This window comes from Lepidochelys kempii, chromosome 1 (genome assembly GCF_965140265.1).
Source record: "Lepidochelys kempii isolate rLepKem1 chromosome 1, rLepKem1.hap2, whole genome shotgun sequence".
Taxonomy (NCBI): Eukaryota; Metazoa; Chordata; order Testudines; family Cheloniidae; genus Lepidochelys; species Lepidochelys kempii.
This window is the reverse complement of record NC_133256.1, coordinates 347,413,183-347,535,570: the sequence shown is the minus strand read 5'-3', so window position 1 is coordinate 347,535,570 and position 122,388 is coordinate 347,413,183. Positions and strand designations below refer to the sequence as shown.

The 122,388-nt window shown below is 63.6% G+C and overlaps 4 protein-coding genes across 11 annotated transcripts; all 4 read left to right on the top strand.

Annotated features, from left to right (window-relative positions):
* The first annotated feature begins 1,879 nt into the window (after positions 1-1,879).
* On the top strand, positions 1,880-40,945 carry CCDC136 (coiled-coil domain containing 136). Of its 3 annotated transcripts, XM_073328960.1 has the most exons (10): positions 1,885-1,959; positions 11,873-11,968; positions 13,013-13,216; positions 14,266-14,340; positions 33,589-33,915; positions 35,916-36,033; positions 36,461-36,722; positions 36,813-36,956; positions 37,659-37,761; positions 39,046-39,131. In XM_073328960.1, exons 1-9 carry the CDS (start codon positions 1,923-1,925, stop codon positions 37,749-37,751), a joined length of 1,356 nt encoding a protein of 451 aa, XP_073185061.1. In that variant the 5' UTR covers positions 1,885-1,922; the 3' UTR covers positions 37,752-37,761; positions 39,046-39,131. The 3 variants fall into 3 exon arrangements, with proteins under 3 accessions (XP_073185062.1, XP_073185061.1, XP_073185060.1); XM_073328959.1 differs by lacking the exon at positions 37,659-37,761 and having other exon boundaries at positions 39,046-40,945; XM_073328961.1 differs by lacking the exons at positions 11,873-11,968; positions 37,659-37,761 and having other exon boundaries at positions 1,880-1,959; positions 39,046-40,945.
* A 10,573-nt stretch (positions 40,946-51,518) lies between these two features.
* FLNC (filamin C) lies at positions 51,519-110,719 on the top strand. Of its 6 annotated transcripts, none has more exons than XM_073328952.1 (48): positions 51,519-51,930; positions 63,038-63,286; positions 65,222-65,319; positions 66,735-66,885; positions 67,159-67,277; positions 67,715-67,792; positions 69,639-69,801; positions 69,888-70,088; positions 79,463-79,600; positions 79,991-80,117; positions 80,391-80,527; positions 81,060-81,253; positions 82,029-82,142; positions 83,612-83,755; positions 84,071-84,194; positions 84,730-84,890; positions 85,856-85,946; positions 86,315-86,484; positions 86,900-87,017; positions 87,717-87,979; positions 88,565-89,162; positions 89,928-90,101; positions 90,965-91,127; positions 91,815-91,975; positions 92,743-92,910; positions 93,294-93,417; positions 94,029-94,185; positions 94,705-94,894; positions 95,399-95,422; positions 95,783-96,030; positions 96,608-96,706; positions 97,300-97,399; positions 97,864-98,004; positions 98,709-98,837; positions 99,072-99,245; positions 100,962-101,123; positions 101,703-101,906; positions 102,818-102,970; positions 103,234-103,356; positions 103,701-103,943; positions 104,683-104,952; positions 105,266-105,403; positions 106,014-106,129; positions 106,663-106,795; positions 107,202-107,378; positions 107,840-108,058; positions 108,321-108,530; positions 108,980-110,719. In XM_073328952.1, the coding sequence occupies exons 1-48, from the start codon at positions 51,585-51,587 to the stop codon at positions 109,165-109,167; spliced, it is 8,172 nt and encodes a 2,723-aa protein (XP_073185053.1). In that variant the 5' UTR covers positions 51,519-51,584; the 3' UTR covers positions 109,168-110,719. The 6 variants fall into 6 exon arrangements, with proteins under 6 accessions (XP_073185053.1, XP_073185054.1, XP_073185055.1 ...); XM_073328956.1 differs by lacking the exon at positions 51,519-51,930 and adding an exon at positions 52,134-52,154; XM_073328957.1 differs by lacking the exon at positions 51,519-51,930 and adding an exon at positions 52,987-52,995.
* A 2,854-nt stretch (positions 110,720-113,573) lies between these two features.
* Positions 113,574-114,729, top strand: ATP6V1F (ATPase H+ transporting V1 subunit F). The gene is given in 4 exon segments (XM_073328951.1): positions 113,574-113,818; positions 114,439-114,523; positions 114,525-114,554; positions 114,556-114,729. Coding segments are annotated over 4 exon segments (360 nt in total). The 5' UTR covers positions 113,574-113,660; the 3' UTR covers positions 114,643-114,729.
* Positions 114,730-119,641: 4,912 nt separating this feature from the next.
* Positions 119,642-121,838, top strand: SPMIP1 (sperm microtubule inner protein 1). The gene is given in 3 exon segments (XM_073332162.1): positions 119,642-120,025; positions 120,027-120,117; positions 121,151-121,838. Coding segments are annotated over 3 exon segments (519 nt in total). The 5' UTR covers positions 119,642-119,704; the 3' UTR covers positions 121,258-121,838.
* Positions 121,839-122,388: the final 550 nt, after the last annotated feature.

The following is a 122,388-nucleotide window of genomic DNA, read 5'->3' as shown; positions in this document are numbered from 1 at the left end:
ACGATTTAATGGATAAATGACCCTGTGCTAATTGCCAGGATGTTTGGGAGAAGGAAAGTTAAGTGTATTGTTTTCTCAGGCCAAATGGTTGCAGGAAATGTATAAAAACCCTGGGACAGGATCCTTCTTCATCTCAGATCTGCTTTGGGTTCAAGAGGGGGAAACCCTGAGCCATAAGGATGGAGATCCCCAGTCACTGACCGGAGTCACCCTGAATATGGACATTGGGCTCTAACCTCTGGACTATTTCTAAAAGGACTTTTGGCAACTACAAACTCCCCATCTCTGCTCTGTATCTGGACCTCAAGAATTGAACTCAAGTATTTATGTATCTTGAGCTTTTAACCAACATGCTCTCTTTTCTTGTTTAATAAATGTTAGTTGAGTTAGTAAGAATTGGCTGTAAGCGTGAATTTGGGGTAAGATCTAAGTTATTATTTGACCTGGGTCTGGGGCTTGCTCCTTTGGGGTTGGAAGGACCTTTTCTTTTATATGATGAAATCAGATTTCCAGTAACCGCCATCATATCTGACGTGTGTGTCTGGAGGGAAGCCGGAGGCTGGGCACTTGAAGGGAACTGCCTTGTTTGGACTTCTGAGTAACCAGTGAGGTGCAAAAGAAGTTGGTTTGGTACATCTAAGTATTGGAATATCCCCCAGCTTTGGGGTTTGTCTGCCCCGTTCTGTTTCCAGTTCACCCTGATTGAGTGACCTTCGCTGGCTCCCACAGGCATTACCATCAAAGCAACCCTACAATAACAAACCACAGCACGGAGCCCAGCGCTCTTAGGGGAAACGCTACAATAACAACGTGGTGCATACGCAATATGATCCTGGTAAAAAGAACCCCAACAACCTGAAAAGGCAGGCAGTGCCTGGTAACCTGTTTCTCTAGGGATGCCCGCTCTCCGTGCTGCATTCCCTCCGCCGGGCCACGTTTCCCAAGGCCCTCCGGCTTTGTCCGTGGCGGGCTGTAGAAGAGAGCTGGTGCGGCGAGTGGCCAGGGTCCCGGCCCCCTGCCAGGGGGAATGGGTGTGTGCTTTTGCTGGCCCTGACTCGTATTCATGCCGATAGCTTTGTGGTGCTTCAGGCCCAGAGCTGAGTCAGGATCCCAGGTGGGGTCTCGCTAGGCCCCGAGAAAGAGGGACTAATGTGAGTGGCTCCCTAGGGGACCTCCCCACTCATTCAGTGATGACGCCTATGTGGCACTAGGGAGCACTGTGCAGTGGGGCAGGGGCTCAGCGGGGGGGGGCTCTCTCCCCTCACAGCCAGTCTGACCCCAATGCCCCAGAGCACGGTAAGGGGGCGCTGTGCAGTGGGGGGTGGGGTTGCCTCCTGTGGGTTGAAGGGGGCAGGGACACCCCCCCCCCAGGGCCTTGCTGGTCATTCCACACTCCGGCCGGGCTCTAAATTCCACCCTCCTGGCCAAAGCCCCCAGCCCCAGCCTTCCCCGGCCCCCCCGCAGCTGGACACAGGGTCTCCCCTCCCCCGTTCCCTGAGGGGGGGCGGCCGCAGGGCCATGCCCCGGCTGCCACACCCCACCCCAGAGTCGGCTGCATTTCCCCTGGGTGAGCGATCCCAAGGGGCTGCGCAGGGCTGGGGCCGGAGCACGGAGCATGGCTCTCCCGGAGCAGGGGGCCCCGATCCTGCCCTGTCCGCGCCCGGGGCTCGCGTGGCCCCCGGTAACCCCCCCGGCCAGGCTCCAGAAGGCGAAGAGTTAAAGGCCTCCGTGGGGGAGGGGGGGTGAACCCCCCCATCGGCTGCAGCGGAGCAGGCCGGAGGGGGGTTTCTCCCGCAGCAGGCCCTGCGGGGGGCCCCGCTGGATCCCGCCCCCAAGCTGGGGGGGGCGGCCCTGCTCCGCCCCTGCCCCCGCCCCCGCCCCCGCCCTGGCTCCGCGTCCACACAGCGGCTCGGGGAGCGGCCATGGCGCAGCAGCCGGGCCGGAGGCAGGAGCGGGCAGGTCAGTGGGGCTGCAGCCCCCCCCCGGACCCTCCTGTCCCCCCGCCGGGCTGCCATCCTCCCCCAGTGCCCCCCCCGCGCCGGACCCCCCCCCCGCATCTCTCCATGCCCCCTGCCGAACCCTCCAGTGCCCCCCCCGCCCCGGACACCCCCCCGCATCTCTCCATCCCCCCCGCTTGGCTGCCATCCTCCCCCAGTGCCCCCCCCCGCGCCGGACACCCCCCCCCGCATCTCTCCATCCCCCCCGCCGAACCCTCCATTCCCCCCAGTGCCCCCCCCGCCCCGGACACCCCCCCCGCATCTCTCCATCCCCCCCGCTTGGCTGCCATCCTCCCCCAGTGCCCCCCCGCGCCGGACATCCCCCCCCGCATCTCTCCATCCCCCCCGCCGGACCCTCCATTCCCCCCTAGTGCCCCCCCCCCGCCCCGGACACCCCCCCCGCATCTCTCCATCCCCCCCGCTTGGCTGCCATCCTCCCCCAGTGCCCCCCCCGCGCCGGACACCCCCCCCGCATCTCTCCATCCCCCCCGCCGAACCCTCCATTCCCCCCAGTGCCCCCCCCGCCCCGGACACCCCCCCCGCATCTCTCCATCCCCCCCGCTTGGCTGCCATCCTCCCCCAGTGCCCCCCCGCGCCGGACATCCCCCCCCGCATCTCTCCATCCCCCCCGCCGGACCCTCCATTCCCCCCTAGTGCCCCCCCCCGCCCCGGACACCCCCCCCGCATCTCTCCATCCCCCCCGCTTGGCTGCCATCCTCCCCCAGTGCCCCCCCCGCGCCGGACACCCCCCCCGCATCTCTCCATCCCCCCCGCCGAACCCTCCATTCCCCCCAGTGCCCCCCCCGCCCCGGACACCCCCCCCGCATCTCTCCATCCCCCCCGCTTGGCTGCCATCCTCCCCCAGTGCCCCCCCGCGCCGGACACCCCCCCCCCGCATCTCTCCATCCCCCCCGCCGGACCCTCCATTCCCCCCTAGTGCCCCCCCCGCGCCGGACACCCCCTCCCAGCATCTCTCCATCCCCCCCCGGGCTGCTATCCTCCCCCAGTGCCCCCCCCCGGCGCCGGACACTCCCCCCCCCGCATCTCTCCATCCCGCCCCGGGCTGCTATCCTCCCCCAGTGCCCCCCCCCCGCGCCGGACACTCTCCCCCCGCATCTCTCCATCCCCCCCTGAGGGCTGCCATCCTCCCCCAGTGCCCCCCCCGCCGGACCCTCCAGTTCCCCCGCCGGGCTGGCATCCTCCCCAGTGACCCCCCCGGCCCCCCCCATCTCTCCATCCTCCCCCCACCAGGCTGCCATCCTCCCCCAGTGCCCCCCCCCCGTGCTGGACACCCCCCCACATCTCTCCATCCCCCCCCGCCGGCTGCCATCCTCCCCCAGTGCCCCCCTCCCGCACCAGACACCCCCGCCTGCATCTCTCCATCCTCCCCCTGCCAGGCTGCCATCCTCTGCCAGTGCCCCCCCCTGCGCCGGACACCCCCCCGCCAGACCCTCCAGTCCCCCCGCCGGGCTGCCAAACTCCCCCAGTGCCCCCCTCCAGATGCCCCCCCACAGCCCTCCACCCTCCCCACTGGGCCCTCTACCTCCCCACAGCTCTCCATCCCTTCGCCGTTGGGCTGCCCCCCACCCCACATGCTGCGCCCTCCACCCCCCCCAGCACCCCCCAGAGCAGGGAGCGGGGGAGTGAGCTGCCCGGCTGGGATCGGGGGCTGGGCTGCGAGGACCCCAGGGGTGCCCGGCTGGGATCGGGGGCTGGGCTGCGGGGATCCCAGGGGTGCCCGGCTGGGATCGGGGGCTGGGCTGCGGGGATCCCAGGGGTGCCCGGCTGGGATCGGGGGCTGGGCTGCGGGGATCCCAGGGGTGCCCGGCTGGGATCGGGGGCTGGGCTGCGAGGACCCCAGGGGTGCCCGGCTGGGATCGGGGGCTGGGCTGCGGGGACTTCAGGGATGTCTGGCTATGTCCTGGGGCCAGGCTAACTAGCACGATGCTCTGTCTGGGTGGGGCTGCTCTGCTGGCATGGGGATGGGCACTTACGGGTACCATGGCTCAGCAGAGTTGGGGGAGAGCTGTGCAGTTCCCCTGGGGGCACATCTGTGCACGTTGCCCTGCAAGGGGATAAGGGCCCACTGCTTGCGCTGGCCGAGGGAGCTCTCCTTTTGCTCCATTGGGCTCAGCCCAGCTCTTTGGAGCAGAGGGACTCGGGTTCTAGTCCTGACTCCCCAGGGTAGAGACCAGGTGTCCGTTGACTATGGGGGGGGGTATGATGGGGCACCTCTGCCTGGGCAGGCAGCTGGCCTCTGTGCCAGGCGACTCCCCTCCATCCCTGGGAGCTCAACGCACATTGGCTGCATTCCTCCCCCCGGGAATGGCACGTGACCCAGTTATGTAATTAACTTGTGGACGCAGATGAGGAGCTGTTTCTGGATGGGGGGAGAGGGGGGCGAACGTCCCAGCCCTGCAGCCTCCACCCTCCCCAGAGTGACCAGGGCTACTGGGAGGGAGAGGAGATGCTGGAATGGGTCCGTGTGTGGGGCATGGAGGGGCCCCTGTCCAGTTGTGGGTCAGAACCCTGGAAAATGATCCTGCACTGGCCCCTGGAGTGCGGGGGACAGGCTGGCTCCCCGAGTCCTGACGCCCCCCAGTCTGTGAGCAGAAGCAAGGGCAACATGGTGCTGTCCTGCCCTGGCATCTGAGCACATCAAGGCGCATTAGACATTCAGCCTCAGAATGCCCTGCCCCAGCGAACTCAGGGAAAAGCATCCGTGACAGGATTGGAACCCAGGAGTCCTGGCTCCCAGCCCCCTGCTCTAACTGCCAGACCCCACTCGCCTCCCAGAGCTGGGGAGAGAACCCAGGAGTCCTGGCTCCCAGCCCCCCCACCCCACCTCTAACCACTAGACCCCACTCCCCTTGCAGAGTTGGGGGCAGAACCCCAGAGCATGTGTGTGTTGGGGGGGGCAGATTGGGGGTGCCAGGGAGCTCACCCCCCATGTGCTGTCACAGAACAGCAGCGGATGGGGGTGTGGGGGGAGTGGCTCTTGGAGCGCAGCGTCCTGGCTAGGATCAGCATGGGCCAACGGCTCTCTGGGCTGCCCATTCCCACTGGCACAGGGGCTGTGCGGGGAGGACTGGTCCACGGGGCCTGTGAGGAACCGGAACTGGGCTGATTCGCTGCCATGGCTTCCCCCTTGCTGGGCAGCGGCTCTGCGCCAAGGGGCAGCTTGGAAAAGAACGAGGGGATGGACTCTCCCAAGCTCCGCCCAAGAGGCAAGCCCCTCCCGCTTGTGCCAGAGTGAGCCCGCGGGTTGCTGGGGTACCTGCCATCAGTAGGTTTCAGAGTCAGTGCCCCCCCGGGGTGGGGTGGTGGCGGTGCCCATCGCTCCGAGCTGTCTGCGGGCACAGGCACGGGGCACTTGGTCGCCCAGGCTGGGGCCCTGTGTGCACCTGCCTCATCTCCCCTCCTCCTGCGACTTTCACTGTCAGCTTCCCTCCTCCACCCCCCGCCCCGCCCCAGTCACTCTCCTCTCTTCCCCTGCTCCAGCCGCTCTCTCCCGTCCATGCTCCAAGGGGGCAGTAGTTTGGGAAGGGCTTGGCCGAGAGAGGGATGGGGGGGGGCTGCGGGTCGGGAGTGAGGGGCACTGGCAGAGCTCGGTGGGGGGAGTCCAGGGCTGGGGGAGCAGGGGGCTGCGGGTCAGGAGTGAGGGGCACTGGCAGAGTTGGGGGGGAGCCAGCGCTGGGGTAGCAGGGGGCTGTGGGTGGGGAGTGAGGGGCACCGGCAGAATTGGAGGGGGGTGGTGGGGGGGAACGTCCCTGCCCCTCCCCAGAGCACGCTCCAGGGGGTGGGTCCGAGGCCCCCCCAGGAGCCCAGCCGGTAGGTGGCAAAGGTGAGATTCCCAGGGGTTCTGGCCCCTGATGTCTCTGGGCTCCTCTCGGTTGTCATGGGAACAGGAGCGTAATTGACAGCGGGGGCCCAGAGCAAAACATAGATCAGGGTTAAAAATAGCCCAGAGGCTAGTGGGGGCCAGAGGCTGAATGAAGCAGCCCAGACACCTGCCCCCCCCCCCCGTGCCCCTGTCGGGCTGGGTCTGATTGGCAGTGCGGGGGAGTCCGCCTGAACGCATGGGGCAGGCTCAGAGCCTGGCCCACAGGTGTGGGGAACTCGGTGCCCCCCGCCCCCAGTGGGACCCGCTGCCAGGCCGGGTGGGCGTGTCAAAGAGTGAACTCTGTTTGGGGTGCGGGGGGCATGTGTCCCTGTGAGATCCTGGCCTGCCCGCCCTGTGTGGGTACGAGCCACTGCCCGGCTCTGCCCCGGGCTGCTGTAACGGCGGGTGGGAGGGGTGCAAGATTGAGCTGGGGGGGGCAGAGATGGGGAGTACCCAGGACTGGAACAGCAGATGGGGGCTGCAGGTCAGCTTGCCCTTCAACCCCCCCAGTCTGCCGCCTCCCTGAGGTTCTCGCCCTGGGGTCTTGCCCATCACACAGCTCTGCCGGTGCCCCTCACTCCTGACCCGCAGCCCCCTGCTAGCCCAGCCCCAGGCTCCCACCCCCCCAGCTCTGCCGGTGCCCCTCACTCCTGACCCGCAGCCCCCTGCTAGCCCAGCCCCAGGCTCCCACCCCCCAGCTCTGCCGGTGCCCCTCACTCCTGACCCGCAGCCCCCTGCTAGCCCAGCCCCAGGCTCCCACCCCCCCAGCTCTGCCGGTGCCCCTCACTCCTGACCCGCAGCCCCCTGCTAGCCCAGCCCCAGGCTCCCACCCCCCCAGCTGTGCCGGTGCCCCTCACTCCTGACCCGCAGCCCACTGCTAGCCCAGCCCCAGGCTCCCACCCCCCCAGCTGTGCCGGTGCCCCTCACTCCTGACCCGCAGCCCCCTGCTAGCCCAGCCCCAGGCTCCCACCCCCCAGCTCTGCCGGTGCCCCTCACTCCTGACCCGCAGCCCCCTGCTAGCCCAGCCCCAGGCTCCCACCCCCCAGCTCTGCCGGTGCCCCTCACTCCTGACCCGCAGCCCCCTGCTAGCCCAGCCCCAGGCTCCCACCCCCCAGCTCTGCCGGTGCCCCTCACTCCTGACCCGCAGCCCCCTGCTAGCCCAGCCCCAGGCTCCCACCCCCCAGCTCTGCCGGTGCCCCTCACTCCTGACCCGCAGCCCCCTGCTAGCCCAGCCCCAGGCTCCCACCCCCCAGCTCTGCCGGTGCCCCTCACTCCTGACCCGCAGCCCCCTGCTAGCCCAGCCCCAGGCTCCCACCCCCCAGCTCTGCCGGTGCCCCTCACTCCTGACCCGCAGCCCCCTGCTAGCCCAGCCCCAGGCTCCCACCCCCCCAGCTCTGCCGGTGCCCCTCACTCCTGACCCGCAGCCCCCTGCTAGCCCAGCCCCAGGCTCCCACCCCCCAGCTCTGCCGGTGCCCCTCAGACGCTTGCCGGGCGGTACAAGCTTCACTTGCTTCCTTGGTTGCAGCTCACACCCCGCCTCATGCTCCATGGACCCGTCCCAGCGCTGCCGGCCGCCGGGCACAGCCACGGCCTGGGGACTGGCCTGGAGAGGAGACTCCCGGCCCAGCTTGGCCTCGACCAGCCTGGCCCGGTCCAGCCCGCTGAGTTCAGGGGCAGACGGTGGCATCTTGTAGCCCAGCGTCAGAGCCTCTGCAAGGCCTTAGCCCGGGGGCTGCCCAGCTGCTCTCCTGCCTGCCCGGTCCCAGCTCGCCCCGTTGGGCCGGCTCTGGACAGCGGAGCCCAGACCGCAGCCTCCTGCCCCTTGGTGTCGTCCTGCCCGGCTCCCGCCAGGCCGCGATCCCGGCTCCCCCTAGTGGCCAGCCCCAGTGGCCGGAGCAGCCTACTACTCCCTCCGGTGGAGCCTCTCCCTTGGCACGCTCGGGGGAGCTGAGGTGCTCGGTGGTGAGGGGCCTGGGGTGGGTCCCCAGCAGAGGCAGTGTCTGTTACGCCCCCGTCACCGCTGCCCCCCGTGTGTGGAGACCCTCCTGCAGGGGGAGCCTGGGTCTCTCCCCCACGCCGGGTGGGTGGGGCGCAGCCTAGCTCGCCCGTTGGATTCCCAGCCCCCCGCCAGTCGCTCGCCTCCCTACCCCCCGTCTCTGCAGCCCGGGAGAGCTCGGCTGTCCCGGGCAGGTTGGGGGTCTGCAGGGAGAGTCCTGCACCGGGGCCATCGTCTCCTCCACTCCAGCGGGCCTGTGGCTGGGGCGGCTCCGGTCCCTCCCCATGTGGCCCAGACAGCGCGGCTGGCCCGGCTGGCCATGCATTATTGAGCAGCCCTGGGCTCTGGGGCTCGCAGCTCCGGGTGGCTCCGCCCCTCCCGGGGAGCCCGATCTGTCCACTGTGCAATGGGGCGAGGGCGGGGGGGGTCAGCCCCCACGACCCGGCTGGCAGCCTCCGCAGAGAGGCTGGGGGCTGAAGGACTTGGCTAGTGAGGCAGCAGGGCCCTCTCTGTCCATGCGCCATCGGGGCTGCCGTGGGGCCCAGGGCCCAGAGCCCTGCACTGGGAATCAGGAGATCTGGGTCCTGTGCCACTGGGGTTCTCTTCCCAGCGGAGGTGCCTGTCCCGGCCTCCTTCCCGACGGGCTAGACCCGCACTGCGCGGTGATGGGGTTATCCCGGGCCTTCTGGGGCAGGGAGGCCGGAGATCCCAGGGGGCGGGGAAAGAAGCAGGATAAACCTCGCTTTTGTTCCTTTTATTCCTCGTGGAAGGGATTCGCTGCTCACAGCTGGGCCTCCATCGCCCCAGCCCTGGCCGAGCCAGCCCTGTGGTCTCACGCTGCGCACGGGAAGGGGCGCCCGTTCCCCCGTCCCCATTAATTACAGCAGCACCAAGTGGGCACCCCGAAGAGCCGACGCTGGAAATCGGCCAGACGGACCCCGGGCGGGAGAACGGCCAGAACGAGCCGTCCCATGCGAGTGCCCCATGACTTGTCTTCTTCGTGGGGATGGGATTCCGGGCTGGCGGAGTGGGAAGAGAGAATCCAGGGCTCTGGACAGCCAGCTAGCCCCACTCCTCTGGAGCCCAGACTCCCCCAGCTACCAGCGCCCCACGGCTGGGCTGCAAGGAGCTCATTGAGAGGAGACCAAAGAGCCCTCTGATGGATGTGCCCAAGAAACCAGCCTGCTGCCTGGCTGAGGATGGAGCCCCCCGGCCGCCCCAGTGCGATGGGACAGGGAATGGTGTATGGGCCCTGTCAATGCTTTTCACTGACCACTTCCCTCCCTCACTGTGGATCTCAAGGCACTTTAAGGAGTTCATCCTCCCAGCTCCTCAGGGTGGGTGGCTTGGGATCCTTACCCCTATTTTACAGAGGGAGAAACTGAGGCACTGGATGCTGAATGGACTTGCCCAGGGCCACAGAAAGAAGTCAGTAGCAGAGCCCTGGCCTGCCTAGCTCCTAGAGCTGTCACAAGCCCCTGCTCTCCGAGGCAGAGTTGGCAAACCCAGTGGGATGGAGCTTGCCAAGGAGATTGGGGTCGCACTAGGAGCCGGCTGGCTCCCTTCTCTGTCCCTACCAGACAAGGGAGAGTCACTCTAAAGGGGGACGGGCTGGTGCCAGGGCTTTCAGCATGCTAATCGAAGAGAGGGTCTCAGCTAGCGAGTCCTTGCTCCAGCTCGGTTCAGGGGAGCAGTGGTGGGACCTCGGATCTGTCTGCAGGAAGCGTGTGTGGGGCAGGGACTCATTTGTTGGCTGCTTTTCCAATTGTGCAGGTAGAAACATTATTGCAATAACTCCAGGGCCACCCTGGACAGCCAGAGCTCCCCAGCGACAGCCGAGCTCGCACCCAGACCCCCCCTGCTCCAAATGCACCAGCCGCAGAGCTAAAGGGGACTCATCACTAGCTGGTCGCAGTATAGTGCATATGACACATGGGTGCACAGTTCTGACCCAGACATCCCTCCAGTTCGTTACCGAATCTGTGGCACTCATGGTGCAGGCCTCGTAACATGTTGTTCGGTGGCAGCTCCGTGCGATGTTGCAGTTTGGCTGAAGACACCCACCTGCCAAGGAGATTAAAGTCGAGTGCGCGTGAGCCCCGTGCTTTTCGGGCCGGGTCATGGGCTGTGCTGCAGGCCCCTCCCAGGGGAGCAAGGCTGGCTCAGGTTTCATACCCCTGCACCAGCTTCCTGCATCTCCCAGAGACCTCCCACCGCTTCTCCAGTCAACCCAGACCAGACTCCATGTCCCTGAGGCTTGGGGTAAAAAGCAAGCAGAAGAAACAAGTTATTTTTCTGGGTGGGGAACAGCCTCTCCGTCGTAAATCATCAAAATCGGGGACCACTGCGCTCCTTAAAAATACTCTTTGTGTGTTTAGCAAAGGGCCATGTCCCTTCGGGCCAGCGCAACAGAGACGTTGTCTCAGCCTCTTCCTACGTGACTGTCCAAATAGAAAACACTTAACTCTGCTCAGGTGGTGGGGAGAAGAGAATTTTGCAAGTGTAAAGGCACCATGGAGGTCAAATCTGCCCAAACCTCAGTTTGTAAACAGAAGCTTAGAGTAGCTGTGGGACCAAGAGAATCCGGTCTCTGGGTTTATTTTAGTTTCTTGTCCTGTCAGTTCCCGTTAGACTGGATTGTTAAAGAACGCCCGCTTTGTCCTTCGGGGTCCGTAACCCGGCCCTGGCCGCCTCCAGCCAGGCCTGGCGAGTTGGCAGCAGGACCGGACTAGCCTGGTTTCACTCTCCAAGATGAGGAACCTGTGGAAAGTAACCGAGGGACTGGGGCTGGAAGAACTGACTGGTTTCATTATCTTGGGAGAGGTTTTCAAAAGCAGCAGGGGGAGGCAAATGCCCGGCTCCCATTGGCCTCCTGTGTGGGCATGGCCCGCTCCTATGTGTCTTTGAAAGTCTGCCCCCTGATTAAAAAACAAAAGGTTTTAACCTGATGCTGTTGCTTTAAGAACATAACAATGGCCAGACTGAGCCATTGTGTATCTAGCCCTGTCTCCTGGCTGGTGCCAGACGCTTCAGCAGGAATGAACAGAACAGGGTAGTTATCGAGTGATCCATCCACTCTCGTCCACTCCTAGCTTCTGGCAGCCAGAGGCTAGGGACACCCAGAGCATGGGGGGCTGCGTCCCTGATCCTCCTGGCAAATAGAGGCTCGGGACACCATCCTTGCCCATCCTCCTGGCTAATAGCCATTGGTGGACCTATCTTCCGGGAACTTATCTAATTCCTTTTTGGCCTTCACAATATTCCCCTGGCAATGAGTTCCACAGGTTAACTGTGTGTCGTGTGAAGAAGTACTGTCTTTTGTTTGTTTTAAACCTGCTGCCTCTTACTTTCATTGGGTGACCCCTGGTTCGAGTGTTATGGGAAGGGGTAAATAACACTTCGCGATTCACGTCCCCACATCAGTCATGACTTTATAGACCTCTAGCCTATCCCCCTTTGGTCAACTCTCTAAAACACAAGGAGGCAGGAATACCACAAGAGTAACTCATTCCCATTGTATGGACTGGGCCAAGTCCATCCCTGGTGTGAGGCCACTGACCTCGTATTTCATACCCTGGCCCATTACACTTTGTCCGTAAGCTTGTCAGTTCCACTCAGGTGGCTCCATGGATCTCTGTCCTGTGACCCTCCTCTCCCGTCGCTTTAACCCCGGGGCAAGGCTGTTGACGTCAGCGGAGTTAATCCAGACTGATGCTGGTGTAAACTAGAAGAGAATCTGACTGAGGCTGGGCCATGGGGGGACACTGAGGGCTGCTAGGAGATCCCTAACTTTGGGATTGCCCGGCGTCCTGCGGGAATGAGGTCTGATCCTATGTGCCCCGTGTGAGTAACTGGTCATGCTGGGGTTAGTCCTGGGTGTGACGTTGTTCACGTGCACGAGCATTTGCAGGATTAGGGCCTACCTTTGTCATCTGGCCATTGCATGAACTCAGGTTTGACGTTTCTACATGCTTAAACTAGCTGCATTCTCCCCAGACGCCCCCAAAGGGGGAGGTGCCACGGATTCCCTGAAGCCCACTGGGGACTTGGCTGATGCTACAGCTTGTATATGGCAGGCGCCCAGATGCCATGGTGAGGGGCAGCAGCGAGCGATGGTTCTAACCGAGCAGTCGATGATGTTCCCCATTGCGGGGGGGGGAGGGGTGTTAGATGGGCAAACGGGCAGGACGGAGGCAGTGGGTGGGGCCCTGTGTGGTCCATTTTTCCTCCTTGTAAGCTGAACCGCCCGCCCCAGGGAGTGGGGAGCTGCCACTGTCTGTGTTACAGGCAAAGTGAGGAAAGACAGCCGCCAGTCCCCCCCGCCCTTTCCCTTGAGGCCTGGGAGCCTCTGATGGGGTGGCGCTGAGAGGGGATCCCAGCCCTTCACCCCTGCCCAGGGTAGCAGGGACCTGCCTGCCACGTCATCTGTCCTCTCCTGCCATGTCCAGGAAGCCACTTAGGGAGGAAACAAGTGTACGGAGGGATGGTGTGTGCTTGTGACGGGTGGAGAAACGGGGACTCTGCTGGGGACCCCAAGGCCCTGGGAAATGCCTGCCCGTGGCCCCGGAGCAGTGGTCCTCTGAGCGCCAGGGGTACACAGTGCCTGGCATGGGGGCTTAGCAGCATCGGTGGAGGTGACTCCAGCCCCTACCCCTTTCTCCGGTCACCATGGGGGCAGAATTTTAACGAGCGGCTCTGGGAAGCCCCGTCAATTCTCCCCCATCTGCCTCCAGCCAAGCCATTTCTCTCAGGCCCCTGGGGTCAGCTCTGGATGGACCTCAGGAGGGGACCCCCTTTTTCATCCCTGTGGCTGCCTGTGTGGGCCCGGCGGGTGCCCCACCTCGAGAGCCAATTGGCTGGAGAGGTTCCGGCCGTTGCCGTCAGGTGGAGCCAGTGGGTCGCGTGCGGCGGGGTGGAATCCGCTTCTCCAGCCGGGCCAGGGTGGCCTTTGCCCCTCCACGCTGCAATGACTCAGAGGTTTGTCTCTGCCGTGGGCTCAGAGGCCTGGTACCAGGCTGGCATGGCAGGGGGTGGTCTGGCTCCCTGCTGCAAGCCGTGGCCTGGGGCACAAGCAGTGAGTGCATTGCGAGGGGCTGGAGGTCAGCGGCAGGTGGCTCACATAGTGTTCCTTGCCAGGCGATGTGGATGCCCCGGACCCAGAGGAGGAAGAGGAGGAGGATGTGGGGAAAGTGGGCTTCACGGAAGAGGGCGACAAACAGCTGGGCCTGACGGACCAGGAGATGGAAGACCTGAGGGCCCAGGTACTGCAGCTGCTGAAGGAGCTGGAGGAGACGCGGGAGCTGACCGCGAAGCATGAGGATGACTCACTGGAGCTACAGGGTAAGGGCGGCACACGCTGGCCTGGGGCCATGCGGAGTCGTGTGAGCAGGAGAGCACGGGAAGGTGACTTGTGTGCACAGGGCGTCTCTCGTGAACTCCTGGCACGGAGCGTGTTCCACAGAATCATATAGACCTCAGGGGGTCATCGAGTCCAACCCCCTGCTCGAAGCAGGACCAACCCAACTAAACCATCCCCGCCAGGGCTGTGTCAGGCCTGACCTTAAAAACCTCCAAGAATGGAGATTCCCCCACCTCCCTAGGGAACCCAGTCCAGGGCTTCACCACCCTCCTCGTGAAATCGTGTTTCCTAATATCCAACCTAGACCTCCCCCACTGCAACTTGAGACCATTGCTCCTCGTTCTGTCATCTGCCACCACTGAGACCAGTGGAACCCCCTTCAGGTAGTTGAAGGCTGCTATCAAATCCTCCCTCACTTTTCTCTTCTGCAAACAAAGTAAGCCCAGTTCCCTCAGCCTCTCCTCGTAAGTCATGTGCCCCAGCCCCTGGTCATTTTCGTTGCCCTCCACTGGACTCTCTCCAGTTTGTCCACATCCCTTCTGTAGCGAGGGGCCCAAAACTGGACGCAATACTCCAGGTGTGGCCTCACCAGAGCTCTGTCATGTTCTCTCAGGTCCCCATGCATGGGGCACCAGGGGGGCTTGTGATCTCTCCTGAGCACCATGGGGCACGGGGGGGCTCGTGCTTGCACAGGTTCCCATGCACAGCTCCCTCGGTGCCATGTGCTTTCCCGTTCCCTTGGGCGGGCTGGGGTCCACGCAGGGCTCCCAGCCCCGCCCATGCCCTTCCCATGTCCCTTCTGTCTCTCTCCAGATGCTCGTGGGGTGGCTGGGGGCAATTCTCCCTCTCCCCCCTGGAGGGCTCAGCTGGGCTCATGTTCCCCCAGGACGTCCCTCCCTGTGTACCGTGGCATGTAGCCCAGCTGAGGCGCTGCGGGCCTGCAGCCCCATTCCTCTGATCCACATGGCAGGGTGGGTGCAGGAGCAGGGTCTCTGCACGCTGCCTGCTGACCTCGCGCTCTCTGCTGCAGGCTTGTTGGAGGACGAGCGACTGGCCAGTGCCCGGCAGGCTGAGATCTTCACCAAACAGATCCAGAGGCTCCAAGGTAACCCCCCCCCAGCAGTGAGTTCCACAGGTTAATTATTGCCCGTGCTGGGGATAAAATGGTTTCCTTTGCTGCCCGGTCACGCCATGGTGTGCTTGTTCCGAGACTGGGAATACTTAGCACTGGTGGACTGGCCGGGGCCTTCCCTGAGCGAATGGCCTTTCACATGTCCTGCCTTGCTTCGTGTTCTGACTCTCCCAGAAATTAGATGGAGCAGTGGCTGGCGATGGGCTCATTTGGCAGACAGACAGACAGACAGACAGACGTTAATCCCAATGTCCTCGCCAAATTCCAACTCAGGCAATTCCATTCTCGCTCCTTCCATCCCCTTGAAACAAGATTCCTCTTCGCTTCCTGTCCTGAATGGCCGGGCAGCATTGCTGTGGGCCTTTGAGCAGCTGCCAGGCCCCGGCCCAGCAGTGGCCGCCCATCACTGCTTGGCCGGGGGGCTCTCTTTCCAGATCATTTAACCCTTTATTTCCCAGCACCTGCCCCACTCTGCTGCAGCCCTGTGGGGCAGGGCTGCTTTGCCGGCTCCCCACTGAGCGGCTGCCGCTGGGCTCCAAAATGTTTGGAAACAGTCGGTCACGAGCCAGTGCAAGAAACGGGGCCTTTGCCCACCCCAGGGCTCCCCCGTTGCCCCTGCTCCCAGGCACACGCAGCGCCCCCAGGGGTGTCAGCTCAGAGGGCTCAGGAGAGGCAGGGCCGAGCCACCTGCTGCTGCTCTAAACAAAGCACCCTCCAGAGGGCGAGTAAGATAGGGGGCTAGAGATGAGCCCCAGAAAGGGGTTCCCTATGGCTCAGGGGGCTGTGTGCTAGCTAGATCGGGGCAAAGGGCAATATCCTGGGCATCCAGCTCTACTCCACCCCCTACAGCAGGCCTGTGGGGGCACAGACTGCCAGTTATCACTCGGGGCAGGCCTTGGGGTTGCTCTAATCTGTGCTGGTGGCTTAAATGGATTAAAAACTGCCTAACTGCTGGGGCTCGCCCTGCTCGCTGTGTGGTAGCCGTGTTGGTGCCAGGGTATTCGAGAGCCAAGGGAACGTCTTTTAGCGGAGCTTTGCTGAAGTGGACGAGCCTTCGGGCTTCCCCGAGCTCTTCTGCAGGTCGGGGGAAGGGAACCAGAGCGGGCAAGCGAATTATAAGGTGGGCCAGATCAGGCAGAAGGGGCTCACTCCTGGGACGCTCTGGCCGAGCTTGTATTTCGCTGGGACGCTCTGGTTCCCTTCCCAGCTCGGGGGAGCTCAGACACTTGTCTGGGCCACTAACGAAAGAAAACAAATGACACCCCGCCCCACCCCCGCCCCCGTGGTTTGGGTCACCCGCTGTAAGTGTAAACCGGGAGCCAGCGTTGACGGGGTGTTTCCAGTGCGGTCCTGCAGGGATCGGTTCCTGGCCCTGTGCTATTTCCTTAATGACCTGGGGCCTTTGAACATTTGCTCCTCCCTGGCAGTTTGCAGAGGGCCCAGAGACGGGGGAAGAGGGGGCGGCGAAGAGGACGGGTCAGAGACACAGAGCGAGCTGACTAGCTGGGCACAAGCGGACAATGTGTAATTCAATACAGCCGAAGTGGGGTCCCCTGTGTCCAGCCCCCCCTTCCCCGCATCATGGCTGGGGGGTGGCTCTGCAGTGCCCTGTTAATTTCTTCCGACCCAAACTCCACCAGGGATTGCCTCACCCACCCGCCAGCCCTTTGCAATTCACCTCATGAACCACCGAGTCCCAGGACGGCCCCCCTAGGGTGAGCCTCCCCTCGGGTTCTCCCACACTTTCCCTGCCTGCGGCCTCACAAGGGAAACCCCATATCTCAGGTCTTTCGGCTGCAGCGTGCCCACACCCAGCAGTCTCCAATTCCCCCTGCCCCAGGCCCTCCTGCTGGGGCCTTTGCTGCTTTGGCTGGAGCCACAGATTCCTGGTCTTGGGGCCCAAACCCTTTGGTGTCAGGGTCTTCTGCCTGTCTTCTTTCCTGCCCTGCGCTCCAGCAACCTGCTGCCCTTTATAGGAACCACCCGATCCAGCCCAGGGGTGCCTCGGTAGTTCAGCTAGACCCAGATCCGCCCGCCCTAAAGGGGCAAGTCGCCCTGATACGGGGTGAGGCTGTGTTCAGAAGGGCTAATGCGATCCTTGGATGCAGAAGTAGGCGCAGGGAGGGTAAATTCCATCTGTATTTGGCACTGGTGTGGCCATGGCTGGAATCCTGTGTCCTGGTCTGGGGGCACGCAGGGGTCTTCTGGGGGTACATCAACTCATCTAGATATTGGCCTAGTTTTCCAACAGGCTACATAAAAAGCACTAACGAAGTCAGTTCAAACTCAGATTTCGCCCAGATGAAATGAGAAAGTTGGCAATCTGTCAGTACTAGGGTGCTGGGTCACTTCGGTATTTTTATGTCTGATTTTGTAAGCAAGTGGTTTTTAAGTGAGGTGAAACTTGGGGTATGCAAGACACATCTGACTCCTGAAAGGGGTCCCATCTTCTGGAAGGGCTGAGAGCCCCTGGATTAGAAAACCTGCCCTGTGGTGATAGAGGGGACAAGGTGGGCAAGGTATTATCTTGTAATGGACCAACTTCTGTTAGCAAAAGAGACGAACTTTCGCACCACACAGAGCTAGGGGGACCAGACGTCCTGGTGTTATTGGGACCGTCCTCATAGAAGGGGCTTTGTCTTATATACGCAACTAGACCCAAAAGAAGTGCTCCAATTTTTCACGCTTGCCATCTGGTCACCCTATCCAGAGCCCTTCTTCTGGTCTGCGATAGTGACAGACTCAAGGAGCTCCACAAAGAGGAGGTTAAGGGGTGACTTGATCTCAGTCTGTAAGTATCTACTAGGGGAACAAATATTTGCTAGCAGGCTCTTCACCCTCGCAGAGAAATGTGTACTGTGACCGCAACAGCTGGAAGTTGAAGCTAGACAAATTCAGACTAGAAATAAGGCATGCATTTCTAACAGTGACCGCAATTAACCATTGGGACAGTTTACTAAGGGTCGTGGTGGATTCTCCATCACTGACCATTTGTAAATCAAGACAGGATGTTTTTCTAAAAGGTCTGCTCTAGGCATTACTTTAGGGCCGTTCTCTGGCCTTTGTTATAGGGGAGGTCAGACAAGGTGATCACAATTGTCCCTTCTGGCCTTGGAATCTAGGAATCTAAGCTTGGGGTGGTGCAAAGGCCCTACCCCTAAAGACCCTTTTCTCTACAGCTCCCTGCTTTGAGCACAGCCCCAGCCCTGGGATGCATTCAGCCGAGATGGAGCCATGATGGCCCTTGGAGTGGGGCCGGCACAGAGATCTCGGTTCTGTATTCAGCTCTGCTACAGATTCCCTGTATGACCTTGGGCAAATCACTTGAGCTACCCCGTGCCTCAGTTTCCCATCTGTAAAAAGTAACCTCTGTCTGTATAAGAATAACGTTTCCCCTTTCAGATCTTCTGCTTCCTTTGATTGACTGTATTTTCGGCTTTATTCCTCCCTCCCCCGGCTCATTTTTAAAAAAAGCATGAACCTTGTTTTGATTTGTTTTTTTTTTATCTCTTTCTGGGGAATGTTTCCCTTGAATTCAATTACAAAACACCTCTGCTCACCCCAGGGCCACGCACTCTGCTGGTTGTGTTTTGGGCTGTGGAACTCCCTGCCACAGGAAGTTGTTGAGGCCAAGAACTCATCCAAGCTTCAGCAAGGGATTGGCCATGGCTCTGCAGCATTATTAATGACAACAGACATTCCCGCAGGGCTAGCAGAGTGCTTGGCTCAGGGTCTGAGCTGGTCTCTGATTAGTAGACACCTAAAGTGGGAGGCCGATTATTCCACGTCTGCTACTGTGGGGTTCTCACACCTTCCTCTGAAGCATCTGTTGCTGGGCACTGCCAGTGACAGGACATTGGGCTCGCGGGGTGTTCGTTGGCTCTCATCCAGTCCGGCTGTTCCTATGTTCCACACGAGGACAAATATGCGGGGTGGAGGACCCCCCAAACTCCTCAAACAATTGGTGACGTGGTATTTGGGGGACCTGCTTGGTCACTCACTGGCACCTTTATATTCTGATTCGTTTGACCCTCACACCCCAGATGTGTCCCATGCTCCTCTGGCGGCTGGGAAAATCGATTTGGGCTCAGCTTCCCTGCCAGCGTGCGGTGAGGTTACCGGGTCCCCTCTGCTGTGATTTCTAGCCCCGACTCCATTACTTAGCGCTTTGTGTGCACGTGTGCACAATGGAGCTGTAAATAGCACCTGCCCTGGCTGGTACGTACGTGTTCACACTCGTACGTGAGCACACACTCACACGTGTCTGCTACCGGGCAGGTGGGGAGTCTCTTCATAGTTCTGCAGTCCCAGGCCTGAGGAAATGGACAGCCAGGAAGAGCCTTACTGTTGCGGGACTGGCCAGAGCACAGGGCGCTGGGGGTTTGGAGCCCGTCTGATTTAAAATCCTAGTGAGCTAGGTCCCTCCTGGCCTGGACGCCACTGGCCTAGTGGGTCCCCTCGGCCCATCCCTCGGCCAGTGTGGAATTATTCTCTCCAGTGTGTGCACCCTCGGCCTCCGCCGAGGCATCGCTCAGCCCAGCCAGATGTGGTCAGAGCTGTTCTCGTGGGACCGCCTGGTCTCCCAGCCCCCTGTGCTCTGTCCCTGTCTGTCCTTGCTGGATGCAGCGCTGGGGCGATCCCCTTTGTGGGATGGAAAAACCATGTGAAAAGCGAGGGGCGGCACGTTCTTGTGCGGGACATTTCAGGGGAACACCAACTCCTGTAGCAGGGCGGGTACGTGTCTGCCGCCCTCAAGGAGACCACACAGTTCTCGTGAGCTTCCATGTCATGTATGAAATGCTCCTTCTGTTCTGTTTTAACGCCTTTTGGTACATCCGAAAATATGGGGCAGTTGCGCTAAGGGACAAATCAAGAACATAAGAATGGCCATGGTGGGTCAGACCAATGGTCCATCTAGCCCAGTCTCCTGTCTGCCGACAGTGACCAGTGCCAGGTGCCCCAGAGAGAATGAACCCAACAGGGCAATTATTGAGTGATCCACGTTTCCACCTGTTGCCCAGTCCCAGCTTCCAGTGAACAGAGGCTTAGGAACACACAGAGCGTGGGGTTGCATCCCTGCCCATCCTGGCTAATGGCCATTGACGGACCTGTCCTCTGGGAACTTGTCTGGTTCTTTTTGAACCCAGTTACCCTTTTGGCCTTCGCAACATCTCCTGGCAAGGAGTTCCACAGGTTGACTGCGCATTGTGTGAAGAAATACTTCCTTAGGTGTGTTTTAAACCAGCTGCCTGTTAGTTTCATTGGGTGACCCCTGATTCGTGTGTTTTGTGAAGGGGTGAATAGCACTTCCCTACTCACTTTCTCCACCCCAATCGTGATTTCATAGCCCTGTGGCAAGGCGCCTCCCCGCACCACGGCGGGCTCAGCGCTCCCCCCTCTGGTGGTGGGGGCTGGGAGGAAGTCAGCCCCTCTCTGGACGGTGTTTACTCTCCTGCTGGACAGGGGGGAGGCATATTTCCCAGGCAGGCCCACGCAGTGCCCCTCCACTAACTGAAGGGAAAAAAGAAACAAGTTCCACTACAAACCAAGGGTGAATAACGCTCCCACTCTCCTCTGGAGTGGGGGTGGCAAAGGATGCAGACAGCCCTTAATTGGTCTCGGGGTCCCTAATTGACATGAGGTGACCCCTTCTCAGCTTGTAGGGAAAAGGACCTTAATCATTCTAGGGCTAATTCTCCTGCCTTCCAGCTGTCCGGCCTGACTTCGTCACGGCCTCTGTCACATCCCCCTCCATGGTCTCTTTCCCAAGCCAAACAGCTCCAGTCTTTTTAATCTCTCGTCGCATGCAAACTGCTCCAGACCCCTACTGATTTGTGTGGCCCTCGCTGTACTCTGTCCACTTCCAATGGATCTTCTCTGCGATGGGGCAACCAGGGCTGCACGCAGTATTCAAGCTGTGGGCGTACCATGGATTTATACAGTGGCATTACAGTATTTTCTGTGTTATCTGTCCCTTTCCTAATGGTTCCTAACACTCTGTTCGGTTTTCTGACTGCCGCTGCCCATTGAGTGGATGTTTTCTGAGAACTATCCACAGTGACTCCAAGATCTCTCTCTCGAGTGCTAACAGCTAACTTAGACCCTCTCGTTCTGTATAGTCAGGGTTATGTTTTCCAGTGTGCATCCCTTTGCATTTATCAACAAGTTAATTTTATTTTCCATTTCCTTGCCCAGTCACCCAGGTCTGTGAGATCCCGTTGGAACTTTTTGCAGTCAGCTTTGAACGTAACTAATTGGGGATGATACCATGAAATCAGGGGTGGGTGGTCACTTTCCACAGCGCTGCCTCCCCAGAGCAACTCAAACCTTCTCAGCCTGCAAAGCCTCTGCTGGTGAAGTGCTGGTCTCCCACCAGAGCTAAGCACCGTACAGAAATCACACATCTCCTCTGTGCTCTCCCGGGTGGAATCAGAACTGCTCAGGTGTGTCTCATAGGCCCTATACTGCTAGCAACTGACAGGGATTCTTCTTTAGCTCCCCGCAGGTGGGGCTTTTGGAGCAGTTATTCCCACTGCTTCCAGGAGGACCCCTGTGTGCCGAAGCCCTGCCTGGGTGTAGAATCGTTACAACCGTAACCGAAAAGCTTCTCTGCTCAGAATAGCCCCCTCCCTTCTCTGACACCTCCCCCGGGCCCTGTGAGGCAGAGATTTGTAGAACATAAGTAAGGCTAAGATTTTGTCAGGGACATTTTTTGTAAAAGTCACGGACAGGTCACAGACAAAAAGAAAAATTAACAGAAACCGTGACCTGTCTGTGACTTTTGCTAAAAACATCAGTGATAAAATGGGGATCTGTGGGTGCCCACACCACCTGCAGCAGCTGGGGGCTGTGGGGTACCCCTGCCACCCGCAGCTCCGGGGGGTCCCCCCACTGCCTGTGGGGGCTGGGAGCTGGGGGTGCTCCCATCTCCAGTGTCAGCCAGGAGCTGTGGGGTACCCCCGTCGCCCACAGCTCCAGGGGCCTGCGGTGGCCAGGAGCTCGGGGTTCCCCTGTGGTGGCCAGGAGCTAGGGGTTCCCTGCCACCCGCAGCAGCTTGGAGCTCCGGGAGTACCAGAGGTGGTGGGGGTACCCTGCAGCTCCCTGCTCCCACGAGCAGCCCCCCGGGGGACCCTGTAGCTCCCGACCACTGCAGGCTGAAGTCACGGAGGTCGCTGGAAGTCATGGATTCCGTGACTTCCGCAAACCCCGTAACTAAATCATAGCCTTAAGCATAAGGACATAGGGAGCCCTGTGATGATCTGCTCTGATCTCCTGTGTAACCCTGGCCAGAGGACTCCCCTGAATAATTCCTGTTTGAAAGAAGGAAGATCTTTCGGAAAAACATGCAATCTGGATACAGAAATGGTTAGTGATGAAGAATCGGCCACGACCCTGGTGAATTGGTCTAAAGGTCAATTACCCTCATTGTTAAAAATGACGCTTTCTTCCCAGCCCGAGTTTGCCTAGGTCAACTTCCAGCCGCTGCAGCTTGTTCGACCTTTGTCTGCTTGACAGAAAAGCCTCTGTTATCAGATTCTGCCCCCCTGTGGGTACTTATGGACCGTGATCAAGTCAGCCCGTTGCTTTGGATAGATAGAGCTCTCTGAGGCTGTCACTGTAAGGCTGCTTTTCTGATCCCTTCATCCTTCTTGTGGCTCTTAGAATCATAGACTATCCAGGCTGGAAGGGACCTCAGGAGGTCATCTCGTCCGACCCCCTGCTCAAAGCAGGACCAATCCCCAATTTTTGCCCCAGATCCCTAAATGGCCCCCTTGAGGATTGAACTCACAACCCTGGGTTTAGCAGGCCAATGATCAAACCACTGACCTATCCCTCCCTGCCCCTTCTCTGGCCCCGCTCCAATTTACCAACATCCTTCTTGAAGGGTAGGCTCCAGAACCAGACACTGAATCCCAGCCGCGGTCGCCCCAGTGCCCAAGACAGAAGTAACAGAACCTCCCTTCTACTCCTGCTTATGTAGCCAGGCATCGCATTAGCCCTTTTGGCCACAACGTGTTCAGCTGATTGTCTCCGTGACCCCCTCAGTCTCTTTCAGAGTCTCCGCTTCCCAGGATAAAATCGCCCTGTCTCAGAGCCCCTGGGTCAGGGCTTCGCCCCCAGCTTTGGAACAGTCTCTAGGACGAGCCCTTCTACGGGGTCTCGCTCTTTCTCCAGCGATGGCCACGCAGCCTCCCCGCCTTCTAGACTGAAGCTATGGGGTTCCAGCCCTTCTGTTTCGCACCGGGAACTCCGCTCAGCCAGTCCCACGGAGACAGCCCGTTGGGAGGGACTTGGTCACTCCGCAGGGATTACTGGACTTCTGGGGCATGGGCTTCCAGTGTCTGGGCCATTGGGCTTGCCATTGTCTTCTCGGACCCTCCATTGACATGAGGTCAGCCTCGGCCAGTCCTTTTTAATGACCCATCCAGCTCAGACAGCTGGGGGACATGCACGCCTATGTCTTCCAGCCTGGCCTGAAAGCAAACAGTCCCTTTCCCCACACTGGGTAACCATGTAGCATATATGGGAAACTGAGGCATGCGTAGGGGTTTCCGGGGGTTAGTTGAGTGCTCTGGGCTGACAGCGCTGCCTAATGGCAATGCTCTGGGGTGTGCCATATCACGGTGAGAGTCCAAAGGCCCCTTTACCGAGTGGCTATAGTTCAGGGGGTAGAGTCGTCTAGTGGTGGGGGAAGGTAGGGGAATCCGGGCCCACCCTACTCCACAGGGTTCCGATCCGGAGCCCTTCGAAACAGTGGATCCTGCCACAGGGTTCAGGTCCCGACACCCTCACGTGCATTCCCTGTGTCGCTTCCTACCCTCATTCCCGTCCTTCTGGTGGTGTCTTGGGGTGGGATGTGGGGTCCCTCTCGTGTTCCCTCTGATTAGTCTCCAGATTCTCCTCTGCTGGCCACAGCAGGTTGTCCCCTTCGGTTCCCACGGTCAAATGGCTTTCCGCGGCTAGGAGGCGTGACCCTGGTGGCTTGGAGCCCAGTGGCTTCCTGGCTGCTCTGCTCCTCGGTGAGCTTCAACTGAGCTGACCTGCTCCCTTTTTAATGCTCCCTCCACAGGGGCATGGCCTCTTGGGCCCAGAACAGTTTGTTAACCCTTGCCTCTCCTGTGTGCGGTTGGTGCAACCCGTCACAAAGGGTCATAAAAATACAACAGACAATTCCCATTTGGTCCCACCCCCATCCTGTAAGTCTGGCCTGTCTTGTTTGTTCCTCGATGCGTGACTTTACATTTGGCTGTATTAAAACGCATATTGTTTGCTTGTGCCCAGCTTACCAAGCGATCCAGATCGTGCTGAATCAGTGACCTCTCCTCTTATTCATTTCCCACTGCCCCAGGCTTTGTGTCACCTGCAAACTGCACCATGTTTCTTCCAGGGCATTGATAAAAATGCAAAATGGCCCAGAACCGATCCCTGCGGGACCCCACTAGACACACACCTGCATTGACAGTTATGTTTTCAGACCTAGCAGTGAGCCGGCTTCTAATCCACTGAACATGTGCCGGGTGAATTTTATATCACTGTTGTATCTTAATCAAAATGGCCTGAGGTAGCAAGTCACATGCCTTACAGAGGTCTAAGGACCTGACAACACTATTACCTTGTGTAACGCTGCCTGCAGTCACTGAGCAGTGAGTCCCAATCTCAGGATGAAGAAACCATGAGGAGTCCAGTAGCACCGTAGAGATGTAACGAGGCTGCCTTTGGCGGGACCCAACGGAGAGTACCAATGCAGGACAAATTGCTTAGAGCAGGGCAGTCACAGCCCAAGGCTGGGGTTCCTTTGCACACCCAGGCAAACCAAACCAGACAGACAGAGAAGACTTTGATTTTACCCCACCGGCTGACCACAAGTCACATAAGCAATTCCCTTAGACACTCCAGTTTCCCAGTATCATCACCAGGGCCACTTGTTATGGGGACGAATGGTTATGAAAACCAATATCCCAGTAAAAGAAAAACGGTTCTCTTGATCCCAAAGGACCAAGCCCCAGACCCAGGTCAACATACAAATCAGATCTTACCCACAAATCCCGCTGTTGCCAATCCTGTGACGGGTTGGATCACAGAAACCCCCTTGGGAACTGCCACCTGATGTGACCAGACTACTTCTGCTTGTGCTTTCCTGCCCTGTCAGCTTAGGACTTCAGTGCCCTGCCTGGTTTGAGCCAGACCCGCTAGCCTGCTGCAAACCCAGACCCAGGTCTGAACCACATCCCCTAACAGCTGTAGGCTCAATTGAAACCAGCTTAGGAAGTGTTCCTGTCCTTGACACTCAGGTGCCCAACTCCCAATGGGGTCCAAACCCTAAATAAATCTGTTTTACCCTTTATAAAGCTTATACAGGGTAAACTCATAAATTGTTTGCCCTCTAGAACACTGATAGAGAGATATGCACAGCTGATCCCCCCCCCAAGTATTAATACATACTCTGGGTTAATTAATAAGTAAAAAGTGATTTTATTAAATACAGAAAGTAGGATTTAAGTGGTTCCAAGTAGTAATAGAACAAAGTGAATTACCAAGCAAAATAAAATAAAACATGCAAGTCTAAGTCTAGTACAGTAATAAAAATTGAATACAGATAAAATCTCACCCTTAGAGATGTTTCAATAAGTTTCTTTCACAGACCGGACACCTTTCTAGTCTGGGCGCAATCCTTTCCCCTGGTACAGACCTTGTTCCAGCTCAGGTGGTAGCTAGGGGATTTCTCATGATGGCTGCTCACTTTGTCACCCACTTATATATCTTTTGCATAAGGCGGGAATCCTTTGTCCCTCTTGTCTCCCACCCCTCCTTCTCAGTGGAAAAGCACCAGGTTAAAGATGGAGTCCAGTTCAGGTGACATGATTACATGTCACTGTAAGACTTAATTACTCACTTGCCGGCACACAGGTATACAGGAAGACTTACAAGTAAAACAGATTTCAGAGTAGCAGCCGTGTTAACCTGTATCCGCAAAAAGAACAGGAGTACTTGTGGCACCTTCTAGACTAACAAATTTATTTGAGCATAAGCTTTCGTGGATTAAAACCCACTTCATCGGATGCATGCAGTGGAAAATACAGTAGGAAGATATATATATATATACACAGAGAACATGAAACAATGGGTGTTACCATATACACTATAACGAGAGTGATCAGTTAAGGTGAGCTATTACCAGCAGGAGAGAAAAAAAACCTTTTGTAGTGATAATCAAGATGGGCCATTTCCAGCAGTTGACAAGAACATGTGAGGAACAGTGTGTGTGGGGGAAATAAACATGGGGAAATAGTTTTACTTTGTGTAATGGCCTGTCCACTCCCAGTCTTTATTCAAGCCTAATTTAATGGTGTCCAGTTTGCAAATACGTTCCAATTCAGCAGTCTCTCGTTGGAGTCTGTTTCTGAAGTATTTTTGTTGAAGAATTGCCACTTTTAGGTCTGTAATCGAGTGACCAGAGAGATTGAAGTGTTCTCCGACTGGTTTATGAATGTTATTATTCTTGACATCTGATTTATGTCCATTTATTCTTTTACGTAGAGACTGTCCAGTTTGGCCAATGTACATGGCAGAGGGGCATTGCTGGCACATGATGGCATCTATCACATTGGTGGATGTGCAGGTGAACGAGCCTCTGATAGTGTGGCTGATGTGATTAGGCCCTGTGATGGTGTCCCCTAAATAGATACGTGGACACAGTTGGCAACGGGCTTTGTTGCAAGGATAGGTTCCTGGGTTAGTGGTTCTGTTGTGTGGTGTGTGGTTGCTGGTGAGTATTTGCTTCAGGTTGGGGGGCTGTGTGTAAGCAAGGACTGGCATATCTCCCAAGATTTGTGAGAGTGAGGGATCGTCCTTCAGGATAGGTTGTAGATCCTTGATGATGCGTTGGAGAGGTTTTAGTTGGGGGCTGAAGGTGACGGCTAGTGGCGTTCTGTTATTTTCTTTGTTGAGCCTTTCCTGGAGTAGGTGACTTCTGGGTACTCTTCTGGCTCTGTCAGTCTGTTTCTTCACTTCAGCAGGTGGGTATTGTAGTTGTAAGAATGCTTGATAGAGATTTTGTAGGTGTTTGTCTCTGTCTGAGGGGTTGGAGCAAATGCAGTTATCTCGTAGAGCTTGGCTGTAGACGATGGATTGTGTGGTGTGGTCTGGATGAAAGCTGGAGGCATGTAGATAAGTATAGCGGTCAGTAGGTTTCCGGTATAGGGTGGTGTTTATGTGACCATCGCTTATGAGCACCGTAGTGTCCAGGAAGTGGATCTCTTGTGTGGACTGGTCCAGGCTGAGGTTGATGGTGGGATGGAAATTGTTGAAATCATGGTGGAATTCCTCAAGGGCTTCTTTGCCATGGGTCCAGATGATGATGTCATCAATGTAGCGCAAGTAGAGTAGGGGCATTAGGGGACGACAGCTGTGGAAGCGTTGTTCTAAGTCAGCCATAAAAATGTTGGCATACTGTGGGGCCATGCGGGTACTTAAAGGTGATTTAAAGGTATACATTTGTCCCCAAATGTGAAATAGTTATGGGTGAGGACAAAGTCACAAAGTCCTGGTTAATGGGAGCCATTAAGATTCCAAACCACCATTAATGGCCCACACTTTGCATAACTACAATAGGACCTCAGAGTTATATTTCATATTTCTAGTTTCAGATACAAGAGTGATACATTTATACAAATAGGAGGACCACACTCAGTAGATTATAAGCTTTGTAATGATACCTTACAAGAGACCTTTTGCATGAAGCCTATTCCAGTTACATTATATTCACACTCATTAGCATATTTTTATAAAATCATATAGAGTGCAACGTCACACCCCAGGAAAAGAAAAAGATTCTCCCCATTCCAAAGGACCAAGCCCCAGACCCAGGTCAATATACAAATCAGATCTTACCCACAAATCACACTGTTGCCAATCCTTTAGAATCTCAAATGTAAAGGTTTATTCATAAAAAGAAAGAAATATAGATGAGAGCTAAAATTGGTTAAAGTTCATTTCGTAGCAGAGGTCAGAAGCAGGATTGAAGACAAGATGGAGGAGATGCAGCTGCCTTTTATAGTCTCTTGCCATGTGGAAGGACACCCCTCCATTCTTACTGTGGAAATCACAGCAGCAAGATGGAGCCTGGAGTCACATGGGCAAGTCACATGTCCATGCATGACAGTTCTTTGAAGGCGGATGCCATTGTTTACATGTTAGTTTGAACATTCCCAGGAAAGCTCAGATGTGGACTGCTGTCTCCTAAAGTCCATTGTCAGTTAAGTGTTTCTTGTTTGAGCACTTACGGAGAATAGTCCCTTCTCAAGAAGCTGACCAAATGCTTCACTGAGGCTACTTAGAATCAAGCACATTGAGATACAAGTACATAGCCAATGTTCATCACTTCAACCACAACAACGATAGACCCATACAGACAGCATAATCCTACCCAGCCAACCCTAACCTCTCCATAGACACCTCACACAACAACCTCTGTACAATATTTGCTGCAAATATATAACAGTGGTTGCAGCAGTGACCTATACGGTCACAGGTCATGTCAATAACATCACAAAAGACTAACAGATTTATTTGGGCATAAGCTTTCGTGGGTAAAAAACCCCACTGAAGAAGTGGGTTTTTTACCCACAAAATCTTATGCCCAAATAAATCTGTTAGTCTTTAAGGTGCCACCGGACTCGTTTTTGTGGATACAGACTAACACGGCTACCCCTCTGATACTTAGCAACCTCAGGGCAGACTCTTAGGAACTGGGGCACAAACCCCAAACTGGCTGAGAGTTCTGTACTTCAGTTTCACCAACCAATTATCAAGTGTAAACTCCACAGCCTTACCATGGAGTCACAGACAGTCCCCTTGGGTGCTCTAAACTGTCTCGCCACCCAGGGGAGCCTGCCTTTGTGAGAGATGGTCCCTTGCACCAAGAATCACAGCAATATTCAGGTTACTGCCAGTCCCAAAAGACAAGTCACTTGCCCGAGGTCAATTGCACCTTAAATCTCACACCAAAGACAATGCTTGTTGCCAATCTTATAATAAACTAGCAAAAGATGGGAAAAGGAAACCAGAGAGTTATGTACCAGGTTAAAGCAGGTAACCATAGATACACAAATGAGTTCCAGTCTTAAGTTTCACAAAGTACTAGACGTTTCTGTAATAAGCAAGCTCTGCATGTCCTTCAGGGTTAACCCAGGCTAAGCACTGGTGATCTCTTGTTTATTCCTACAAACACCTTCCCCCCGCGTCCCCCCAGAGTCCAAGCATCATAGAGATACACACCAGGTCCTTTTGGCTTGTGGTTTTTATCCCCTTCCTGCCACATGCTCTGAGCTGCAAACTCAGCTGATGGGAGGAGTCCACTTGCCTGACTCTTCTCCACTGGGAGGAGAGCAGAACCTGTTGCTGATGGTGTGTAGGGAAATTCCTGTCCCACAATAGTCTGTCTGGTATCCATGGACCTTTCCTGCTGGGCAGGGCGTGACACCTTCTGCTGGAGATCAGCCCTTCCCACGAGTCTCTCTCCTGGCTGGTGATTTACAGTCACAGAGGCTCACAACACAACTGCTCAAATATTACCATACAATACGGGACATAGATGTTACAGGTGGGATTAATATCAGCAGCAAGTCACAACTGGCCATCAAGGTTAAACACTCAACACATTCTTACCGTTCTAATACTGAGCTTGTCAGTGTCCAGCTGAGACAAGGGGACCATGGCATGAGCTGGCATCTGGCCTGCCAGCATCCCGTCTTTATCAACCAAACTTGTCATCTGAACACACTCAGGCTCTGATGATCTAAGCAAGCTCCTGCCTCCCGTCCTCGGGGCCTGCCAGTGACAATGCTCTGGTGCCCTGGGTGGGGAGCCAGGACCCAAACCCTATAGGCTTCCAGGGATCAAACCTGCCCCAGGTCACACCAAGAGCCAGCAGGTTGTGTGTGTCCTACAGCTGGCCCCATGCAGCATGGGGCACAGGGCACTTGCTGGTTTGAACTAGAGTAAATGATGGATTCTCTGTAACTTGAAGCTTATGAATGAAGATTTGGGGAGCTCAGTGTCTCAGCCCAGGGGAGCCCAGTAAGGAGCAGGGGTTGAGGGGCTGACTAGATGGTCCCTGCTGTCCTGAGAGTCCATGAGAAGCTGCGTGGGGCACCAGCCAGGCCCTGTAGCCCAAGGAGGCAGTGCTATGCTGGGGCTTGTAGCCCATGGGGGCAGTGCTATGCTGGGGCTTGTAGCCCATGGGGGCAGTGCCATGCTGGGGCTTGTAGCCCATGGGGGCAGTGCCACCTGGGGCTTGTAGTCCAAGGAGGTGGTGCCATGCTGGGGCCTGTAGCCCATGGGGGCCGTGCCACTCTGGGGCTTGTAGTCCACAGGGTACATGCCGTACTGGGGCCCAAAGCCCACAGGGGCCATGCCACGCTGAGGCTTGTAGCCCACAGGGTACATGCCATACTGGGGCCCAAAGCCCACAGGGGCCATGCTACGCTGGGGCTTGTAGCCCACAGGGGCCATGCCATACTGGGGCCCAAAGCCCACGGGGGCCGTGCTACGCTGGGGCTTGTAGTGCACGGGGGCCATGCCATACTGGGGCCCAAAGCCCACGGGGGCCGTGCTACGCTGGGGCTTGTAGTGCACGGGGGCCATGCCGTACTGGGGCCCATAGCCCACGGGGGCTGTGCCACGCTGTGGCTTGTAGCCCATGGGGGCCGTGCTGCACTGCGGCCTGTAGCCCATGGGGGCCGTGCTACGCTGGGGCTTGTAGCCCATGGGGGCCGTGCTGTACTGGGGCCCATAGCCCACGGGGGCCGTGCTAAGCTGGGGCTTGTTGCCCATGGGGGCCATGCTGTACTGGGGCCCGTAGCCCACGGGGGCCGTGCTACGCTGGGGCTTGTAGCCCACGGGGGCCGTGCCACTCTGGGGCCTGTAGCCCATGGGGGCCGTGCTGTACTGGGGCCCATAGCCCACGGGGGCTGTGCTATGCTGTGGCTTGTAGCCCACGGGGGCCGTGCTGCACTGTGGCCTGTAGCCCACAGGGGCCGTGCTACGCTGGGGCCCGTAGCCCACGGGGGCCGTGCCACGCTGGGGCCCGTAGCCCACGGGGGCCGTGCCACGCTGGGGCCCATGGGGGGGGTCGCACTGGGCCCTGGGGGCAGCAGGCAGGGGGTGCACTGGTGGGGCAGAGGGGAAGGCCCCGGCCCTGCCGGTCCCTGGGCCTGGCCCCGCCAGCAGAGGGCGCGAGCCGCAGGCCGGGCCGGAGCAGCTGGAACCGCGCGGGGTCGCCCGGGCTGCGCGCAGGGGCCAGCCCGGCCTGGAGCCAGGGGAGGCAGCCATGGAGCTCACGCCCTCCACCTCCGTGGGCAGTGAGTGCCGCCGGCCCGGGGACCCCCCGGCAACCGCCCCCCGGCAACCGGCCCGGAGACCGCCCCCCAGCAACCGGCCCGGGGACCGCCCCCCAGCAACCGGCCCGGGACCCCCCGGCAATCGCCCCCCAGCAACCGGCCCGGAGACCGCCCCCCGGCAACCGGCCCGGAGACCGCCCCCCAGCAACCGGCCCGGGGACCGCCCCCCAGCAACCGGCCCGGGACCCCCCGGCAATCGCCCCCCAGCAACCGGCCCGGAGACCGCCCCCCGGCAACCGGCCCGGGGACCCCCCGGCAACCGCCCCCCGGCAACCGGCCCGGGGACCCCCCAGCAACCGGCCCAGGGACCGCCCCCCAGCAACCGGCCCGGGGACCCCCCTTCAACCAGCCCGGGGACCCCCCCGGCAACCACCCCCGGCTATCAGCCTGGGGACCCCTCAACAACCACCCCCTGGAAACCGGCCTGGGGACCTCTCAACAACCGCCCCCTGGGGACTCCCCGGCAACCGCCCCCTGGGAACTGGCTTGGGGACCCCCTGGCAACCACAGCCTAGGGACCCCCCCAGCAACCACCTCCCGGCAACTGCCCCCCAGAACCTCCCGGTGACCGCCCCCTGGGGACCCCCCAACAACTGCCCCCTGGCAAGCTCCCTGGCAACCACCCCTTGGGGATCCCCCCAGAAACCACTCCCTGGGACCCTCCCTGGAAATTGGCCCCCAGGGGACCCCCTAGGAACTGCCCCCTGGAGATCACCCTGGCAACTGCCCCCAGGGGCCCTCCCAGCCACCCCCCAGGAGCTCCTGCAGCAACTGCCCCCTGAGGATCTCCCCTGGCAACCTCCCCCAGGGCACCCTGGCAACTGCCCCCCAGAGACACGCCCCAGCAACTGCACCAGGGATACCCCACCTCCAGCAACCACACCCCAGAAACCCCCCCAGTCGAACTGCCCCCTGGGAACCTCTGCCTGCCAATCACCCCCAGGGGTCCCCCACACCCAGCAACCACCCCCCTGGAACCCTCCAGCAACTGCCCTTCAGGGATCCCCAGCCAGAAATCACCCCTTGGGGACCCCCCACCTGGCAACTGCCCCCTGCGGACTCCCTGCCCAGCAATCACCCCCAAGGATCCCCCACTCAGCAACCGCCCTCTAGGGGTCCCCCAGCAACTACCCCCAAGGGATCTCCCTGGCAACTGCCCCCTAGGAATCCCCTGCCAGCAGCCACTTCCCAGGGAGCGCCACCAGCAATCCCCGCCCCAGGTCCTCCCCACCTGACACCCATCCCCCCGGGTCCCCTCCGCCTGGCAACCATCCCCCAGGGAGCTCCTGCCCGACAACTACCCACCAGAAACCCCTTGCATGGCAACCACCTTCTGGGCACCACTCCCCAGCAACTGCCCCCCATGGAGTCCCCACCTGGCAACCGCCTTGGGGACTCACTGCCCAGCAACTGGCCTCCCCCACCCCGGGTACCCCCTGGTAATTGCACAGCAACCACCCCTTGGGGACCACCGCACCCAGAAACAAGCCCCCCTTAGGACCTACCCCCCAGGGACCCCCTGCCTGGCAACCGCCTGGCAACCAACCCACAGGTACCTGCCTCCCAGGGACCACCCACCCAGAAACTGCCTCTCAGGGAGCCCCCGCCCCCGGTCCAGTAATCATCAGGCAACTACCCTTCCCGGGGACCTTCCCACCCCAGCAACTACCTCCCTGGCACTCTCCTGCCTAGCAGGCCCTGCCCCGGGAATCCCCCCGTGAGACAAGCCTCCCTGACAACCCTTGCTCGGGGACCCCCACCTGGCACCCTCACCCAGGGTCTCCACCCCCCAGCTCACCCCCCAGGGACCACTCACTCAGGGGACCGTAACCCAAAGGTCAGCCTTCCAGGGGGTACTCCCTGCTCCCACCCAGCCACACCCCAACTTCCCCCAATCACCCCTGCTCCCAAGGGATCCGCCCTGCACCTGCCAGGATTCGCCCCTCCCAACCACCCCCAAACTGTCATCCCCAGCATGGCTCTCTTCACCCCTACACACCCCCTCCCCCCACTCCCAAAGGCATACCCCACGGTTCCCTCACCACTCTCATGCCATGGTTCCCCTGCTCCACACTCCCAGCTCTTTGCCTCCACAGCCTGCCTGGCCTATATCCACCCCCCCCCCCCGCAGCTCCCCCAGGCGCTCCCCCACTGCCTCCCCAACCCCACTGTCCCCAGGACCGCCCCCCCGGCTTGTGCTCCTCATTCCACCCACTTCCCTCCCCCTGCGCCCACCCAGTGGGTGCTCTCCAGGCACCGCTCCTCCCTGCTTGTCCGTTCCTGGCCTGGTGGTCGGAGCAGGCCCCAGCGGAGGGCAGGTGGGTTGGCCAGGGATTAGGCTCCTGGGGCAGGACCAGGAGCCAGCCCAGAGGTGGTGCTGGAGCAGGCCAGCAGAAGGTCCTGTGGCAGCCAGCAGATGGGCTGGGAGGCAAAGCCGTTTGGCATTGTTGCAGGTTGGGGCCAGGCATCCTCAGGTGGGAGGTGTCTCTTGGGGGGCCTGGCTGTTCTGTGGGGACTGGGTGGGATGCGCCATTCGCCTTTTTTCATCCTGCCTGCCCGGATCCACTGCCCAGAGATTCAATTGGCTATGTGGTTATACCTTACTTCCTGTCCCAAAGTGCCACGTCCCACCCCAGAGGTGGCTGCATTTCAGTGGTGGGTGAAGTGATCCTAGTGCATGCAGGCTGGCGGGTGCTTTGGGATCATTCTGGCTCTCGAACGCATCCCTCGCTGCAGTCCCCTGGCCAGAAGGCACTGGACAGGCGACGGGGCAGCCATGGTGCTCTGGCGCCAGGCCCTCACCCCGCCTCTCCCCCCACAGCTCAGATGCGCACGCTGAAGGACGAGTTCAGCACCCTGCAGGATATGAAGGAGTCGGAGCTGGAGCAGGCGGAGCGGGAGCTGCAGGAGGCCAACGAAGAGATCCACGGCCTGCGGCTGGAGGCGGAGGAGGTGGCTGCCATCCACGAGAACGAGATCGCCGCCCTGCAGGAGCAGCTGTGCCGGCTGCAGGCCGAGCTGCAGCGCTTCCAGCGGGTCCGCGAGGAGTATGAGACGGAGATCACCACCCTGCGCGCCGAGATCACGATGAAGGCCAGCGGCCAGGCCCGGGCTGAGGGCCCCGCTGACAAGCTGGCTGTGCTCCAAGGTATTGCCCCTGGGATCCCCACTCAGCTGTGGGGAGTGGGGTGGGGGTGGGCTCAACAGGGGATGCTCTCCCCCAGCAGTAAGTGCTGGTCTCAGTGAGGCACTAGGGGGCACTGTGCTGCAGGAAGTGGGGGGCTCAGCAGGGGGCGCTCTCCCCTGGCAGTCAGTGCTGACCCCAATACCCGAGCGTGGCGCTAGGGGGCTGTCACGGGTGCCCAGGCTTGGGGCTCTGTCACCACTCTCAGGGGGGGCCCGACAGGACCCTGGGGGCAGTGTGACACCCCTCAGGGCGTGCTCTCACCAGGGCAATCCCCCTGGGGTACAGGTTTCAGAGTAACAGCCGTGTTAGTCTTTATTCGCAAAAAGAAAAGGAGGACTTGTGGCACCTTAGAGACTAACCAATTTATTTGAGCTCACGAAAGCTTATGCTCAAATAAATTGGTTAGTCTCTAAGGTGCCACAAGTCCTCCTTTTCTTTTTCCCCTTGGGTACAGCGTCTCCTGGGTCTGACCTTGGAGCGTTCAGTCCCCCCCATCCATGCTCCCCACAGTGAGTCCACCTGGCTGGGATGCCTGGGGAAGCCTCACACACCCCCAATGGGGCCATGCACCCCAACTCTGCAGCCAGCAGTGACTCCCAGCCAGTGTGAGACGCAGGAGGTTTATTAGTGGTCGGGAACACAGCGTAGAACAGAGCTTGTTAGCACAGAAAGCAGGAAGTTACAGCAAAGTCCAGCTTGCGGGGACCAGAGCCCTGAGCTCTCCCCTTGAGTCCCAAACCTGGAGACTGACTAGCCTCCAACAGCCCACCCTCAGTCATGCCCCATTGTCCCTCCTCCTTCCTTTGTCTCTTTCCCAGCAAGCCAGGCACCTGGCCTCCACCTCTCTTTGTTCTCCAACACCTGCAGAGGATGGGCCCTGGCTTCGTCTGTGCGCAGGCAGCCATCTGGCAGTCACACCTGCCTCCTAGGGGTCTGTGCAACAATCACACACCCTTGTCCCACCACCTAGCCCTAGATATTTGTGCAACACATAGGGGAAACCGAGGCACTCTGTAGTCATACAAAACATTAAGAAAATTCCCACTTTGTCCCGGGGCACTGGGCTGTAACGAGCTGGGTAGGGCAGCACTAGGGGGCTCTGTGCTGCAGCGGGTGGGGTGGGTAGTCCAGAATGGGGCAGGCTCCCGTCTGTCAGCATGGTGCTGGGGGTGTCGTGCACAGCCCCGGTGTCCTCCCCTTGTCTGCACCCAGGTGGATTCTGCTCCCAGCGGTTGGTTCCCAGCTGTGCCGCGTGGGTGGGAACTGGTAGCAGGGAGGTGGTGGTGGGTAGGAACCCCCAGCCCCAGGGCTGAGCCAGGCGCAGCCCCAGACTGGTGGCATTGGAATGGAATGGGTGCTTGGAAAGCAGCCCCAGGGAGCTGTGGAGGTGGTGGTCATGGGGGGCACTGTGGTGTGTGGGTCTCCTGTGAGGCAGAGGCTGGGGGGAGGGTGTGACCATGTGACGCAGCAGGGAGAAGGGAGTGTTGACCTGGGAATGTGCCCTGGGGATGGAAGACCTGAGAGCCTGTCACCTGAGCCAGGAGAGGGAGGGGGACCTCTGCCCAGGAATGTGAACAGAGGCTGCAGAAGGGAGCCTGCTGGGGGGGGTTAGTTTCAGTTTGGGGCTGGGTGGAGGAACGCAGGGAACCCCAGGGCTGGGGTCTAAGCTCCCTGCTCCCCCAGAAGGACTTGACTGAGGGGTCCTGGGGGTACCCACAAGCTCTGTTTTGGACTGTGTTCCTGTTGTCCAATAAACCTTCTGTTTTACTGGCTGGCTGAGAGTCTCAGTGAATCCCAGGAAGCGGGGTACAGGGCCTGGACTCCCCAACACTCCATGACAATGTGGGGGTGTGGGTCTCCTGTGAGGCGGGGGCTGTAGGGGGCAGTGTGGGGGTGAAGGTCTCCTGTGAGGTGGCAGCCCTGTTGCGGGCTGTGCCCCATTGCAGCCTGTGTGTTTCCAGAGGAGCTGCTGTCCCTGCGGGAGCAGTACCGGGACCTGACAGAGGAGTACCAGACCCTGCAAGAGAGCAACAAGATCATGGTGCACCATCTGGAGAACCTGGAAGCCCAGAAGTACAGGTAAGGGGGCTGGAAGGGTCAACAGGGTGGGGCAGGCCGGGGAGCCCAGCCTCAGACCCCAGGTGGCAGCTGGGCTCAGGACCTGCCTCCTGTCCCCTCTGGCAGCTGGGGCTTGAACCAGAATCTTCAGGGGATCTGTGAGCAGGTGGGCAGGCCCCTGGCTGGGTCGTCGGAGCTGAGCTGGGGCAGGGCTGTGCTGGGCTGGACTGGTTAGTTCTGAACTGGGCTAGGCCAGGCCACCTCCCGCTGGCTGGGCTGTTGGAGCGGAGCTGAGCTGGGCTGAGCTGGGCCAGGCCACCTCTCGCTGGCTGGGCTGGGCCGGGAGGCTTCTGCCCTTGGCTGGGCCAGGCGCCTCCTCCCCATGGGGGCCAGGTGGGCCAGGAGCGGCTCTGCAGTCTCTGCCCGGGGCTGCGGGCTCCCGTTGCAGATCCAGGAGCAGGTCGGAAGAGTCTCACAAGTCGACGGACTCGGAAGTGATCCATGCCCCGGTGCGCCGGACCCTCTCTCCCCGGCGCGCCAGCCCCCGCCTGAGCGGCAGCGTCTCCTTCAAGATGGTGGACAACACGAGAACCATCAGCGCCCCCAGCCCCAAGGAGCCCCTGAGCCAGGACGAGGAGGACGACTCCGAGCTGAGCCTGCGCTTCAAGCTGCAGAGCGAGGAGGAGAAGGTGCAGCTGGCCCAGAGCAAGGTACTCACCCTGGCCCTGCCCGGGCGGGAGCTGCAGGGCAGGGGAGGGGCTCCCCAGGGGCTGCTCATGCCCCTCTCCCTGCCCCTGCAGTGTGAGGACATGCAGACCGAGCTGCGGGAGCTGCAGCGGCAGTATCAGGCCATCCAGCAGGAGCGCCAGCAGCTGCAGGAGGAGCTGCGGCTGTGCCGGGCGGAAATCCAGAGACTCAACGGCACCGTCCCCGCTGACGGGCGGGTAGGTGTGCCCCGGGGGTGCCACACGGCCGCGGGCAGGGGCGCCGCAGGTGACAGGCGTGGGTAACGACGCTGCCACGCTGCCGTGGGGGGTGCCCAGTGGGTGCTGACTGTGCCACGCTCCCACAAGGGATGGGGCTTGTGGGCGATGGCTGTGCCAAGCTGCCGCCTCGCGGGTGCCCGCCACTTTCCCACAGACCCCGTTCTTGGCTGGAGCCGCTGAGGCAGAGGGGGACGCTGCTCCAGGGAGCCAGTGGGGAGCCTGAGTGGGGGCGATAGGGGGGTCTCAGCCAGTGGCATGCAGGAAGCAGCGCCCAGTGCTGGGGGGAGCTACCAGCCGGGCACAGAAGCTGCCTGGACCTGGACGGCGACGGTTTGAGCCCGGGGCTGGTCAATAGCCGCTGGAGCTGGGGCTTGACCTGGTGCACACTGGGCCAAGGACACTCAGCCAGGGAGCCCCCACCCGCGGCCCAGCCTGACCCACGAGCCCACCCCAGCGCCCCCTCCCGTGGCTCAGCCCCCCAGCAGGAGCCGCCCCCTCCCCAGCTTTGAGAGCCCGCTGGGGCAGGGCTAGGGTGACACCGAGACAAGGCCAAGCAGCCTGTGATTTAATCTCTCTTTTCTCTCCCTTCTCATCTCCATCCACCCCCACCCCCTGGCCTGTGGCTGCCGCCCCATTCCATTCCCTGCTCTCCCCCCATAGAGCCACCCTGCCCCCGAGATCTCCCTCCCCCTCATAGGACTGGTTGTTATAGTGGCTCTGCTCTGGTGCTGGTGGGCCGAGACCTCTTCCTAATGCGGATCAGGTACTGGTATCTCCCCGTTCCCGCGGCCTGGCCCAGGCCCCTGCTTGGCTCTCCCCGTGCATGGCAGGCTGCTCCCAGTCCCGCCGCTGCTTTGAGCCTCCAGCACCTGCCCTCCGATCCCTGCCCCTCGCCTCTCCCCTCATCCACCCTTCTGCTCTCCCTCTCCCCAGGCGCTTGCTCCGGCCCGCCAGCCAGAGACAGTGCTGGGGAGGGGCATGCCCTCTTGGGAAAGGGGCTGGTGCCTCAAAGGTCAGATACGCTAAAGACATGCCACCTCGTCCCCACTGCTGAGGGCAACAAGTGCCCCTGTGTGTGTGTGGGAGGATGGCGCTGGGGCAACCATCTCCCTTCCCCTGCTGTCACACCAGGCCCTTCCTGCCCCTCTGAGCCCAGTGGCAGGGCCTGCGCCCCAGGTGGCCAGCAGGGGGCACTGTGCACCGGCAGAGGATTTGAGGGGCATCAGTAATGAGGTATGATGCCCTCAGCACTGGGGCATAGCCCCATCTCCACTGCCTCCTCGGCCAGAGCCCCGGTGTGTTCCCCACAATCGGGCTGCAGCACCAGGTCCCTGCCCTGGTGAGAGGCTTTGGGATCTCCGGGCAAAGCCCTCTGAGTGCCCATTGCGGGGCGAGGAGCGCAGCACAACCCCCCCTGCTAAGCAGCCAGCCCCCTGCATGCCTCAGACCCCTCACCATCCCCCCACCCCCTCACAGCATCCCCCAGCTGCCCATGGTTTTTTCCCAGGACTCAAATCCCGCAATCCTTTGTGGCCGCCAAGAATCGTGGGACAACGTTTGGCCCCCCAGAGGGTGGGAACCAGCGGGCTAGGCGAGGGGAGGGGCGGGCGCCCCATCACTGGGGCCATGGGAAACAAGACGGGGGAGTGGCCCTGGGAGATTGAGGCCCACTGGGTCTGAGCCCAGGGTCCCCCCAGAGAGGGAGTGTGTGAGAGCAAGGGACCCCATCTCTCCGTGCTCCCCTGGGGAAGGCTGCCCCCCACCCAGCTGTTAGCAGCTAGCCAGTAGCTCCGCAGGGCGGCTGGTGAACTCCCGGTCCGAGGTGCTCACCGCTCCCTGCTTGCCGGGGTCCGCTCCTGCTGGCATCACCCTGCAGCTCGGCCACGCGCGCGTTTGGAATGGGGGCTCCAGGAGAACCCGCCCCCCCAGGCTCCAGCTGCCTCCCAGCCTGGCCCCCACCCTGCAGCCGCTGAGCAGCCTGGGCTCCCTGGAGGCGCTGGAAGGCTGCGGGGCACAGCACTGACCTCCCCCACATCTCCTCCCACAGGTCCCGGCCGGGGGGCTGAAGCCCATCATCCTCTTTGCGGTAGCTGCGGTTGCCTTGCTTCTGTACCCCTGCCTGAAGCGGTCCTGCGCCAGCTCCATGCCAGCCTGAGGAGCGCTGCGCCCGGGCCATGCCACACACGCAAGCGAGATCCGCCCCTTACCCCCCATGGCCTGCTGCCACTGGGAGGGCTGGAGACCCTTGCTCCAGCCCCCCTCAGTGCATGGAGGTCACCCCCCCCCGGTCAGTCACGCCATGGCAGCATCTGCCCCCTCGTTACTGCATCGGGGCTCAGGGTCAGGGACACTGCGTCTGTGGGGCAGGGAAGGGAGACTCCAGCCTCCTGCAGGTCAGCCCAGGATGCTGCTCTGGTGGGTGCGTGGATGTGCGGGGTGGCTGGGATAGGGAGGGGGTGGGCTGCAGGCCCCGGGGGAGAGTGAGGGGCTCCCTGGAAAGCAGCCTCAGCCATCCCTGGTGCTCCCCCCTCTGAGCTGGGTCCGGTCCCATTGGATCATAGCACCAACTAGTGGGGAGGTGGGGGGTACAAGGGATCCCTGCCATCGACTCCCCAAACAGAACCTGTTCCAGTGGAGCCCCAGCCCCCGTCCTGCCCCTTCCATCCCAGCCCCCGCCCTGACCCACACTGCTCCCCTGCCATCCCAGCCCCCGCCCTGCCATGGGGGAGCTGGGATCCCAAGGGAACCCCAGCCAGGGCTCTGGTCCAGTCTCTGCTGATTGGCGCCATTTCCAACGCGAGTCTGGTTCCCAGCCAGGCCAGCCCAGCTGCGCCGGGAGCCCCTCTGTGTGCCCCGCCAGGGGAGGTTCACGTTGCCTGGTTCTCGGTGCCCCTATGTGGCCACTGCCATGGAGCATTGTTACCTCGGACAAGCTGCCGACAGCCTGGGAGTGGCAGGATAGGCTTTGGCCGGGGTAGGGAGGATGGGCACCAGCCTGCCACCCCCCCTTCTGCCAGGGACTGTGCCAGGTCTCCACCCTACACCTCCACCGAAGCCCAGTCCTTCCGAACTTGCGCCCACCTCTTCCTCCCCACTCCCCTCTCCAGAACACATTGGCTCCTCTCCAGGTCAGCCCGAGGGGGGTGCTAGAGACCAATACCCAATGCTCCCCGCCCCACCCACCAGAACCCTGCCCCCTGCTGGCCCGGCGCTCGGCGTGATCCACTGCAATAAATTGAAAACCAAGGAGGTCACGTGGTGCTTGAAGCAGCGGGCAAGCCTGGGCCAGGGTTTTTAGTTGGCAATATTTAAAATCTGTCTTTACACTTGTGCTCCATGTCTGGGAAGGTTTGACTGTCTCGGTGCCATTCAGCAGGGAAGACCCAGGTGCCAGACAGTCCCTAGGGAGAGAGAGTTATTTATTTTTAAAGCGGGAGTCCTCATGGTTCCCTCGTCTCCACCCGGGCATTGCATCTTGCTGTAACCCCTTTGCCCGAGGGCCCCTGCTACAAACCTTCCCCCGTCACCTCATTTCAATGTTAGTGCACCCCTTTCTTCTGCCCTCGGCATGCAAGCCGTGGGCGCTGGCCCCAGGGCTGTGTGGGTGGCGTTTGCAAGCTCACTGGTATCACGACTGCTCATGACCGGTCAGCATGGACGGGCAGGGAGGGGGCCGTTGAAGAGAAAGGGGCTCTCATGGGGGCTTCAAAATGGCCCCAAAGCTTGACACCTTTCCCTGGGCATGTATTCTGGAAGTGCCTGCATTTGGGCTGCGGGAGGCTGACCTGGCCCCATGGCCGGCTCCTGTTCTGGTCTGTCCCCGCCCAGCCCTGCGTCCCTGCTCTCCAACTGGAGCTGCAGCTGCCCCCCCCACTCGCGTGCTTGGGGGCTCCCTCTCTTTGTGGTTGTTGAATGTTGTAACTTGGTAAAAGAACTTTCTAAATCCACGGAGCCTGGATCTGTCCTGGGAGTTGCCTCGTGCTGGGCGGGGGCTGAGCCAGACTCACAGGTTGCGCCCGGGGTAGAGCAAGAACCCGGCCTGAGCAGGCCCTACTTCTGGGGACACCAAAGGGGGCTGGCCCAGCCTGTGCTGGGAGACAGACCTGAGGGGAGCCGCTGCCTGCTCTGAAGCCATGGTCAGGATCCTGCTCTGGGGAAGTCGATGGGAAATTTCCCCCAGCTGCAACCCTGGGCCCTGTCCAGAATGGCCCAGATGCTGTGGGGATGGGCACCTTCCGAGGCAGCATAAAGCCAAGCCCAGAAGGAGCTCCTGGCTGCGGGGGTTGCTGGGCCCCGCTGTGACTGCACAGGGGTGCTCTCCTCGGGGCTAGCTGATGGCACATCTGCATCGCTGCTCCGTGACGGTGGAGAGAACGCCAGGCTGGAGAAATGGGGCTCCAGCTTCTCCCCAGAGCCAGCTCAGGCAGGAGCCAGAGCGCTCCCCAGCTGCTCTTCTTAGCTCCAGGTTTCTAGCCCAGCCTGTCCCTGTCCAGCACCCTCGTGAGCAGGCTCAGGGCCAGGCCTGGACCAGTTTGCCCCCCACGCACTGTAAGAGCCTTGAGCATAGCCCAAGCCAGGACACTCCCCCTTGCCCTGGGCACTGCAGGGAGCGTGCGGCCCGCAGCCCGAGGGCCTCAGGGCGGCGAGCCAGGCAGAGGTCCGGGGATCGGGACTATCTGGGCCAGGTCAGCTGGGCTGTGAAGTGCTGGTGTGAGTCTAGGTTCTCTACTCCCCCACACGGCCGGAGGCTGCTCGGTGGGACCCCGCTGGGGCTGCAGATGCAGAGGGTGGCTGGCTGGTGAAATGCCCCTTGCAAGCCCGAGGCCCCCTCCCCTGAGCTCTGACCCGCACCGCCCCTCTGCGGAGGGGCAAGGGCCCATTTGGCCAAGCACACCATGTTCTCTGCCGGCTGGCAGGGAGCGTGTTCCTCACCCTGGGCCGCGCCAGCCAGGTGCTTCGGGCCAGTGCTCAGCTGCTATATTGAGCTGCGAGGGTCAGGCACAGTGTGACTGTCTGATGGTGCCAGGCTCCTGGGGGCTGCCCCCCCCCCCGACTCAGCAGCACGGGGGCTGAGTGTGTGCAAGGCCAGGGCCTAGCGTGGCAGATCAGCCCCCGGGGAGCTGTCTGCTTGAGGGGCCCCCCGTAACTGGAGGGCTTAGGCCATGCTGCCCTCCCTGGCCAGCCCCAGTGCTCGGCAGGCAGCCCCAGCTGGAGGTGCCCAGCGAGGCTCTGGGTTCTCAGCCTGCCCCTAAATCACACGGGCTGAGCCCCTTCCCCGCTGCCGGCCCCCTCTGGCCCAGGGCTCCCCTCCCAGCCTTCTGCCGCTCCATGCTGTGGGGATCGCATCATGCCAGAGGCCGCCCGTGTGCCGGCTTCACCAAGAGCGGGTGTGAGGTGGCTGGATCCCATCTGCAGGTCCTGGGGCGGGGGGGGGGGATTTCGGAGAGCCGGGGGCTCTGTGACCAGCTGATGGAGGCTGAGCGAGAGCCGGTGGCTGGGCGCTGAGGCGAGGCGGATGCTGGCCCCACGGTGCTATCTGTGGCCAGGGTGGCGACCGATCCCGGGATCGGCTCCCCCGGGGACAGGGCAGATTGGCCATCGCACAGGGTCTGTGCAGGGGGTCCCAGAGCTCATGCTGGAGCAGAACGGGCTCACTTGACCCTCCGGGCTGGGCCTCTCTGGCTAGGCCCCAGCAGGGACCCTCCCCCCTGGGCTGGGGGAGCAGCCGGGAGCCCACCCGGGCCGGTGGGACCAGGGGAATGGGCCCCAGGTGGCGGCCTCCTGGGAAGGGCAGGGGCTGCATGGAGGGAGGGGCAACGCCTTCCTCAGCCCGTGCAAGGCTAGAGCCCCCCAGTGAGCCAGGGGGCTGGAGCAGGCCGAGCCCTGGAAGCACCTGGGCGACCCGGGCAAGGGGGCAGCGTTGGCCTTGGTGGAGGTGGACCCCAGGTGCCCCCCGGAGGAGCGCGCCCAGTGGTTGGGCTGGCAGCAAGAGCCATGTCTTGAGTGGGGCGAGGGGTCAGTCCTGTGGGGCGGAGCCAAGGGGAAGGCTGAGAGCACATACACCCCCCCCAGGACACACACACACGCACAGCCCCAGGACGGACACCCCCCCCATCTCTCTCCACTTTCAAACAGTCCCCACTCCTCACCATCCTGTACAACCGCCCCGGCACCTGCAGCCTTCTTCCCCGCTCCCCACGCCTCATCCTCAGTGCCATGGTGCCGAGAGCTGCCAGTCAGGACCGGGGCCCTGGGTGCCAGGTGCTGCACGTGTACAGAGTCCTTGTCCCACCTCGAGGGGCCGACGTGCCAAGGGGGGGCACCTGAGTGTCGCCAGCAGTGTGGCCGGCAGGGCGCTCCTGGGCTGGCCGGGGAGCTGACGTGGGGGAGCATGGAGCTGGAGGACTAGGTATTATCCATCCCTGACAGGTGTTTGTCTAACTTGCTCTTAAAAATCCCCAATGCTGGAGAGTCCACAACCTCCCTGGGCAATTTATTCTGGTGCTTAACCACCCTGACAGTTGGGAAGTTTTTCCTAATGTCCAACCTAAACCTCCCTGGCTGCAATTTAAGCCCCTTGCTTCTTGTCCTAGCCTCACAGGTTAACGAGAAGAATTTTTCCTGCCTCCTCCTTATAACAATCTTTTATATACTTGAAAACTGTCATGTCCCCTCTCAGCCTGGTCTCCTCCAGACTAAACAAACCCAATTTTTTCAATCTCCCCTCATAGGTCATGTTTTCTAGGCCTTTAATCATTTTTGTTGCTCTTCTCTGGACTCTCTCCAATTTGGCCACATCTTCCCTGAAATGTGGCACCCAGAACAGGACACAATACTCCAGTTGAGGCCTAATCAGCACGTAGTAGAGCGGAAGAATTACTTCTCGTGTCTTGCTTACAATACCCCTGTTAATACAGCCCAGAGTGACGTTTGCTTTGTTTGCAAGTGTTGCACTCTTGACTCATGTTTAGCTTGTGGTCCACTAGGACCCCCAGATCCCTTTCCGCAGTCCTCCTTCCTAGGCCGTCATTTCCCATTCTGTATGCGTGCAACTGATTGTTCCTTCCCATGTGGAGTGCTTGCCATTGTCCTTACTGAATTTCATCCTATTTACTTCAGACCATTTCTCCAGTTTGTCCAGATCATGTTGAATTTTAATCCTGTCCTCCAAAGCACTTGCAACCCCTCCCAGTGTGGTATCGCCCACAAACTCTCTAAGTGTACTCTCAATGCCAGTATCTAAGCATTGATGAAGATATTAGAACCGGACCCAGACCTGATCCCTGCGGGACCCCACTCGATATGCCCGTCCAGCCTGACTGTGAAGCACTGATGACTCCTCTCTGGGAACGGTTTTCAACCAGTTCTGCACCCACTTTGTAGCAGCTCCATCTAGGTTGTGTTTCCCTCGTTTGTTTATGAGAAGGTCATGCGAGATAGTATCAAAGCCTGACTAAAGTCAAGCTAGACCATACCTATCTAGTCTAACCATCTATCTGTCTGTCTGTCTCCGTACACGCACCCTGCCGTTTGCACTGTGTGCTTTGTGACTGTCCCCAACGCCTGGCGTGAGTGTGCAAAGGGCGAGGAGTATTTCTGGCTGCTGATGCCGGGTCCACTCTGACTCGGCCCTTTATTAATAGCGGCCCCGGCTCGGGTTCCCTCTGCTCCTGGTTATTCAGGAATCCCAGGCGGCCGGCTGCAGAGACCCCCATCCCCCACCCCGAGCATGGAGCTCCCCTCCCCCAGGGCCCTGCACATGACTCTCCCTGATGAGCCCAATGCAGGGACTGCAGCCTGGAGATGATGGCTGGGGAGTGGGGAGTTAGCTGGGGCTTGGATCCACTGGGCCCATTCCAGCCTCCTAGTACCTCCCTGCCCAGCCCTCTCCCCAACACAGCCCCCCCCCCCCCCAGCCTCAATAGCCAGTCCTGGAGGGGAGCAGTCAGGCCAAGCTCTCCACTGTACAGAGGGGGAAACTGAGGCAGAGTGCAGGGGAGGTGATCTGCCCGAGGTCACCCAACAAGCCAGGATTGGGACCCAGGATCCCCTGCTTAGCCCACTAGCCCATGCGGCCTCTCTCACTAGCCCCCACCCCAGCGGGCTGGCCACATGCTGCTGGGGAGAATACTGCCCCCCGTTCTAGGGGCAGGTAGTAAAAGGATGTGGGATGATTGCAGAGGGTGCAGAGCAGAGCCGCGGAAGCGAGCAAAGGCTGGAGGAAATTGGTGCCCGTGAGCAGCTGAAGGAGCTCAGCGGGTCAGCTCACCCAAAGGAGAGTGAGGGGAGACTGGATTACAGGGCCGGAGGCCATCCATGGGGAGAAACTCCCGGGCACCCCTGGGTGCTCCGAGCTGGCAGGGAAAGGTGGCACAAGCAGCCCCGGCCGGACGCTGGAGCTGGACCAATTTCAATCAGAAACCAGGCATGTCCTGTGAACAGGGAGCATGGGTGACTGGGGCAGTGGGGGATTCGCCATCTCGGGAGAGCTCCCTGGCCTTTGGGGCTCCAGGTCCTCGCGTGACGCCACGCTCGGGGATACCGTCAGGCAGCCCCCCTCTCTCTGGTCTGGCTCCCATTGTGCCCCGGCTCCTCACCCCCGCCCCATGGAGAGGACACACCCAGGGCAGCGGGCGCAGAGCAAGCACAAGGCGCCACCTCTTGCGTGGAGCTGATCTGGGGAACTCCTTGCTGCAGGGGATGCTGCTGCTGGATAGTGTTCAGAGCTGGGCAGCCTATGAATAAGGTCAAAGCTCAGGCTGATCCCTGCAGGGGTCTCCTCACTATGTACCATGCTGGCCAGGGCTAGGACTGACACACACCCCCCCGCCCCCAGCAGCTGTCAGCACCTGTGCCAGGGCAGGACACAGGCTCCGCGGGTTGATGGCCTGCTTAGGTGCCGCAGGGTGCGGGATGCAGGTCTGGTGTGGCCTGGATACGCAGCTCTGGGCCTACCTGGGATGCAGCACGTCTCTCACCCAGGGCAGGGTGGTGTTTGCCCCGTGGCCTCTGGGCAGACAGTGCCCAGGACCTCCAGCACCTGCTTGGGCACCGTGTCTGCTCCGTGCCTGCCCAGCGGGGCTCGTCTCCCAGGGCCAGCTCGGAGCTGGGGCTGGCTGATCCCTCGCGGACTAAGTGCAGGGCATCGGGCACATGCCTGGCAGGGCCTGGGAGCTGGGGATGCGACCAGCTGCCCCTTCCCTGTGCCCCGCTGTCCGTCCATCCGCCCCTGAGCCGAGGGAGCTCCGGCCTCGCAGCAAGGGCCCCGGCTGGGCTGTCAGCCGCTCGGCTGGTTGCTCATTTGTTCCGGTTCTTTGCTCAGCTGGGTCGATGGAGCTTGTAGCACCAGGGGGGAGTCACCTTGGCTCTGAAATATTGAAGGGCCGTTCCCAGCTCCAGCATCTGCCACGAGGGGCTCAGCGCCCTTGGCAAGCAATCCGTTCCCCCAGCAAGGGCGGCCGGCGGGATGGGTCCCTGTATCGCAGCTGGGGAAACCAAGGCAGAGTGTTCAGGGGACTCACCCAGAGGGGAGGGGCAGAGCGGGGAATAGAACCCAGGAGTCCTGACCCCCACTACCCCCCTGCTCTAACCACCAGACCCCCCTCCCCTCCAGAAGCCAGGGATAGAACCCAGGAGTCCTGGCCCTCACCCCTCCTGCTCTAACCACCAGACCCCCCTCCCCTCCAGAAGCCAGGGATAGAACCCAGGAGTCCTGACCCCCACTACCCCCCTGCTCTAACCACCAGACCCCCCTCCCCTCCAGAAGCCAGGGATAGAACCCAGGAGTCCTGACCCTCACCCCTCCTGCTCTAACCACCAGACCCCCCTCCCCTCCAGAAGCCAGGGATAGAACCCAGGAGTCCTGGCCCTCACCCCTCCTGCTCTAACCACCAGTCCCCCCTCCCCTCCAGAAGCCAGGGATAGAACCCAGGAGTCCTGACCCCCACTACCCCCTGCTCTAACCACCAGACCCCCCTCCCCTCCAGAAGCCAGGGATAGAACCCAGGAGTCCTGACTCTGAGCAAACCGCTTCTCTAACCACTACACTGTGCTGCCTCCCCGCCCCCCCGCACTGTACCGCCCCTGGATCCTTTCCTAATTCTATCCTATCCCATTCCTCCTAGTCATTCCCTGGGGGTGACCATAACCTGCCCCCTGCCAGCTCTGGGGGGGAGGGGTGTCATGGGGCAGCCTGAGGCCCCTGCAACCATGGGACTAGGGGGCCTGCTGCCCTTTGCTATAGCAGGGCGCACGCTGGCTCTCCATGGGCTGGAAGGTTCCAGGGGCTGGCGGTGAGCCGGGAGATCGGAGAGGACGAGTAATGAGGCAGGACCAGGGGATGATTCATGGCCTGGTCACAGGAGCCGCTTTAAACCCGAGCTGCTGTCTGAGTGAGAAACCGGAACCGACGGGGACACCCGACCCCCGCTGGCTGTCCTGCCCAGAAGGCAGCGTAAGAGCCGATGCCCCACGCCTGGGCCCCCCACCCTTGCCCATGTGCAGGGGACTGCGGATGTTCGTTATTTCTACTAATGGCCAGGCCTGTCCTGACCCCTGCTCAGCTCTTGGCCTGCATTCCATCTTGTGGCAATGAGTTCCACAGGCCAACTCTGCCTTGTGTAAACAAGGGCTTCGTTTGCCCCTTGCCAATGCCCCCTCCTCTTCGTTTCCTTTCCAAACTACAGCCTGGGTGTTTCCCTCTCTAGACCCCTGCCTCTTGGCGCACCCCCCCTGCCCGGCCTTCGCAGCCCAGGGCAGGGAGCTTCGCGACCAAGCAAACACAAGAGGAGATGGTGGGCTGTGCAGAGACACGCGCAGCCGAGGTCGGAGGGAGGCAGAGCTGGGCAGCGAGAGCTGAGGAGCGGGATGAGGCCCTGGGGCAAGAAGCAGGGTGCGAGGCTGAGGCCGGGTGGGTGGCAAGGCCAGGGCCAGGAGCCGAGGGAGGGCAGTGCTGAGATGTCAGGGGACGTGGTGGTGGGCGCGGGTGGGGTGACGCGCTCATGGGCACAGGCTGGCGGCCGGGATCTGGGATGGGGGGTGGGGAAGGGAACACAGGACCGGACGAGACTCCTGGGTCACTCCAGCCCCGTTGCGTGATCCCGTTCCCACATCTCCCCACCTCCAGCTGCAGGCCGGTTCATTTGCCATGCTGGCCCCACAGGAGGCCACCCTCTCATTGCCAGCTTCAGTTCCCTCCTGGCCAGTTATTTGGTCCTGTGCCGGCTCCATCCTTTAGCTTCCCTGGCTTTCCCCGTCCCTGGCGTTCACCCCCCGCCCCGACGGATCCCCTCCCAGGCATGTCCACTCTCCTGTCGTGAGACAGCCCCCCATCCCAGCCCTGGTCCGCCCCCAGCCGGGGCGCAGCCAGCTCTCCTGCATGCGGGATTCCAGGCGACGTCTGGCCGGCGCTTTGTCCCACGCTACGAAGCCGGCCCCAGCTTAGCTGGAAGTGCCCCTCCGATGCCCCCGAGGGGCTGCCCGTCAGACTGTCTCTCTCCTCCTTGGCCACTTTCACCTCAGGAGCCCCCAGCCCAGAGCTTGTGTGTTATTCATGCATGTCCCTTGCTTGCCCTGCGCTTGATTTCCATCCCCTTTCTGATCCTCCAGGGGTTAGGCCCCTCGGCAGCCACCAACGCTGGCCATGTGCCGGCGCTGGCCACCCCACGGGAGGAGCTGCTTGACCCCAGCGGCCCCGGCCCCCCACTGGCTGCCATCCGTGCAGGGCCCCGGGGATGCACAGTGGGGAGGCTCTGGGTCTGTGCAGCAGAGCTGTGGGGTCTGACTCACGCGCCCCCACCGGGCCCATCACCCCAGTGTCCAGCTTTACGGCTCCCTCCCCGCTGTCTCTAGGGTGCAGACGTGGTAAGGAACGAGCCGGAGCAGAGAGAGCGGGAACGAATGGTCCCCAGGGCATCCCTGCTCCTAGGAGCTCAGCCAAGTGCCCGGGAGGAGCTGGGATGTCACGGGGCAGGCGGGATTCAGACACGCCGTGTCCTTTGTCCCTTGAGGAAACACGGCCTGATATTCTATCCGCTCTGGGTGCTATTCAGGCCTGGGTGACCAGGTGGGTTATTTCTATCCAGGAGAACTGGGTCCAATGCAATCTGCTGCCTCGGGAGTTGTGCTGCCAGCCAAGCAGTGGCGGGCCGAGTGAACGGCACGTGGGCCGGGGGGCGGGTCTGGGTGGTTCCCACTGGGCTCAAACTGGGCGCACGGGAAGAGAAGGGAAAAGGGCAGGGCTGAAACAGGAGAAACCTGGGCCAAGCTCAGAGGGGGAGCAGGGGGAACCGGGCAGCACTGGTGCAAACACTACCCGGCTTCTCTTCGGGGGAGTTGGCGGCCTGTCAGTACCCGTGCTGCTGGAATCCACCCCTCCGTGGCTGGCGGGGAGCAGACGCGGGGCGGCACCCGGGGGTGCGGGGAGCGGATTTCGAGGACACGCTGGAATGCTGGGTGGGGGCGGGGAGTGGATGTGACACTGACATCCCGCCAGCATTCACCTGGGAATGTGACCCCAGTGCTATGCTCATTGGGGGCGGGGGGAGCCCCACCATGTGACTTGGGAACCCCCCAGCGCCCCGGGATCCCATGGCCAGCCCCAGAGCAAAGGGAAAAGGCAGAAACATTGTGGTGAAGCCTGGCCCGGAGCCATTCCCGCCTGGCAAAGTCGCTGGTTAATGACTCCTGCTCCTCCCTGACAGCCGGACTCTCAGCCCCGTGACACCGGCAAGGCCCGCTAGCAGGCGGGAGTGGCCCTGACGCCCCATGCAGGGCCCCGAGAGAGGTGCTGGGCCCACGTGCCCACCAAGAACCCAAAAGCCTGAGGCTTCCCATGTCCCAGGAGCACAGCTGGTGTTACTGGAGACGTTGCCAGGGGACTGGGAGATGCCCAGATGCCTCCTGCAACCCTAGGGGTTGGCCAGTAGCTCCTGTGCCAAGGGAAAGAGAGTAGCCGCACGGGCTCCAGTCCTCTGTGCTGGGCTGCCCACCCTGTGGCAGTGGCGTGAGAGCTGTTTACCAGGTGTGGGAGCTGCTCACCAGGGGCAGGAGCTGCTTACCCCACACGGGACCCATTTACCGGGGCGGGAGCTGTTTACCAGGCCTCATAGCTGTTTACCGGCCATGGGAGCTGTTTACCCCCGCTTGGGAGCCATTTACCGGGGCGGGAGTGGGAACTGTTTACCAGGTGTGGGAGCTGTTTACTGGGCGCGGGAGCCGTTTGCCCTAACCTGGGAGCTGTTTAGCCGGGCGCGGGAGCCGTTTAGCCGGGCACGGGAGCCGTTTACCCTAACCTGGGAGCCGTTTAGCCGGGCGCGGGAGCCGTTTAGCCGGGCGCGGGAGCCGTTTAGCCGGGCGCGGGAGCCATTTACCCTAACCTGGGAGCCGTTTAGCCGGGCGCGGGAGCCGTTTAGCCGGGCGCGGGAGCCGTTTAGCCGGGCGCGGGAGCCGTTTGCCAGGTGAGGCCCCGGCCGTGCTGTCGGGCCTGAGCCGACCCATTGCTCAGCCAGCCAGCCAAGCTGCCCGTCACGTCACGCACTGAGCTGCGGGCTCACTGTGACCACACGGCTCATGGGCTATTCTGAGCGGCGCATCATGAGAGAAATATGAACCTCCGGGCTCCCAGCCCCCTCCGGCACTCCAGGCCCGTCCCGTCCCCTCCCCCGTGCTCGCCAGGGCTTTCCATGAGAGGGCTTTTTCTGAGCGCTGATCACACTCGGCCGCGCTCTAGCACCTTCCACCCGGGATCCCCAAGCGCTGGGCGCACATCCGGATGAATGAAGTCCGGCCCGCCTGCCCACGTGGGTTTGGTATCCCCCCCTCCGAGGGGCAGAGGAGGAAACTGAGGCACAGGGAGGCCTGGAGCAAAGCCCCGGGGCGGGGACAGCGCCTAGAGCTCCAGGTGCCTGTCCCCCCTCCAGCCCCCACTTCTTCCCAGGGTGCCCCCCGCGGACTGGGGTCCTGCGGGGGTTTGTGGGGGGTGCAGGGGCCCTGCCCCCCTGCCATTGTCTACAAGGAGAGAGGATCCTCCCCCTCCCCCTGGTTTGGGGCAGGTTAAAAATAGCAGCCAGATGTCCCCGGCGTCAGCCCGGGGGGGGGCGGCGGCCGAGCCAATCCCAGCCCCCCGCTCTCCTTAGCGCCCAATCCGCGGCCCGGGCGTTATCTCCGCGGGGAGGAAGAGAAAGTTCCCGCTCGGCTCTTACTTGTATATGGTCAGGGCCCGGCATTCCTGGGAGTCCTGCGTCCTGACGCGGGGCCCGGGGGGGGCCGGCGGGCGGGCCGGAGGCGGCCCGTTAAAACCCCCCTGCGCGGGGCCCGCCGCTCCACTGGGGCGCAGCCGGGAGCCGCCGGCGCCAGCCCCCCTCGCCATCGCCGCGGCCGGGAGAGCCGCGCGTCGGGCAGCGAGTTCGCGGCCGGGCCGGGGCGCGTCGGGCAGCGAGTTCGCGGCCGGGCCGGGGCGCGTCGGGCAGCGAGTTCGCGGCCGGGCCGGGGCGCGTCGGGCAGCGAGTTCGCGGCCGGGCCGGGGCGCGTCGGGCAGCGAGTTCGCGGCCGCGCCGGGGCGGGTCCGGGAGCGAGTTCGCGGCGGAGATGAACAGCCACAGCTGCCCCGAGGCGCCGGCGGCCGGCGAGGAGGCGGAGGAGATGCCGGCCACGGAGAAGGACCTGGCGGAGGACGCGCCCTGGAAGAAGATCCAGCAGAACACGTTCACCCGCTGGTGCAACGAGCACCTCAAGTGCGTCCACAAGCGCCTGGGCGACCTGCAGCGCGACCTGGGCGACGGGCTGCGGCTCATCGCGCTGCTGGAGGTGCTGAGCCAGAAGCGCATGTACCGCAAGTACCACGCGCGCCCCAACTTCCGCCAGATGAAGCTGGAGAACGTGTCCGTGGCGCTGGAGTTCCTGGAGCGGGAGCACATCAAGCTGGTGTCCATCGGTGAGCGCCGGGGCGGGAGGGGCCGGGGCGGGAGCACGTCAAGCTGGTGTCCATCGGTGAGCGCCGGGGCGGGAGGGGCCGGGGCGGGAGCACGTCAAGCTGGTGTCCATCGGTGAGCGCCGGGGCGGGAGGGGCCGGGGCGGGAGCACGTCAAGCTGGTGTCCATCGGTGAGCGCCGGGGCGGGAGGGGCCGGGGCGGGAGCACATCAAGCTGGTGTCCATCGGTGAGCGGCCGGGGCGGGAGGGGCCGGGGCGGGAGCACGTCAAGCTGGTGTCCATCGGTGAGCGCCGGGGCGGGAGGGGCCGGGGCGGGAGCACGTCAAGCTGGTGTCCATCGGTGAGCGCCGGGGCGGGAGGGGCCGGGGCGGGAGCACGTCAAGCTGGTGTCCATCGGTGAGCGCCGGGGCGGGAGGGGCTGGGGCGGGAGCAGGTCAAGCTGGTGTCCATCGGTGAGCGCCGGGGCGGGAGGGGCCGGGGCGGGAGCACGTCAAGCTGGTGTCCATCGGTGAGCGCCGGGGCGGGAGGGGCCGGGGCGGGAGCACGTCAAGCTGGTGTCCATCGGTGAGCGCCGGGGCGGGAGGGGCCGGGGCGGGAGCACGTCAAGCTGGTGTCCATCGGTGAGCGCCGGGGCGGGAGGGGCCGGGGCGGGAGCACGTCAAGCTGGTGTCCATCGGTGAGCGCCGGGGCGGGAGGGGCCGGGGCGGGAGCACGTCAAGCTGGTGTCCATCGGTGAGCGCCGGGGCGGGAGGGGCTGGGGCGGGAGCAGGTCAAGCTGGTGTCCATGGGTGAGCGCCGGGGCGGGAGGGGCCGGGGCAGGAGCACGTCAAGCTGGTGTCCATCGGTGAGCGCCGGGGCGGGAGGGGCCGAGGCGGGAGCACGTCAAGCTGGTGTCCATGGGCGAGCGCCGGGGCGGGAGGGGCCGGGGCGGGAGCACGTCAAGCTGGTGTCCATCGGTGAGCGCCGGGGCGGGAGGGGCTGGGGCGGGAGCAGGTCAAGCTGGTGTCCATGGGTGAGCGCCGGGGCGGGAGGGGCCGGGGCAGGAGCACGTCAAGCTGGTGTCCATCGGTGAGCGCCGGGGCGGGAGGGGCCGAGGCGGGAGCACGTCAAGCTGGTGTCCATGGGCGAGCGCCGGGGCGGGAGGGGCCGGGGCGGGAGCACGTCAAGCTGGTGTCCATGGGCGAGCGCCGGGGCGGGAGGGGCCGGGGCGGGAGCACGTCAAGCTGGTGTCCATGGGCGAGCGCCGGGGCGGGAGAAGACGGAGAGAGCGGGATCGGCGCTGAGTGTGCCCCTGACATGCCCGTTCACGCCCATGGTGCTGAGTGTGCCCCCGACAGGCCCACGGTGTCGAGTGTGCCCGCAACACGCCCACCCACACCCACTGTGTCGAGTGTGCCCGCAACACGCCCACCCACACCCACTGTGTTGAGTGTGCCCCGAGACACCCACGCACGCACACTGATCTGAGTGTGCCCTGACACGCCCACTCACACCCACTGATCTGCACATGCTGCTGACCCTCACAGCATGTGCCACTGACACCCCCTCACCCACACACTGATCTCTCACACACTGTGTTGTCTCTGACACACGCCCTCACACCCACTGATCTGCACGTGACACGGACACCCCTGCTCCCACACCGTGATCTGTGTGTCCCTGACACATTCACGTACACCAGGGCTTCTCAGACTGGGGGACAGGACCCCTCAGGGGGTCGCGAGCTGTCAGCCTCCACCCCAAACCCCGCTTTGCCTCCAGCATTTATAATGGTGTTAAATATAGAAAATATAGTGGTTTTAATTTATAGGGGGGGTCGCACTCAGAGGCGTGCAGTGTGAAAGGGGGCACCCGTACAAAAGTTTCAGAATCACTGACTTACACTGATGTGTGTGACACTGACACGCCTGCTCACACACACTTATTTCTCTCACACAATGCGTTGTCCCTCACATCCACTGACCTGTGTGTGCCCCTGACACACCTGCTCACACACATTGATCTGCGTGCCCCAGACACACTCGCTCATGCTGGTCTGGGAGTGACACTGATACATTCATACCTCACACCCGCTGGTCTCCGCATGTCACTAACACATCTCTGTGTGTCACTAACAGTCACACACCCACCCGCACACATACACATCTGTGTCTCACGAGTGCCCTTGTTCCCCTTACACACACACACAGGTCTCTCGCACACTGTGCCCTGCCACTGACACACCCACTGATCTCTGTGCCACACACACCCATTTCCGCCCCCCCCATCCCTTCACAGGGCGCCGCACACTGAAGCCGATGGCCTCCTTACACATGTACCTCGCTTTTTCTCCCCTAGACACACACTGCTCACCCTGACCCCCCAGATCTCACCCCCACGCTGATATCACACGTACACCCCCCAGGTCTCGCTCCCGCTCACACTCACACACACAGCTGCTGCCTCTCCCTGGTGTGCAGTTCACAAGCAGGCCAGCCAGGTGCCCTTCCTCGGAGAGGTCAACACCGGGCCCAGGCGGCTCCTTTTCCTGTGCTGGTTTTGCTTGTGTGTGTTTTGGTGGGACAGTGAAACTCTCCCTCCTCTCTCTTGGGGGGGGCTCTCCCCATACCAGGCTGCCCCCCCCCAAGAGTTTGCCCCAGCAGGCTGGACAGCGTGGGAGACGCTGGCAGGGGGAGACCAGTGCGGGGTTGGGACAGGGAATTAAGGGGATTAGCCGGCATGGGGGGGATGGCTGGAGCCACACGGGCAGGAAGGAAAAACAAACGAATCTGAGGGCCCCGGCTCTCACGGCCCCCGCTGAAACCTGCTGGGCCCCTGGCAGAAAGCTGGCTGGGGTGAGATCAGCCGCAGCCCCACATCTCTGTGCAGGGGGCTCCTGTCCTCCCATCCCTGTGGCTAGCCCCGCCCGGCCTGGCGAGGGGCAGGGGTTTCCCCGTGTGAGGAGGACAGGCGGGATCCGGCTGGGCTACAGGCCGGGGGGTGTGGGGGAGACCTGTGCCTTCCCCTCCCCATCCATTGGGGGTGCTGACAGGCTGCTGCTGTTGGCAGAGGGCATGGGGGCAAAGCGAGAGGGGCAGTAAATGCTCCAGAGAGCTTTCTGGGCGGTCTGGGGCTTTGATTTGTTCAGCCTTCATAGTAGGGGAGGAACTGAGTGTTTGGAGCAGCCCCACCCAGGCCGCACACTTGTTCCCTGGCGTCTCTGAGCATCCCTGTCTGGCTCACAGAGCGAAGGGCAGGGCTCACAGATCTGTTCCGAGCAGCGTGTGGGGCTAGCCCCAGCCTCCTGAGCAGAGAGGGGGCCCCTTGAAGCGTGGGGCGGATCCAGCCCCAGCTCTGGCCCTTGTTGTCTGCCCAGCGCTGGCTCCACAGGGGGTTCAGCCCTGAAACATGTGGCATTGCCCTGCCGCGGTTAAACAGCTGCCGCATCCCACCCCAGAGGCAGCTGCATTCCGGCACAGGGCAAGCGATTCTCTTGGGTCCAGAGCTGCTTGCAGGGGCAGCAGGCCACTGAGGGTCGGCGTGGCCATTTGCAAAGCCCTGTGGAGCCTCCTCCCCCGCCCCCCCGTGGCCCCACGCCGTGACGGTCCATTTGTGATTTCATCCCTGCCTGAGCCAGGACAGATCTTTGGCCCGTCGCCCAGACCTGACCCGCGCCGCCCCGCCTGGCTTCCCTCTCACTCAGAGGGGGCGGCTGCAGCCTGGCCCAGGCCCCCGCTCAGATCCCAGCCCAGGCCGTGCCGTGCCGAGACCTGATCCCAGCAGCTGTTGCCTGGCTGCAGAGGCGGCCTGGCCCGGATTTATTGTTCTCCCTCTGGGTGGTGTGGGCGGGATGGGGGGGGGGTGGGATTCAGACCCTGGATCTGAAGCCTAAAAAGGGCTGTGGAGACAGACTTAGCCTGCGGAGTTAACCCTTTGGTGTCCAAAACCGTCCCCCCTCCCCCCCAAGTGGGCGGTGAGCTCCTGGGCACGGGGTGTGTTTGGGGGGAGGGGGGGCTTGGTAAGGGCAGATGCTGTGAGCTCTGGGTAGCTGGGATGGGAGCGAGTGAGAGCAGCCAGGACAGGGTCTGGACCCAGGGGGTTGCCCGCAGGCTGGGGCAGGGAGGAGCCGTGAGGGGGCCGATGGGGCAGTGGGACATGGCAAAGGGGCTGCAGGGCCAGAGGAGAAGCGGGGGCTCACAGCTGCCAGATACCCGGCCTGTGGCGCGGGGGCAGGGGCTAAGTCCGGCTTCCCACGCAGCCCCCGTGGGGCAGGGGAGGCGGAGAGGCCCTGGCCAAAGGAGGGGGAGGCCTGGCTCCCCCGTTCCCTACCCCGCTGCTCGGCTGGTGCCTTCTGAGCCCGGATCTGCCCCTGGCTGGGATTTGGCTGGGGGTTCCTGGGGGGCTGTTCTCCCCTCCCAGGCTACCTCCACCACCCAGGACCGTGTGTGCCCTGGGGCTGGCTCTCTATAGCCACGGGCACATGTCCCAGATCCCCTCAGCTCCCCAGGCACTGGACGGGTTTTCATCCTCTCTGCTAGGAGAGGGCTTGCCCTATTGCAGGGCAAGGGGGCTGGGGCAGGGCTGAGCCCCCAGTCTCTGTCCAGCCCCACAGAAATCCAATCTGCTGGGTCTGGAGGGTTCCCAGCCCTGAGCTGGGCTAGCAGGGGGCTGTGGGTCGGGAGTGAGGGGCACCGGCAGACCTCAGGGGGGAGCCCAGAGCTGGGCTGGCAGGGGCTGTGGGTCGGGAGTGAGGGGCACTGGTAGAAGTTTGCTGTTAGTCTCGAGCCGTGAGCTGATCCCCGTGGGGCCCCTGGCAGCGGGGCCCCGTCTCCACACGGCCGTGGGGCAGGGAGCCCTCGGAGGCTGGTCTGCAGGGCCTGGCGGCATGGCCAGCCCCAGGCTGGAATTCCAGGAATCTCCCCAGCACCTGTCCCGGCTCCACTTCCTGCCCCACGGCTGGCAAAGCCCCTTGGGCCCAGAGCGCTCCCCCGGGCAGCCCACAGGCCAGGCGATTTAAGTCAGACCCACGGGCCCATCTGGCCTGGTGTCCTGCCCCTCCCTGCTCCATAGGCCCATCTACCCTGCCCCCTCCCTAGATCTCTCCCCACCCTATGGGCCCATCTACCCCAGTATCCTTCCCCCTCACCCCGCCTCATAGGCCCATCTACCCCACTGTCCCCCCCCCGACCTGCCCCATGGGTGCATCCAGCACAGCATCCCACCCCATCCCGGGGGTCCCAGGGAGATGGAGCCCTTCCTCCCCTCCTCTTCCCCCGCCCCCCCAGCCAGGGAGGCGCTGGAAGAAGCACCCTGAGGGGGCACCTAGGCCTGGTTCTTCCCCCCCACCCCAGTGTGGGACTGGGTGGCAGCTGGTGGGTGGCAGGGGCTGGGGCGACATTCTCCAACTAATCCTGCTCCCATTGCACGGGCCCAGCCCCTGCTCGCTCGGGGCAGCTGCCATGAGCAGCTGAGCTTGGGCAGTCGGCCCCAAGCCCAGTGCCATCAGCCCCAGGCCCAGTGCCCCCCTCTCCCGTCCCCAGGGCTGTTCTCCCCCCACCCCCAGGCCGGGCAACTCCCCCACTGTGCAGCCAAGGAGCCTGGGAGCTGCCATGGGGAGTTTGGGGGGGAAGCTGGGGGGGTGGGGGGACGGGGCAATGGGCAGACAGTGGGTGCCACATGGGGCTGGGGTAGGGGCAGGAGGGGAACAATTGTGGGGGCGGGGTCACTGGGGACAGGGAGGGGACTGACAGCAGGGGCGGGGTCACTGGGGAAGGGGGCGGAGTTACTAGGGGCGGGGCAGGGACAAACAGTAGGGTGGGGTCACTGGGGCGTGGCTGGGACTGGCTATAGGGGCGGTGTCACGGGTGGGGGGAGCAGGTGGGGTTACAGCAGTGGGTCAAAGAGAGCGATAATGTTGGGCACAACCCATTGGTGAGAGCAATGGGGCGGGATCTGTGATGTCAGAGGAAACAGCCAATCAGCACATTGCTAACTTGTCGCACTCGGGTTGGTTCTCAAGCAGTGGGGGTGGGGTCGGGAGCCCAGGGATGGGCTTGAGTTGGCAGGTTCTGGGGCACGTGTGGCCCTGGGGCAGGGGGTGTGTCGTGCTGGGGGGGTCAGAGGCCACTCTCCCGGGTAAGGGGCCCGTCCCACGTGCCGGGGCTGACGCCTCCTGACGTGGAAACGCCCCCTCCCCCCCCGGCTCCGTCTGCCCGCCCACTCCCACCGTGACTCTGCCCGCAAGCCTGCCCGCCTGCCCGCTCCCACCACGGCTCCCTCTGCCCGCCTGCCCGCTCCCACCGCCCGCTCCCACTGCCCGCCTGCCCGCTCCCACCGCCCGCTCCCACTGCCCGCCTGCCCGCTCCCACCACGGCTCCCTCTGCCCGCCCGCTCCCTCTGCCCGCCCGCCCGCTCCAACCGTGGCTCTGCCTGCCCGCCCGCCCGCTCCAACCGTGGCTCTGGCTGCCCGCCCGCCCGCTCCCACCACGGCTCCATCTGCCCGCCCGCTCCCACCGCCTGCTCCCACTCCCACTCCCTGCCCGCCTGTTCGCTCCCACCATGGCTCTGCCTGCCCGCCCGCCTGCTCCCACCACGGCTCCATCTGCCCACCCGCTCCCTCTGCCTGCCCGCCCGCCCGCTCCCAATGGGGCTCCGTCTGCCTGCCCGCTCCCACTGCTGCTCTGCCTGCCCGCTCCCACCGTGGCACTGCCCGCCCGCCCGCTCCCACTGTGGCTCCGTCCGTCCAGCCCTGCCCCCAGTGACCCCACCCCGCTCTTCGTCCCCATCCCTGCTCCCCGACTGGCCATGCCAGCCAGCCGGGCCGTGGCGCCGTGCGTGGGCCTGGTGACTGTGGCAGACCCCTGGGGCATCGCAGGCAGGGACTGCAGGCAGGGCGCCCCCCCTTCCCCCCGCGGGAGACAGCAAGGCCCGGCAGCTGTGTGGCCCTCAGTGAGCCCCCGTGATCTGGGCCTGGGGCGGTCGTTGCGGCTCCCTGCCGGGGCCGGGAGGGGCCAGGCCGCACGCCAGGCCCCCTCCGCCCCCGGCTGTGCTCACAGCCGCCCGCTGGCTCCCTCCAGTGCTGTGGTGAGCTCATCTCTCCGGAGACGGCGGGCTGGGCTGCTCGGCGCTGACCTCAGGCCGCAGCAATGAGCGGGGGGTGGCCGGAGTCGCGAGGCCGGAAAGCCGAGCTTCCCGCTGGGGCTGTTTCCCCTTGCTGGAGCCCTGGGAAACCTCGCAACCGCTCAGCCTGGGTCAGCCGGGCTCTGCCGGGGACCTAACCCGTCCTGCTGGCCCAGCAGTGCCGCAAAGCCCTCTGGAGGAAGGACGGCAGGGTCCGGCCCGCGCCTTCCCCCCCAGCCACCTGCCTGCCCCACCTGTCTGATCGCCCCCTCAGTCTGGTGGAACTGAGCCTTGTACACTCGTTACACGCATGGAGCTGGCATGTTCAGACCCGGTGGGGGGGATCCGCCCCAGCGGGGGGCCTTGGGTCTCCCCCTTGCTCTGGGGGGCTGGGCAGAGGGCAGAGCTTGGAGTGCTGGCACCAGGGCCTGCCAAGGGGTGACACGCTGGGATGGACTCAGCCGTCAGAAGTGCAGCAGCAGGGCTGGGTGGGGGGCGGCAGGGGACCCCACAGCTGGGCGCAGATGTTCACTGTCTCCAGTTGCTGCCCTCTTCTGGGTGGGTTTCAGGGGCCCCCGGACGTGCTGTCTTGCTTCCCGGCCCCTCTGATCCAGCCGCAGAGCTGACAGGCCGACCCCCCCACTTCCCATCCAGGACCAGGGCTCTTCTGGGGGAGGTTGGGGGGACCCTCCCAGTGCGGGGATGGAAAAGGGGGATCTGAGTGTGGCCCCCAGGGCCTAGGCACGGCTGGGGGGGCAGGCCCAGAGCAGGTGTAGCTCAAGGGGGCCTATCCCCCCGACCCCCCGGGATTTAAACCTGGTGCCCCTAATGTTGGGTTGAGCCAGGCCCCCCCGCATAACAGCTGGGGGTAGGGAGAGCCTTTCATCCTGGGGTGCACACCTGGCCCCATGGGGCAGTGCAGCCACTTCTGGGGAATGTGGCGGTCGGCTGAGAGCCACACGGTGACGCTGTCTTGATGGGGGGATTAACATGAGCTCAGCCCTGAGAGCACTGGAGCATTGTCTGGCTGGGGGGTCTCGCCAGCAACGGGCACAAGGACCCCTGGACTGTAACGATGCCAGCTCGGTAGGAGCTCACCTCTGCACCTCCTCTGCAAGGCAGCAGCTGCATGAGGGGGCCCCGCTGCCCCCCAGTACAGCGCCCCCCCGCTGAGCCCCTGCCCTCCCAGCACAGTGCCCCCTGCTGAGCCCCCACCCTGCCCCTCCGTGCAGCGCCCCCTGCTGAGCCCCTGCTCTGCCCACGTAGTCTCTCCCTGGGACGCTGACCCCCCAGCTGGCCCCGCTGAGATCTCTGCAAGGCTCCCAGCAGTAACCATGGGGTGGGGGGTGGGGAATGCACAGGTCATTTCCAAACCCGGGGGCCTAACCCCCCCCCCCATCTGTGGGGCGAATCCCCTGGGGCTGAGGCTCGGCGGCCTGGGTGCAGGATTGGGCCCCAGGCCTCTCTGCTCAGACCCCTGGCCCCTTGGAACAAAGGAGCCAGTTTCTCAGTGTCCCCCCCACAGCACCCCCCGCTCCCCCCCCTCGCAGCTGCTGCCCGGCTGCTGCCCCTTCTGCAGCGAACAGCTGAGCGGCTCCCTTTGGTGGACAAAGGCAGCTGGGGGGGCCCTTGGGAACAGCAGCTGTTGCCCCCCCCAGCACAGCCCCCCTCCGAGCCAGAACAAATCAGGCTTCGAGCCCTGGCACTGCGGCTGGCAGAGCTGGGGGTGGGGTTGGGCCACTCTGGGCCACTCCCTTGGTCGCCCCATCCTGGGCTAAGCTGGGGCTGGGTGCTCCCCGGTTTCCCAGACCTGCCCCCTCACCCGCCGGAGCGGGATCAGCCCCCCCAGGTCGCCTCAAGGTCAGAGGCTGGCTGGGCAGGACGCCCGGCCTGCGTCAGGGTCAGCGCTGGGCACGGGACCCGGCCCCCTTGCGCCCGCTGGGGGGGGTCCCCTTCGGCAACAGCTCCGCCCCTGCTCTGCCCCCTCCCCCGCGCTCCCCTCCCCCCACAGGGATCGATGGAGCCTGGCTGGGAACATCTGCAGCCCATTACCTCCCTGGGCCAAATCCAATCGCTTTTTCCATGTCCACCGCCCCTCCCCCACTCGCCGGCGGGGGGGGGGGGGCGCCCACAGCGCAGAGCCCCTCCCCCCTGCCTAGCATCCCGGCTCCCCTCCCCCACACGCTGGGGGGCCACAGCGCAGGGCCCCCCACTCACCTAGCATCCCAACTGCCCCTGTCCCACATGGGCTGCCTGGGGGGAACCCACAGAGCGAAGGTGCGGGGGGTGGGGTGGGGGGGAAGCTGAGCCTTGGGAGTGGGGAGGAGCGGGAGGCCAGGGGGCTATATTGGGGAGGGGTGTAGTGCTTAGAGCAGACGATCTGGGAGCCAGGACTCCTGGGTTCCATTCCTGGCTGGGGGAGGGGAGGGGAGTTAAATGGTTGGGGAGGTGGGGGAGCCGGGACTCCTGGGTTCTGTGCTTGGCTTTTCCACTGAATCACTGGTTTATCTTGGTTGAGTCAGTCGCCCTGCCTCAGTTTCCCGGTGCTGGCAGGGGGCCGTTGTTAGTCCGGGCGAGGAGGGTTTGTGCAGCGATGCCCCCCGGGAGCCCAGGCTCTACGCCGCTGGAAGGCCGCTCATGCTTTGCTGAGCCCGGCAGCCCCCAGCCTCGCGTCCCCGGCGTGCGGAGCTAGCGGCCCATGGACGTCTCAGACCCACATGCGGGTTGGGCCGCCAGCTCTGAAATGCAGCCACCTCTGGGGTGAGGTGCGGCCGCTGGGTGACGCTGGGTATGAGACAGTCCCTCCCTGCCCCATGGGAGGGCAGAACATGGCCGGCAAAGCTGACAAGTGCCGGATGGCAGGGGTCACGCCCCGCCGCGTGGCACCAGCACTGAGCGGAGGGCACCCTCGTGGGAAAGTCCTGCTCACCCGGGGCATACCCACTGGCGTCCAGCTGGGGCAGGGGGCTGGCACAGACCCAGCCTGCACCGCGCCCAGGAATGGGCCCACCATTCCTCCAGCATTGGCATCTCCCCGCTTGGCCCAGCTGCCCCCTCAGCCGGGCAGAGGTGCAGGGCCTGCTGGGGGTGTGAAGCAAGCCGGGCCGGCGTTCCCCTCTCCCACAGGCCATGGCGCAGTGCTTCCGGGAGGAGCGCTGCCCCTTGCGGGCTGGGAGGGGGACTGGCCGGTTGTGTGTCAGAAGCTCCATAGCGCTCCGCGCTGGCGGGGATTCTCCCGCAGCTTGGGCTTAGCAGGATGCCTGGCCGTGTGGGGCGGGGTGGGGCGGCGGAGTGACAGCATGGCGGGGGGAATCCAGGGCAGAGACCAGAGGCGCAGGGGGAGGGGGAAGGAGCTGCAGTGGGGCGGCAGGGGGGGGATCAGGCTGGATTGGAGGCATTCAGTGTTCGGCCTGCACTGGGCCCCCCTGCCCTGGGGCACCCCCTGTCCCTCCTGAGCCTAAGACCTGGGGGGGGTCCATTGTTAGGGCCCCCCCCAGCTCTGCTCTCAGCCCGGCCCCTGCGGCTCCGCCCGGCGAGTGTTTATGGAAAGAGTGAGGAGCAGGAAGGGGCGGACGGGCGCATTGTTCCCTGGACCCAGGCCTGGCACGCTGCCAGAGCACGGGGCACAGGGGGTGGGGCGGGGCAGGGGAGGGTCACACAGCACCCCATGCACCCCCGCTGGAGAGCCATGGGTGGGGGGCCCCCAGGTCACTGCCGAGGGGAGCCCCCAGCTGCCCAGTTTGAGGATACTGTTGGGGTGGGGGGAGTACTGGCGATGGGGATCTTTCCCCCCTGCCCCCGCCCTGAGCAAGTTGCCTCTGGCTCTCCCCCAGGACAGGGGGCAGGATGGGGCTGCGGGTCGGGTGTGAGGGGCGCCGGGGGGGCTGCTTTGCACCTGCCAGCCATGTCCCGGGTGATCCCGGCCCGATGCCCACAAGGGGGCTGCTGATGCCCGTGAGACCCCCCCCAAGGGGCAGCCGGCGCCCCCTGCCTGACCCCCCTGTCCCCACAGACAGTAAAGCCATCGTGGACGGGAACCTGAAGCTGATCCTGGGGCTGGTGTGGACGCTGATCCTGCACTACTCCATCTCCATGCCCATGTGGGAGGACGAGGACGAGGAGGACGCCAAGAAGCAGACGCCGAAGCAGCGGCTGCTGGGCTGGATCCAGAACAAGGTGCCCCAGCTGCCCATCACCAACTTCCACCGGGACTGGCAGGACGGCAAAGCCCTGGGCGCCCTGGTGGACAACTGCGCCCCGGGTGAGTGACTCCCTGGACCTGCCCCAGACTCCCCGGATCCACCCATACCCCGCAGGACCCTCCGTATCCACCCATACCCCCTGAACCCCCCCATACCTGCCCTGGACCCCCCATATACACCCCTGGACCCGCTGGACCCCACCATATCCCCTGACCTGCCCTGGACCCCCCGTATCCACCCATACACCCTTGGACCCCCTGCCACACCGTATCCCCTGCACCCCCCTGACCTGCCCCAGACCCCCTGTATCCACCCATACACCCCTGGACCCTCTCAGCCCTGCCCCGGATCCTCCCATATCCCCTGTCCCCCCGTCCCCATACCTGCCCTGTACCCCCCCATACCAGCCCCAGATCCACCCATACACCCTCATACCCCCTGTACCTGCCCTGTACCCCCCGTATCCCTGTACCCCTCCATATGCCCCCTGTACTCCCCATATGCCGCACACCCCGCATATGCCCCTGTACCTCCCCTGTTCCCCCATATGCCACCCATACATTCCCATACCTCCCTGTATGCCCCCCACACCCTTGTTCCTGCCCTGTACCCACCCTGTAGCCCTGTACACGTGCCTAGTACACCCCTGCCCTGTACACCCCCAGACATCCACTATATACCCACACCCAGTACACTCCCCTACACGGACGCCCTGCAGACACCCACCTATACAAAGACCCCTACAGACATCCCCTCTTCACCCCCGCAGACACCCCCACCCCCCTGACAGACACCCAGCTCCGATATCCACACACTGTACACACCTGCCCCCCACTCCCTGTACAGCACCCTCCCAGCACACACAGCCCCCCCCGAACCCCCCCAGGGCCTGTGCACCACACTCAACACACAAGGCCATGCCCTGCCCTTCCCCCACTCCCAACATGCAGACCCCACAGCACACGGCAGCGCAAATCCCCCCCCAGACATGTGCCCCCATTCAAGGTGCGCCCCCCCCACCACAGGTACACACACAGGTGTGCCCCCCCCCCCAGCTTGGGGGTCCATGGGCTCCCTGTCCCCCTGCGCACATGACTTGGGGATCCCACAGGTCCCTGTCCCCCATGCACACATGGCTTGTGGGCCCCCATCTCCCCATTTCCCCCCCCCCCAGCTCGGGGGTCCCCCAGCTCCCCCTCCCCCTGTGCACATGGCTTGGGGGGACCCCATCTCCCTATCCCCCCGCAGCTTGGGGGTCCTCCATCTCCCTGTCCCCCTGCGCACACGGCTTGTAGGCCTGCCATCTCCTCTTCCCATCCTGCCCGGCTGCCCTGCTCTGGCAGACAGCTGCTGCATCCCACCCCAGAGGGGGCTGCATTTCAGCGCTGGGGACATGGTACCTGGCAGCGGCCGGGCTTAGCCAGACACCTTGGGTGCCACTGGGCAGGGTAGGGGGGAGCGCAGCACCACGTGGAGGGCGGCTCTGGGCGTGGCACCAACGGGCACATCGCTCTGAGCCTAATATTTGGAACAGTCCAGTTCTCTGCCCTTCGCCAGCTCTCACTGCCTGGGAGCGCCAAGCTCCCAACACGTTCCCAGCCTGGCCGGGCCAATACACCCGTGCCTGCTGCATGGCCCAGATGGGGAAACTGAGGCACGCACAGGGCCAGGCCTGGCTCTACCACTCGGCGCACTCCCTCCGCAGGCAGCTCTAGGCTGGACAGGAGCAAGGAAGGAGCCGTCCTGAGTCCAATCGGGGGGCACAGGAATCTGGCTCCTGTTTGTTTCCTCCCCCCTGCAAGAGTGGGGGGCTCCCATGCCTGTGGAGACCCCAGCAGGGATCCAGGAGCCCCCAGACCAGAGCTGGCACAGTGCCAGGGAAGCCCACAATGCCCCATTGTCAGCAGGGCTCCTGGCGAGACGTATCTCTCTGCCAAGGCCGTGCCTGCCCCGCCCGCCGGTCTGACTCCGTCTCCCAAACTCCTGCCCCATAGGCCTGTGCCCGGACTGGGAGACCTGGGACCCCAACCAGCCGGTGGAGAATGCCCGGGAAGCCATGCAGCAAGCGGACGATTGGCTGGGCGTGCCCCAGGTACGGGACCCAGATGGGGGGCACCCCTGGGCACTCTGGGGCCATTCTCTGGGCGGGGGGGCTCTTGGTGGGGCTGGGGGTTCCCGGGGGCAGGGGTGCGTCAGGGCGGGGGGTCTCTCGGTGGGGCTGGGGGGCTCTCGGGGGCAGGGGCGCGTCGAGGCGGGGGGGTTCTCAGTGGGGGGCAACCCTGGGCACTCTGGGGCCGTTCTCTGGGCTGGGGCACACCCCCCCCCGCATGGGGGCCAAACGGGGGGGCACCCCTGGGCACTCTGGGGCCACTTCTGGGCTGGGGCACACACCCCCACCCGCATGGGGGCCAGATGGGGGGCAACCCTGGGCACTCCGGGGCTGTTCTCTGGGCTGGGGGCAGGCGGGGAAGCCAGGCATGGACACAGCTCCCCCAGCCAGCACCCCGGGAACCAGTTGGGCCTGCTTCCCATCTCAGGGTATACATGGGAGAGTTGCCCCTGGGGCTGGGTGGGCCTGGGTGTCACCCCAGCCTTGTTAGGGACCCAGACAGGGCCTGTCCCTGCGCTGGGGAATGCATCCGGGGCAGCGGAAGGGGGTGTTACACTGGCGCCTCAGGGTGAAGGGGTTGGTGGCTCCCACTCAGCACCTGGCACGGCCCCCAACAGGCTGGCCAGCTGCTGGGAACCCAGGTTGACATTTTCTGCCCCCTCGGCCCCCACCCAAGTCAGGATTGGGGGGCAGCGGAGCCCTGGGGGCAGCACATTGGGGCTGGGGGCTCTTAGGAGGCTGGGAGCTCTGGGGGGGCATGTTGGGGCTGCGGGGTTCTCTGTGGGGTTGGGGGAGCTCTCAGTGGCAGGGGCGCATCAGAGCGGGGGGCTCTCGGTGGGGCTGGGGAGCTCTGGGTGTCAGCTCTAGGGGGCAGGGGCGCGTTGGGGCTCAGGGCTCTTGGTGGGGCTGCGGGGTTCTCGGGGACAGGGGCATGTCGGGGCCAGGGGCTCTCGGTGGGGATGGGGGGTTCTCGGGGGCAGGGGCGCGTTGGGTGGGGGGCTCTTGGGGGGGGCTGGGGGGCTCTGGATGTTGGCTCTCGGGGGCAGGGGCGCGTTAGGTGGGGGGCTCTCGGTGGGGATGGGAGGCTCTCGGGGGCAGGGGCGCGTCGAGTGGGGGGGCTGTCGGTGGGGCTGGGGGTTCCTGGGGGCAGGGGCGCATGGGGCGGGGGGGCTCTCAGTGGGGCTGAGGGTTCCCGGGGGCAGGGGCACGTCAGGGCGGGGGGGTCTCTTGGTGGGGCTGGGGGGCTCTCGGGGGCAGGGGCGCGTCGAGTGGGGGGGCTCTCGGTGGGGCTGGGGGGCTCCTGGGGGCAGGGGCGCATCGGGGCGGGGGGGCTCTCGGTGGGGCTGGGGGGCCCTCGGGGGCACGCCCTGAGCACAGGCCCCGCTCCCTCCCCCCAGGTGATCGCCCCGGAGGAGATCGTGGACCCCGACGTGGACGAACACTCCGTCATGACCTACCTGTCCCAGTTCCCCAAGGCCAAGCTGAAGCCCGGGGCCCCCCTGCGCTCCAAGCAGCTGAACCCCAAGAAGGCCGTTGCCTACGGCCCCGGTAGGGCCCCACCCCTGGGGCTGGGGGGGCCTGGGACAGGGGTACCTGCTCCATAACACCCTGCCCCACGTGGGAGGGGCCCCCGGGAGCCAGGGCTGCAGGCACATCTGGACAGGGCAGGATGGGGGCAGGGACTGGGGGCAGGGAACTGGGTGTGGGGGAGGGGCAGGAACTGGGGCTGTGGGGGAGGGGTAGAAGCGCTCCGGGCAGGGCTATGGGGGAGCAGCCCCGGCTGGTGCCCCCCCCCTGAGCTCCACTGTCCCGGCGCCGCAGGGATCGAGCCCCACGGGAACACAGTGCTGAAGCCGGCCCAGTTCACGGTGGAGACCCTGGAGGCGGGGCTGGGCGAGGTGCTGGTCTACATCGAGGACCCCGAGGGACACACCGAGGAGGTAGGGGCTCCTGGGGGCCGGCCTGCCACTCCCGCACCCCCTGCCCTGGGGATCCCCCTGGTGGGGCCAGGGCAAACAGAGAGCAGGAGCTCTGAGCAGCTGGGTCTAGTGGTTAGACCTGGGGGTCTGGGAGCCAGGACGCCTGGGTTCTAACCCCAGCTCGGAGGGGGGTGGGGTGGGTTCTGGTGGGTCAGAGCTGGGGGCTGGGAGCCAGGACGCCTGGGTTCTATCCCCAGCTCTGACCCTGATTCCCTCTGTGACTCTCAATGATGCCCTGCACCTTGCTGCTCTCCTCTCTCTGGTGGGCACCATGTGAGTGAGTCGCCCTGGGGCACAGCTGGGCACGGCTGGGGCCCTGCTGAGGGTGGGGTGCTGGGGAACAGCCCCCCCTGGCACAGCCTCTGCCCCAGCCTCACCTCTGGGGCCTTCCTCCGCAGGCCAAGGTGGTCCCCAACAACGACAAGAAGCGGACGTACTCGGTGACCTACGTGCCCAAGGTGGCTGGGCTGCACAAGGTGAGCTGCCCGCCCGGCTGGAGCCCCCAGCTGGTGCTGCGGGACGGGGAAGGGCTGGTACCGCTGGCTGGGCCCTGTCGGCCCCTCTGTCCAGGGCCACACAGCTGCTGTGTGAGGGTTGGGGGGGGCTCCCCATGTCCCGGGGGGTGTAACGATGTGGCCTCTGGCGGGACCCAACGGAGAGTGCCAATTCAGGACAAATTGCTTCAAGCAGGGCAGTTACAGCCCCGGACTGGTGGGTCTCCACCTCTAAGGCACCAAACCAGCCAGACAGAGAGGACTTCAGTCTCACCCCACCGGCTAACCACAAGTCACACAAGCAATTTCCTTAGACACTCCAGTTCCCCAGTATCACCACCAGGGCCACTTGTTATGGGGACAACTGGTTATGAAAACCAAGACCCCAGTGAAAGGAAAACGGTTCTCCCGATCCCAAAGGACCAAGCCCCAGACCCAGGTCAATATACAAATCAGATCTTACCCACAAATCCCGCTGTTGCCAATCCTTTAGCATCTAAAATCTAAAGGTTTATTCATAAAAGGAAAAAAGATAGAGATGAGAGCTAGGATGGGTGAGATGGAATCAAGGACATCCAGTGATGGCCAAGTTCTTGGTTCAGGCTTGTGGCAGTGATGGAATAAACGGCAGGTTCAAATCCAGTCTCTGGAGAACGTCCCCAGCTGGGAGGGGTCGTTCAGTCCTTGGTTCAGAGCTTCAGTTTGTAGCAAGGTCCCTCCAGAGGCAGGAAGCAGGACTGAAGACCACGTGGAGATGAGGCAGCTGCCTTTTATCGTCTCCTCCAGGTGGCAGGTCCCCTCACAGCACCAAGATGGCGTTTGGAGTCACGTGGGCAAGTCACATGTCCCTGCATGACTCAGCTCTCTACAGGCCGACGCCATTGCTTACATGTTCGAATCATAGACTATCAGGGTTGGAAGAGACCTCAGGAGGTCATCTAGTCCAACCCCCTGCTCAAAGCAGGACCAATCCCCAACTAAATCATCCCAGCCAGGGCTCTGTCAAGCCTGACCTTAAAAACCTCAAAGGAAGGAGATTCCACCACCTCCCTAGGTAACCCATTCTGGTGCTTCACCACCCTCCTAGTGAAAAGGTTTTTCCTAATATCCAACCTAAACCTCCCCCACTGCAACTTGAGACCATTGCTCCTCGTTCTGTCATCTGCCACCACTGAGACCAGCCGAGCTCCATCCTCTTTGGACCCCCCTTCAGTAGGCTGCTGTCAAATCCCCCCAACTTAGTTTGAAGGCTCCCAGGAGAACTCGGATGTGGATCGGCTTCTCCCAAGGTCCACTGTCAGTTAAGCGTTTCTTGACTGGGCACTTACTGAGAATAGTCCCTTCTCAAGAAGCTGACCAAATGCTTCCCTGAGGCTACTTAGAATCAAACACATTGAGATACAAGTACATAGCCAATGTTCATCACTTCAACCACAACAATGATACACCCATACAGACAGCATAATCCTACCCAGCCAATCCTAACCTGTCCATGACACCTCACACGACAACCTCTGTACAATATTTTCTGCAAATATATATATGATCTACCCGGTCACAGGTTATGTCAGTCACAGAGGGCTGTTCGATTGCTGGATGCGGGGTTCTCCTGCCCTCGCTGCCGTGTCTCCCCCCAGAGGTGGCCGCATTCAGGAGCGTTCAGGCCGGGAAGTGCTCTGGCATGTCACAAGTCCTATGCAAACAGAAGCCCAGCCCCCTCCTGGCCAGGGGGCTCTGCCGCCGCCCCAGTGCCCCCCTGGCTGCGGCTGACCCCTCGCCCGCTCCCTGGGGCCCGGGCAGGGATTCACCCAGCGCTCTCTTGGCCCAGGTCACGGTGCTGTTTGCCGGGCAGAACATCGACAAGAGCCCCTTCAATGTCCATGTGGGCATGGCGCTGGGCGATGCCAACAAGGTGACCGCGCGGGGGCCCGGCCTGGAGCCCGTGGGAAACGTGGCCAACAAGCCCACCTACTTCGACATCTACACAGCAGGTAGGGGTGTGGGGTGGAGGCCAGGGCCTGGGGGGGCTGGGGGAGCCCTGCCAGGATCTGGCACTCATGCTGCCCGTCTGTGCCAGGTGCGGGCACGGGTGACGTGGGCGTGGTCATCGTGGACCCGCAGGGCCGGCGCGACACCGTGGAGGTGGTGCTGGAGGACAAAGGTGACAGCACCTTCCGCTGCACCTACCGGCCCGTGCTGGAGGGACCCCACACCATCTGCGTCACCTTTGCCGGCACCCAGATCCCCCGGAGCCCCTTCGCCGTCAACATCTCCGAAGGTGAGAGCCTGCTCCGTGCCCCCTCGCTGGTGCCCACCCTTCATGCCAGCCCCACAGCCCACCAGGAGGTGCTGGCTGACCCCTCCCCGAAAAGCCAGTGGGGCTGGGGGATCCCTGATGCCAGGGCTGGGAGCGGGGCACAGAGGCGACCCTGGTCAGAGAGCGGGGTGGTAGGGAACAGTCAGCATGGATTCACCAAGGGCAAGTCATGCCTGACTAATCTAATTGCCTTCTATGACAAGATAACTGGCTCTGTGGATGAGGGGAAAGTGATGGACATGTTGTTCCTTGATTTTAGCAAAGCTTTTGACACGGTCTCCCACAGTATTCTTGCCAGCAAGTTAAAGAAGTATGGGTTCGATGAATGGACTATAAGGTGGATAGAAAGCTGGCTAGATTGTTGGGCTCAACGGGTAGTGATCAATGGCTCCAGGTCTAGTTGGCAGCCGGTATTAAGTGGAGTGCCCCAAGGGTCGGTCCTGGGGCCGGTTTTGTTCAATATCTTCATAAATGATCTGGAGGATGGTGTGGATTGCACCCTCAGCAAGTTTGCAGATGACACTAAACTGGGAGGAGAGGTAGATACGCTGGAGGGCAGGGATAGGATACAGAGGGCCCTAGACAAATTAGAGGATTGGGCCAAAAGAAATCTGATGAGGTTCAACAAGGACAAGTGCAGAGTCCTGCACTTAGGACGGAAGAATCCCATGCACCGCTACAGACTAGGGACCGAATGGCTCGGCAGCAGTTCTGCAGAAAAGGACCTAGGGGTGACAGTGGATGAGAAGCTGGATATGAGTCAGCAGTGTGCCCTTGTTGCCAAGAAGGCCAATGGCATTTTGGGCTGTATACGTAGGGGCATTGCCAGCAGATCGAGGGACGTGATCGTTCCCCTCTATTCGACATTGGTGAGGCCTCATCTGGAGTACTCTGTCCAGTTTTGGGCCCCACACTACAAGAAGGATGTGGAAAAACTGGAAAGAGTCCAGCGGAGGGCAACAAAAATGATTAGGGGACTGGAACACATGACTTATGAGGAGAGACTGAGGGAACTGGGATTGTTTAGCCTGCAGAAGAGAAGAATGAGGGGGGATTTGATAGCTCCTTTCAACTACCTGAAAGGGGGTTCCAAAGAGGATGGCTCTAGACTGTTCTCAATGGTAGCAGATGACAGAACGAGGAGTAATGGTCTCAAGTTGCAGTGGGGGAGGTTTAGATTGGATATTAGGAAAAACTTTTTCACTAAGAGGGTGGTGAAACACTGGAATGCGTTACCTAGGGAGGTGGTAGAATCTCCTTCCTTAGAGGTTTTTAAGGTCAGGCTTGACAAAGCCCCGGCTGGGATGATTTAACTGGGAATTGGTCCTGCTTTGAGCAGGGGGTTGGACTAGATGACCTTCTGGGGTCCCTTCCAACCCTGATATTCTATGATTCTATGTTTAGTGTGCGGAGGAGAAGAATGAGGGGGGATTTGATAGCTGCTTTCAACTACCTGAAAGGGGGTTCCAAAGAGGATGGCTCTAGACTGTTCTCAATGGTAGCAGATGACAGAACAAGGAGTAATGGTCTCAAGTTGCAGTGGGGGAGGTTTAGGTTGGATATTAGGAAAAACTTTTTCACTAGGAGGGTGGTGAAACACTGGAATGCGTTACCTAGGGAGGTGGTGGAATCTCCATCCTTAGTTATTTTTAAGGTCAGGCTTGACAAAGCCCTGGCTGGGATGATTTAATTGGGGATTGGTCCTGCTTTGAGCGGGGGGTTGGACTAGATGACCTCCAGAGGTCTCTCCCAACCCTGATATTCTATGATTCTATGGCAGCCTGTGCCTCTGCTGGGTGCTCTGCAGCACTCTGCCCCGGACAGCCTCTGCCCCACGGGGTTGCTGTGCCCTGTCTGCTGCAGCCCGTGGGAAGGGGGGCTCTTAACACCCCCCCACACCGCAGTGGTGGTGCTGATCCCCCTGCCGACCAGGAGACACCTGTCCCTGGTATGCGGCGCCCGGGGCTGCTCTGTGACCCGGAAGCCCCGGGCGACCTCTCCATCCCGCCAGCCCCAGCCCCACCACGCAAACAGGAATCCCTGACTCACCGTGGCTTCCTCCCGCTGCTGGGCTGCCCTGAGATGGCTTCCCCCGCCCCGTTCACACTCAGCCCCACCCGTGGGGGAGCCAGGCCCCTGACGGTGCCCCCCAGGTCCCAGGCAGACCAGCTCCAGCTCCGCAGGCCAGGAGGGTCCAACAGCTCCTGGCCGGCTGGATGCCCGCACAGCGGGGGTTGCGTGGCACAGTGCCTCCCCCAGGAGGAGGGCAGCGAGCCAGGGGTGGGGTCTCTGGGACACTGGCAGGAGTGGGGGGAATGGTGCTGCCGGGCTGGGGCCAGTGGGGTGGGCCTGCTAGGTCCCCTCTAGCCCATGCCCCGGGCCCTGTGCTGCGCCCCCCTATCGCCAGTGGTCTACATATAACAGCCCCAGATATTCCTTAGCTCGCCAGGGGTGTGGTGGGGGGCTCCATTCTTCAGATGGGTAAACTGAGGCACAGGGCAAGCCGGGGTTAGGATGCCCTTGCAGCCTGCTGGGAGCTGCCACCTCTCCCATTGCTCAGTGCCCCTCATTACTGCTAGCCCTGCCCCTCCATTTCTTCCCCCAGCTCTGTGCCTCTCCACCCCCCTGTGACGTTATTGACATGAACTGGAACCGTATAGATCATCGTTGCAACCAAGGTCCTGTAGTGGCACCAAATCTTCTATAAAGGGGGTCAAATAAGGTGTCTAAGACAAGGTTAGGGTTTGCTGCTTAGGAATATGCTCTCTGCTTGCGTGTATCATTGTTGTATTTAAAGTTATAAGTATTGGCTCTCTACTGTCTGTAGTTCAAACTTGTGCTGTGCTTCTGGGTGACACCCCAGACATGTTGGTTCAGCTCTGCCTAGCCGGCTGGATGGCCCATGAAGGACCATCAGCGACACACCTGACCCACTGAGAGAAGGCAGATACACCTTGCGACTCAGCAAGGTACGCAGGGACCTGCCTATGGACAGACCTCTGAGGGTTTTCCAGGCCATGTGAGGGGCAGCTTGTCTCTGGGACAAGGAAAGCAGAGACCACCTGGCAAGAGACTGAGAAAAGCTGCTCCACCTGGTCTTCAATCCTGCTTCTGCCCTCTGGAGGGACTTGGCTACACTGAAGCTCTGAACCAAGGACTGAACGACCCCTCCCAGCTGGGGATGTTCTCCAGAGACTGGATTTGAACCTGTCGTTTATTCCATCACTGCTGCAAGCCTGAACCAAGAACTTGGCCATCACTGGATGTCATTGATTCCATTTCACCGATTCTAGCTCTCATCTGTATCTTTTCCTTTTATGAATAAACCTTTAGATTTTAGATTCTAAAGGATTGGCAACCACGAGATTTGTGGATAAGATCTGACTTGTATATTGACCTGGGTCTGGGGCTTGGTCCTTTGGGATCGAGAGAACCGTTTTTCTTTCACTGGGGTATTGGTTTTCATAACCATTCACCCCCATAACGGGTGGCCCTGGTGGTGATACTGGGGAACTGGAATGTCTAAGGGAATTGCTTGTGTGACTTGTGGTTAGCCGGTGGGGTAAAACCAAAGTCCTCTCTGTCTGGCTGGTTTGGTGCCTTAGATGTGGAAAAACCCCAGCCTTGGGCTGTAACTGCCCTGCTTGAAGCAATTTGTCCTGAATTGGCACTCTCCGTTGGGTCCTGCCAGAACCAGCATCGTTACAGTGGCGTAGTCGTGCTAGAATCCACAGAACCAGGTCAATTAAGCTTTGGTTCAGAACCCCACACTATCCAAATTTGACTTTTGGTATTGAGAGTTTGGTTGGTTAAAGAGCAGTTGCAATGGGTGAGCAAAGAGCATATGAGGGGCTTGATAAAAAAGCCCTGAAAGATTTGTGTTCAGAAAAGAGGATAAGCTTTAGAAAGAAAGCTACAAATCAAGAACTGAGAGCTCTGTTAATGGCCAGTGATCAGAAGGCAGGAGCACAGGGCTTACCTGAGAAGCAATTAGAATGCAGAAGGCAGCAAGTAATCTGCAACTTGAGCATGAACAAAAACTGGCAGATATTCGAATGAGAGCGAAGCAAGCCTTGGCCCAGCTGGAGAAAGAAGCCAAAGAAAGGAATGCTGAATTTGAAAAAGAAGCTGATGAAAGGAAGAAGAAAGCTCACCAGATGCAACAGAAGACGCCCAGACTTCTGCTTCCAGTCAAAAAAGCAATGGAAGAAGAGCAGAAACTGTATCCTCTTGGAAGTCCAGTTTATAACAATGTTGGTACGTTGCATGACTCTGAGCAGTTGTCTGGGTGTAACCAAATGTACCCCAACACTGCCACCTTATACGGAAATGCTCTTACTGTGAATTCAGTAGAGGGTGGCCCCATACATTGTGCCAATGCTCTGGATGGGAGTTGTGGTGAAAAATTCAGAGAGTGTAAAAGTCAATGGTAAAAGCTGTTTAGGGCAAATTACGGCTTCTAACATCACTCTTGTTAAAGCAGATCTAGTGAAAGAGGAAGATTACTTACCAAATAATAGTGTGAATGTTGTAGTCCTCTGTGAGTTTACTGTAAGCGTGCCTTTAGCCAGAATCCACCTTGAATGGGATGGTTCTAAGCATGAAGTTATATGTATGCATCCGATGAAGTGAGCTGTAGCTCACGAAAGCTTGTGCTCAAATAAATTGGTTCATCTCTAAGGTGCCACACGTCCTCCTTTTCTTTTTGTGAATACAGACTAACACGGCTGTTACTCTGAAACATGAAATTATAGTTGGTATAAGGAAGTTACTGCCTAAGGATCTTTTGATTGGGGAAAATATTAAAGCTTTGTTCAGTCCAGGTAGCCAGTCACAGGAAAGGAATGATCTTAAACCTGTGTCTATCATGGGCAATGATTTGCCTGGGGCGGGTTTCTCCGAAGGTTTGTCTAAGGAAAAGAGCAGTTTGTCTGTGAATGAGGTTTCGGAATGTCTGTCTAATGTCTCAGAAGTGAATCTGGAGTTAGATAAAGAGCAGAAAGAACTCATTGGTCAGGACAATGTTTCTCAGGAGCAGATGAAAGTGGATGGTCAGGTGGAAGCCCTAACTGAGGAAGGAAAGGGTCGATTTTTGATGGGTGATGGATTGTTGGCTAGTACAGCTTGTAAAAGTGAACCTGGAAAAGGTAACTGTGATTTGCTGGAAGTACCTCAGAGTAGTGAAAAGAGCAGCAGGTTATCTGTTGGGAGTGGCAATGTGCCTGGTAAGGAAAGTTTGGATGAGCCTAGGCGGCCTTGTGATCTGATGGCTGTGTCCAGTCAGCAGGGTGGGAAGGCGAGGAGAGTGGAAGATGAGTGTCCCTGGACCTTACCTATTACCTGGGTGGAGAATTGGGACAGTGAAGGAAACGTGTCTGTCAGGGGTATTGACTTGCCTATGGAGGGAGCTACCCCGGTCTCCAAGCAGTTGTCTGTGACCAGCCTTGTGTGCTGGGGCTAGGGGAATGAGATCCCAAGCTGGGTGTCAGGTAAAGGAGAATGTGTCTCCGGCTCTTCTTTGTCTGTGGAGCAGACAGAAGGGGCCATTCAGCCTGTGATGGTTGAGGGTCGTGCAGTTGTCTCAGAGCTGGTTCTGGATTCAGCTAAAGCCCAGGAAGGGAAGGGTCCTAAGTTTGTGTCTGCTCGGGAGAATGGCCCTGTAACTAGGTTGCATCCAGTCAGTGTCATGGCAAAATCCCAGAGACCAGACAATTCTGGTGCTTGTATTTTGCCCGTTGCTAGTGTGTGGCTGGGAAAGGGTGTCGCAACTCTGTCTGATCAGGGTGAGATCCTAGCCAGGGCACAAGGAGAGCATGAAGGGGATTTGATTGTGTTACCTACTGAGCGTGTGGAAACCTGTAGCAAGAAGGAAAAGATTCCTGAACTTGTGTGTGGCAAAGGGAAGGAGAATGCTTCTGACCTTTTATCTAGGAAATCTGTCAGTTTGCCTGAAAGGGGATTGTGTAGGAATCCGCCTGATGGTCCAGAGGTGATTCTGGATGTAAGGGAGACCCAGAAAGAGTCTGTTATTGCTCAGGAAAGTGTTCCTCTAGAGCAAGCCCTAGGTGAAGAGGGAAAAGGCAGAATTTCTGTGAAGGATGAATTGTTGCATAGAAAAGCCCCTAGGGAAAGGAATCCTCATAGAGTCTTTGCAAGCAGTTTACAGCAACTGAAGGGTGTGAAAGTGGTTTAACCAAGAAAGTTTCAGTTCCTAACAGCCGGACATTTTCTGCTGTGAATGGATCCACTGACTTTCCTGTTGAAAGATCCAGTGTGGATAGCTCTGAGAAGGTCTCAGATGGAGTGAAAGCTGTTAAGAAAGTTGAACAGTCCTATAACCAAGTGGCTAGGTTTGGCCAGCTTGTGGGGGAGACAAGGTTGTCGAGAGAGGAGTGTCTCCATGCTGATTCGGTAAGTGAACAGTCTGTGTCTCCGGTTCAGAGGGAAGACAGGGTAGCTGAGTCTGCAGAGCAGAACAGCTGGGCAGTTAATCTCTTGAGAATGCAGGGGATGGCCGGTAAACTGTCATCTCCAGGCACTTTGGATATGACTTGTAGTATCTTGGTGAACTTAACATCTAATTCCATGTGGAATCAGAGGTTGGTAATGGAAGGACCACAGAACTTTGAGTCTAGCTTGTTAGTGAAAATGGACGGTATCTCTTTAAAACAGAGTCCAGCCTTGGAATTGGTAGCAGTTTAGGATCTGAAAACTGGTGAACTGGCTCCTGTCTGGGGTAATGCAAATTACTTGGCTGGCAGGGAGAAGATGGACTTGCTAATAGCTGTTAGCACAGAGAGCACACCCAACCAGCCAGTGAATTCTCTTAAGCAAGAGAAATCAGGGTTTGATCCTTCAGGAGGAAAAAGAGAACTTAATTTTATAAAGGGAAGCCACAGGTTAACCCTAAAATGCCAAAACCCCAATGGTATTGAGCCAAAGGTGTGGCATGACAAACATGACTGTAGATGTCAGGTTTCAGAGTAGCAGCCGTGTTAGTCTGTATCCGCAAAAAGAAAAGGAGGACTTGTGGCACCTTAGAGACTAAAAAATTTATTTGCGCATCAGATGCATAGAATGGAACCTATAGTAAGAAGATAGATATATACATACAGATAAGTTGGAAGTTGCCATACAAACTGAGAGAGGCTAATTAGTTAAGAAGAGCTATTATCAGCAGGAGAAAAAAACTTCTGTAGTGATAATCAAGGTGGCCCATTTAGACAGTTGACAAGAAGGTGTGAGGATACTTAACTTAGGGAAATAGATTCAGTATGTGTAATGACCCAGCCACTCCCCGTCTTCTGACTGTAGATGGACACTTGCAATGAATTTGTTATTATTGCTCATGGTAATTTTTGAACTAATGTGTTGCTATTAACAAGAACTGTAAAAATGTACAATGTGCCTAATCTTATGAAAAACCCTTAAACCTGCTCAGAGTGATACATAAAAACACACTTTATGTTAAAAAGGCCTTGTAATACGGATGTTTCACAGTTAGTGCCTGTAAACAGGCTTGAAACTTTTCCCTGGGGAAAAGACATTCCAGACCTAATGTGCTGTATGAAAAGGGAAACTGAGGCACACTACCATATTGCTTTCACGACTAACTGCCAAGATTCCTATACTATGGACAACATTAATATCTACATTGACTATGTTAATTGGGTTCCACACATTTGCCAGAGCTTGTATGAATAAAGTATCAGAGGGGTCGCTGTGTTAGTCTGGATCTGTAAAAGTGGTAAAGAATCCTGTGGCACCTTTACAATTGACCCATTGAGAGAAGGCAGACACGCCTTGCGACTCAGCCAGGTGTGCAGGGAGCTGCCTATGGACAGACTCGGACTGTAACGCTGCTGGTTCTGGTGGGACCCAACGGAGAGTGTCAATTCAGGACAAATTGCTTCAAGCAGGGCAGTTACAGCCCCAGGCTGGGGTTTTTCCTCCTCTAAGGCAAACCAAACCAGCCAGATGGAGAGGACTTTGGTTTTACCCTGCTGGCTAACCATAAGTCACACAAGCAATTCCCTTCGACACTCCAGTTTCCCAGTATCCCCACCAGTGCCACCCGTTATGGGGGCGAATGGTTATGAAAACCACACCCCACTGAAAGGAAAACGGTTCTCTCGATCCCAAAGGACCAAGCCCCAGACCCAGGTCAATATACAAGTCAGATCTTACCCACAAATCTCGCTGTTGCCAGTCCTTTAGAATCTAAAATCTAAAGGTTTATTCATAAAAGGAAAAAAGATACAGATGAGAGCTAGAATTGGTGAAATGGAATCAATGACATCCAGTGATGGCCAAGTTCTTAGTTCAGGCTTGTGGCAGTGATGGAATAAACGGCAGGTTCAAATCCAGTCTCTGGAGAACGTCCCCAGCTGGGAGGGGTCGTTCAGTCCTTGGTTCAGAGCTTCAGTGTAGCCAAGTCCCTCCAGAGGGCAGAAGCAGGATTGAAGACCAGGTGGAGGAGCTGCCGCAGCTTTTTATAGTCTCTTGCCAGGTGGTCTCTGCTTTCCTTGTCCCAGAGACAAGCTGCCCCTCACATGGCCTGGAAAACCCTCAGCGGTCTGTCCATAGGCAGGTCCCTGCGTGCCTGGTTGAGTCGCAAGGTGTATCTGCCTTCTCTCAGTGGGTCAGGTGTGTCGCTGATGGTCCTTCATGGGCCATCCGGCCGGCTAGGCAGAGCTGACACCAGCTTGTCTGGGGTGTCACCCAGAAGCAGAGCACAAGTTTGAACTACAGACAGTAGAGAGCCAATACTTATAACTTTACATACAACAACGATTCACACATATAGAGAGCATAATCATAATCAGCAAATCCTAACCTTGTCTTAGACACCTTATTTGACCCCCTTTATAGAAGATTTGGTGCCACTTCAGGACCTTGGTTGCAATGATGATCTATAGGGTCCCAGATTATGTCAATAGCGTCTCCCCACTCCCCCCCCCCCCGTCCTCCCCCTCCAGGCTAGGTCTGTCTGCCCCCTTGTGAGACAGCCCCTTGCCCTTTGCAGGCTGTGTGTGTGTGTTTAATCCTTCTCCAGCCCCTGCTGTGGGCCTACAGGCTGCCTGGCCTGGGCACAGACACCTGGGTGCCCCGGCTGCAGGGGGTCTAGGCCACCCGGGATGTGAGATCTTCCAAGTGACATGGCCGGGTGCTGGTCCACCGCACATGCCACGCAGAGGGCAAGCTGCTTCCCAGCCTCGGGCCCAGTGCAGCCCCCAGGCCCAGGCCAGCAAGCCAGCTGGGTGACCTGGGTGAGGAGCAGGGGGGTGGCAGCCGGGGCACCTCCCCTCTAAGCTCTCTCTTCTCTATCCCCACAGCCTGCAACCCCAATGCCTGCCGGGCCACGGGCCGTGGCCTCCAGCCCAAGGGCGTGCGAGTCAAGGAGGTGGCTGATTTCAAGGTCTACACCAAGGGCGCTGGCAGTGGCAAGCTCAAGGTCGTGGTGAAGGGGCCGAGTGAGTGCTGGGCAGGAGGGGAAGCTGTGTGGGGCTCGGGTGGGAGGCGAGGGCCAGTGCCCTGGAGCATCACTGGAAAGATCCGTCTCTCTCTGTCAGCCTGTCCTCAGCCGGGGCAGAGCAGCACCTGGGTCAGAGTGCTGGGGAAACTGAGTCACGTGTCGAGCGGGGGTGGGGGGGGTGAGTGTCACTGCTGCCCCCTGCTGGACAGAGCATGGCACACTGGCCGGCTCTGTAGCACAGTGTGTCTGGAGCGGAAGGCGCCAGGTTCTGCCCTACTGGCAACGGACGCGGTGGCTGGGCAGCAGTCCCGCTGCGTGCACTGCCCAGGCCGGGCGGGGTGCTCCCCGGCCTGGTTCGGCTCTCACCGCCTTGCCCCTCTCTCTGCAGAAGGCACGGAGGAGCCGGTGAAGGTGCGGGAGGCTGGCGAGGGGGTGTACGAATGTGACTACTACCCCATGGTGCCTGGCAAATACGTGGTGGCCATCTCCTGGGGTGGCTATAGCATCCCCCGCAGGTAAGGGACCGGCCTGGCGCGTGGCGCTTGGGGCTGGAGCCGTGTCTGGACAAGTGCCGGAGCCTTGCATGCGCGCGTGCGTGGGAGGGGGAGGGGGAGCTCGGAGCGCCCTGGCGGCACTGCCTGCAGATTCCTGCCCAGGGTCGTTCTGCGCTCTCGAGCCGGGGAGTGGCTGAGCCCTGTCACGCTCGTTACACTAGTGGTGTCCCGGGCGCAGAGCAGCAGCCTGGCCGCCCGGGGTCCCCTGGCTCTGACCCTCTGTCTCCTTCGCAGCCCCTTCGAGGTGCAGGTGGCTCCGGAGCCGGGCACCCAGAAAGTCAGGGCCTGGGGCCCGGGCCTGGAGACTGGCGTGGTGGGCAAATCAGCCGACTTCGTGGTGGAGGCGATTGGCACCGAAGTGGGGACCCTGGGTAAGAGGGCGGGCGGTGGGCGGCAGGGAGGGACCTGGAGGAGTGGGCAGTGGGGCCCTCGGGGGTGGAAGGGATCTGGGGGAGCAGGAGATGGAGACCTGAGGGAAGGGAGGGATCTGGGGGAGGTGGCGGCAAAGCCCCGGGAGAAGGAAGGGATCTCGGGGAGCAGACGGCGGGGCCCGGGGGGAAGAAGGGAGGGATATGGGGGGAGTGGGTGGCAGGACCAGGGGGGGCGAGGGGTCTGGGGGAGCGGGGAGCGGGGCCCTGGGGGGAGGAGGGGATCTGGGGGAGCGGGGCCCCAGGGGGAGGAGGGGATCTGGGGGAGCGGGCGGCGGGGTCCGGGGGGGAGGGGGCAAGGGCTCAGGGGGAGCGGGGTGCGTGGAAGGAATTTGCTGAGCATCCCCCCTTTGGTGGGCTTGGGCAGCCTTTGCCATCGTCCCGGGGCCTCGTGGGCTGGGTGGGGGTCGGCGGCTGCGGGGCGGGAGGGGGGCCCTGGCCCAGCCGCTGATGCTGGCCCCCGGCTCCCCCGCAGGCTTCTCCATCGAGGGCCCGTCGCAGGCGAAGATCGAGTGCGACGACAAGGGGGACGGGTCGTGCGACGTGCGCTACTGGCCCACGGAGCCTGGGGAATACGCCGTGCATGTCATCTGCGACGACGAGGACATCAAGGACAGCCCCTTCATCGCACACATCAAGCCGGCCACCAACGAGTACTTCCCAGAGAAGGTACGGCCGCCCCGGCCCTTTCTGGCCTCCCTAGCCCCTGCCCCTGCCACTTGAGCTGCAGGAGACTCTCCATTAGCTCTGTGCAGTACAGGGCCTATGACCCATCAGCTGCAGTCCAACCTTTCTGCCGCCTGTCTGCTCCCCCACTCCGGCTCATCCCCTCTCCCCCTGCCTCCTCAGGCATGGGGGTCCCCTCCCCCAGGAGCCCAGCTCGGGGTGGGTCTCAGGAGACAGGCACAGAAGGAATTTTATAAAACTTTGGCCAGATGGATGAGTCTAAAATTAACTAGGGAAACTGAGGACAGATCCTCTTGGGGGCGGGGGGGCTGGGTGGCTCTCTCAGTGGGGCGGGAAATGGGGCATAGGGCCTTTCTCCTCCAGGGGGCGCTGGTTCTGATCTGGCTCCAGGGCAGGGGACTGGCTGGCCCAGTGGGGTCAGGAATGGGGTACAGGGCTTTTCCCCTCTAGGGGGCGCTGTCTCAGCACAGAGTAAAGATCATTGCCATCCAATAGTTGCATTGGGGCCTGGGTGAAATGAGTTTGGGGGGGTCCCAGCCCCGTTCCCAGGGGTCCCAGCCCCCCATGCACCCTGGCAGGGACAGGCTCTCTCCCCGCAGCGCTGGCATTCGGTGGTGGGAGGCTGGGGTCCCCTCTCCCCTGGGGGGTCCCTTTGGGGCAGGGAGCTGTTGCCCGGCCCACGCAGGGCACGGCGCACCCCGCCCAGTCGTGCGTTCCTGGCGGGCTGCCTGGCTGAGGTCCCGCTCTCCCACGGCAGGTGAAGGCCTTCGGGCCCGGCCTGGAGCCCACCGGCTGCATCGTGGACAAGCCGGCGGAGTTCACCATCGACGCGCGGGGAGCAGGGAAAGCCGAGCTCAAGATCTATGCCCAGGTAGGAGGGGCCCCAGTGGGGGTCTCAGCGCAGGGTACCTTGCTGGGGCCAGCCCTGGCAGGGCATCCGGGGCAGTGCCCCAAGGGCCAATCTCTGCTGAGGACCCAAGCATTACCCAGAGGGCAGGTTCCTGCTTGTGGGGTACACTGGGGGCATTTCCCTGCCGGCATTGGCTGCTGTTGGAGGCTAGGAGACGGGGCTAGATGGGTCCAGGGTCAGGGCTGGTCTCAGTGGTGGCAGATGACAGAACGAGGAGCAATGGTCTCAGGTTGCAGTGGGGGAGGTCTAGGTTGGACGTTAGGAAACACTTTTTCACGAGGAGGGTGGTGAAGCCCTGGACTGGGCTCCCTCGGGAGGGGTGGGATCTCCTTGCCCCGGGATGTCCGTTGGTGCTATTACCACGCAGTTCAGCTATAGTCCCCTCTGGGGCCTGATCCTGGGCTCCACTCAGCACTAAATCCAGAGTTGCTTCTCCTCTCGTGAAGCTGCTCCAAGAAGCCGTCCTCGAAAGCGTCCGGGACTTTATCTCTGCATCCCGTCCTGAGGTGACGTGGACCCAGTCACTATGGGGATAGTTGAAATCCCCCGTTATTACTGAGTTTTCTATTTTTATAGCTTCTCTAATCTCCCGAGCATTTCACAGTCACTGCACCACCCTGGTCAGGCGGTCGGTAATACATCCCCACTGCTGTACTCTGCTTATTGCAGCCTGGAATTTCTCTCTAGGCAGAGTCTTTGGGACAGTTTGATTCATTTGTGATTTTTACTATGAAATGGTAAAATCTTTACTGTAAAATCAGTTGGGCCCACGGCGCGAAGCAGCAGGCAGGCGGGATACCAGGCCAGATGGGCCCACGGCGCGAAGCAGCAGGCAGGCGGGATACCGGGCCAGATGGGCCCACGGCGCGAAGCAGCAGGCAGGCGGGATACCGGGCCAGATGGGCCCACGGCGCGAAGCAGCAGGCAGGCGGGATACCGGGCCAGATGGGCCCACGGCGCGAAGCAGCAGGCAGGCGGGATACCGGGCCAGATGGGCCCACGGCGCGAAGCAGCAGGCAGGCGGGATACCGGGCCAGATGGGCCCACGGCGCGAAGCAGCAGGCAGGCGGGATACCGGGCCAGATGGGCCCACGGCGCGAAGCAGCAGGCAGGCGGGATACCGGGCCAGATGGGCCCACGGCGCGAAGCAGCAGGCAGGCGGGATACCGGGCCAGATGGGCCCATGATCTGATCTGAGTTAGACCGGCTATAAATCCAGTCCAAAGTGAGGAATCCCCCGGAGCACGTGGCACTAGTGGGGTACCAGCCAAAGCCCTGTCCTATGCAGTACCAGGTTCCACAGGGGGAACTGGAGGATCCTCCAGGGAGCAGGAGGGGTGGCTCTCTCTGGCCCGCACACAGCCTGGGGCGGGGGTGACCTTTGCCCTCTGGTGCCCGCCTTGCGGCTGAGCTCCCAGTTGTGCCCACAGGATGCTGAGGGCTTCCCCATTGACATCAAGATCAAGGACAACGGTGACAACACCTTCCACTGCGTCTACGTGCCCACCAAGCCCATCAAACACACCATCATCATCTCCTGGGGCGGGGTGAACATCCCCAAGAGCCCCTTCCGGGTGAGTGACCCTGCCTCTTGCTGGCCCTCCGGTGGGGGACTGAGTGGGCACCGGTGCCCGCCGGCTAGGCACCCCGCCAAGCTCCCAGAGGAGCGACGAGGCAATGGCAGGGCGCTGAGGGGGCTCCTGATTCAGGGGGATCCCAGCCCTCCACTTGGCTTGGAAACATCCCCTTCCCGGCGGTGTCCCAAAGGAGCTGGCCCTGGCGTCCTGCCCAGCCCGCCAAGGATGGAGCGGCCCCCTGTGGGTGTGGGGCGGGGGGCTGGGCCCCGCGGCTAGCCAGGGCCCATGGACACGGCGCGTTGCTCCCGGCAGGTGACCGTGGGTGAGGGCAGCCACCCGGAGAAGGTGAAGGTGTACGGCCCCGGCGTGGAGAAAACGGGGCTCAAAGCCAACGAACCCACCTACTTCACTGTGGACTGCAGCGAGGCCGGGCAAGGTAGGGCTGGCCGAGGGGCTGTGGGGCATCCCTGCTTCTCCATGCCCTCTGCTGGGTGGTGCGCGGCCCCATGGGACTCTAGCTGTGCTCAGGGCACCGCTGTCAGGGCTGCCGTCTGATAGCTTTCAGGGGCCCACGTGTGTAGCGAGCGTGATGGGTCTCAGCCCGATCTCTAGTGGGATGGGCACACCACTATTGCAAACGCCACCATGTTTGTGGGGCCTGGACTGGCCAGCTTGGCTGCGGGTCCGCAGGCTACATGGGGCATGAAGAGCAAGCTGCCCCTTGGCCTCAAAGGATCTCTCGGGGCAGGCCTAGGGGGTTATGGGGGCTGCTTGTGTCCTCCAGCCTCCCCGCCCTTACCCAGGGCTAGAAAGCAAGTCCCCCCCCGTTACCCGGCCCCCACTGTGTGCCAGCCCCCCTGCCCCTGGGGCTCAGCCAGTCCAGCCCCCCATGACCAGCGCCCTGCGTGCCAGCTCCCGCAGCGGCTTGGCTAGCTCCCCGGTGATGGGGGCTGCCTCGGCTTTTGTTGCAGGGGATGTGAGCATTGGGATCAAGTGCGCCCCAGGCGTGGTGGGACCAGTGGAGGCTGACATCGAATTTGACATCATCAAGAATGACAACGACACATTCACAGTGAAGTACACGCCGCCAGGCGCCGGGCGTTACACCATCATGGTGCTCTTCGCCAACCAGGTATGGACTGGTGCCGGGCATTACACCATCATGGTGCTCTTCGCCAACCAGGTATGGACTGGCGCCGGGCATTACACCATCATGGTGCTCTTCGCCAACCAGGTATGGACTGGCGCCGGGCATTACACCATCATGGTGCTCTTCGCCAACCAGGTATGGACTGGTGCCGGGCATTACACCATCATGGTGCTCTTTCCCAACCAGGTATGGACTGGTGCCAGGCATTTCGCCATAATGGTGCTCTTCGCCAGCTGGGTATGGCCTGGCACCAGGTATTACACCATTGTGGTGCTCTTCGCCAGCCGGGTGTGGGACTGATGCTGGGCCCAGGGCAGAGGAATGGCGCATGGGGCCATCTCATCTCAGGGGGGCTCAGACCAGCGTCAAAGCCACCGTTTTCCCCAGGTGCCCCCCCCTTGGGGGGGCATCTCAAGGGGCTCTGTAGGGGGCTCCCTGTGACCTCTCACCCTGGCACTGGGGATACTGTAGGGGGCTCCCTGTGACCTCTCACCCTGGCACTGGGGATACTGGGAGGGACCTGCCATTGGCTGCCCCCCTGAGCCGGCGGGGGTGGGGGCTGGGCTGGGCTGGGCTGGGCGTGCTGCTGTCCCAGGCTAAGGAGGAGGCCCCTGGGGGAGAGTGATGGGAGCCCTGTGGCCAGCGCAGACCCCATGCCTGGGGGCGTCTGTGCTGCTGGAGGGGCCTGGCCGGGGCAGCTCTGGGACCCATGGCTGCGAATTCACGTCCCCACTGGTGGATCCAGCCCACCCGCCCAGCTGCCGTGTTCCACCCCAGAGGGGGCAGCATGTTGGAGCCGGCTGGGCGATTGCCGGGTAGGCGGGGGGCTCCAGGAGGAGAAGCAGGAGGGTCTCCCCCTGTCTGGCCCTCCATGGGATCCTGGCCCCCCAGACTCAGGTTCCAGCCAGCAGGACTTCTCTCACCCCTCTCTTTCCTGTGCCCCCCAGGAAATCCCCACCAGCCCCTTCCGCATCAAGGTGGACCCGTCCCACGACGCCAGCAAGGTGAAGGCTGAGGGGCCCGGGCTCAGCAGGACAGGTGAGGGGGTGTCCGTGGGCTAGGAGGCTGCAGTGCCCCCACCCCCCGGGTCAGGGGATGGGCCCCCCCCAGGCTGGCAGTCCCCCCTGAGCAGTATGGGGCCTGCACAGCACCCGGATGGGAGACCTCTGAAGAGAACTTGGGGTGCTTGCAGGGACAGGGTGGAGCAGGGCGGGGCTCGGCGGGGGGCGCTGTGTGGGGGGGAGCGGGGCAGGGGCTCGACGGGGGGCACTCTCCCAGGCAGTCAGTGCCAGCCCCGATGCCTTGCATGGCACCAGGGGGCGCTGTGTGGCGGGTGGGTGCAGGGCGCCCGGGGGAAGCTGGGCTGGCAGGATGCTGACCCGGCGCCTCGATCCCCTTCCCACCAGGAGTGGAGGTCGGGAAACCCACCCACTTCACCGTGTTCACCAAGGGCGCCGGCAAGGCCAAGCTGGACGTGCAGTTCGCTGGGGCGGCCAAGGGCCCAGCCGTGCGGGACTTCGAGATCATCGATAACCACGACTACTCCTACACCGTCAAGTACACCGCCGTCCAGCAGGTGAGGGGCCGGGGCGCGCGCCAGCCGGGCATCGCCCCCTTCCAGGGCTGGGCATCGCCCTCCCCCGCCCACACACCAGCCAGGCATCGCCCCCTTCCAGGGCCGGGCATCACGCCCACACGCCTGCACGAGCCAGACACCGTCCCCCTACGAGAGCTGGGCATCATCTCCCCTGCACACACACACCTAGACGGGCATCGCCCCCTACTACAGCCGGGCATCACCCTCCCCGCACATGCAGAAGCCAGGCATCGCACATACCCCACCCCATCCCCAGCCGAGCATCGTTCCCCACACGCCCAGCAACCGGAGATCGTCCCCCCCTCCCCCCTGCACACCCACAGCTGGGCTTTGCGGCTCCCTGCCGGGCATCACCCCCCGTCCGTTCCCTGACTCGGTTGCTCTTCCCGCGCAGGGCAATCTGGCTGTGACGGTGACGTACGGGGGGGACCCCGTGCCCAAGAGCCCCTTCACCGTCAGCGTGGCGCCTCCCCTGGATCTCAGCAAGGTCAAAGTGCAGGGACTCAACAACAGTGAGTGGGGGCAGGGCCGCGCCCAGAGACCCGGGGGATGGGCTGGAGGGGCTGGAAAATGCCAGGGTGATGGTTCAGTGGGGTGCAGGAGGAGTGGGTGGAGATGGAGGTGGCACTGCGATGTGTGGCAGGCGAGTGGGTGGGTGGCACTGTGGGGCATGGCGGGCGAGGGGCTGGCACCGTGGGGTGTGGTGGGCAAAGGGGTGTCACTGTGGGGCACAGCAGGCGAGGGGCTGGCATGGTGGGGTGCCAAGGGGGGGCACCATGGGGCTCAGTGGGAGAGGTGCTCGCACTGTGGGGCACAGCAGGCGAGGGGCTGGCATGGTGGGGTGCCAAGGGGGGGCACCATGGGGCTCGGTGGGAGAGGTGCTCGCACTGTGGGGCACGGCGGGCGAGGGGCTAGCATGGTGGGGTGTGGTGGGCAAAGGGGTGTCACTGTGGGGCACAGCAGGTGAGGGGCTGGCATGGTGGGGTGCCAAGGGGGGCACCATGGGGCTCGGTGGGAGAGGTGCTCGCACTGTGGGGCACAGCAGGTGAGGGGCTGGCATGGTGGGGTGCCAAGGGGGGACACCATGGGGCTCGGTGGGAGAGGTGCTCGCACTGTGGGACACGGCGGGCGAGGGGCTGGCATGGTGGGGTGTGTCGGGCGAGGGGCTGACACTGTGGGCGCAGCTCCATTGCCCTGATCTCGCACTGCAGAGGTGGACGTGGGCAGGGACCAGGAGTTCGCGGTGAACACACGTGGTGCCGGAGGGCAGGGCCAGGTGGACGTGAAGATCACCTCGCCCTCCCGCCGGCCCATCCCCTGCAAGGTGGAGACGGGCACTAGCAACGACATCCACACCGTCAAGTACATGCCCCCCGAGGAGGGGCCCTACAAGGTGGACGTGGCCTACGATGGGCACCCCGTGCCGGGCAGCCCCTTCTCCGTCGAGGGGGTGATGCCTCCGGACCCGTCCAAGGTGAGCGGCGGGGGCTGCCTGCGGGCCGGGCACCATCTCCTGTCGCCCTGGTAGCATGCCACGGGTGGAGTTCCTTCACACCCAGCTCCTCAGGCTCCCCCCGGCTCCCCCGCCCACCCGGTCTGCTCCGGGGCGTCTTTGCGGTGCCCCCCAGCTCCCCTCTCCACACCAGGGGGCTGCGCTCCCAGCTCTCGCAGACCGGAGCGATGACAGTGAGGAATTGACCCCCCGGTGCTCTGGTGCCAGGCAGAGAGCAGGCATTGCAGGACACAGGAGGGTGCGACCCGGCTAAGGAGATGCCAGGCAGTGTCCCAGGCTCCAGGGCTGGCAGGGAGGGCTGGGCCCGATGGGGTCCCTCCCAGCCTGCTCCCTGGGGCTGGATCTGGGATCACTTTTTGGGGGGCAGGGTCTGCCACTGCCCAGCCAGGCTGGGGTACCCCCCATGCCATGTAGGGAGACGTAACCCCGACCGGGAGCGGGCAGCCTTCGCGTCTCCTCCCATGGCCAGAGGGGAGAGAAGACATCGCTGGCAGCTGCCCCCAGGGCCGTTCCTGCCCCGCTGATGTGCGCCCGCTCCCATTTCAGGTGTGCGCCTACGGGCCGGGCCTGGAAGGCGGCTTCGTGGGCAAGCCGGCCCCCTTTGCCATCGACACCAAGGGTGCGGGCACTGGCGGGCTGGGCCTGACGGTGGAGGGCCCCTGCGAGGCCAAGATCGAGTGCCAGGACAACGGGGACGGGTCGTGCTCCGTGTCCTACCTGCCGACGGAGCCGGGCGAGTACTCCATCAACATCCTCTTTGCCGAGTCCCACATCCCCGGCTCGCCCTTCAAGGCCAACATCCAGCCGCTCTTCGACCCCAGCAAGGTGACGGCCAGCGGGCCGGGGCTGGAGCGCGGCACAGTGGGTGAGACCGCCACCTTCCTGGTGGACTGCTCCAAGGCGGGCGAGGCCGCGCTCACCATCGAGATCGTCTCCGAGGCGGGGGTCAAGGCCGAGGTGGTGATCCAGAACAACCGCGACGGCACCTACACCATCACCTACAGCCCCGCCTTCCCCGGCACCTACACCATCACCATCAAGTACGGCGGGCACGCCGTGCCCAAGTTCCCCGCCCGCGTCAACGTCCAGCCCGCCGTCGACACCAGCGCCGTCAAGGTCTTCGGGCCCGGCGTGGAGCCACGAGGTGAGGGCCCCGCTGGCTGTCCCCAGACACCCCCTGTCTACCTGTCTGTCTAAATCTGTCTGTCTATTTATCCCGACATCCCCTGTCTATCTACCTGTCTGTCTGTCTCCCCAAACACCCCCGTCTGTCTGTCTGTCTAGCTATCCCCCGACACCCCCATCTGTCTGTCTGTCTAGCTATCCCCCGACACCCCCGTCTGTCTGTCTGTCTAGCTATCCCCCGACACCCCCGTCTGTCTGTCTGTCTGCCCATCCCTGTACACATCTATCTATCTATCTATCTATCTATCTATCTATCTATCTATCTATCTATCTATCTATCTATCCCCCACACACCCTCTCTCTGTCTATCCCTCTAGCCGTCCCTGTACACACCTGTCTCTCTCTCTATCTGCCCCTCCATCCGTCCCCCCCCCCACATCTCTCCCCCTCTGTCCCCATGCCCCCATCCCGTATGTCCCCCTACCCACCCCCCATCTCTGCTCTTTGGGTGTGGCCAGGCCGACCGGCTCCCTCCTGAATGGGGTCCTTTCCCTGGCCCTGTGCAGCTCTGCCTGGCTCCGGGGGTGGGATGGGGGCCCCCCGGGGCCCATTGCCAAGGAAGGGGGTTCCACCAAACGTCCTGCCGGGTACCACCTCAGCCAAGATTCTGGCAGCTGATTGGCACAGCCCGGGCTCCGGCGCGCTGATAGGCCGGTGCGGCGCTCTCTGGGGGGCAGCGGCGCCCGCAGACTGGCACTCACCGCCCGCTCGCTCGCTCCGCCAGGTGTCCTTCGCGAGGTTACCACCGAGTTCACCGTGGACGCCCGCTCGCTCACCAAGACGGGCGGCAGCCACATCAAGGCACGCGTCATTAACCCCTCGGGTGCCAAGACAGAAACCTACCTCACAGACAACGGCGACGGGACCTACCGCGTCCAGTACACGGCCTACGAGGAGGGTAAGGAGCCCTGCCCCCCCAGTCAGGGCCACCCACAGCTCCAGCCCTGGGCTAGGCTATCCCTGCCCTCAACGTGTAGTAGCCCTGACATTCAGACAGCACCATATAGGCCCAGGGTCAGGGTAATTATCCCCAGCATAGAGGGGGAAACTGAGGCACACAGAGAGGTGCACCGACTGGCTGAGGTCACGCTATAAATCAGTGTCCGAGTTGGGAAGGCTGGGACGCCGTGGCCGAGCCGGGGGATGATTTATCGCTGGACCGTAGGGAGCAGGTGCCCTGGGCCGGGCAAGTGGGGGGCGTTCTGGTGCCCAGGCCCTGCCAGCTGCCCTGAGTCTGTGGCTATTGTTAGAGACCTTGGCGTGCTCCGGCCAGGGCGGGGGACTCCAGGTGCACCTGTCGCCTGGGAGCTGGGTCCACAGCCCAACCCTGGTGGGGGTGGGGGTGGTGGATTTGGGATTCGGGGCTTCCTGAAGGAGGATTTCACTGGGGTGGGGGTGGGACAGGTTCCAGCTCAGCTTGGGGAGGGGTGTCCCAGGGGCCTCTATACCCCATGGGGCTGCCTGGGCTGGAGGGGAAGGAACCCATGTCAAACCTGGCCTGGTTTCTCGTGATGGGGAGCAGAGACCAGGCCCCCCCCTTCCCCCAGCTCCAAAATCCCAGTGGGGTCTGGGGGTGCAGCGCCCCTTGGGGACAGAAGGTTATCATGGCTCCCTGCCCCACAGTTGGCATTGCAGGCATTGGGGAGGGAGCTTCCTGACCCCTGTGTGGAACTGGGGGAACAGGAGCAGTTGGGGGGCAGGGGCAGTTGGGGGGGAGCAGAGGCAGCTCCTGACCCCTCCCCGCCCCGTCTGGCACACCAGGCCTGCACCGGGTGGAGGTGACGTATGACGAGGTGCCAGTACCCAAGAGCCCGTTCCGCGTGGCCGTCACCGAGGGCTGCGAGCCCAGCCGTGTGCGCGCCTATGGCCCCGGCCTGGAGGGGGGGCTGGTGAACAAGTCCAACCGCTTCACCGTGGAGACCAGGTACCGGCCCCTGTCCCGCCGGGATCTGCTGGGGAGAGGGGGAGACCACGGAGCCGCCGCGGTCATGGCCCGGGCCGGGGTGGGGGATGGATGTTGGCGAGTGGCTCTCTGGGTCCCATTCCCACACCACTCCCTGCCCCGTGAGGTGGGCGGCTTCCGTGGTGTGAAAGCCCTGAGGGGGGACGGGCACGGCCCTGCGGGAAGGAAAACCCTGTCCTGGCACTGCTGGCCGGCCACGTGGCCTGGCTCTGGAAGGTCTGGCTGGGGACTCTGGGTAACAGCACAGGGCCAGGACAGACGCTTACTAAATGCATCCACTGCGATTGGCCTGTGGAACTCCCTGCCACAAGAGGCCAAGAGCTGAGCAAGATTCTAGCAAGCATGTGCCATGCCTGGGGCGAATGGGACCCTCCTGGCTCAGAGCAGCCTCACCGGAGATAACTGAGGGCTGGCAGCAAGGAGGGGGCTCCCTGGGGCAGGTCACCCCCTATGCTGCCTTTGGCATCAGCTGCTCCTGGCCAGAGCCCCTCTTTAGCCCCCTGACCTAGGAGCGGTGCACTGCGGGGCCAGGCCCCAGATGCCCTCCCCCCACCCTCCCACGCCTCTGCTCTGGCCCATGGCCGAGGCGGAGCTGGATTTCCCGGGTGGTCAGCGGGGGCTCTGACTGGCCCCGGGCTCTCCTGGCAGGGGTGCTGGCACCGGCGGGCTGGGCCTGGCCATCGAGGGGCCCTCGGAGGCCAAGATGTCCTGCAAGGACAACAAGGACGGCAGCTGCAGCGTGGAGTACATCCCCTTCACGGCCGGCGACTACGATGTCAACATCACCTTCGGGGGGCGCCCCATCCCAGGTAGGAGCCGCAGCCAGGGGCCATGGACAGGCTGGGCGGGGGGGCGGGGGTCACAGGGCTGGGGGATGGGGTCACAGCCAGCTGGGCTGGGAGGCTGGGGTCACCTCCTCGTCCTGCCACGTGCGCCTCAGGCCAGGGTGCTGCAGGGTGGCTTGGTAGGAGCTGGCCAAGGGTGTGTCAGGGTGGGCCGGGAGGCACCGGGCCGGCTGGGCCGGTGGCTCAGGTCCGAGGCCAGGGGGCGCCGGGTTGGCTGGGCCCGCGGCTCTGGTCCAGGGCCGGGGGGCACCGGGCCGGCTGGGCCCACGGCTCTGGTCCGGGGCCGGGGGGCACCGGGCCGGCTGGGCCCGCGGCTCTGGTCCGGGGCCGGGGGGCACCGGGCCGGCTGGGCCCGCGGCTCTGGTCCGGGGCCGGGGGGCACCGGGCCGGCTGGGCCCGCGGCTCTGGTCCGGGGCCGGGGGGCACCGGGCCGGCTGGGCCCGCGGCTCTGGTCCGGGGCCGGGGGGCACCGGGCCGGCTGGGCCCGCGGCTCTGGTCCGGGGCCGGGGGGCACCGGGCCGGCTGGGCCCGCGGCTCTGGTCCGGGGCCGGGGGGCACCGGGCCGGCTGGTGTGGTGGTTCCCGGCCAGGCTGGCGGCCCCTGGGGCGTGGGGTTTGTTCCCGATCCGGGTGTGAAGTCCCCCTGAAGTCAGTGCAGGCCAGGCTCCCTGCCTTGCCCTGGGGGCTGGGGTCCAGCTGCCCCCCGGTTGGTGACCACCCCTTTCCCCACAGGGAGCCCCTTCCGAGTGCCCGTGAAGGACGTGGTGGATCCCAGCAAGGTGAAGTGCTCGGGTCCTGGGCTGGGGGCTGGCGTCCGGGCCCGCGTCCCCCAGACCTTCACCGTTGACTGTAGCAAGGCCGGGCTGGCGCCCCTGGAGGTGACAGTCCTCGGGCCCTCAGGTACCTGGAGCAGACCCCTGGGCTCCCCCCACCACGGCTGGGCAGTGCCAGGCTGGGCATGACAGGGCTGGGCGCAGCGTGGGAATGGGGCATCAAACCCCCTGGGGATGGCTTGTAGGGGGTTGGGATAACTCATGGGGTGGGGAATGGGGTGGCTCATAAGGGGCGGGGGATGGGTCAGCTTGGGGTAGGGGGTGGGGGTGGGGGATGGGATGGCTTGGCGGAAGGGGTGGCTCATGGGGAGAGGGGGCTTGGGGCAGCCCCTGCTACCCATCCCCCCTCATTCCCCCCCCCCCCGCGGGGCTCTGAGCAGGGCGGTACCCATTGGGGGGGCTCCCCTGGTGCCCGCACTGAGCCCGCTGGGCTGTGCCCCTCTGCCGCAGGCCTGGCCGAGCCGGTGGACGTGCGGGACAACGGGGACGGCACCCACAAGGTGAACTACACCCCGGCCAGCGATGGGCCCTACACCGTGGCCGTCAAGTACGCCGACCAGGAGGTGCCGCGCAGGTGAGCCTGGGGGAGGGGCTAGTGTGGGGGAGGGGGCTTGTGCCGCCGGGGGGGAGCACAAGGCCGAAGTACAATGGCTCCTGGAGCCCGCGGGCCTGGCTGGACAAATAGCCGGCCGGAGGCAGGGGGCTGGGGCAGGCTCCGGAGTAAGGTCAGATTGAGTCCTAACCCTCCCGGAGTCCCAGGCTCGGGGCTCCTGCCCCGCTGGGGATGGAGCCGGGCAGGACTCTGGTGCAGCGTCTCCCCGCAGGGCAAGGAGCCTCCTCGGCTTCAACGCTTCCTGGGTCTGACCTTGGAGCATTCAGCTGCCGGCTCACCCCGTGAGTCCACTTGGCTGGGACACCTGGGGCAGCCTCGCACACCCCCAAAGTGGCCCTGCACCCCCACTCCGCAGCCCGCAGGGACTCAGCCAGCGTGGGACACAGGAGGGTTATTAGTGGTCGGGAACAGAGCTGGTTAGCCCAGAAAGCAGGAAGTTACAGCAAAGTCCAGCTTGGGGGGACCAGAGCCCTGGGCCCTCCCCCCGAGTCCCAAACCAGTTTCCACCAGCCCAGCCTCAGTCACGTCCAGCTGGCCTGACCCAGCTCTGACTCCGGCCTCTCCACCTCCAGCCCGTTCAAGATCAAGGCGCTGCCGGCTCACGATGCCAGCAAGGTGCGGGCCAGCGGGCCAGGCCTCAGTGCCGCGGGCATCCCCGCCAGCCTACCCGTGGAGTTCACCATCGACGCGCGTGACGCCGGCGAGGGGTTGCTCACTGTGCAGATCCTGGTGAGTGCTGGCAAGGCTCCGGGGTGCTCTGCAACCAGGCGCTGGGGGCCGGGGCCCAAGGCTCTGATGGGGGTGCTCTGCAACCAGGCTGGGGGGCCCATGGTGTTGTGATTGTGGGGTACCAGGCTGGGGGGCCCAGGGTTCTGTTGGGGTGGTACCGGGCTGGGGGGCTCAGGGTTCTCATGGCAGGGTACCAGGCTGGGGGGCCCATGGTATTGTGATTTGGGGTACCAGGCTGGGGGGCCCAGGGCTCTGTTGGGGTGGTACTGGGCTAGGGGGGCCCAGGGCTCTGATGGCAGGGTGCCAGGCTGTGGGGGCCCATGGCTGTGATGGGGGGTACTGGGCTGTGGGGGCCCATGGCTGTGACGGGGGGGTACTGGGCTGGGGGGCTCATGGCTGTGATGGGGGCACTAGCCCCCTAGGGGGTGGAAGGGAGGGCCCCCAGCCAGGCTCTGCCCACTGCCCTGGGCTGGGGAGCTGGGGCGGCCGAGCGGCTGTGACCCGTCTGTGCCTGGCCAGGATCCCGAGGGCAAGCCCAAGAAGGCCAACATCCGGGACAACGGGGACGGCACCTACACGGTGTCCTACGTGCCCGACCTGACGGGGCGCTACACCATCACCATCAAGTATGGGGGCGACGAGATCCCCTTCTCGCCCTTCCGCACCCTGGCCCAGCCCAGCGGCGACGCCAGCAAGTGCCTGGTCACAGGTGGGTCCAGCCCCACGCGGCCCCCAGACTCTGCCCCACACGTTCTCCGGCCCCTGCCTGATGCAGCCCCTGGGCTCTGCCCCACAGGCCCTCTGCCCCATGCGCCCTCTGGCCCACGCGTCCTCCAGCCCCTCCTGATGCAGCCCCCGGACTCTGCCCCATGTGTCCTCCGGCCCCTGCCCCCTGTGACCCCCCCGAACTCTGCCCCACGTGCCCTCCAGCCCCCACCCCAAGCAGCCCCCAGACTCTGCCCCATGCGGACTCCTGTCCCCTGTGGCCCACAAACTCTGCCTCATACCCCCATGCAGCCTCTGACCCCCGCCCCACGTGGCCTCCACCCCATGCAGCCTCTGTGGCTTCCAGCCCCCCTCCTGCCCCACACAGCCTCCAGTCCCCCGCCCCACATGACCTCTGGCCTCTGCCCCTCACTCCCGACCCGAAGCCCCATGCCCCAGCTCTGTGGCTGGCCCTGTTCTCACAAGTTTTCCCTCCCTCTCTTCGCAGTGTCCATTGGGGGCCATGGACTGGGTAAGTCCTGCTCTCTGTGGCTGAGGGAGGCTCTGGCCATTGTGAGCCATGGGGAGGACCCGGGGCACGGCCAGGCTAAGCAGGGCAAAGCAGCCAGAAGCCAGGGCCTCTGGTGGCTGCTCTGAGCCCGACTCCTAGGGCGTGGGCTGCCTGGGGTGGGATTTGAACCCCTGGCTGAGGGCAGGGATCACAGCTCCCCCCAGTGGCTGGCCAGAGCCCCTACAACACCCCGGCCATGCTCAGCTCCCTTCAGCTGGGTGGGTGGAGCGGCAGGGCCAGATGCCATCCCTGCTTATGGGCACGGCCCTGGCACCTGCCCCACCCCACCCCCCCCGCCGACCACATCCCTCCACCACGCAGGCGCCTGCCTGGGCCCCACCATCCAGATCGGGGAGGAGACGGTGATCACGGTGGATGCCAAGGCGGCAGGCAAGGGGAAGGTGACGTGCAAGGTGTCCACGCCGGACGGGGCCGAGCTGGACGTGGACGTGGTGGAGAACCACGACGGCACCTTCGACATCTACTACACGGCACCCGAGCCGGGCAAATACGTCATCACCATCCGCTTCGGGGGCGAGCTCATCCCCAACAGCCCCTTCCACGTGCTGGTGGGTCCGGGGGCGAGCGAGCTCGGCGGGGTGGGGCTGGGCCGGCCGTGGGCGGGGAGACTGGCTGGGAAACCCGGGGATTGGAGGTCCCGCTGGGACCGTTGGGGTCAGCGCTGACCGCAATGTGGCACTAGGGGGCGCTGTGCTGGGAGGGAGGAGGGGGGGAGCTCAGTGTGCTCCCCTTGTCAGTGCTGGCCCCAGTGCGGCACTAGGGGGCGCTGTGCTGGGGCTCAGGAGGGGGTGTAGGTCCCTTGTCAGTACCGCAGGGTAGCACTAGGGGGCGCCGAGCTGCCATCGTGCAGCGTGTGGGGGCACTGGGTGTTACAGGTCCCCCAGCCAGGGTGCTGCAGGGGAGCCCCGCCTTAGCTGCGGGGCCCCTTCCTCGCTGGACACTATTGCTGCGGGGCTGTTTGCCAGCTGCTGCATCCCACCCCAGAGGTGGCTGCATTTCAGTGCCGGGCGAGCGATTCCTGTGCCTGGTCTGAGGGATCCTGCAGGGCACCCCCCAGGAGCGTGGCTACGAGCCATGGAGCCCGGCATGGCCGCCTGCGTTAATCTGTTCCTTGCCTCCCGCCAGGCGTGCGAGACCATCCCCCACGTCGAAGAGCCGTGCGACTCGCTCCAGTTGCACCAGCCCTTCTCTCCGCACCAGGCTGGCGGCTACCCGGCGCGCTGGGTACCAGGAGCCCCCCTCGGCCCCGCTGCCTCTCTCTGCCCTATCCTGCTGCCTCTCCCCCATCTCTGCCCAGGACGCTTCTTGGTTCTGAGCCCTGGGCTCGCTTGGGCCCCCCTCGCCCTCGGCAGGGCACCCACCAGCCTCCGTCGTTACCCTCCCTTGTAGGTGCCCGGGCATCTGCCCGGGGCGAATCCCCCCGGTGCTTGGTGTGCCGTGGCCATGCGGAGCCAGCGGCACTGTCTGTCTCAAACCCAGCTGGCACAGGCCCCGGTTCCAGGCAGGCTTGGGGGCAGTCGCAGACCCGGGGGGACCCCCGCCTGTCTCCCTTGAGAGGGTTTTGGTGCCACGGGATGAGGGCCCCCCCAAAGCTCTGGGTGCAGTGATTTCCCCCCCCCACAATGAGCTCCAACCATCTGGGGTACCTTCGCCAGGTCCCCGCACCCCCACGCCCCCCTTCTCTTGCAGCTCTGTCTCCCATGGGCCCGTGCGGGGCCCTGGGCCTGTCGCTCTCTGCTCCTGTCCTGCTCCGCCTCGGGCACCCTGCCTGCCTTGCCAATGCTCTCTCTCTCTGCCCCCTCCCTCCACCCCGCCAGGCCACGGACCAGCCCGTCGCGCCCGCCGAGAGCCTGGACTCCATGCTGCGGCCCTTCAACCTCGTCATCCCCCTCACCGTGCAGAAAGGGGAGATCACCGGTACGGGCGGGGGGAGCCTGGCACCGCACCACAGGGGCCCTGTGGGCGGGGCACCAGCCTGGGGTGGGCGGCGTGGGGCCTCCAACCCAGTTCCACAGCACCAGGCAGGGCGGGACTGCACTGTGGGGGGAGAGCTCGGGGGGGGGGGGTTGGAGCAAGTGGGTGGGAGAGGAGGTTGGGGGTGGGTCGGGGTGGGAGAGCTCAGGAGCAGAGCGGGTGTGGGGGTGGGAGAGATGAGGGTGTGGGAGAGCTGGGGGGATGGAGGGAGGGGGTACGGCTGGGAGAGTTCAGGGGGGTAGTAACGGGGGAGAGCTCAGGAGCAGAGCGGGTGTGGGGGTGGGAGACCTGGGGGGGCGGACCGGGGGAGAGCTCGCGGGGAGTGGAGCAGTGTGGGAGGCATGGGGCAGTACCCGGGCAGGCGGAGGGAGCCCGGTGACGGTGTCCCCCCCGATCCCTCCCCCCAGGCGAGGTGCGCATGCCCTCGGGGAAGACGGCCCGGCCCAGCATCACGGATAACAAGGACGGGACGGTGACCGTGAGGTTCGCACCTGTGGAGAAGGGGCTGCACGAGATGGACATCAAATACGATGGCAACCACATCCCCGGTGAGCGACCGGCCGCCCACAGCTGGGGGGCCCCGGGACCCACCCGGCCACGGCTCCTGGGGGGGTTGGGGAACACCCGGGACCGGCCCACCCGCAGCTCCCCATGGGGGTGATGGGAGTACCCCGCCCTCATCCCTTCCCCTTGTTGCCAGGATGGGATGCTCCCGACAGGGCCTTGCCCTGTATGCCAGGCCCCAGGCCCAGGGGGTCCCATGGGGAGAAGGCCCCAGAGAGCCCTGGGGCCACCCCCTCAGCCCCCAGATGATCCCCCACACCTTGGTGCCATGGCCCCTTCCTCCCCAGCCCCCAGGCTCTGCCCCCTCCGCAGACCCAGCACCCCCTAGCGCCAGCCTGGTTCTGAGGAGCCGGCCCCCCATGGCCCCTGAGAGCCCAGGCCTTGTAGGCGGGGGGCCCTAGGGCTCTCTCGAGCCTTCTCCCCATGGGACCCCCTGCCCCTGGGGTCCCCAGGGCTCAGTGCCAGCCTCTCCCTCCAGGCTGGGCCAAGCTGGGGGGCTCTGAGCCTGGCCCAGCCCCTGGGGCCATGCCCCCCAGAATCTCTCTGCAAGCCCCCACTCCTCCCTGCCCCACAGGACCCCCAGTGTCCCATGAGCCCCCTATCAGGGTGCCCCTGCCCCCGCCCCCCAGGACCACCCCACACACCCCACCAGCCCCCAGTCACAGTGCCCCTGCCTCCCCTTCCCCAGGGAGCCCCCTACAGTTCTACGTGGACGCCATCCACCCCCGCCACGTCAGCGCCTATGGGCCCGGCCTGAGCCACGGCATGGTCAACAGGCCGGCCACCTTCACCATCGTCACCAAGGGCGCCGGCGAAGGTACCGGGGGGGCGGCTGGGGGCAGGGAAAGGAGGGGTGGGGCAGGGCTGGGGAGCTGGCAGGGGAAGGTTGACGGGAGGATGGGGGGCTGGTGTGGGGGGAAGGGCAGGGGGCAGGCAGGGGAAGGGTGGGGGAGGATGGGCAGGGCAGGCTGGGGGGAAGGGCAGGGCAGGGGGCAGGCAGGGGAAGGGTGGGGGGCCATGGTTGCGGCACCCCTGACGGCCGGCTCCCCAGGGGGGCTGTCGCTGGCCGTGGAGGGCCCGTCCAAGGCCGAGATCACTTGCAAAGACAACAAGGACGGGACCTGCACCGTGTCCTATCTGCCCACCGCACCCGGCGACTACAGCGTCATCGTCCGCTTCGACGAGCAGCACGTCCCGGGGAGCCCCTTCACCGCCAAGATCACCGGTGAGCCCCCCCGCCAGGCCCCAACCAGCCCCCGGAGCCACCACCACTCCGCCGGGCCCTCACCAAGCCCCTGGAGCCCCCACTACCCCGACAGACCCCCACCTACACCTGATGGACCCCCACTCAGCCACCGGGGCCCCCGCCTGCCCCCAACCAGCCCCTGGAGCCACCACCACTCCGCCGGGCCCTCACCGAGCCCCTGGAGCCCCCACTACCCCGACAGACCCCCACCTACACCTGATGGACCCCCACTCAGCCACCGGGGCCCCCGCCAGCCCCCAACCAGCCCCCGGAGCCACCACCACTCCGCCGGGCCCTCACCGAGCCCCTGGAGCCCCCACTACCCCGACAGACCCCCACCTACACCTGATGGACCCCCACTCAGCCACCGGGGCCCCCGCCTGCCCCCAACCAGCCCCCGGAGCCACCACCACTCCGCCGGGCCCTCACCGAGCCCCTGGAGCCCCCAGTACCCCGACAGACCCCCACCTACACCTGATGGACCCCCACTCAGCCACCGGGGCCCCCGCCAGCCCCCAACCAGCCCCCGGAGCCACCACCACTCCGCCGGGCCCTCACCGAGCCCCTGGAGCCCCCACTACCCCGACAGACCCCCACCTACACCTGATGGACCCCCACTCAGCCACCGGGGCCCCCGCCAGCCCACTGGGCCTCCACCGAGCCCCTGCGGCCCCCACCACCCAGACAGACCCCCACCTGCCCTCACCCAGGCCCCGGAGCCCTCGCCACCCCAACGGACCCCCACCCAGCCCCCAGGACCCCTGCCTGCCCCTGCCCGGCCCCTTCCCCCTGCAACAGGCCCCTCCCTGTGGCCCAGCTGCACCCCCAAACCCTCCCCCCACCCCGGGCTGTGCCCCCCAGTAACAACCCCCTCTCCCGCCATCTGGGGTTGTCAAGGTTCCCTGCCCACTCTGAACTCTAGGGTACAGATGTGGGGACCTGCACGAAAACCCCCTAAGCTTATTCTTACCAGCTTAGGTTAAAACTTCCCCACGGTACAAACTATTTTACCTTTTGCCCTTGGACTTTATTGCTGCCACCACCAAGCGTCTAATCAATATATAACAGGGAAGGAGCCCGCTTGGAAAAGTCTTTCCCCCCAAAATCCTCCCCAAACCCTACACCCCCTTTCCTGGGGAAGGCTTGATAACAATCCTCACCAGTTTGCATAGGTGACCACAGACCCAAACCCTTGGATCTTAAGAACAATGAAAAAGCATTCAGTTTCTTAAAAGAAGAATTTTAATAGAAGTAAAGGAATCACCTCTGTAAAATCAGGATGGTAGATACCTTACAGGGTAATTAGATTGAAAACATAGAGAATCGCTCTAGGCAAAACCTTAAGTTACAAAAAGACACACAGACAGGAATAGTCATTCTATTCAGCACAGCTCTTTTCTCAGCCATTTAAAGAAATCATAATCTAACGCATCTCTAGCTAGATTACTGACTAAATTCTAAGACTCCATTCCTGTTCTGTCCCCGGCAAAAGCATCACACAGACAGAGAGGGAGAGAGGCTTTGTCCCCTCCCTGCACCCCTCCTGCTTTGAAAGTATCTTGTCCCCTCATTGGTCATTGTGGTCAGAGGCCGGCGAGGTTACCTTTAGCTTCTTCACCCTTCACAGGTGAGAGGCTTTTGCCTCTGGCCAGGAGGGATTTAAAGGTGGTTAGCGTTCCTTTGTATTTATGACAGGGGACGACTCCATGCGGACGTCCCAGCTCAACGTGGGCACCTCCACCGATGTGTCGCTCAAGATCAGCGAGAGTGACCTGAGCCTGCTGACGGCCTCCATCCGGGCACCCTCCGGCCACGAGGAGCCCTGCCTGCTCAAGAGGCTGCCCAACCGCCACATCGGTACAGCCCCGGGGACGGGGGCACTGGGCTGGCACGGGAGGGGGCACTGGGGCCGGCGGGGCCCGTGGCTCCGGCATGGGCGGCGGGGGAGGGGGCACCGGGCCGGCATGGGAGGGGGTACTGGGCCTGCTGGGCCCGTGGCTCTGGCGTGGGTGGCGGGGGAGGGGATACCGGGCCTGCTGGGCCCATGGCTCTGGCGCGGGCGGCAGGGGAGGGAGCACCGGGCCAGTGGGGCCCGTGGCTCTGGCGTGGGCAGCGGGGGAGGGAGCACCGGACCAGTGGGGCCCGTGGCTCTGGCATGGGGAGGGGGCACTAGGCCTGCTGGGCCCATGGCTCTGGTGTGGGCAGCGGGGGAGGGGGCACCGGGCCGGCTGGGCCCGTGGCTCTGGCGTGGGCGGCGGGGGAGGGGGCACCAGGCCGGCTGGGCCCATGGCTCTGGCGTGGGCGGCAGGGGAGGGAGCACTGGGCCTGTGGCTCTGGCGTGGGCGGCAGGGGAGGGAGCACTGAGGCCGGCTGGGCCCGTGGCTCTGAGCAGCAGTTCCCATCGCCCGCGGGCACTGACCTGCCTGTCTCCCCCAGGCATCTCATTCACCCCCAAGGAGGTGGGGGAGCACGTGGTGAGTGTGCGGAAGAGCGGGAAGCACGTCTCCAACAGCCCCTTCAAGATCCTGGTGGGGCAGTCGGAGATCGGCGACGCCAGCAAGGTGAAGGTGTGGGGCAAGGGGCTGGTGGAGGGGCACACCTTCGAGGTGTCTGAGTTCATCGTGGACACCCGCACCGCAGGTGAGGCTCATGCTGGGGAGTGGCGGGGGGGTTCCCAACAGGGCTGGGATCTGGGGGACGTCCTGACCAGAGTTGGGGGGCATGGATCCAGCCTGGAATTGACCCCAGGGGAAGGACGGGGAACCCCATTCCCCCTGACAAGGAGGGGCTCTGGCGATTAGGTCTAGCTGGGGCTGAGCCCTTGGGAACGAAGTGTGGGGCACACCCCCACATGCCCAGTGCAGGGGGGGGGCTCCTGCTGGTGCTGTGGGGATCCCAGGCACTGTGCTGTGGGGATCCCAGGCAGCATGCCCGGTCGGGGGCTCTGGCTGGCGCTCTGGGGGTCCCAGGCACTGTGCTGACGGGCAGCGTGCCCTGTGGGGGGGTTCCGGCTGGTGCTGTGGGGGTCCCAGGCGCTGTGCTGACGGGCAGCGTGCCCTATGGGGGGGCTCCGGCTGGTGCTGTGGGGGTCCCAGGCGCTGTGCTGACGGGCAGCGTGCCCTGTGGGGGGCTCCGGCTGGCTCTGTGGGGGTCCCAGGCGCTGTGCTGACGGGCAGCTTGCCCTGTGGGGGGGCTCCGGCTGGCTCTGTGGGGGTCCCAGGCGCTGTGCTGACGGGCAGCGTGCCCTATGGGGGGGCTCCGGCTGGTGCTGTGGGGGTCCCAGGCGCTGTGCCGATGGGCAGCGTGCCCTGTGGGGGGCTCCGGCTGGCGCTCTGGGGGTCCCAGGCGCTGTGCTGATGGGCAGTGTGCCCTGTGGGGGGCTCCGGCTGGCGCTGTGGGGGTCCCAGGCGCTGTGCTGACGGGCAGTGTGCCCGGTTGGGGGCTCTGGCTGGCTCTGTGGGGGTCCCAGGCGCTGTGCTGACGGGCAGTGTGCCCTGTGGGGGGCTCCGGCTGGCACTGTGCCTCTGATGCTCACGCTCACTCGTCCCCAGGCTATGGCGGGCTGGGCCTGTCCATCGAGGGGCCCAGCAAGGTGGACATTAACTGCGAGGACGTGGAGGACGGCACCTGCAAGGTGACCTACTGCCCCACCGAGCCTGGCAACTACATCATCAACATCAAGTTCGCCGACAAGCACGTGCCAGGTGCGGGGGGCATGGCTGGGGCACAGCCAGGCTGGCTGAGACTGGCCACCGGGGACGGCGGCCTGCCAAGGGGAATGTGGTTCAGTGGAGCAGCTAGAGTGGGGGGAAGGGCTGGGAGCCAGGACTCCTGGGTTCTATCCCCAGCTCTGCTCCTGAAGGCAGAGAAGCAACCCAGGTGGCTCCTGGGCATTGGGGAAGCCGTTTCCGTGCCTCGGTTTCCCCTCAGCCCAGGGGGCGCGGCTGACTGGCATGTCCGTGCACAGGGAGCCCCTTCACGGTGAAGGTGACGGGCGAGGGGCGCATGAAGGAGAGCATCACGCGCCGGCGCCAGGCACCCTCCATCGCCAGCATCGGCAGCACCTGCGATCTCAACCTCAAGATCCCAGGTACAGCCTGGGGGGGAAACGGGGGGCGGCTCTGCTCCGAGGGCCTGGCCCGGGGCCCCCAGCCCTGTGCCCTATGCAGCCGGGCAGGAGGGAACACTGATGTGGGTCGGGGGGGGGGGGGGCTGCCTGCCCCGCCTGGGCCCCTGGCAGGAAGGCTGAGCCCTGTGGATGGGGGGCCAGGACTGGGAGCCTTTCGCAGCCCTCGGTGGGCTCGGGGCCGGGGTGGAGATGACGGGGAGGGCCCTTCGCTGGCTCTGGGGAGGAGCAGGCACTGCGGGGGGCGGGCGGGAGACGGGCGGGGGCCCAGCGCCCCCCCCTGATGCCCTCCCCCCGGCGTGGCGCAGGGAACTGGTTCCAGATGGTGTCGGCACAGGAGCGGCTCACGCGGACCTTCACGCGCAGCAGCCATACGTACACGCGCACGGAGCGCACCGAGATCAGCAAGACGCGGGGCGGCGAGACCACGCGGGAGGTGCGGGTGGAGGAGTCCACGCAGGTCGGCGGGGCCCCCTTCCACAACGTCTTCGGCGACTTCCTGGGCCGCGAGAGCCTCGGGTCCTTCGGCAGCATCGCCCGGCCCCAGGAGGGTGCGTGCCCGGCACGGGGCGGGGGGCACATGTGTGCCTTATCCATGGGCAGCAGCATGGCAGCTGTGGGGGGGCGTCCTGCCCTTGGGGGGCACTGGGGGAGGCGGCTGCCCCCCTGTCATGCACAGGGCAGCCGGAGCTTGTCCCTGGCTCTGCCAGGGCAGGCAGAAAGGATGGGGCAGCGCTGGGGGTCTCATGGGCGCATCGGGTTTGCAGGCGCGTCCCACGCAAACGTGTCGGTGTCTTCCACGCCTCCGGGTGTGCGAGCCACGAGGCACTAGGGGGCGCTGTGCTGCCGGGGGTGCTCTCCCCTCACAGGCAGTGCTGGCCCCGATGCCCCAGGGTGGCACTAGGGGGCGCTCTGCTGCTGGCCCCATCTCTGGCCGTTGTTACCCCTGGCTCTTTGCCCCTCGGGGGCGTTAGCCCCAGTACCCTGCCCAGATCCCAGGGCAGGTGTCTCCATGCCCACTCCCTGCCCATTCAGCCCAGGACCCTCCTTCCTTCCTGTCCCAAACTGCCCTGGGGCGGGTGCCGCAGCTGCCAGCCAGCTTGTGGCTCAGCACCCCCCGAGTGTGGCAGGCAGAGCCTGTGCCCGCAGGGGCCGTGCGGGTGGTCAAGTCTGCAGATGCCAGACAGGTGGTGCCCCGCCCCAGAGGTGGCTGCATGGCAGTGCTGGCGGCAGGGGGAGGGCCGCAGGGCTGTGATTGATTGACGGCCCCGCCCGTCTCTCATTGCCCAGGCGAGGCGGGCGCCCCGACCATGACGGCCCAGGTGACCAGCCCGTCGGGGCAGACGGCCGACGCGGAGATCATCGAGGGCGAGGACAGCGCCTACAGCGTGCGCTTCGTGCCCCAGGAGATGGGCGCCCACACCGTCCACGTCAAGTACCGCGGGCAACACGTGCCTGGCAGCCCCTTCCAGTTCACCGTGGGGCCCATGGGCGAGGGGGGCGCCCACAAGGTGCGTGCTGGGGGCACTGGCCTGGAGAGGGGCGTCGCTGGAGTGCCAGGTAGGGGGTGGGCACTGCGCCAGGTGGGCACCAGAGCCCGCAGGGCTGGAGGGGAGCATGGGGCATTGGGGGTGGGGGGAGAGATTGGAGGGCTTGGGCATTGGGATGGGGGCGGCTCAGGCATTTGGGGGGGCTTAGGCATTGGGATGGGGGCGGCTCGGGCATTTAGAAGGGGCTTGGGCATTGGGATGGGGGCAGCTCGGGCATTTGGGGGCGGCTGGGACGTTGGGGGGGCAGCTGGGGCCCCAGGGGAGCTGGAGTGTAGGGTGTGCTGGGCCCAGGACCTGCCCCTGACGGCGCGCTCTGCCCCCAGCCGAGTTCAGCATCTGGACGCGGGAGGCGGGCGCCGGGGGCCTCTCCATCGCCATCGAGGGGCCCAGCAAGGCCGAGATCGCCTTCGAGGACCGGAAGGACGGCTCCTGCGGCGTCTCCTACATCGTGCAGGAGCCAGGTGGGTGCGGGGGGCCGGGCCCTGGCTCCTCACTGCCCCGCCAGCCCCCCACCAACCCCCCGTCTGCCCCCCGTCTGCCTGGCTGTCCTCCATAGCCTGGGCTGCTGCCACCCGTGGGTCAGACCCCTCTTGTCCCGCTGTGGGGCGGCCGGCGGTGCAGAGGCAGGCAATCCCTGGGCTCCGTCCTCTGCACATTGCTCCCAGGCGTCCCCCCACCAGCATGGAGGGCCCTGCACGTCCCCACAGCCATCCCACACCCCCAGCCTCCTGCTCCCAATCTGGCAGCTTTGGGGGACAAAGGAGTCCTTCCCCCACCAGATCAGGCTGCCCCTTTCTACCCCCAGACCCCCACCGCCTGCGGGGCCCCTTGAACCCAGCCTGGCCGGCTCTCTGGGTCCTCTGGGGCCAACTGCCTGGCCTGGGAGCTGCAGGACTCAGCCCCCAGGGACTCGGTGGCCCTGGGGCCAGCACCCAATCCCTGCTCCCGTCATGGCGCCAGCCCTGGGCCCATGGGACCCGGCACAGGTCGGCAGCCTGGCCTTTAGAGCTGCGCCGGTGCCCCGGGCTGCCGGGCCTGAGCCTGACCCGTCCCGCTGGCTCTGCTCCCCAGGGGACTACGAGGTGTCCATTAAGTTCAACGAGGAGCATGTCCCCGACAGCCCCTTCGTGGTGCCGGTGGCCTCCCTCTCCGACGACGCCCGCAGGCTGACGGTGACCAGCCTCCAGGTACCACGTGGCCAGCCTGGCGGGGGGGCGGGCGCTCGGTGCCAGGGGCCAGTGCACAGTGTTGGCACCAGAGGGATGCGAGCCACGGTCCCACCAGGGCCGCTCAGTCCCAACTCGCAGCCCCCTGATAGCCCAGCCCTGAAGTCCCCCTCCCAGCTCTGCCGATACCCCTCAATCCTGACCCTCAGCCCCCCCACCCCGCCCCCCCCGCCAGGGCCCCTCAGTCCCAACCCGCAGCCCCCTGCATATCCCGCAGCAGATGGGGGGATTGCATTGGGGCCATGGTCCCTGCAGCCTGGGAAGACCCCAGAACCGCGACCATGTGCCCATCTGGTCCGGGGGGGGCAGATTTAGCAGGGGGCAGGGCTTTGACGTGCCCACTGCTGTGGGTCTCCCCCTGCCCCCCTCTGTGCTGGGGGGTGATGGTCCCACCCTGGGTTAACCCAAGGCTCCACTGGCCTCCCCCCGGGAACCGGCCCCTGCCACTCCCAGCATCGCCCCGGCCTCGGCGTCACCCCCCTTTGCCATTGCAGGAGACGGGGTTAAAGGTCAACCAGCCAGCGTCCTTCGCGGTGCAGCTCAACGGGGCGCGGGGCGTGATTGACGCCAAGGTGCACACGCCCTCGGGCATGGTGGAGGAGTGCTACATCTCGGAGCTGGACAGCGGTGAGGGCGCCCGGGCTCAGGGCAGGCGCGAGGGTCGGGCCATGGGCAGGAGGAGGTGCCCGGGGCTGGCCAGATGGGCGATTGCACCAAGCCTCCGGGCCGGGAGCGGTTTTGCCCCACGGGGGCCTGGAGACTCAGAAGATGCAGAGCCAGTCACTGGCCTGAGGGTGGCGCCGTCTTAGCTGGACCCCAGTGAGCAGCCTTGGCAGCCTGTGCCAGGCCGGACGGGTTCCTCAGAGCCGCTAGGCGGGTTCCTCACACCCCCTGAGCCTTGGGTGGGCTGGACGGGTGCCGGCGAGGGGCTGGGCGGGTTTCTCGGACCCACCGAGGCTCGGTGTGTCTTCCGGGCCAGGCGGGTGCTGGTGAGGGGCCGGGCCGGGCTCTCTAAGCCCTGCTCTCCCCCCAGATAAATCCACCATCCGGTTCATCCCGCGCGAGAATGGCGTGCACTCTATCGATGTCAAGTTCAACGGGCGCCACATCCCGGGCAGCCCCTTCAAGATCCGCGTTGGGGAGCAGAGCCAGGCTGGGGACCCGGGCCTCGTCTCGGCGTACGGCCCAGGCCTGGAGGGCGGCATCACAGGTAGGGGCGTGCGGCCCGCTCCCAACCCTGCCGCCGGCTGCTCTCCGCAGGGGGGAAGGACGCGGCACCGGCTGGTGCCCTTGTGCCTGGCCTGGCGCCACTCGAGGGAGGGGATCCAGGCGCTGGAGCCAGTCCCCGAGCCTGGATGGGAGCCTGCCAAGGAGATCCAGCGGGCAGTGGGGTGGGTTGGGGAAGGGGGCACTCTGCCCTGGGCTGCCCCCACATGTGCTGGCACTTGGGGGACTGTGCCCGTCTCTCTCCCAACACCCAGAGGTGTAACCCTCGGAGGTTGGTATCTCCCCCTTGTGGGCACCCACGGCCCTCACTGTCCCCGGCTCCGCGTAGCTTCTGGCACTGCAGCCCCCTGCCCCTCCATTGCGGAGGGTCCCTGCTCCTGGCACCCGGGGTCTGGGTCCGGCAGGCCCTGCCCCCGCTGCGCCCTAACCCCTGTCCCGTCCCAGGCGTGTCCTCGGAGTTCTTCGTTAACACCGTGAACGCTGGCTCGGGCGCCCTGGCCGTCACCATCGACGGCCCCTCCAAGGTGAAGCTGGACTGCCAGGAGTGCCCCGAGGGCCACCGAGTCACCTACACGCCCATGGCGCCCGGCAGCTACCTCATCTCCATCAAGTATGGCGGCCCCCAGCACATCGTGGGCAGCCCCTTCAAAGCCAAGGTCACAGGTACGGCCATGCATGGGGAGGGGGGTGGAGCCTGGCCACGCATGGGGAGGGGGGCGGAGCCTGGCCACGCATGGTTGGTGGGGCAGGGTCCCAGCCATGCCCTCCGCTGGGGTGCAGGGGAGGATCCTGGTCGGGCTGGAGGGCGTGAAAGGTGGGTGTGGGGCTCAGGCAGCAGGGGCTGGCTGGCTGGAGGCTGCAGGCCAGAAGAGGGTCACCGCGTGGGTGGGGGTGGTTGGTTACGTGTCCCCCTGCCCCTCTCCAGGGCCACGTCTCTCCGGCGGCCACAGCCTCCACGAGACGTCCACTGTCCTGGTGGAGACGGTCACCAAGTCCTCGTCCTCCGTGGGCAGCAGCTTCAGCTCCATGCCCAAGTTCTCCTCCGACGCCAGCAAGGTGGTGGCCCGGGGGCCCGGGCTCACCAAGGCCTTCGTGGGCCAGAAGAACACCTTTACCGTGGACTGCAGCAAGGCTGGTATGGGAGGGGGCGGGGCCTGGCCTCATGGGGCGGGGTCTAGTGGGAAGGGCAGGTTCTGGCCTCCAGGGGTGGACCTGGTGGAGAGGGATGGGGCTTAGTGGGGAGGGGATGAGCCTGTCCAGCAGGGGGCAGGATTAGTGGGTCACATGGCTGGGGGAGGGGCGCTAATGTGGGGTGAGCTCTATGGGGCACAGGAGGTAACTCAGCAACCAGGTCTCCTTGGGCACCGCTGAGGGTCAGCGTGAGCCCCCGAGAGCTGGGGGGGACGGTGGGCGGGCATATGGGGGGAGGACGTGGGCCCTACCTCCATCGCTGTGGCTGCCCGGCTTCCATGGGGTTTCTGGTGCTCGGGGCACTGTGCTCTGCAGGGACCTGGCCCAAGCTGAGCCCGCCCCCCCGGGACACGCTCTCCTCCTCACCCCCAGCTGCGCTCTCTGCCCCCCCAGGCACCAACATGCTGATGGTCGGTGTGCACGGCCCCAAGACGCCGTGCGAGGAGGTGTACGTCAAGCACATGGGCAACCGGGTGTATAACGTCACCTACACTGTCAAGGAGAAGGGGGACTACGTCCTCATCCTCAAATGGGGCGACGAGGGCGTGCCGGGCAGCCCCTACCAGGTCACCGTGCCCTAGCCAGGAGCCAGCGCCGGGAGCTGCGGCGCCTCCCCTGGGCACGGCGAGGCGCCCACCCCCTTCCCCTCCTCTCTCTCTCACACTCACTCACTCACACACACACACACACACACACACGCTTCCCCCCCCTTCCCCGGCCGGTGCCCCACGAACTCCGTCCCGTCCACGGGTGAAGAGCCATCAGCCACGGACTCCACTGTCCTGCCCGGCACCAAGGACTGTTCTTGTCCAACGGCACCCGCCAGCTGCCCACAATGCTCCTCTGCGAGGCTGCCCTCCAGCTGCCCACAATGCTTCTCTGCAGGGGCACCAGCCAGCTGCCCACAATACTTCTCTGCGGGGCCCTGTTAGGGGCATTGAACTGGGTGAAAGGAAGAGAGGAACTTTTTATAGTGGTTTTTCATCACTTCCTCTCTCGCTTTCCTCCAGTACTAGCCTAGCTGGAGGGGCAGAGGACATGGCCAGGGCACAGAGCGGGCACAGGCAGGGCAGAGGGCATGGCTAGGGTGCAGAGTGGGCACAAGCAGGGCAGAGGGCATGGCTAGGGTGCAGAGCGGGCACAGGCAGGGCAGAGGGCATGGTCAGGGTGCAGACTGGGCACAGTTGGGCACAGCTAGGGCACAAAAGGGGTGGAGGGCATGGCTGGGGTGCAGACCAGGCACAGATGGGGAGGAGGGCATGGCTGGGATGTAGATGGGTGCAGGGCATGGCTGGGCACAGACTGGCAGAGAGCATGGCCCAGGGCATGACAGGGCAGATGAGGTTGTAGACAGGCTAGGTTTGAGCAGGAAAAGGGCCAGGGGCAGGAAGCCGCTTTCCAGGGTTGGGGCTCCCGGTTGTACGTGAGCAATGGGTGAGCTGCTGTGGTGGTGGGGGAGGGAGAGGTCAGTGTGCACCCTAGGGCTCCTCTCCCCACTCTGAGCGAGAGGCTCAGCCCTGAGGACCGAGGGAGGTGCCTGGGAGGGGCTGGTTGGAGGGTGCCACCAAGGGACATGCCAGCCCAGCTCAGGGGGAGATTGAGGGGCCCCTGCTTCACAGGTGCTGAGAGGGGCTAGGCCAGTGGGCAGGAAGTGTCTGGGGTCCGCTCCGCGAGCCCAGAGCAGCAGGCCGTGGAGCCGGTGCCAGGGAGGGGAAACCAAGTGGGCTGTGATACCCACCAGGCCGGAGCCCACTGGCCCCATGCACACAGCCTGGAGAGCCAAGCCCTGGGGAAGTGGGGAGCTCCCAAGGGTGCTGGGGGCCTGGTAGGTGTCTGGTCATCCCCTGCCCTTGGCCAATGCCTGCTGTGCCCTTCTGCCCCTCCTTGGCCTCTGGTGCTGCCCACTGCCTCCCTGGGCTGCTCAGTGGCCGACTCGCTGTCTGGCTTCTGATGCTTTTTGAAAAAAACCACACCCTAAAAATACCCCCGCCCGGGTGCCCGGCCCCGGTGCGTGGTCTGTGAGTGCCTCTGGGTGTGTACGGGCGAGGGGAGCCCCTGGCGCTCCCGGCTTCGTTCTCTGCCGAGCGCCGGGGCCGGCCACCTGCCAGGGAAATAAAGTGACTTGCTAAGGTGCTCTGTGCTGCTGCCTGTGTGTCCTGCGCCGTGGGGCCAGGATGGGGCGACAGGATAGGCCCCCGCCCCAGCCGCTCCCAGTAGCAGGGCTGCCTCCGTGGCCTGGGGCCGTTGCTCCCCAGGGCCAGGCATTCCCAGCCCTGTGCCAAGTCTTACCCACCCAGCCGGGCCCCGCATGCTCTGGCACCCACCGAGCTGGGGGGAGCTGAAGGGCAGACGGAGCGGCTGGCCCCCTCCTGTGTAATGTTAGCCTCCGGCTGGTTCATCCCCTCCCTTCCCTGCCCCCCCCCCCCGATTCTCCATGAGTGGGGCTGGCCGGCGGCCCGGGGTGCTGCTCTGGGACTGCTCCCGAGGAAGCCAGGCAGGACTCTGGGGGAGCCTCCTCTCCAGGAGCAGCCTGTCTGCAGGACACACAGCTCCCCCGGCTTCCACCTTCCTGGGTCTGACCTCGGAGCCTTCAGCCTCCTCTGCCCTCCGTGTGCTTCCCCCAGCGAGTCCCCCAGGCGGGGTCCTGGGGGGCCAGAGGGTCCTGCCCCCCAACTCCGCAGTCAAACTGGACTCTCAGCCAGCCAGTAACACAGAAGGTTTATTAGACGACAGGAACGTGGTCTAACACAGAGCTTGTAGGTACAGAGAACAGGACCCCCTCAGCTGGGTCCATTTTGGGGGGCCGTGAGCCAGACAACCCCGTCTGCACTTCACTCCTCACCCCAGCCAGCCCCAAACTGAAACTCCCTCCAGCCCCCCCTCCTCTGGGCTTTGTCCCTTTCCCGGGCCAGGTGGTCACCTGATTCCTTTGTTCTCCAACCCTTCAGTTCTCACCTTGCAGGGGGGAAGGGCCAGGCCATCAGGTGCCAGGAGACAGAGTGTCGGCCATTTATGTACCCTGGCCCTGTGCTCTGCAACAATTACCCCCCTTATCCCACCACCTAGAGACTTAAGTAATGCCTAGGGGAAACTGAGGCACCCTGACAGTATTCAGAGGAAACATTAGGAACAGTCCCACTTCGTCACAGCTTGGCGACTCCTGCCCCTGCTGCCAGCTGCACTGAGCCCCCCAAGGATGGGGCAGCCGTGCCTTGCCAGGGGGTCCCGGTTTAGATCGGGAAGGCCGAGAGACTGTGGCACAAACAGCGGGTGCAACAGACACTGGTCAGGGCCAAAAAGTGGTGCCTTGCTCCTGGAGCTTGCTGGGGGTGGATCCCCCTAGATGGGGCCAGCAGCCGACCCCCATGGTGCCCCCTAATGTGGGGGCTGGGCATGGGCCCTAAACACAGGACCAGGCTACCCAGAACCCAAATTATGGTCTGGGCTACTCTGGATTAGCTGGGTCCCCCGCCCTGTGGAGCCAGAGCTGGTGACCCCCACTCCCCCCAGGAGCTGGGGAACAGCCCGGTGGTTGCCCCGTGGCTGGCACAGTTCAGTGCAGTGTGGCCCAGCTGGCGAGGGGGGGGAGGGAAGAGCCAGGTGCCTCTGACCCGCCCCCCCCCCCGAGGCTAGGGTCATGCACAGCGGCTGCGGGTTGAGCTGGGCTCCCTGGGCTGGCCCTGGCCTGCTGGCAGGTGGCTCCGTAGCGTGATGCCATCAGTGCAGGCCCAGGGTTCCCGCCTCCCGCTCACGTGCTGCCGGAGTGGCTGCCACCCCGGGTAGGGCGGGTGCGCCAGACTCCCAGGCAGTGCTCTGCCCGGGGGTTTGCCAATCGGGCCGCCCAGAGGAGAATGACGCCGTGGGGTCCAGAACCAGGCCCTGGCTCGGCAGCGAACAAAGGAGCCTCTGCAAACGTTCCCCAGGGCGGCTGAGCACCCCACAAATCAACACCCCTCGCACCATGGCGCACGAGGGCCTGGCCCTACACGAGCTCTGGGAGCGGACGGGTCAGAGCAGGGGGCTGGAGCCAGGACTCCTGGGTTCTATCCCTGGCTCTGGGAGGGGAGGGGAGTCAAGTGGTTAGAGCAGGGGGACTGGCAGCCAGGACTCCTGGGTTCTCTCCCAGCTCTGGGAGGGGAGGGGGGTCTGTCATGGACCCACATGGTCAGCGCTGTGTCCCCAGTTTTGACTCAGTCTCTGGGAGGAGCCCTTCAGTGGGGCAGACTCCCCAGGGGGCTCACGGCCTCCAGGCTAATCCCCGCCGTCTCAGTGTGCCCTGAGGCTGGGCCTGCAGCCCCCCAGGCTCCCCCCCCCCCATGAGCTCTGCTCAGGGCGTCCCACCGCGGGGGAGCCGTGCAGGGCCTCTGGGGACTGGCCCCGCGCCCGGCATCTGCGGCACCGCGGCCCCGGCTGGCAGCACAGGTGGGTGTAGGCAGTAGCGGGCGCCCCGCCCAGGAGGCCTCGGGCAGCCCAGAGCCCAGCCAGGCCAGGCCGCAGGGAGCCCCGGGGTCAGGCTCCCTCAGTCCATGGTCCGAGTCCACCCACCCCTGCCCCCCGGGCCCTGTTCCCGCAGCTCCGGCCCTGCGGCCGGGCGGGGGGTTCGGCGCTCCGGGGGCACCGGGTGCTCGGGGGCATGCCCAGGGCCCAGGGCCCAGCCAGCTGGGGCCACCCCGGTGAGTCCTCCCGGCCCTGCCCCGCTTGGGAACAAAGCCGCACACCCGGGAAACTGAGGCACGGCCAAGCGCCAGAAGAAATGCTACAAACAATTCCCACTTCGTCACATGGTCTGGGGGGTAGAGTGGGGGGAGGGGGCAGGACTCCTGGGTTCTCTCCGAGCTCGGGGGGGGGGGGGTCACAGCGCACAGGCGCAGGAGGCCGCAGGCAGCGCCCGCGCACGCGTGGAACCGCTCCGCCAGCCTCCCAGCGGTCGGCGCGAGATGCGCATGCTCCGAATGGCGGGGGGCGGGGGAGCCAGCCGCGCACGCGCAGGCGGGTGCTGCAGGGGCCGGCCGCGCCTGCGCCGTGCGCGCCGAGGGTCTCCGGGGCCGGCGGCGAGCGGCGGCGGAGTCGAGCCATGGCCGGGCGGGGGAAGCTGATCGCGGTGATGGGGGACGAGGACACGGTGACGGGCTTCCTGCTGGGCGGGGTGGGCGAGCTCAACAAGCACCGCAAGCCCAACTTCCTGGTGGTGGAGAAGGACACGAGCCTGACCGAGATCGAGGAGACCTTCCGGTGCGCGGCCGGGACCACCGGGGCGCGGGGGGGGGGAGCCGGGCGGGACCACCGGGGCGCGGGGGGGGGGGGAGCCGGGCGGGACCACCGGGGCGCGGAGGGGGGGGCAGCCGGGCGGGACCACCGGGGCGCGGGGAGCCGGGCGGGACCACCGGGGCGCGGGGGGGGGGGGGGGGCCGGGCGGGACCCCACCGGGGCGCGGGGGGGGGGGGGGGGCCGGGCGGGACCACCGGGGCGCGGGGGGGGGGAGCCGGGCGGGACCACCGGGGCGCGGGGGCGGGGGGAGCCGGGCGGGACCACCGGGGCGCGGGGGGGGGGGGGAGCCGGGCGGGACCACCGGGGCGCGGGGAGGGGGAGGGGGGGGAGCCGGGCGGGACCACCCGGGGCGCGGGGAGGGGGAGGGAGGGGAGCCGGGCGGGACCACCGGGGCGCGGGGAGGGGGAGGGAGGGGGTGCGGGGAGCTGACCCTGGAGCTGCGGGGGACCCAGGAGTCCGGCTTTGCTTTGCAGGTTCCCTGGGGGGTCTGCAGGTGATGGTTTGGGGGGGCAGATGCTGGCTCGGGGGGGGGGGTGTCAGTTCCCCCTGGTGCAGCCCCCCCCATTCCCGCTTCCCCCCCCCAGGAGCTTCCTGAGCCGCGAGGACATCGGCATCATCCTGATCAACCAGTTCATCGCGGAGCTGATCCGGCACGTGCTGGACGCGCACACCCCGCTCGCTGCCCGCCGTGCTGGAGATCCCCCTCCAAGGAGCACCCCTACGACGCCGCCAAGGACTCCATCCTGCGCCGCGCCAGGGGCATGTTCACCGCCGAGGACCTGCGCTAGGGGCTGCGCTGCCCGGCCTTGCCGGCCCCGGGCTCCGGCCGGCTCCCTCCCTCCCTCCGGCCTCGGGCCCGGTCGCCCCAGCGGGCCCCAGCTGAGCCCCGGGGGAGCGGCCCCTCCTGCCGTTCTTCGGGGGCACGGAACAGCATCTGCCCCTCCCCAGGGCTGAATTGCTGCAGCCCCCTGTGCTGGGGCGTCCGGGCCCAGACTGGCTCCCGGGGGGGGGGGGGGGGGGGGCGTTTTGGGCCTACGTGGCTGTCCTCCCCCACCCTGCTCCTCTGACCCCCTCTGGGGCTCCAGGGGCCTCCCACCAGCTGTGGGGCTGAGGGCCAAATGCACCCAATCCATGCTGCTGCCCCCGAACCCTCCCCGAGCCCCTGTGTGCTGGGGGGCAGGGGCTGTGTGCCAGTTGGCATGGGGGGGCAGCAGCAAGGTGGGTGCCAGAGCTGGCCCATGCCCCTGGCTCGGCCGCACACCTCCCGTTTCCCAGAGCCCCGGCTCCCCCTGTCCCTCCGTGTGCTGCTGGCGGATCCGCCTCGTGTATGTTCCTGTGACGGTTGAGCTGTTACATTAAAGCAGAGGAGCCCCCCCCTCCCTCACCCCCGATTCCTGTGCTCTGTGCTGGGGCAGACGCCCTCCCGAGCCGGGCTGCGCCCCAAAGGCCCTGGTGTGGGCAGAGCACCAGCACGGAGGGGGCTCAGCTGGAGGGCGAGGGGTTAAAACCGAGCCAGGCTGAGGAGCTGGCCTGTGCTGAGCTCCCTGCCTGTCCGGGACAGCTCCTGCCGGATGGGGCCAGTCCCAACCCAGCTCCCGGTTCGCTGCACTGGCATTCTCCCGCCTGCCGGGAGCTTCCTGGTTAGGCCGGTCACTTGCCCGCAGTGGAGATGGGGGGTGTGCGCGCAATCCTGACCTCCCCCCCCACACACACACACCTGCCCCCTCTCCTGCACCTGCCCGTGGCGGGGGCTGCGGGGAGGCTGGCGGCTCTCGGCAGTCACCAGCCTTCGCTCCCAGTGACGCTCTGCCAGCAAACCTCCTCCCCAGGCAGGCGCTGGCTTGTCCCCGGCGGGAGGGCTGCTTATGAGCCCGTCCCATGACCCCGAAAGGGGAAGTGGCTGCGACTCACCCGCATGCGGCTGTGAGGAGCCAGCAGCTGCCTTGTCCTCAGCACCAGCCCGAGGCCTGGTGGCCCTGACCTAGGCGGGCGGCATCCAGGCTGGCCTGGCTCCTGGCCCTGACCTAGGCGGGCGAAGGGATGTGCAGCGACCTGCACCCCTGCTGACCGCGCTGCGGAGCCACGGCCCCAGGGAAACCGGCTGCGGAGCCGCGGCTGGGCCGGTAGCTGACCAGCGGGTGATGCCCTCTGCCCTTCCAGCCTGGCCCTGCCGGTGGCACCAGCTAGTTCATGAGCGCAGGTGCTGGGTGGGGAGTGCCAGTGGCTGGTGAATCTGCTGCTCCTGAACGGGAGGAGGGGCCGCTGAATATGGGTGCTGCTGTCTCCTTGCCCCCGGGCTCTCTCCCTCTCCCTCTCCCTCCCTTGGTGGCTGCTCCTCTCCCTGCCCTGGCTGCTTCCTGCCTCCCGGGTTCAGTTTCACCATGTCCCAGCTGGCTGCAATGCTGGGCAGAGCCCTGAGGGGAGGAGCTGGCCCTGTGCCAGCTCCCTGCCCGCATGGGACAGCTCCAGCCGGCTGGGGCCGCTCCCAGCCTGGTTCTGGGCCTGCCCTCCTGCCTGGGGGCAGCTCGCTGTCCCCTGCCCAGACCTGGCTCTGCACAGAGCGTGACAGACCCAGGGGGACCCTGCTGCTGCCGGCAGGGCTGGGGCGGTGGAAGTGCTGAGCCCGTGTGGGCCGGCTGCTGCTGCAGAGCGGAGGGAGAGCCAGGGAGGGACTCTTTAGCCAGGCCACTATGCCCGGGGTGCTGGGAGCCGGCCAGGAGCTTCCACGGTCGGTGTTACAGGGTGCCTGCGTGGCAGGGGGGCGCTAAGAGCGGCCTGGGCAGATGAGCCAGGAGGGCACTGAGCTGGGGCCAAGCGCGGCCCAGGGGGACTGGCTCAGGGCCAATGAATTAACCATTGGCACAGCTCAGCAGGGCTGGGGGTGGCATGGTTTATACAGCGAGCTGGGCTGGGCTCTGGGCTGGGGTCAGGGAGATGATCACAAGGGGGGGGTCTCTGGGTCTGCCCTCAGGCGGGTCTGCTAGGGAAGCCCAGCAGCCCACCCCCATTCCAGGGCCAGCTGAGGGTGCAGTGATGATGCCCCCCTGCTCCTCACTCCCTGGGCAGGCCGAGCGGAGCCCAGGTGCTCTCTAGGGGGCATGCTCTGCCCTGGGGCATTGCCCACCAGCCAGGCTCTAGGGGTGTTGGGGCCTCGCCAGTTCCACGGCCTGGTGCTGGCAGCCCTGTCCCAGAGTTTGTCAACACAGAGCCTTCCCCAGCCCCCGAGGTGCCAGCCTGGGGCATGTGCTGCTCTGGGGGACATGATTTGAGCTTGTGTGTCAAGAGCCAGAGACGGCCTCTGAGCCCTGGGGAACCAGGGGCCGGGGAGCCTGTCTGCTCTGGGCTCCAGCCGCCCCCTCCCCACCCCATACACTGCCCATCCTGTGGGGCATTCAGGTTAGGGGCTGTGCCCAGTCTATGAGGCCTGAGGGGCACCCCAGGTGGGTGACCCCTCCTAGTGGGGCAAGAGCCCCCCTATCCAGCTGCTATCTGAACTGCATCACCCCGTGCTGCTCCCCTCTGAGGGTGGCCTAAGCTTCCTGTATGCCACTGATCTGCCCCCTGCCTAGCTGGCAGTGCCTTTGGGGGACCCCCTGCCCTCTGCACAGCTTGCTTCCTTCCAGCCTCAGGCTGCCCCCAGCAGAACCTTGGATCCTGGCCCCAAATACCTGCAGCCAGGCACTGACCCTCCCAAGGTCAGTCTGGCAGAGCTGGGAACCCAGGAGTCTGGGCTGCTAGCGCCCACCCCAAGCACAGCACCTGCCCCCTGGAGCTGGCATCTGCTGGCGGGTGCCATCTGCTCTGGATCCCTCTGCAAGTCCTTGGGGGGGCGGGGGGTATTCTAACAGCCAGAAGTACGGGCCCAGGTTTAATCCATTGGGGCTTGTAGCCCTCTCCCCCCCCCCCCCACTCCCAGTCCCCTGACTGCCTGACCCTTATCCACCCCTCCCCGACAGCCCCCCAGGACTCCCATGCCTTATCAAACCCCCCCCTGTGCCCCGACCACCCCAGAACCTCCACCCTATCCAACTGCTCCCTGTCTCCTGACTGCCCCCCAGGGCCCCCTGCCCAACCCCCCCACTGCCACCCCCCTTACCATGCCCCTCAGAGCGGCAGGAGCTCGCAGCCCTGGGAAGGGGCTGGGCTTTGTACCAGGCCACTGCAGAGCTCATGGGGGACACAACGGAGAGTATCAGTTCAGGACCAATGGCTTAGAGCAGGGCAGTCACAGCCCAGAGCTCAGTGTCCTTTATTACTAAGGCGCCAAGCCGGCCCGACTTCGGTCTCACCCCACTGGCTAACCACAAGTCACACAAGCAATTCCCTCGGACACACCAATGTCCCCACCAGCGCCGCACGTTATGGGGGCGAATGGTTATGGAAACCAACACCCCAGTGACAGAAGAAGGTTCTCTCGATCCCGAAGGAGCACGCCCCAGACCCAGATCAAATAATAACTTAGATCTTACCCAAAATACACGCTTACAGCCAATTCTTATTAAGTCAACTAAAAGGTATTTAAAAAGAAAAGAGAGAGTTGGTTGAAAGATCAAGATACAGACAGACTTGGGTTCAATTTCTTGAGGTCCAGATACAGAGCAGAGATGAGCTCATAGTTGCCAAAAGTCCTTTTAGAAATAGGCCAGAGGCTATACCCCAATGTCCATATTCAGGGTGACTCCGGTCAGTGACTGGGGATCTCCATCCTTATGGCTCAGGGTTTCCCCCTCCTGAACCCAAAGCAGATCTGAGATGAAGAAGGATCCTGTCCCAGGGTTTTTATACATTTCCTGCAGCCTCTTGGCCTGAGAAAACAATACGCTTAACTTTCCTTCTCCCAAACATCCTGGCAATTAGCACAGGGTCATTTATCCATTAACCCAGCGGTGGGCAAACTATGGCCCGTGGGCGGCCCACAGGACCATCCTGCCCGGCCCTTGAGCTCCTGCCCCTCCACCGCTGTCCTGCCGCTCTGAGGGGCATGGTAAGGGGGCGGCCGTGGGGGGGTTGGGCAAGGGGCCCTGGGGGGGAGTCGGGACAGGGAGCGGTTGGATGGGGTGGAGGTTCTGGGGTGGTCGGAGCACAGGGGGGTTGGATAAGGCGTGGGAGTTCCTGGGGGGCTGTCGGGGAGGGGTGGATAAGGGTCGGGGCAGTCAGGGGACTGGGAGCAGAGGGATTGGATAGGGGGTGGGATCCCGGGGGGGGGCGGTTTGGGGTGGGGTCTGGCCCTGGGTCAGGCTGGGAGGTAATTAACTCTTTCTGGCCCTGTCACCTTTCAATGAGACGTTATATTACACTCATAATGTCACCGGGGGGGGGGGGGGTGACTCCCAGAGCATCCCCCCCTTTCCCATCAGCACCAGTACAGCCTTGGCCCATCTGATCCTTGGGGCAGCTGGTCTCCCCCCCACACACACTCACCGAGGTGCCACGGGGGCAGCCAGCATGTGAGCGCGATGCCCAGGCTCAGTGCCCCCTGGGCTGGCCGGCAGGGGCCGCGGGCAGCCGCTGCTGATGGAGGGCACCGCTGGGGGGCTGCTCCGGGTGAGATTCAGACGTCCCTGCCCTGGAGCCATTGCTGGGCCCCGGAGCAGGGCAGCAGCCGGGTCCGTGCCAGGCAGCCCCTTGCCCCCTGGCCTCTGTGAGCTCAGGGGTGTGATGCGGCTGCCATGGCAACACAGCTGACAATGGTACCAGCAGGGACGGGACCCGAGCCCCGGACTTGTGCCCACAGGGTACCCGGTGCAGGAGGCCCTCGGGGCGCAGCTCAGCCTTGCCGCAGGGGGGCCCCCGCAGCTCTCTCGGGGCAGGGGCGGGCGTCTGAGCGCAGGGCGCCCGGGGGGAGCCAGCATGGCGCGCCCGCTGAGCATGGACACGCTGCAGCAGGAGTTCTGGAAGGAGCAGTACCTCCAGGAGCTGCGGCTCCGCTTCCGCTGGCGCCAGCGTTTCGGGGCGTCCGTCAAGGCCAAGCAGGAGCAGCGGCGCCGGGCCGCCCGGGAGCCGCTCAAGCTGCCCGCCCTCCGGTCTCCGGCGCCCGTGGCCCAGGCCCAGCGGCCGCCCCAGGCGCCCGCCGGGGCCGCCCCGGGCATCCCGGAGGGGGAGATGAAGCCCGTGGCGCCGGAGGTGCGGAAGCTGCTGTACCAGGGCATCTCCCAGGACGGCGAGGGCCGGGCGGCGGTACCTGCGGCTCCGCACGACCTGCGGGCCCGAGGAGAAGTACTACACCCCCGTCACCACCAACTTCCTCTACGGCTGGCAGATGGGTGAGCCCTGCCCCCGCCTCCCGCCTGTGCCCGCAGGGCCGTCTCGCCCCATAGCCCGGGGCTGCACTGGCGGGGGGGGGGGGGGGTTCTGCGGGGTGGCGCTCTCCCCTCGGGGCAGTGCCTCCGGAACGGCTCCATGACGCCGGCTGTGACCTCGCGGCGGGCTGGGCCAATCAGCACAGCCGGCCTGAGCTCGTTTGCGTACAGCAAATCTCTTGCGGCTGGCGCTGTGGGCTGGGGGTTCCCAGCCCCTTCCCCCACGGTGTCGGGGCACCTGGCTGGCACAGGTTGGGTTTGTGCTAATGACCTGGGGGTGGGGGCAGCCCTGCCCTCTGCTGGATGGGATGAGATCTCGTCTGCTGTGTGTCATAGGCCCTATAGTGCTGGGGTGTGATGGAGATTCCCCTCTGGCTCAAGAGGCAGGGCCGTGGTTCTTGGCCAGGAGGCTCTAGTGCTGAGGGGGCCTGGCCTGCGGCCCAGCACCAGCTGCGACAACCCCCCGAGCAAAGCCCACCAGGCTCTCAGCATTTTGCAGCTGCAGCCAGGTGCCACGTGGGCTCTGGAACTGCGATGACAGTCACCATGTCCCCTCAGCCTTCACATGCTCTGGGCCCGCCTCCCGGGGGTGGGAGGTCTCCCAGCCAGACTGGCCCAACAGCTTCCCCAGCTGCCCCCCAAGCCAACTCCTCTGCCCACGGTGGCCTCATGCCCCAGCCCTTCACCCTTGCCAACTGGAGCATCAGCTGCCGGCTAATAGCCCAGCGAGCGGCTCTGCCCGGGGGGGGGGTGCCAGGGCTTGGGGTTAAAGCCGGGGTCCCCTCTTGGCTCGCTGGGCATGCAGTGGGGGCGCTCTGGGGTCACCCCTGTGACAGGGGACACTCACCAAGCAAGATCATGGGAGCCCAGTGCTGCCGGGGGGGAAGGTTGGCAATGAGTTGGCAATGAGTCAACTCGGGGGTCTGGGGTTCTGGTCTGTCACCCCCCAGATCATTGCCCCCCCAGCTCACCGCCCTTCCCTTGTATCTCTGCCCAGGGAAAGTCAACGTCTACGTGCCCCCGTCGCCCAAGTGCCGCATCGAGAGCTTCTTCCGCAAGAATGGGGTCTTCTCGCTGCTGGACCCACGCGATGTGGCCTTGTGAGAGCCCGACCTCCCCTCCCCCGCCATGGGGCTCTGGGCCTGGGCCTGGGCCAGTCCCCCCACCCCTGGATCACGCTGGCTGCTTGGGACGCTGGGCTCTCCTAACACGACCACCTGGTGCTGCCCTGCTGACTCTGTGCATCCTTCACCCACCCGGCCGGGCACTAACCAAATGTAGGGCCCGGGGGCCTCCCCTTTAACCGCCTCTGTGCAAAGCGGCATGCCAAGGCAGCTGGGCCTGGCTCCCGGATCTGGCAGAGCCTGACCCCGTCTGGCCAGTGCCCAGCCTGTGGCTGCCAGGGCCCCTCCAGGCAGGGTCAAGGCTCTGGGAGTGGCAGCCGGTGAGGGTCAGGCTGGGCACCAAGCCCTGCGGCGAGTTCAGGGTGGGCACAGGCAACCAGCAGGGCCTGGCACGTCCTTCATGGTAACAGCCCCAGAGCCGTGCCAAGGTGTCACGGAGTGTGGGGGAGTCCAGGCCCTGCACCCCTCTTCCTGGGATCCACTGAGACTCTCAGCCAGCCAGTGAAACAGAAGGTTTATTGGACAACAGGAACACAGTCCAAAACAGAGCTTGTGGGTACAACCAGGACCCCTCAATCACGTCCTTCTGGGGGAGCAGGGAGCTTAGACCCCAGCCCTGGGGTTCCCTGTGTTCCTCCACCCAGCCCCAAACTGAAACTAACCCCCCCAGCCGGTTCCCTGCTGCAGCCCCTGTTCACATTCCTGGGCAGAGGTGTTACCTCCCCCTCCCCCTCCTGGCTCAGGGGACAGGCTCTCAGGTCTCCCATCCCCAGGGCACATTCCCAGGTCAACACTCCCCCCTCCCTGCTGAGTCACATCGTCACATCTCTCCCCCCTTCGAGACTGAACTGAGCGGGGTCACGCTGACCAGTGACCTGGGGAAGTTCGGGGCCCCCTCTCCGGGACAGCGCATCCGCTATCAGGTTGGCACTTCCCTTCACGTGGACCACGTCCATGTCGTAATCCTGCAGGAGCAGGCTCCATCTCAGGAGTTTGGCGTTGGCTCCTTTCATCTGGTGCAGCCAGGTCAGGGGAGAGTGGTCGGTGTAGACGGTGAAGTGCCGCCCGAAGAGATAGGGCTCTAGTTTCTTGAGGGCCCACACCATGGCCA

Coding starts and splice junctions, on each gene's coding strand:
- CCDC136 (XM_073328959.1), top strand. CDS start 1,923: ATGGCGCAGCAGCCGGGCCGGAGGCAGGAGCGGGCAG. Junction 36,034..36,460: donor CTGGAAGCCCAGAAGTACAG/GTAAGGGGGCTG, acceptor CTCCCGTTGCAG/ATCCAGGAGCAGGTCGGAAG. Junction 36,957..39,045: donor CCGTCCCCGCTGACGGGCGG/GTAGGTGTGCCC, acceptor CTCCTCCCACAG/GTCCCGGCCGGGGGGCTGAA.
- FLNC (XM_073328952.1), top strand. CDS start 51,585: ATGAACAGCCACAGCTGCCCCGAGGCGCCGGCGGCCGGCGAGGAGGCG. Junction 102,971..103,233: donor CGCCGACAAGCACGTGCCAG/GTGCGGGGGGCA, acceptor GTCCGTGCACAG/GGAGCCCCTTCACGGTGAAG. Junction 103,944..104,682: donor CATCGCCCGGCCCCAGGAGG/GTGCGTGCCCGG, acceptor CTCATTGCCCAG/GCGAGGCGGGCGCCCCGACC.